Here is a 131,337-nt window from a genome sequence, read left to right as displayed (position 1 = left end):
CGCACGAGGCGATTAAGAGGATTTGTCTATTAATCGCCTCGTTCGACAAAAGCAAATATCGCAATTGTTGTGTGTTTGTATAAGATCTGAAAAAATCGCATGGGATTAAAAATCCGAATCAGTGAACTTAAAAGATAATAACATTTAACCTGGATGTACAACATAAAAACAATTGAAATACGATATGCCTGATGACACCCGCAATGAAAAGCATCGCAAAAATTCACGGTCTAATGTTTTTATAACTTTCAACACTTGTAAGAAATGTAAATAACATCAAGTGTCATTATGGAATTCATCGGATTGTAAGCCCATTGTAAAAAGTCGTTTTAGGGTCACGTGACGTTGTGGTGAGATGGCATTATGCTTCGACTCCACTAAAGGTTAGGCGATGTATGTAATGTAGATATATTAGCGATCAAGCATTTACTGTTGTGGTCTTCACTATCATACTAACATTAAATAATATTGTTTGTAAGTATGTGTGTAGAGGTAACGTACATGGTCCTGGACTAAGTCGAATTACAAGTTTATTTGTTGGACAAATTAAAAAACCACCGACTTTCAATATTCGTTTCGCTACAACTTTTGAACGGCTGAACCGATTATGCTCAAACATACCTAAGAACCACCAGCATAAAAATAAATTATCTATCAAATAAAAACAATCGCATCTTAACCGGTTCACCCGTTGATGAGCTCGGTGCCACGTACACGTACCTATATAGCCAGACACATTTACTGATCAAACTTATAGCATTCATTTTTAACCCCTGACGCAAATAGAGGGTAATTTGCGTCAGGGGTTAAAAATAAATGCCATTAAGACTACCCATAAGATAAACAATGAGAAAGTGTGTAAAGAACTTGATTCACTTCGTATCTGCTTTACTGGAGAACGAGCATCATAGTTTTATAATGTAGCATACATCCGAATGTGGCTAGTGTATTTCTCTAGACAATTTTTCACACTTGGAAGTTTATGAAGTGCAAAAAATGTTTGTACTTCATAGCGATTATTCGCAGAGAATGCTACACTTGCCTATATAATGGGCATTGATGAATGAACAGGGTGCCTATTAGTAATTATTATTCTAATCGAGCGTTTTCCCAATAGCCTTCTTAGCAATTAACAGGAACGAGTCCGTTATGTATGTATGTATATATAATAATATATGTTTAGGATTTAAAAAAAGTATTTTCTTAAAAATGTTTTATTTTTTACCATTACTAATTGGAAAATAGTGAGTCTTGTTAGTGAATAGTACTAATGATGGTTAGTGATTGTTGATTTGTTAATAAAACTAAGGCAATAAAAGCCTATATGCGCGGTTTATAGTTTATAAATGTTAAGATTTTTGACAAATGTAGTAGATTAATTTAAAAAAAAAGTCAAATCCTTAAACTACTACAAACTTTCGCAAATTCCTTGTTAAAAACAAATAAATGCAAACGTGACAATTTTTTAAAAATCAAAAGTCAAAGCATCAAAAATGACCTTTACATTTTTTGTAGTCATAAAGCAAAATTCATTTAGATACGATGATTTTAATGTGAGATTATCAAAAAAATAGAAAGTTTGTTATATAATCGATGAGGCACGTGTAAATAGAAGAGGTACTTAGAATTTGAAAGTGAAGTCTCATATTGTCTTGAAGTAGATACAGCTTCTGCATAAGACCTGGGGGATACCATCATCTCTTAATGTTCAGGATCTGAACTGATCTTTCAGGTTCCTAAATTGAATTGCGCTGCATTAAAATCGTTTTGAAGGGGCTTGTGCATGGATTTCCCATACATAGCTTATATCAAATTAATATTTGACGACCTCGGTGGCGCAGTGGTAAAGTGCTTGCCTCTGAACCGAGGGGTCCCGGGTTCGATCCCCGGTCGGGTCATGATGAAAAATGATCTTTTTCTGATTGGCCCGGGTCTTGGATGTCTATCTATCTAAGTATTTGTTATAAAATATAGTACCGTTGAGTTTGTATCTCATAACACAAGTCTAGAACTTACTTTGGGGCTAGCTCAATCTGTGTGATTTGTCCTAATATATTTATTTATTTATTATTTATATTAAAACCGTGAATATTTCAACATTTATATTTACATTTGTTATGTGGATTAAGACAGAATTAACTTTTATTTTCAAACTAGCTGCGCCCCGGGGCATCGCTCCTATGGGAATTTCGGGACAAAAAGTACCCTATGTCCTTCTCCGTACTTCAAACTACGTGTAAGCAAAATGTCAAGAAGATTGATTGAACAGGTAAAGCGTGACAAACAAACAAATAAACAAACTAATTTCCTTTGCATTTATAACATTAGTTAGGACAATTAACTTTTTTAACAATTTCATCCATAAAAAAATAGTACGGGCCGCTATTTCTAAACATAATTATAAAATCTTTTTTTTTTTTCTTCTGCCACAAAATGAAAACAAAATCGTTTTGACATCCTAATTGCTACCATACATTCAGAGTTAAAGGTCACTAGTACATAGAATGTCGGAAATTTTCACTCGTAGAGTACCCCTGAAGCGCTACGTGGTGATTTATCTTCGAATTGCCTCAGGACAGCTTTTGTCTTTGTTTTAACTGCAGAGACAGTTAACATATATATAAAATATCACCACAATCCGTACTGCATGTAAAAATAGTAGATTTTAACAAAATTAATTGTGAAAAACAACTATTAAGATTTTTACAAAATGTAGATTTTCGGCTAGTTATTTAATTTTTTTTTATTTGTTAAAAATAGCCGTGAGTTTTCCAATAGATAAAATAAATACTCTATAACATGTTTACTTCAGATTGCTTCCAGACCGACAGAAAAACCAGTATTAGTCCTCTGACGCACAAATAGGATAAACAACCTAGTATCATTGACAGAAACACGTAATTTCAGTAATAGATATATACACATACCTAACGGACTTACTTTGTAACCATTAGAAAATTTAATAACACATTATATTTACAATTATATCTTTACTTTAGTATTTCCCACACTTTCTGACTTGAAAGGAAAAAAGGACGAAAATTTTAAACTAATAATTTCATAAGAAATTGTTTATTTTATTTTATTTATACATTATATATTTATGAGCATAAAATCAATATTTGTTTTGACAAATTATTAGTATTTTCCAACGACAAATAATTGTAATAGTATTTTTGAGGATTGCACTAGTTGCATCCTAATTTGTTCTAGTGGGAATAATGGGAAAAATAATGTCTTATGTTACAGAGGAATAAATAAAGCTATGAAAGAATATGAAAGAATTACCTATTATAAGAATAAGAATTTTAGAAACCATTTGAATAGTCCCGAAGATACCCCACAAATTCACAAACACTTCTTTAACTAACCGTTTTTTTTTTTATTATTTAGTTATTTTTAACCACTCTCTGAACACCTGATATTCAAAGAAGTAATAAATAATAACAACAAAATGCAGTTTTCACAAATATGTAAACCATAACAGCTATAAATAAAAACATTTTAATATTTTTTTACTCTGATTTCAGTAGATTTCAGTAGACTACTTGTCACTAGATGTCGGTAGGTAGTCGTGAAAATCATGCCAGATGCCTTTAGGCGACTTGAGTAAAGTGGTAAAAAGACTGTTAGCAATAAAACACTCGAAAGAAAGAAAAAAAGTAGACATTGAACTTGAGACTACATGGATTTGTATGAGCCATCGTATGAGATAATTAATACTCAAACTATGGCGCTAGAAAGTTTATATGAGCTCTTATAATTTATAATTATACTTTCATCATGAAATACTTATACTGAAGTAAGCATAGGAATTGCATAATTTTATGCACAAAAGAACAGATTTTTAACATACACATTATATGTACATTTTGGTAAATTCTCAGTAGTTGTTTTTCACAATTAATTTAGCATCGTCCGCATATTTTATTTTTTAAATAGACGACACTCGGTAAGCAGGTTTACTATTTTATCTTTTGTCGATTTTAGGTTAGTATTTGTTAGTCGAATATGATATTAATAAAATGTGTTACAAAACAAACAAATTTAAATTATCATTATAAATATCAAAGAATATAATAGTACCTCTTTGATCGCTGTAATTTTCTTTACAAAGAAAGCACACGTTAATTTTTGAAGACAAAATGCTCGCATTTTGGAATATAAATCACACAAAAGTGAAGCATTATGGTAAATTATGATTTTAATTGCATATATAATCAATGTGATGTGGTGGTTTAGCGGTTAAGATTCACGTCGGTGATTGAAATGTTAATTCTACGGGTTCAATATTAATTTTATTTACAAGTTTTCGCTTATATGTAGATAAAACTGCAAGTTTTTTGTCGCAATTAGCATTTTAAATACAATTTTAACTTAATTACAATGACCTACATTAAAATTCACACGACAATGACTTTACTTTTGATGACTCTTACTTTTATTGTTTTCGGTTTTGTGAAAAAACTTTCCTGCGCTGTAATCATTGTCTAGAAAAAAAATATCTATAAAAATTAATCGGATTTACTTTTATTTATGCCAGTAGTTTATAGCTTGTGAGAAATAACTATAAATATAAAAATGACGAGAAAAAGTGCCTGTGAGTGAAGGTCTAATTTCTGAATAAATGATTTGAATTTGAATTTAGAATTTTGTTTGTCTTGTGAAATATTAAATAAATTGAAATTCAACTGAAATCAGAGGTGTATTTAAGTAATATATTTAAATTATTTGCTTGGTTTTAAATATAAAAAAATACATTTTATTATTTATTTACTTATGAAACAAAAGTAATATATATTTTTAATTCAGATTAATAAAATCGGACTTGAGCATCATAACATTAACTTGATAAAACATAAATTTTAAAATATAAAAAAAAATGATATTTTTATGATTATTTAGAGATATATCATTTATCATCGAATCTAAAAATTCAAATACAGTGTGTTTAAAAATATACGTATATATAGTTAACATAAGTTGATAAAAATAAAACACTTGTCACACAGTTCACAATGTATCTATCATACAGGTTACTATTTGCGATTACTAAAAACGATAAAATTATCTATCATGTAGTCCATAATAAAATATGCACAAATAGTTAATTTCACAAAATCTCCATTAATTTTTCGTCCAGTTCCAAATTAAAAATAGTTTCCGGCATGAAAAAATCACAGCACGTATCGGTTGTCACCTTCTTCTTCACAACACTAAAGAGATCCGCTGATAAAATTTTCACCAACCTTCCCTCATCATAGTTCCCATCCCGTGACCTACACAGACAGGTGAATTCCCTGTATCGTTACACACTCACACAAACTCAACTAAGTGTAGGTACTTGCACACCGCTAATCTGTAAGAGTAAACTATAAAGGTGTCGAAAATATAACTCACTTGTAACTGAATCATAAGCTTAAAAATCTGTAAGGTTTGCTATGTAACAGATTAATGAGAAACTTATACTAAACTTCATTAAAAATAATTTCGAATTATACAGACCATTGCTCGTTGCTCTGCGGCAAAGGGTCCAAAAGGCTGGCAGCATTGCCACTACTTTATTCATTTTAGGTCGTGAATAAAAGTAAGATTTTTGCAAATGTTTTTAAATCAATTTAATGTTAATATAATGTGCTATCATATTATTGATTGGCAAAAGTTCTATTAGGTAGAGGTAGAATTTTTGAATTTTAATAACTAGATTTTAATAATGAGACGAGAAGGAGGTCTTGGCCCAGCAGTGGTAATTAAATCACTAATTTAGTATTTTTTTTTATTTGTACTATTACTTTAAAAGTAAATAATTGCACAACTTCATGTCTATCTACTTTCTCATTTACGTTGCAAACAAAACATTATATTGATATAATGTTTGATTTGTCAATGACAGTAGGACATGTTGGTGGTTCGACATGTTGATATGATGTCTTGAGCTATATGATATCTGGTGCTGTCAAAACAAGTCCTATTGGATTGAAAGGCACATTGATTGAAGTGCTATATCCGTACACTACATAATTTACGACTGCACCATTCATGATAGTCTAGTGTACGTTCCCCCGCAGCAATCTGAAGTTCTTTTACTAAGCAACATAGCCTATAAATACGCGTCGCGCTTACCTGGTCGCTAACAGTAACTTTTATCATCCCGTCCTGTACACATCCACCAAAAATGTTTGCTAAAGTGTTGTTGTTATCTCTAGTGTGCACTGCTGTGCAATCCGCTGTCGCCAGGGATGACTTGGGTGTCAAATATATCATGAGGATATACGAAGACTGCCAAAGGAGCGATGGAATCATGCCTTGTTTGAAGAAGAAAGCTATTCTCTTCTTTGACAGAGCTGCAAGGATGGACGCGATACCAGTAGTGGATGGTGTTGATATAGTGAAGACTTCAGAGTCAGAAGTAACGCCAATGAGTGAGAATGACATAGAGTCGACATTGCCAAGGAATTTGAATGATAAGAATGAAGCTCTAACGGATATGCTGTGGGACAGGATTGCGTCGTTTGCCAACTCCAGGACTATTCAGTTGTCGTTGCCAAGGATAACTGGACAGGATCTCAACAAAGGAGTTGAGGAAGGTAATGTACTTAGTATTTTTCTTCTTAATCGATTCCCATCTCAGCCACTTCAATATTTAATTGGGTCGTTGGCAATCGTGGCACTGCTCAAGTTTGAATGGATGATAATTTATTTGCACAAACCGGTATAAAAGCAGTCGTTCATTATTAAAATCATACAAGTACGTTCTATCTCACTTTTAACCTATCTCATCATGTAAATGTTTTAGTATGATCGTATTTCTCTTTAACGTATAGTTACAATGTGATAACTATGACCCAACTATCTATTCTATATTTAACAATTTTCTTTAAGTTGTAACTTTGTTGATGAAACCTTGTAACCTATGAATCGAATGGCTGATTAACACCAATGGTTGCTTTCGTGTTGCCAACTCGCACAAATTAACGAAATTATTTTATATTGTACTTTTTTATCATCGTCATCCAGAAAGTGAAAAATGTAGAAATCCTAATTGGAACTTATAATATTTTCAAAAGAGGAACAAATTTGTAGTTTGTTGATAACAAATTATATGTATGCGAAATTTTAAAAACATTAAAGCATAGAAAAGGATATAATATAGTTGGGAAAATTACTCAAAAGTTAACAGGTACTTAATTGATGTAAATTTTTCATAATGTCATGAAATATTTTGAAAGATACAAACTCATCTAAGAGCAATGAATAAGTAACACCAGCCGCTTATTTACCTATATGCTAATATGAGATGATAGAGGAAAGGGGTTAATCGGAGACTTTTCTGAATATGCGATAAACTTTATAACTTGCTACCGTTACAGATTCGTATTTAGATTTCCATGATTGAAATTTTAATGTTTTCACTATTGGGGCACTAGCCATATGGATACGACGTGTAAATCTTCACCCATCGTTCACCGCAATAGCAGCTTGAGATCTTATGTCTAGACTTCTTTGGGGTAAACGTCTAACGTAAAATGGCACTTAAACCTTCAAATATGCATTGCATGCAATGGATTTTTCATCAACCCTAAAACCCTTCTACATTATCCTGACTTCATTACTTTCTTTTAGCTGTCATCATAAACGTGCTATCCATTCATGAACATGAAAATCAATTGGATTTGACCATATTCATGGAAGATTAGAAATAAATGTAAGAATGAAATTGGTCTTTCGTTTGAATAATTTGACGAATCATTAGAATCTTAGAATCTCTTTGCTTTTTATGGATGGACATAGAATCATAACTAGAAAATTACAATGAGTATCGAAGTAACAAAAAGTTAACCATGGCAATATCAAATAGGTATAAAATTTTTAGGTTGACATTTTAAGCTGGAGCAATTCGAAATTGGAATTTCGTATTCTCTAAACAATTTACATAGATTAATTATTGGGCTTAACTTTTTTTTTTTTACATCGCGTGAAGCACTATTATTCAGCCATTATGTACTCGTATGTTATCATTCACGCCCATCATTTTAAAGGCAACAATACAACTTCTTACAGCATGTGTGATCTTAGCATTTTTTTGTATAACCATCACGTCCCACTTCTGAGCAAAGGCCACCCCTTTCTGTTTCCATCCACTTCAATTCCTCGCCAATTGTTGCATTTTCATTTTGCATTCCATTGCATTGCCTTGCAATCTTTTAAACAACTTATTTTTAGTGCACTATTTTATTAAATATATTCACTCTATTCACTCGTCACACATGTATTTTTCTATTACTTTTCTTAATTAATAGAACATGAAACGAAAGCCTAAAGACAAAAAGAAGGGCTATATCATTGCATTAATTAACGTTAATACATTCGTCATTAAAGTTCTTGTTAACGTCTTTTGGAGCGTTAACTAAAAACTCAGATGATATCTCTAACATTTTACTATCATTAAGCAAACATACTATAATTTTTTTATATATGTATTATTATCATGCACAAAAACCTGTCTCAATTCTCTATTTAAATTTATATCAAATCATTTTATGTAAGACAGAATTGCTTTAGCTTTTTTAATTGTCTGTACTTCTTTAATTTGCATTTTTTATTTCAAATACAAAAAGACACAAAATCTAAACTTATTTGTAGATAAAATATAAGCCAGTTTAAACATAAATTTATGATCGTTTTAAATATTTATTGAGTTAGAAAAATTTGACACATATATAATAACCAAAAAGTTTTAGAATTAAAACAGAGAAATTTGAGGGTACTCAGATACATTTCAATTCTGTTACAAGTACTACTGCTGTGTAATGCTCAATAATGATCGCATATTCATTGCCATTTCCCGTCGCTTACAATAAATTTACCATTTCTAACTGAGACTTAATTAACAATAAACATCGCCCATTTGAATTATTTTAGTGTAAACTAGTTGAATGTGTGAATGTAAATTAGCATAAGAAAGATATTATTCTGTCATAAAGTTCTAAGTACAATTTATTAATTCTTGACTTAACCTTGTAATATTTCTATTTTTTGCGAGTGGAAATTGCTGTCAAAAATAGTGTATTTGTCGACCAATAAGAGGCAGTAACCACATCAGACAGTTTATTCTGTTCAGTGTTCTTATATTGTTAGTATTATAAACCAGTTCAATATGAAAAATCACACAATATTTCGCGCAATTTCTCAAAGAAAAATATCTGAAATGCAGAAAAATATCTATTAAGAAATGCAGCAAAAAATATCGATAAATATAAACTACATCCAGCACACATAACAATAACAAGAAATGTCCGTTAAAATCGTCGCCGACCATATTCTCGTCAGATTTCTAATAACGTTCACTCTCATAGAACACTATTATTCTGATCGTCGACATTTGTTAGATGACCATATGATTTATAAAAGAACTTTTATAGATGGTCACTTATGATGAGATATAATTTTGTTCCGGACTAGTTTTATCCATTATAATAGCGGATATATTAAGTACATATTAAGGACATTCCAGTCATAAATTTATATTCAATGCGTCGCAATTTTTTTGTGTTTCACTGTTATTTTATTTTTTAAATTCTTATTACAAACAGCAAATGAAATGGGTAATGCTTTTGATTTAAAATAATAATGATCACACCTTGATGCATCATTTAAAAATATGGAAAGTATGCCTAAATATTAACTCGAGTGAAAAGTTACGTACATTGTACAATCAACGGATAAGACTACACAGAAATATCAAAATTTAATTTCGAGCAAAAGCGAATGAAAAGATCTTAAACAATAAAAAAGAAAGGTAGAAAGTACTATTACCATCTTCTTTCGGTCAATCACGAAAGGTCACCGCAATTATGTGCTAGCTTCTAATGTCGGTGCCATCATGCAACATGATTTGCCTCTCTGCAAATGAGGTGCTGACACTGTGAAATGACAATGCGGTATCTTGATAAGTTTCGATTCGGATCCTCTGCGAACTACTATGGTCTGGGATTCCCTCCTCATGAATATAATTATGTAATATAATTATTATATAATATAATATTTCCTACAATTTAGGGATTTATAATAGACAAGAGTGAATAGGCATTTTCGAGCTTGCGTGTAATACCCTTGACCTTTTCTTTGATTCACTAAGGTCAAACATATCCAGAATTTAAATCGTTTTTCTCTTAAGATTATGGTTATCATATGGTTTGGTGAGGGTGTCCGATGACCTGACCAAAGTCGCAGGGAAATGGCGTCCTTGTAACGGAAATCCTTGCTTGATTTTTAAGGAGATGGCCTAGTCCAGTAGGAGTCTCAGCCAGCGGATAAAATCCTGACGAGGGAATAAATGTTGTTAAATAAATTGCCGGGTCTTGATGGTACTTCTCACTAATAAGGAATTCTTTCTAATAATATACTATTTTGTCGTTTAATGATATCCAATTATTCTATCGCCCTTGATTATGTAACGTCTTTGCAATAGTTATTTAAATACTATAACAAAAATTGAGTACTTACTTTTGAAAAGTTAATCAATGCGTTTGGTGGATTTATTGCAAATTATTCATCATTGTATATATATTTCATTGCTTTTGCTAAAATTCATTTTCTTTTTTTATTCGTACCTATCATACACTTTCATGTTTGAAGTAGCATTGCAACTATAATTTACCTTTAGCTTTTGCTTCCTACTTGCAATCATCAATTTTCAAGTGTATATACTCTGTTTACGCAATTATAAATTCACGCGATCTAGCTATTTCCTTGATTTTCACGAATGCTGTGTATTTCCGTCATATACATATCAATCAGCGAGTTACTTCCAATTCTATGACAAAGTCCTAGTAACTTTTATCGTTCTAGTGTAATATAAATACATACTAAACACGTATTTACTTTTCACTTCTTTTTTGTAACTTTTGATTTTGATCCTTCTAATGTAGCGACAGAAAGTGCAAATTTCAGGGACTCTAAAGAACACAATCCTAAGAATAATGAATATAATTTAGCTGACATTACCGGCGCTGACGTTTCCAGGTCGGGGCAAGATGAAGAAGATGATGGGCATGATGATGATGGGCGCTAGTATGAAGATGGCGGCTCTCATACCTCTCGCCATTGCTGGACTCTTCGTGCTAGCTGGGAAAGCCCTCATAGTCGCTAAGGTATGAATATTTTATTAAATTTATATATGGAAACTACTAGAACACATTTTTATATACCAAGTTTAACCCAATACGATACATTAAAAAGATTGAAACAAATAATTTATGATGGAATAGACGGATCAATTTCAGTCGATACAAACAGTTGGCCAATTAAGTTGCTTGGTGGATTCTTAACTATATTATCAGAAAGAAGAAGAAAGCGAATAGTAGGTATACAAAAAATAAGATTACTTTAAACTCTGAAAAGAATTGAAGTTTTAATTTATGATGTGTACGAGTATACTTAAACTCAATTGTTTTGTAAAATACCAAATCTATCAATTGTTAAAAATATTTAATTCCAAAATGAGTAACGCTACTAATTTTACTTAATTACTGCTGCTTATAGAAGCATATAAGCAGCTGCTTATATAAATATATATTTACCTACAGAAATTTATTGAAAACATCTAGCTAACCGTAAATTATAAGTCTCTTTTCACAATCACAAATTGATCAAGTGTATTTGCACCGTAATGCGCTAGTCATCATAATACAATCGTCCAATTCCCGACGTAAATAAGGTGAACAAACAACTTTCCTTCGGATTAAAGATTTGCCTATCACAAATCAGAGAAAACTGCTCATTACAAAATCATCGTCAATTAATTTCATAGCCACTCTTTCATGCGTTACCATATTGTTCTTTTCACAATTCGTGGGAATAGAGCAGAAGGTTGGTGTCACACTAAGAAAATGCGAAAGTTTTCTTGATTTGTGCCGTGATAATTCGCGTTCCAGTTTAAGACAATCACGCCCTGGATCTTGCCCTTAGGTAAGCTAGTCAATCTTAGTCCAGATCTTCAAATGGCATTATTTTGTTAAGATGCATCGATTAATTACAAGAATCGATGTTCAATCTAAACGTATTATTTTATCTTCAAAGATAATTGTTCGTTCATACTATCATCTTACCTTTTACTTTTACCCTTTTGCCTTTTATTAAATTTTTTAATTTATGCCTTTTACTTAAAGAATACCACTTGCCATCTGATTACTCTTTAAAAAATATAACTATGATTTTCCACATTTCAAGTTAACTGAGTCGTATTATTTTTTCGTTAATTGTACATACTTTTTACGGGAATCCGTTCTTATCTCAGTAAAACTTTCATAAGTATATACTTTTTAAGTGCGTAGGAGCCTACCTACAATTATTGTGTTGTTAAACCTTTGATATTAAAGAAATTGAATGGAATACCAAATAAAGTTAGATAAAGAAAGGGAAATCACACCACAGCCGCAAATACCGACACATAAACACAAATGATTGCCTAATGCTTTCTTCAAATACTTCAAAAGATATAATTGAATACAATATTATGCGACCCATCCCATCACATGTTTCTTTTATCAAGCATCACTTGACATCATTAACGTACAAAGCTTCAGAACATTTTGACCTACCTTACTATGACAGCTTTTGATGTTTCGCAATTAACTTTCTATTGTTAAAAGGGTTTTGATCTCTCGTACAATTTGGGGAAATTGTGTAGCATGAATAAACTATAGTCGGGGTAGAAAATTGATTTGTCAATATTCGTTAGTACGTGCCATTGGATTTTGTGTTCAAACCAAATAGAAATTCAAACATAGAGGGCTCCAAACCGTGGGATGAGTTGAATAACTTTTTTTTTTTGTTTCTTCGTCTCAGTTTAAAAAACAATAATAAAAAAGGTTATTTCTGTGGCTTCTACTGGTCTTAAAATAAATGTCATTTTCACTTACATGGAAGAAGAAAAAGGACTTTAGGTGCCCGAAGAGAATTATAATGATAATCATAATGACAGTCCCAGGAGTAAGCGTAGTGAAGTACGAATAGAAGACAAGTGTAAACTCAAAACTGCAACAAAGTTGTCTAGGTGTAAGAACACAATCATCGCAAAACATAAGACCATTCTTATCTAGTGACATAGTTTGAAAATGATTGCTTTAGGCGGAGTTTAGTGCTAGACTGTGGTTAATGCCAGTTAAGTAAAGTCTGCATCGGAAACGTTTAAATAGTGTTTTTTGTCTTCATTTAAAAGATTTATTAGCTATATCGTTAATAGTGAATTTGTATAAAAATAGTGCAAATTTATCAGTGGTGATTTTTTTGAATATAAATGAACAATATTTCTGTATGAAATTCAATTCCTCTTAGTCATATTTTGTTACATTGGTATAAAAATAATATTATGTACACCAATCGACATACCTGAAATCAATTTCTTTCTCGCTCAACATCTCGAAAAAATCCTATTGATTGAGCAATACTATAACAATATGAAATTACTCTTGACCTCTAGGAGTATATAGTTCAACACTACATTATTATAATATTTGTCATATACTAGCCGTCCCGACTTCGCTCGGGTAAAACATAATATATTATATATATTATACCTAAACCTTCCTCAGGAATCACACATTCTTTTGGTGAAAACCGCATGAAAATCCGTTCAGTAGTTTTTGAATTTATCGTGAACAGACAGACGAGGCATAGAACTTTGTTTCATAATATGTAAGGATTAAATCAAAAAATCAGATGCTGAAGTTTATGCTACTCTATAGTTTAAACAATAAACTATAGCAGCATAAACTTCACAACAACATTTATAGCTGGCAATCATGAAGTAAACTGATTGAACTAGATTTTTATACATAGGCACAGGCATCAACAAGACGAAGGTATTACCTTACTCATGCTACATGAATTGGTAACCGTCTGACTCATGTTAATACTTGTCTTAGAGCACTACTTGCTTCCAGTAAAGGATATTATCGTGTGGAAATTAAGAAACTAGTGTGAAAAAACCCTCATATTGATAATCTGTAATTTAATGGGTATATAAACGTCTACTTGATATTCGTAATCGCAAATGTGATTACAGATGCTTTTAGACGACTTGAACCAAATCTTGACCTAATTATTAATAACAATCGTATTATGAATGGTGAAGTGAAGGTACATGGCAAAGTACTGAATACGATTATTAAGAATAAAACATAACTGATACAGACAAAACTAACTAGGTATAGCCACCGAAATTGTCTGATTGAAATAATGCTAAGAAGGCCATTTGTGATAGATCCATTGAAGATAGATCTTCTAATTCTATTTAATTCTATTGGTTTTACCTCATTGTGTAATACCATTTCTTTCGCCATGTTCACAATTTCTTTTATATCCACAAATGGCCTTCTTAGCATTATTTCACTTCACCATTCATAGATACTTCACTGAAAAGGATAAAAATTCTTAATTACTTCATCAACCACAGAATAAAAATTGTTTAAAAAGTCTAAAAATCAACAAGAGTAAATCCAAAGTGACATAATAGTAATTAAATATTCTTCTTACTTGATACCTAGTATAAAATAATTCCGAAGCTTGTATAGAAATAAGAAAGGATGAGAAAATGACCTTTTTGTTTCTCATTCTTTCAAAATGTGTTGGGTGGATTTCGTTGAAATTTAGTACACAGGTAGAATATAACAACCTCTGTGGCCTATTAGTCATATTGCCGGACTGCTACACTAGAGGTCGCAAGTCGAACCACGGTCAGACCTGGGTTTTCAGTTGTTTATCTATACATAATATACGTTATAAAATATATTATAGTATGGTTGAGTTAGTATCGCGTAACAGTCGCGAACTTACTTTGGGGTATACTTATACCCTCAAATAGCGTATTTGGTACTTATTTATCCTGAAATTACAACGGAACTGTAGACATAGGTGTATAATATTATTATTAAAGATAAACAAAATGTTTGATATTCCGACGGTACATTTTCTCGGCATTGCCTTGACAGTACCCTATTACTGTGTAGTGTTCTGTTTTCTGGAACGACTGTGGCACGAACTGGGGTACATACATTCTCTCAGACCAAAAGGTAGACAATCTATTTTAATTGAAGAGAAGAATTCATTTTTTTAAATTTATAGATGTTGCAAGGTGTATCAATAAAAAATGTATTAGTCCTTTTATATCTCTATCATCATTATTAGATATAGAATTTCTTTCTTCTGAGCATTTTCCCCGTTTCTTCTTTAAACACGTAGTTCTGTTTAATTATTATTTACTTACATATTTGTACTGTTTATTTGCTAGATTTATTAGATGCATGATAAGCAATGTTTGTTTACATAAAACGTAACAGAAAATGTCTATGAAGATAACGATGAATGTTGAAAAGGAGATTGTAAAGACACCCCACAGGAAACAAGCATGCTAAACATCTGTGTTTTTTACATTGTTTAATAAAGAAAACAGCAGAAGAATGAGTTTTTCTCCTGTGAAAAAGTTAACAAGAAACTCAACAATTAAATCAATGTAAGGTTATGATCTGTATTGCTGTCAATATCATCAACGTGATAATCATGAGATCTCGGTCAAAAGTCTAGGTCATCCAACCGATAGGAATCATTTCCCATACGTTACACAAACCTATATTTCTCACTCATAAAAAGCTAGTAAATGACATTGGCACCGATGAAGACACAGTTTACAAAATGGCAAGAAATCTTGGAACAATAATGAGAAATTAATAGTGAGAGAGCATATTTGAATGATTGAAAGTGAGGTTAGTGAACTAAATGGTTTGAATGAAGCCGGAAGCTTTTAGCGTTTTTGTATAGTTACCATGGGAAAATAAATAACTATAGTAGTACGCAGCGGTGCTGATCTGACGTCGTTAACCATCGGTTCTTACCATATTTAACGATAAGACCCCCAAAAAAAATTAATTCATCAATATTTATTATTTTTAATTTGTCTTTCTGTTTAAATGGTGTACTGTATTATTAAGAATTGTTCATCTATTGGATTTGAATTTGTTTATAGGTACTATTTATCGTATATTTTCTTCATTCAATCGAGTAGATACTGCTGTTCCTTGAATTCATAGTCATCCAGTTATTAATCCTTCTCTACCAAATATTCATACCTCTACAATAAACAAAAATAAAGAATATTCCCAAATAAGCTTTGCACATTTTTCTCTCGCTTGTTTGAGTACAGTTTTGATTTCTTCCTTAGTAATAAAGATTTCATCAGGGTCCACTATCCTACTGTTTCCTTTTGCATGATCTTCATCGTCTTTAATTCTAAGACTATTAACATGCATTACACTTAAGGACATCACGACACTACTAATTCTTGTTCTTTATTGTTTCATTTTTTAAGCCAGCTTTTCCCAAGCCCTAACGTAGACAAAAGCAATACTGTGCGAGGGACTTGGACGAGTTATGGATTAAAGTAATATAAGACTAAATACTGCTATCATTATCATCAATTATTGTATTGTCTCCTCTGCAAGGGCACTAGGCTTATTTATGGATGAATCAGGAGTATCGACTATGACTAAGAACTCGCGGCTTTGATAAAGAATTAGAAGATTATTGTGCTAAAGAGCAACTAATAATAGCTAAGTTTATCATAAGCATTTTAATTAATATATAAACTTATCTTACCACGAAATTCAATAATTGTGACAGCAACTATAAATTTTATCTTGGTTACATAAATTCGTTGTACAAGTTCCATCACTTCAATCCGTAGATTAAATAGGAAGATATATGAATCATTGATTCAGAAGTCATATTAATCATTCATATGATATTTTTGAGTAGAAAGTCATAATTAATTAATTTTGAAAGCACGGGTACACAGTCTGACCTTACCGTTTGAAAGCATGAACGTGATGTATTTGAGCTTGATCTTGATGTTAATTATAATTTTAGTTCTTATAAAATCGTAGACATATTAGTGAGACAATCTTACGTTTTCTCTCTCTCTCTCTCTGATATAAGCAATTAAGCACCAAACGTAGGATCAGTTTAAAAGTAAACTTAAAAATTAAGCCTTTACCGTTTATGACTTACGTAGCCTAGCCTAACCCTCTCTGAGAATGGAATTTTTACCTATCACTTATCAAGTAATTTTATCAGTTGCTTCATTCCACACATACCACATCCACGAGTAGTAACAAGGCGGGAACGACACGAACGAACCAATGTAATGTTAAATCAACACGAACGAACACGAGTTATACCTCAAAGGAAAGCCCAAAGGGACTACACGCACAGAGTGCCCACCAGGAGCAATTTACGTAATCATACCTTTGACTACAAATCCCTTCATACAATTTGAAGCAATCTAGCATTACTTTCTAAGACCCATGACCCTATTCGTACCTCGTGAGTCTAAGATGCTTTCTACACACTAGTGTAGTGACGACCTATATAGATCTTGATGATCCAGCAAATTTAACAGTCTGTCTGATTTTACATGACGGTGTACAAGTTTACAACGGTGTACAAGTGTGTGGTGTAAAAGTTACATACATGTAGGTGTAGATATATCCTTTTAAGGTTTTTGAAATAACAAGCGTATTTAATCATACTAATGATGAGGACCTCGGTGGCGCAGTGGTAAAGTGCTTGCCTCTGAACCGAGAGGTCCCGGGTTCGATCCCCGGTCGGGTCATGATGTAAAATGATTTTATGATTGACCCGGGTCTTGGATCTTTATCTATATATATATATATATATATATATATATATATATATATATATATATATATATATATATATATATTATATTAGTAGTAACAATGAAAAATAATTTTATTTTTTCTTTATTTATAAATTTCAAATATTAATTGACGATATTATTTTTTTGTTGGAACATTGATTAGAATCATGTTTAAAGTTATAATCAATTCATTTTAGATACATATTCATATCAACATAGAGTTCATTTTTGTCTGTTGCAACAATCGCAAATATTAAAATAAAAGAGGACACATTATCAGAATTTACTCACTATTAACAATTAAAATGCCACACATGTTTCATTGCGTTATACATTCAAAATGATTTAATTAAAAGTGCACCTTATAATTTATACATAAAGATCAGTTTTGAGATTCATTGCATCTAAATGTGGAATTTCATTTATCAAACATGGTGTAACCTTGAGCGAGCCGATTCAAGTCCATTCTCTTCGCCTCAGCATTATAATGAGAGCGATGTTGTCAGTTTAGAAAATTTCCTTAAACATTGGGAGTTTTCAAATATAGTTCCATGTTAAAAAAAAAAACTAGTTTAATATTTTTCTTGAAATAATAGAATATTGAGAATGAATATTTTTCTTAACGGACGCCAAAACTTAAGGCTACATTGAGTTTCTTTTATACATTTCAAATCTACTAAGTGTTGCTTTTAGAGTTCAGATTTTGAGCACGTACCTATACCAAGATTAGAAAATGTTTTTGCTATTATTAGAAATGTAAGGTAATTGAATTAGAAGCTTTTAAACAATATTAAACGATCTATCGTAATTTTTAAAAGCTTAAAAACACATATTACACAAAATGTAGATATTGTAACTACTACAAATAATGTTTACCTTAGATTAACACGTTTTAATTCACCAATACTTACAAAAATACTTAAAATGCAGACTTAAAAATTTGGGTATTAAATTAAATCGGGAATATTTTAACAAATTGTGGGCAACACTAAACCAAAATAAGGATTTATCTCATAGCGTTTCAACGCTGCCTGTTGAATAGTCGTAACCACGGAGACCACTGGTTTTGTTTTTTTTTTTATTTGCTGAAGATTATTTTGCTGTCGCTACAAGTAAATCTCGTGCGGCTTATGACCATTCTAAGTCGCACTAGATTTATTTATAGTGATGGTGGAAATATATTCGTCTGGAAATCGTTACATCGGAAACCATATATAATTTTCTTTTTATTTTTAATGTTTGATTACCAATTATGTACGTTTAAAATGTATTCAAATGTATACAGAACTTAACAAAAATGTTTGTCAATAATTTGTTAATATTGTAATTTTTACCTATTGAAAATAATGTTAGGTTTTGTAAAATGTATGTAATGTACTTAGTTACTTAGATACAGATATTTCGTAATGTTATGAAATAATTATATGAATAAAACACGAGGCTTCATAATGTAGTACAAATTTTATAGCCTCGACGACTTTTTTACGATCGCTATAAACATTGATTTCCGATGGCAACACATAACCTATAAGCAATTTTCCTCAATAACATTGTACTCTACCAATCAATTTAAATTTTACTAACCCTGTATACATTAATTACTTTCTATTTATCATAACTCGGTAAAAGCTTCCCCTTATTCTTCATTCGCATTTAATTATTGAATCAGCGTGTTATTCGTTTATTCGTGTGATTTTGTTGCAAAAAACACAACACATAAGTATTTTTTTTTAAATGTGTTTTCGTAATTTTAGAAAAACAACAAGTTATCTTTATGTAAAAAAAAAATATTCAGTTGAAATTTTTCACATCGCGTCGATACAGTTTTCATGACAATGCATTATTATTATATGCATGACCAAATGGTGCACTCAACATTAGTTCCTAAGGAGGCAAACTCCTCAAAGGTTTACTGGACATGATAATAATACTTATTTATTATAACTTATCATAAAAATACACAACGCTAACATTTGCTAACACGTGCTTTTGCTCATCACATTTGAGAATTAGAGCCATGCCCCATTGCTCAGTCGCGCTCCGTTGTTTTGACGTCCGGCGACAAACTGATCCGTCGACAGACACAGCAGAAATTGTATGTAGTTTCGACGTACATCAACACTTAAGTCAATACCTATAAAAAATATCGGGGCTACAATGTGCTGTGTTTATTCTCGTCACGAGTCCTAATTAAAACCATCTGTCTCCTTTCCAGATCGCTCTCCTTCTGTCTGGAATCATCGCACTAAAGAAGATCATGTCACAAAAAGGAGGTGGCCATGAAAGCCACGGGTGGTCTTCAGGCGGAAGCAGCGGTGGCTGGGACCGTAGGACATACCACGACGCGTCTGACCTAGCCTACTCAGCCTACAAAACCAACTAGACACATCTCTTTCCTTACTTACCTTGATCTTCAAGGCATGATAAGCTAGCTCTCTGTCTATGTGATATAATTTATAAACCCACCTTTATGGTTTATGGTACTTCTGTGGTTGTAAATTGGCTCCAAGAGCCGATCGACGGTACTTTTTATTAAAAGACGTATTTATTTTAGTAGTAAGTTAAGACTGTATAGATTAATTTATTTATTTATTTATTGACGAACTGTGCCTGAATACTCATTAACTTTAAAAGTGTTTAATTTATTTTGTTACTATAATTTTGTTCGAATTAGTTTTTGGTTGTCTTTGTTTATTTATTTTTGTTTGAATATTCTTTGTTTAAAATTATTTCATTTGTCTATTTTTAATTGTCTCATGATCTGTGTTTTGCATTTGGTAACATAGTGGATTAAATAAAATCTATGATACGAACATGAATGAAAATGATTTCTTATATTATTATTTCATTTTTACTTCGTCTTCTTCTTCTTCTACTTAGCGTGTAGATGTGAGGACCAACGACATCACCACAAAAACCGCACAATTCCTATATTATTGAGGTACGGGGTCCATTATAATCGCAGGTCGAACCTATGGCTCTTTTGTATTTACCCCAAGCACTGGGATTTCTGAAAAAGGACTACAAAAGCCTCAGAATGTGACGTGTGTGAATGTGACAGAACTTGGTGGAAAATGCTTATAGTCCTCCAACCCTGGATAGCTCCAAAGAGGTCCACTCACACTGCCACATCCTCTGCTTCCATACAAACCTTGTACCGGGGACATTAAACAAGTTTCAGCTTGAAATGGTAGCCATGACATTCAAAGTGTGCAGTCAGAAATTTTATTAGCAATTTTGTCTGTGTCATCATTAAGTTTACGGTACGGATCTCTGGGGATGTCAGCGCCAAGGATTTCCTTGGAATGGATCATTCTATTCCATTAAATCCGTTTTGACTTCCGTCTGTCTTCGGCATTGAGTAAAATAATATTTAATTCAGCACTATTTATTTTATTATTATTTTGTATATAGTTAGTGTCGACACAGATCCAACACGTAGTGGAGGCCCTTTCAAGAGATTTGATGTATGCCGGCTCCAAATCGTCGTCGAACACTTTGCAAAACTTTGGCGGATTCTATATTCATTACTAGTTTTTCATTGCGGTCAATAAAAGCACTCATACTAACTAGGCAATGTTCACGCAATTGCGTCGGCAGGTGTCTGAGTTCGGCGACAATGTGAAGCTCGCATTATGTTGGTCTCCCGCCAAAACCCGCTCCTAGTTATACCAATGGAATGATACCATGAGCAGGTCTCGGCGGGAGTGTAAAACTATTGCAGAATAATAGATAAGAATACTGGTCTATGGAATGTAATTTGGCTGGACTTAAAATGTGCTATTGTAAAGTTTGGACACCTACCATAATCGTTATTATTTTATTTAAAAACACAAGTAACTGTCCTTTATAAAGGACAGTTGGTAAGGACCGCCCGTAATTTAAACATAAAAAATATATTTAAAAAAGAAAGTTTCGTAAGTATAGGGTAATCTCTGAAATATTGATATCCGTCGACGGATCAACGCAGAAGAACGCAGAAATTGTATGAAGTTTCGAAGTACGTCAACGTATGTTCAAACCCTAATAACATATTTCTTTTATCTATGCTAATAACCCTATAGCGACGCGACGTCGTCGCAACGGTGCACGGCTAAGCAATGGAAACACGCTCATACCTGTATTACAACAAAGTTTTATGTTTCAGTTTCTATCCACTTTTTTACATACAAATTTAACATAACTTAATTTTAAAATACTTTATAAACAAAACAAGTTTTGTGTTTGCTATGTTAAAAAAGTTCGTTAATCAAAACTTTTTCACGGCGTTGCCATCTAATGGAAATCATAGGAATCATTTATACTTAGTCCACAAAAAATGCTTGTCTATCTTGCCGGCGATAAACTCGGCAAACAGTTCGCCGTACTTAGCGGCTTCGACATACATTGCCGGTTTCTCCTTGCAGTAATAAAAAGCTCACGTACAAACTTCAATGATCAATGAACGTTGATTCACGTCGGCATCTGTTTAAGTTCATCGATAATGTAGAACTAGTATAATAGTAGTAGAGCTGGTAGTAGAACTACCTATAACCTCCTCTACACATCGACTATGATTGAGCTTTCGATGTTATTAACTCCACAATATTAACGGACACTGACAGACGCATGTATGTTACATTGCGCAGTTTATCTTGTCCTATCCTATTTATTTTTCTTAATATCTCCTACAGACATAGTACAATTACAGTTTTATTATAAGTATAGATGTGCCTAACAATGTTTAAGAAATATTTTTTTCTTACTTATTTATAAAATTTGCCTTTTGTTTAATAAAAGACTTGCAACAACTAGTTTTATTAAAAATACCATTGTCACGCATAATCGTGTATTGTCAACAAGTATGTACCATTTCTAATAATGCCAGAAACAGTGAAACGAGAAAACAAATAGCACGCAAACGCTTCCTAATTTAACTGCAGCACGATACGAATATAACCAATAATTACTTACTTCCCTGTGCGCATGCGACGACGTTCGGAGTCCTCGCGCATAATTCACACTTCGCAAAATGAACATTTTGTTCGTTATATTGCTTTTCAATAACATTCTGAAGACAAAGAAAATTATTTTATTTTTCTTCTTATAGAGTATGTTATTGCTAACACTGGTACTACTTTACAGAATAGTCTTTTGCTAAATCAGCCTTTAGCAAAATGTACATTCGAAAAACTTCACTGTTCTGGGCTTTATACATTCAGATATAATAATTTTCTCTTCTCTTCTGACTTGTAAACATAACTCTTTCCTGATCTCCCTGTACCTCTTCTTCTCATCTAATATCTCAAGAAAGTTTCTAAATAAGTCACTGTATACCAATAAGTGGCTAATCATGGTTCCTCATCTAGTTTACTGCAATCAAACAAAGAGAATTAAATGATAACTCCATCCTGAAGACTTTTCTCGTTTCAAGAAAATTAGAAAATTTCGAGTACCTAAGTATATCATTTGAATATTTTACATTTTGCAAAGCACACGTTTTGCGTCACACCCGACATTTGCATACTCGCTCAAAGAAATCAATCACGAATGAATGCTATAGAAACACATTATAATCATAGTCACGGGAAACAGATTTTTGCGTAATTAAAATTCCTAACCCAGGCCGAATTTGATACAGAGTTATCATGTCTTTATCATTTGCGGGGTAGACAGAGCCGAGATATAGAGTTCCTAAACTTGAATATCACGTTTACGAACGTTACGTATAGCTAATTGTAGGGCGGACTTATAGGTGCAATTGAGATTAGATAGTATTCCTGACACAACTTTTTAATAGCATATTTATTTATTTATTTGTATATTTTATTCCTTATTTTTGCTTTTTCCGTTTATTCTTAGTAAAAAAATCTATAAAATATGCGTGTACTAGAATGGCTAGAAGGGCGCATCTTCACAAATTACTTTTATACATTGTATTTGGTAGCAATAATAAAGTCATATACTTACCATTAAAGTCACTGGTGGTATACGAGTCTTTTTAATTTTGCATTTGTTCAGATTATAATTAAACAAATAAATAGATACGACCTTTAGTTCTACACACCATACTCGTTATAAAATCTCATAAAAATTGGGGATCACACCGCTAGTTAATAGCATTAAATAAAATAAATAATTCATTGAAATGACATTTTTTATTAAAATGTACATACAATTTATAATTTCAGGCTTTTCAGGTACCTGTAAACCTTAAACCTGTAAACGTTATTTTAATTAAAAATAATGAAGCGATTGCTTAATTAGATAGTCATATCTACACAGACGCGCCTATCTGTCTAGTAACAGTCGAAGAACGTTACACAAATGCGTTTTTTTTATAACGACATTACAGATGAGAACATAAAACATTGAAATGGAAGATTAAAGAAAATATGTTTACAATGAAATAAATTGTAAACGTATTTTTTTTTTGAAAGTTGATAGGGAAAATACTGCATATAAGATTGATTACATATATACATCTATATATCTCGTAGATAAACGTATTACATAGAACATATCTTTTGTGAAAACAGCGTGAAAACGTAATGTATTACAGCGAATATATTACACTGCTTCGGTGGGTTTGCTTGTGTTATTTGCTGTTATTGCTCATGCGATTAGATGATATGAATGATGTCCGTATTCAATTGAATGCTTATATTTTGTTTGTGGTAATGCTTAGAATGTTACTAAGTCATGGCAATTTATTGAAATCTATTTATATTTGAATAAAGGCATATCGTATAATGGAAGCGTGTGGTTGCGCCCTAAAATAGGATTGTGTACGCCTATCAGCTGCCAAAGCTATATGTCGACTAGACTCGTATGCGACTAGCTGATAAAAAACAATAGCATTCCCAAAGAGTTGTTGATAAGCAGGCGACCGGTAGTAAAATCAAAGCCGGATTTAAAAAAAAATTAGGGTTATTTGTGAGATCTTATTGCATTCAACGTGTGACCAAAAAATCATGTGCGTGCAGTATTTACCGTTGAGGAATTCCCACTTCTGGAGCCATTCCTGGGTGCACCATCTGTTCATGCTTATCATAATTACATTATCATTAAAACTAAACATGTGTAAGTACAAAATTTTCGTTTGTTTCGAATTATTTTTAAATGAGTATTACAGAAGTTTAGCGGCCAGTACTAATTGACTATTTTTTTACACGACACAGTATATCTACTTCATAATTGACTTGCAAGATTCCACCCTAATAAACATAGAAGACATAGTTATATTGTAAGGGTGAGTTGAACCGTCAAATTTGACGTTGATTTTAAACGGCGCGCCGCTGACGTATAAACGTTGCGTAATTCTGCGCACGTAAAATTGACGCCAAAGTTGGCGATGTAACCCATCATAAGTAAAATAAAAACTTATAAAAAATATACAATTTCATGAAAAAAAAACTAAGATCATACAAGTTCATCAAAAACATTTACACGGAATAGTATATTATTTCAAAGAAATTTAGATTAAAAACCCGATTAACTTCTAGACTGGAACATAGACAAATGAAACGTTCTATAATGACGCTGCGATAATATTCACATAGATAACTATTGATACACGCATTTCTGATATGTCATACAAAAGACAACCATATCGCAATGGGAACAGGGGATAAAAAATACATATTTCCATCGTACGTTACGTGTAGATAAGATTACTTTCCATGTGACAAAAGTTATTGTTTCAAATAACGGCAGATTAAACGAGAAATCATTTGTTCAGTTGACTATCTCAAATTCATAAATTTATGAGATGTCATTCAAACTCATCCATAAAAATACCATCACCCATCTATACACATAAGAAAATTGTAAGTATGCTATGTCTGTACATAGAAGAATTTAAAGAAATATAATTAATAATTATGTTATTATATAATTTATTATAATTTATGGGGGACTATTAGGAGCCAAAACAATTTTTTCTTGGATTTTTTCTGTCTGTCTTCTTGTTCGCGAATCACGCAAAAACTACTGAATAGAATTTGATGTGGTTTACACCATAGTATAGCAGATCGTCTAACTTAAAATCTGGTATATTTTTCATCGCGATATGTTGCTTAGAATGCGAGATATTGACAATAATAAAAATGAGTAATTTATTTAATTTAGAGGTTTTTATTTCATATCTGGACAGACTATGATAAGTTACTGATATAGTATATTATTATTACAGCAGCTCATGTACTTATGCATAAGTACATGAACTGCTGTAAATCATGTAAAACCTTCATTTCTAGCTACGTAAAGTAAAGTACATTAGCCTAAACTATAATTATGCTTATTGAAAAGGCATGCCAAAAAACAAGTATGTCAAAATATTATTATGTCATAAAATATATATACCTAGCTCGTTATGCTAAATTAAATTAGGATAAAAAAAATATGCGAAAAAAAGGGATCCCGTTAAAGTCAACTTCAAAGTTAACTGGCGCAAGGCTGTTAAAATTGCTGTTGATTTATTATGTAATGCATAATAATAAAAACAAATATCAAATGCGCATATAACACGTTTATATTAAACCTGATGTAATCGATAACTATACATGACAAGCAATGTGTCAAATGTTTAAATTGGTTAATTTATATCGATGCGCATGCGCAACATGATTAATGGCTTATTAACCGACTGTCATATAGTTATGTTTTTAATACATAACATTTGTTTACTTATACCTACATAGTTTTTAAGTATTTTAGAGCGAATCAAATAAATTTTATTGAAACCACGTGGAATTTACCAGGTCGGTGTGTGGTGTAGATATAGACGTTTTTTTATATGATATCTACTAGAAAATAATCATATTAAACTTGTAAGTGAAAGTACGTAGGTAATTGAAGTCGAACAAGAGACGACCGAAAAAATTGTATAAAAATCTATTACAGGTGTCGTATTACATCGTACGAACATTACGTATCATTCGAAAAAACTACGATTCACAAATCGTGTTTGCGGCTCTCGACTCACGTCTCGGGCCTTAATACACCAACTAATTAGTATTTGTGACTTCCATTACAATATACTATTTCCATCGACATCGACGAAGAGATTATGACAGTGATGGAATATGTTCGTGCAAAACGTACATTTGCGGTTTGTCTTTGCGTTTATACAAAGCTCAGATCAAAACTAACCAATGAAAAATTATTTGCGTGCGTTTATAACAACCATATGGTTCCATAAAGGGTTAAAAAAGTTATGCAATGTATGTAATGTGAAAATATAAGTCTGTTACCTACTACCATAATTATATTCTGAAATTATTTAATAATGGAGACCAAAATTATCTAAAATTTCTTTATAATATTAGCTGCTATAACATTATTTTATTTCATATCCAGTGTATATGTATATATAATTTATGGGACTATTAGGAGCCAAAACAATTTTTTCTTGAATTTTTTCTGTCTGTCTTCTTGTTTGCGAATCACGCAAAAACTACTGAATAGAATTTGATGTGGTTTATACCATAGTATAGCAGATCGTCTAACTTAAGATCTGGTATATTTTTCATCGCGATTTGTTGCAGTGTGTTTGATTGCTAACTGGCGTTTGATTATCATTACAGTGGCCTAAGGGTACCGTGTGTTTCGACACGACTTAATTTACGCCTACGACCCATACATACGACCATTGCTGAGTCAGTCGCCCAGTGACCACGTACCTTTGTAACAAAGTCCGATACCTGTTGTTTAGTATATAATTATGCAACGCGAAAACCAAATGGCAAGTAGTTCAGCTCACATGTAATGTAGGTACCTAGTAACACTTTATTGTTCTACACATAAATGTACCTGGAAAATACCAAAAACTTTTTCCTGTCTTCCAAATCTGACACAACCGAAATTAAGCTGATTAGGAAGCGTGCTCTCTTGACACAAAAATGACTCAAAATGACAGCTTGATAACGACAAACTGACGATCAAAATTAGCCAGAAATCATTATCGGAAGAAGCGGTGCAAATCACGCTATAGTCAAAGATCCTGTGGCGTTTTTCTATACACTTTTTGAACACTGTTTACTTGTTTCGTAGTATCAGAAATATATTTTTTATTGTTTGTAGATAAATATTAATTACAACGATTTTATTATGATGATATTTATTTATAAATGAAAACACCTGCGATAAAAAAAATCAATCACATTTTACTGTTAAAATTACCTATACGAAGAGGAAAGACAATGATTATGAATGAATTAAAATAATAAAGAAAGCTTAAAATTAGCAATTCTCTACTACTAAGTTAAAGGGTTGAGATATAAGGGATTGTTTAGTTTTACAAAAGAATTTACATATTATGTCTATAATCTATAATGACTTGTCATGTTAAATAAAAAGCGCAAGGACCGTTAATTAATTTCATGTATCGCTTTTAGAATAAATAAATAATAATTAATAAATAAATATATTAGGACAAATCACACAGATTGAGCTAGCCTCAAAGTAAGTTCGAGACTTGTGTTATGGGTTACTAACTCAACGATACTATATTTTATAACATTATACATATATAGATAAACATCCAAGACCCGGGCCAATCAGAAAAAGATCATTTTCCATCATGACCCGACCGGGGATCGAACCCGAGACCTTTCGGTTCAGAGGCAAGCACTTTACCACTGCGCCACCGAGGTCGTCCAAATAAAATAAATATAGTTTAAACATAGTTTCATATGTTAATTACAGAGGCTGGCTTGAAAATGATGAATATGTTATACATATTCGTGTGTAGATATTTTAAGGACTCTGGAATAAGGATAGCGCGACCGCAGCGATTTAAACGCTCCGAGAACTACCATTGATTTCATGTATTTACTTGCCTAATTATATATAAATATTATAGATTATCTGCGCTATCAGCTAATCAGCCACTTACCAACGAAGCCATAAACGAAGTCGAGAAGATTAACATAACATCAGTCACAATAGCCCAAAACGGCCAGGTACATATAGTGTACAAGAACAATGTTTGTAAGACAAGCATGCAAGAAACAACCAAAAAAAAACGTGTCGCTAACATTGGATATGCGGATCTTAGACTAATATGATTTTTTAGACAGTATTTCCCTTACATCGGAATCGCAAGTGAGGAAGACGGGGAGCCCATCCAAGCGTGAACCGCCTGGAAAAACGCAACTTTATACTATCACATGTATAAATATAACGTCTTCCAGCGAAATAGATTCAGTTTTGCTCGGTCGCTTGCAACAAAATGATGTTGGCAGGGTGTATCAACTGAAAGTGAAGTGTATTGTGTAATCAAAGACAATCAATTAAAATGATGAGTGTACAAACGTTTCTTGTGTTAACGTACGTCGTTTTGACGGCAGCCGATACGGCGTACGAGAATAAATTGACCAAATTGTGGTCACTATCCAGTGCTTCGAATAGTGATGGATCAGTTAATGTTACCAGTACTTCAATAGTTATTCAGCCTTCAGTATATAATAGAGAAGCAAGGACAAATAGCAAATATGCTTTCAAGCCCCGTGCAATACCTTTGATAAGGGAGCAATCAGCTGAAAATGCTTACTATTCACAAGACGTGAATTACAAACCAAAGATGCTTTTCTCTGGTAATTATATGCCAATTGCCAAGGAGAAAGGGAATAAAAATCTTACTGAGCCAAATGAAAGAGAATCTTTTCACCCTAGGGCTATACCCTTGATAAGGAGTCAGGAGTTCCAAAGAAGGTCATTGGACGTGGATGAAGAACCGACCATAGAGAAGCCTGAAGGATTCACAGAACAGACCGCCTCAAGGAGATCGATATCTTGTAAGTTTTAATTATTTTACACTTATTTAGAACCAGATTTCTCAGCTGCCGTTGTTGCAGTTATTTGGGTCAACCCTAAATACCAGTCAAAGGAATTGTGTTGTAAGTATCTCATTCTTTTTCAGTCTTTGGTATAAAAAATACATTATATAAAGATAATACACACATACATTAAATAAAGATTGCAAGAAAGTAACTATATATAAAATATCATAACATTATCGCAGTTTTTTACTAAATTATACGAAACAATGTATAAACTGTACAAGTTTTGTTTTCAAATCTGACTCGTTCTGACTCTGTTTCGTTTTTCGTACAACATTCTGATTCTGATTTCTATCTAAATCATAGGCACCTTTATAGCCTACTAGGCACTAAAGACCTAATTAAATAAACAGATTGACAAGATCATAAAGGGATAAAAGTTTACCAATCGCCACGCCCTGTAATTTTCGTCCTAGAATAGAACCCCTTCATATCCTACATTGGATGTCGTTTGAGGCATCTAAGGAATACAAAGCGTTAACAGATAGCAGGTGACAATAACATTCATCAGATAGTTTTAATACCACAGCATTGAAGAAATCATCTTTAAAATTGAATAATTTTTTATTTAGTTTACCCTTCTTCGATCTTCGAGGTCAAAAATTAAATGGAATGAATATTTATTCATTATTAGCGTAATTGGAGTATCTATTCTAATATGACCTACTTTTAATAATATAGGTAGGTACCTACCAAAAACTACCTATCTAGGTACGTCGTGTGTATAACACGATTTTGTTCCATCAAGCTCAAGTAATCGTGTACCTAATTGATACCCCTATGCTAATTAGCACTTCCTCAATGCGTGTAGGAACTCTGATGGTTTTCTTCCTACATTCCATTGATGTGATTCAATGAACATGAAAGTGATTATTGTTCCGTCATTTATTTCTACTTTATGTGTATATATATGAAATCGTATATGAGATACACCTATCCTTACACTATTATGCATAAAGTCAAAGCATATTTTATGCTAAAGTATGTTTTGTCACTATAGCACTTTAAAAAATTTGCCATTGACAGAACGAGACGAAACATACTTCAGCTTTAATGTTTATCTTTTTTTCTTAATGAAAGTGAAGAATAAATAGTATATTGTGGAGTAGATCTACAAATTAATGTTATCGTAAAAGATTCAAAAATTATTACAAATAAAATAAAATTCAATACCGAAGCTTAAGATTTCAATGAATTATCAGAATAAGACTTAACATTTGTAAATTCATGTTTCGTTCTGTCCCTCTACGAAAATTAATCAAAATATATTCAGTAGTTTCTGCTAGAAGAAACATGAAAGCTTTCAAGACATTTAAATATTTGAGGTTCTTTTATATTTGTATCACTATAATTTGTTACTGTTTTCATTTTGATTATTTTGACAGTTAGAGAATCACTTCATCATATCTCATACAATTAAATTTTCAATAAACCCAATTGAAACCCTCGTTATCATGGTCCAGTTGTTTACAACTATCAAACGACAAATCGGCATATTTGGGATACAATTCCGAGCACTAATAGTATCTATTACTTGTACTATCACTACAGCCCACCCTGTCATCGCTCTCTCTGACTGAATTTCATCAAACCAGCAATCATTTCCGCCTGACTATCTAAAATATCTGTTATAACCGTATCGTCCGTCACGGTCGGCATGCGGTACATTGATAGGGCCTTGATGTCGTATTTCGATGGCTTTTTCTTACAAATTACTGTAGAATTATCTTCTTCTTCTTTACACTAACTTTCTTTATTTTTATTTAATAGGTATGTCAACAGTCAACCATAAACATTTTCAGTAGTTTTATTTCATGTAAACATATCAATACAAGTTTCGTAAATGTCGTTGGTCCGATGAACACGTAAAGCTCACGAACACGTAAATTGGACAGAGCTATTACGAAATAGGTACAAAGTAATTAAATTCCAATACCATTAATAGAATAATATTAATAAATTAGTTTACTACGTACTATTTTTTATAATATTTTATACTTTATACGATGACCTTATCTAAAAATATATAAATGTAACATTTGTTTGAATCTAATTATAATGAGAAAGTTTAGTATATATATGTATATTGACGATAGTGTAGTTAGCACATGTCCTATTTGGATTAGTCAGGAAGGTATATGGCTAACGACTAGGTAAATTAAATGCAAAAAAACATTTTATCGATTTTTTGGCCACATGCATGGTCAACTTTGTAAATAACCCGAAGTTCTGGCATAATTACGGTAATTTCTAAAAGGAAAAATTAATTTTCATGAAAAGTACTTAGCGCATACACTGTTTTTATAATCGTTAGTTCAAGCAACTTGTGGCGGGTTAATGGTTCTTCTGAGTCTAGTGAAAATATAAAATTATTTGATACCTAAGTTTAGACCTTTGAAGTGCTCTTTATAGGCATATAATTTTGTCAATTTTTGTTTGTTGTCACAAAATTTTCATCCACGTTTATTAATCCTATTAGTTGTGAGATTGATGTAACATTATAATATATTAATACATTGTCATTAATCTCACAACTTCATCATCAGCTTACTTCTATCCCATTTCGTAGTTTCAATGGGAACGGTACAAAATGTCATTATTTTCCAGTCTGACGTTTTTGTCTTGACCGATTCCTACCAATGTGACATATTCTTCTTCGCGATGTATCATACAGGTAACATTGAATCTAAGTACCTATTTAGACATTGTCCTTCACCTACATCTTTTTCATTTAAATTATGATGATCAATCAAGATTTTCTTTACTAATTAATATCGTCACTCCGACGCATCTATTTAAATATTTTCGGCTGCGATTTCAATCTCAAAACAAACGACAATTAAAGTCACCGAATTTCAACATTAACATAGGTTACACAATCGTTTTTAATCATCATCTATTTGATTAACTAGTGCACTAGTCTCAATATTTGTATCGTGTATCTCATCTTTATTTATGTCTAACATGGTAGCATGTTACACAATGTAAGAATTCATGAATCAACTTTCTTAGTATTGTGAACATACACGCAATTTACAATACCAGATAAACCGTCAATTATGTTAGTTTAGAACGCGTAAATGTGCGTGCGTCATTGTCTCGTTTCTCCTAAAGTTACAGCTAATTAGTGATGATTATGAGATGGATTCCTTTCTGGTATGCAAAGATTAGATTTAGATAGGCTTTCAACGAGTTTTTAATATGTATGAGCTAGATATTTTAGCAATAGCAGTTTAGATTTGTAGAGAAAAGAAGTAAAAAGTCTTAAAAATATTTTGGCGATCCTCAGTTGTATCACAGCAATGAGGAAATACAGAAAATATATAAAATGAAATTGTATTCAATTCGTTTCTCATTTTCCAGATATGCTTGGCCTCGATGAAGAAGACCCGGAAGAAGAAGAGGAAGAGGAGGAGGATGGTGAAATCGAAGAAGGAAAAGGCAAGAAGAAAGTCAAGAAGCCAAAACTCAAGCTGAAAGCTGGGAAGCTGAAGAAATACGTCGTACCATTGTTGATGGCATACAAAATGAAGTATTTTGCTCTAGTGCCTGTATTGATCGGTGGTCTAATTCTGCTGGTCGGTGCCACAGGCCTGGCAGGGTTCTTCTTTGCGCTGTTTGCAGCAGTGATGGGTCTCCAGAAGGGAGGGTATTAGACAAATAGTTAGGTAAAGTCGACAGACTCGCAGTTGCCATCCAACTTAAGTTAACATTTTGGTATTAACTAGTCTAAGGCCGCGTCCATAGCTGCATGAATCTATAGCTTTGTAGATTTCATCTAAGTTTTCACACAAGTTGATGTTGAATTTTTGTGTATGGGTAATATTATATCAGCAATGGATAAGCACCTTACTTTAGCAGAAAATCGACCACCGATTAATGCATTGGCAGTATTGTCCCATTTGTAATCTACTTATTAACCTTTTACTTCGATTGTGATCAAGTGATACCTTTTGTACTTTGAACCTTTGTAGTTAAGAGCTCGCGCATTGTAAATAGTAATTTATTAACTAATTTATTATTTAGATTTAATCGAATTAATTTGACAGATTATACGTAAAATAATGGTTATTTTGTGAGTGAGAATTATATTGATTCTAAATCGAAAAGACGTGTTTATGATGTAAAATTATAAATAAGACGATTTATTACACTAATATAGTTACCAATGATATTGTAGAAAAATATATATAAAATATGAACTACATACAATATAAAATATGCAATTATACACATGCTTTGAGTGTTTACGTCTTTTATTACCATTTTAATTGTTATATTAATTTTATATTTAATGATAATAAATATAATTTTTTATCGACATTGCAGCAAAATCGTTTCGCTAATATAAAAACACGACAAAATTTATTGTTTAAAACAGTTCCGTCATTTTAATCTAATATATAATTATTTGCCAAAAAAATACTATCTCTAGGAAGATATAAAATTACTTAAGATAAATATTTAAAGAAAATAGTTTGAATAAGTTCACGTTGTCCAAGAAAATGTGTCTTCAATTTTGTGTTTTATCCATCAAAGACATGAAATCTATTGGAAATTGCAACGCTCCATATAATTTCAATCATAGTGGTTTAATGGGAAATTGTTTATCTCTGAATGTGGCATTAGAAAGAAAATGGGAAATAAACTATTTACATTCAGATCAAAAAGTTATTAATAAAATTATTTTTATTATTATTTTAGACATATAAAGGCAAACGAAAGAGTAGGAACTCTTACTAATCTTTCGTTTCAAAAATCCATACTATTGTTCACGATTCGCAATTATTGCGGTTATTCTATGCATCAGTGGACACCCTAAACCTTCACGGTTTAAACCCTTATCACCTGGCATTCGTGATTTAAATTATAATTTAACTAGCTTTTGCCCGTGGCGTCGCCCGCTTAAATTTCCTACGCGAACAATTATTTTTCCGGGATGAAAGGAAGGATCAATGGAGATGGAGATAAAAAATAGAAAACTCCTTACTTCAGACTTCATGTATGCAAAATTTCAAGAAAATTGGTCCAGTAGATAGAACGTGAAGAGGTAACAAACAAACTTATTTTCGCATTTATAATATCAGTCAAGATTAGGATTATTTTTTAATCGTGGTTTTTAGGCATCATAGCCGTGAATGCAAAAGCCGTAAATGGAAAATACATTGAGATATCAGAGAGAATTTTGTGTTGAATTGAATGAAAATGTCACGTTTCCTAGGAATTAAGGGCTTATTCTACAGGAAAATATAATATTTCCTATGTTGAGAAAATTCTTTTTGATTAGTTGTTACAAAATTACTCTTAAACTTTAATGACACACATCAAAATTTGCCCAAAATACCCATGGGTATTTTATAATCCAAGGGTAATATAATATATAAATCTCATGGGATACTTAACTGCAATTTTCAAAAATTTTATAGTCGTCGACCGAAGGTCAATGTTCGTAGCTTTCGCTCAAGTCGCTAATAATATGGAAAAGGCAATTAAAACTATATGCTTCATAGGCCGTAATGAACTCATTGTAACAGTATAAATGTCAACGATGGTACTGTAAGAAATCATTGCCCATACATCAGTGCATTCGACAGTCGTTTTGAAAAAAATACAAAACGGGTTGCACTCCGGGAGTGCCGGCAGAAGTGAAAACTTGAATGTTAACGTTGTGCATTTTTTACGTCTTACGGTCTCGTGTCCTGACGCGAGTTATAACTTTTTATCCATCACAAAAAGTTCACAACGCCGCTAAAGAAGTTTTCTCTTCAAAAATTGTGGAAAAGTTTGTTTAACATCATCTAATTTTAGCACAAAAGTGTTACTTTATACAATCAATAACATGAAGAATTAAAACGTATATCTAAAATTACTAAAATAATGCTGCCTTACTCACGTGGTATAATTTTGGACAACACAAACAACTATGGAATAGTCAAGACCGAAACTGTTTTTGGATTTGGTCCTACGAACAAGGACAGCTTTGTAGAGGAGAGGTTTAATAGGTCCGAACCTTTGGAGTGGTTTATTACTCACGGCAACTTTGAAGCAAGGTCTTTGTCAGGTAAGTACGTTTACTATTGAGTTTGAAAACATATCTAAGCGGATCCTGGGCTGCGACGCTCAACGGCTGAGGAAAGAATGGCAAGATGTTTAAGAAGAGTGAGGGAAACATGCTTTGATGAAACTTTAAATAGTATAGTATAGTACTTTGGTAAATATATATTAGAATTTGACTTGATCTTATGTCATTTAAAAAACAAAACAATTGTCAAACCGAGGTGAGGCTGTGATGTGTATGCGTGTAGGTAGGTCCATACTAGTATTATAAAGAGGAAGTGTTTGGGTCATTTCCAGGACTACTTTTTCACTAGTTGGGAGTTACATTATTCCGACCTCATTTATTATCTAGTACCCATTCAATTCCTCATAAGACTATGGTGTAGGTAAAAATACTAAATATAAATATTAGGATATTTGTATGGGTAATATAAGTGAGGTCCACCTGGCCTAGCACTTATTGCTTTCGGTCGAATTAAGTTCAGAAATTAAACTGGGGATGTTTAGAGACTTTGAACGCGCTGATCCCTGAAGTACCTGCCATGTAAATTTATGTAGTAAAATCTATTTCGCATTCATGAGAAAAGGAGTAATTATAACGTATGTTAACTAAAACATACGGAAGCAATAACGCGGGGCACAGCTATTGAAAAAACACAAATATATATTTAAATATTCTTAGTTAGATATTCTATTTGATTGAATATTTCAAGGTGAAACCGAATCAAAGACTCTAAATAAAAAGGCAATAAAAACCACAACTCCTGCTCCACAACAAAAGAAAAACGACAAGAAAGTTAAATCTAAGAAAGCAAAGCAAAGTAAAGGTCACAAGAAAAGGAAAGGCAAGGTGAAGAAATGCATTTACAAGATAATCAGGAAGAGTGAGAAGAAGAAGAACAAAGGGAGTAACAAAATGGGGAAACCTAAGAAATACATTTTGCCTCTGATTCTTGGGCTGTTTGCAGCAAAGAGTTTGCTGATACCTGTAGCTTTGAAGGCATTGGCGTTTCTGTCTGCTAAAGGTATTTTGGATTTGTTAAATAAAGACAAACAACCCGTAGATAATATAATTCAAGAATGTACATGATAGTATTAGCACAATCAATAGTTGATCTATCGATAGATAATCTTGAAAATCATCTAAGCTATTGATACCATTCATAAAATTAATAGTCCTATTATAATCTTATCAATAGTACAACTATTGTCAAACTATCAATATTCTAAACTGACGCATAGAAGAACTAAAAATAAAAAAATATTATTGACCCATTTTGTGACCGACAATTAAAAAGTTGCTTCTATCTCTTTTCCCGGTTTAACTATTTCTTCCCAGGGTCCGCTTTCCTATTTTTCTCCTCCATTTCGCTCTGTTTTCAACATCCTTAGTACTTAGATTATTGGCACATATATATCAACCTTGACGACATTAAGCACTTCTTGAGTTTTCTTCTTTTGCCAAAATCAGGCGGAACGGCATAGCCAGACCTAATTTGATTAAGAGACCTACTTTGTGGTCTAAGGTCTTTTGCCAGTACTCTGTACTTGCACTGCCTCTCTCACCTTTTTAATTAGAACACAACAAAGCATTGGTTGGCGAAAGAAACAGATGAAAGTGAAATAGCCATGCAGACAACCTTTTTACCAAGGTCTCAATCACAAAAATAATTATATTTTTATCAACATTTTTTCTATTTACAGGTCTAATGATGGGTTTCTTTTCAACTGTCATGGCGTCAGTCCTAAGTCTCAAAGGCATGTTTGACCATTCCCACGGTTACGCTAACAGAAAAGACGATACCAAAACACAGGTAGAAATCATACAAGTTCCTGCCAAAACTGAAGATCAACATGTTTATTACGATGACCATTTCAAAAGAACTGATCTAATGCCCGTCAAAGGAGAGTTCCTACCTTTAGACAGAGATTTGCTTCCTATACATAAGTATGGGAATATTATTTAAAGATTTTAACGTAATGCACCCATTATTTATTTTAGCTATGTAACCAAAGAAAGAAAATTTTAATAAATGCTTATATTTTGCTTTCAATAATTTCGTTTCATTTACGCCTTATTCAGATAAATAATTAAATTAACAAAATGACGTGAAAGAAATAAGTAAGTATTTTGGCAAGTGGGAATTTTGTGAATTATGTTCTATATCATTCATGTTTTTGGGCTGGAGGGCTAGGAACTTTATGCCGCAAACGGGACCTATGAGACATAAAGAAATAAGTATATGTATTTTTAAATCCTACTATATTTCTCTTTCTATCTCATAACAGCGATTTCCCGGTTAGTTCTTTAGTCGTTAAATGTCACGGTCAATTAATATTTTTCTACTTTTTCACTATGCACAGTCTGAAGTGCTGACGCATTCATAACACGTTTATATCTCACCGCTCTTACCCGCAAAGATGACTTTTTATTTAAAAGTGAGCTTAAAGCGTCTCTAGAAGACATACTTTACATTGACAACAAATAAGCGGAGAGCTCGCTGTCGGCTTTTGTCTTATCAATGTTAAAGTATGTCTACAGAAAACATTTCAAAGCTCACTTTTCAATGAACGTCGTCTTGCCGAGTGGGAGCGGTGATTTAGAAGTGTGCTATGGACTAGTGTCCACCTTTAGTTGTCAGACTATTGGCACGCTAATCCTCCTTGACGACATCAACCAAACTCTTTTTGCGTTTATACTATATGCCGGTCACGCGGTCCATATATTATGATGAGATTGAGCCGATGGTAAAAAGTGATATAGGTGATGAAAAGTTACTTTGTGTAATATGATTCTGCCGAGAGACTAGGATTACAAGAACTACAATAAATTAAACCAAAAATGAATTTTAGGTTTTTATAAATGGCTAACTATATTTGAACACCACATTGTCTATTGATTCACGGGTTTCTGAAAAACTGTCTTGAACGGAACGTCAATGGTTGTGACTCTCATTGCTTACTGAATCACACAACGGTCTTCATAGAATTGTGCACTGAAAGGATTGTCCAGAGCTAGTGTGCTTTCTGCTATTTTATCTCTCACTTTGTCTGATACTGTATAGATTCCTCCGACCATTCTTCTCATCCCCCTTTCTATTGCAATCTTTGGGTTGTGTTTATGGAAGAATGCTTTCATCCGTTTCTGCCTGATCATCATTTTCCTTTTTATCGGATGAGGCCTACTGAATACTGAACGCTTCTTTCGGGGAAATACACGTCTCTTCTTCTTCCCCATTTTAAGTTTTGTATTCTAAATTTACAGTTACCAGGTTTAAGTAGCGCTCGCTTCAGTCATTTGACACTCATTTTTCTGTTTTGTAATGTATGGTGTGAATAAAAATAATATTTTATTGGAGAACTTACATTATGACTTTTTGAATTTTTGTGGTGTCAAAGCAGTGCGTCAATTTTTCATTTTTTTGCTCGCTTTTGTTTATTTGCCAAAGAAGTTAATTGATGTGAAGGTTTTATTTCAGTAAATTGAAGTAATTCATAGATTAACGAAAATCAAAAAGAAAAAAGTTATTGAATCTGAGAGATAAATTAAAATACAGCATGTGCCAGTTGCATTCCCTTCCATGCAGATTGTAAAAGCCGATTAAAGAAAAAAATCTAGAAACTGGAGATTCCATACGTACGCTAGCAATAAATAAGCTCAAGACTCAGTCTAACCAGTGACCATGGATTTAGTAAGTAGTTCGTACAACAGTACTTACTAATTCCATGCCAGTGACAGAGCCTTGAGCAATCTTCATGAAGTATTGGAAATATCAATTAAAACGGTCATTGTCTTTCTCGTATGACACACATTATGATTTCAGCGTCATATTAAAAAATATTCTATAAATTCATCTAACATTACCTATATAATATACACAAGTTAAAGACTAATCGTATTATAGCGTGTACAATGTAAGTGTGTCAATGCACTCGGAATGTTATGTATGTTCTGTATGTTATGTAATATCGATGACTTATTCTGTTCTCCTTTATATAGTATAAGAAAAAATTGTCTATAAAATATTTAGTTAAAACGTTAGTTTTTTGATATGATATTTTTCAATTTGAGGAATTTTGAAGACTGTTCCTTAAATTCTGCTACTGCATGCCACATGATGTCTGTGTATGTATGTATGAGATTGTATCATGTGTCTGTATATGTATGAGACTGTATCGTGAGGAAACCTGCATTCTAAATGATGATTTGTCAGCTGTGTAAAATGAGGAAGACATGTATATTTTCATATTATTAATAAAAGTGACATAATGTTTCTTATTTATGCTTCAGAAGACAAGTTCGGACGTTTTAGTTCTATCTTTATTTGCAATTAGATGTTGCCCGGGGCTTCGCTCCCATGGGAATTTTAAGATAAAATAGCAATCTATATTACCTATAGCAAATATATTGCTAGAGGTATAGATAAAGTACCTTCCTAATGGTGAAAGAATTTTTGAAATCGGTTAGGTATTTTCGGAGATTACCCGCCTCAAACATACAAACTCACAAACGCTTATAATAACAGTATAGATAGTTAAAATCCGGCAATCTGCATTGAGATCGCGTGGTGGATCGTTTCCATAGCATTCCATCATAAGGAGAAAACTCCTAGAAAAAGGGACATTAAACTGGCTGATGATGATAAATACCTACATTTCTATTTAGAATTTACATTACAATAGGTATAACGCTTCACCTGCCTTTGGGTTAATGTGGGAATTTATCTCAATTATTTTGGTATACTACATGCAGTTCAAATAGAAAGTAAGCACGGGTTCATTGTCGCGGCCTTGAGATGCAAGCTGCATCTGGTGAAAGCAAACCTTGGCCTTTATCGAGGTGTTGATGACCACATGCTGTATCTTTCATTTCGATAGAAGATAAAATTACCTCACTTCACTTCGAACTTATATAAATACTTCTAGAAAAAGATTTTAAACGATGTCTAAAGTTTTTTTTTGTATAAGATCCATTATCGATTTACTTTTAAAAAATTCTCACTCAATGTCTGTTACGAATTTTAGATTTAAGTTTTGTAAGAAATGCTATATACCCAATCGAATTATAGGAGATTTTTTTTCTTAATATACATTAAATTTTGAAAATTTCATCCCTATGAAACTTAATCTTTGAAGTAATGCAATATTTTATTTATGCTTGTGAGAAACTTAAACTAATTGATGTCATGTGATTCCGCCCTAGAATAGGACCACTCTGTATCCTACCGTGCATGCGATGAGGCAACCGAGGGACACGTAGCGTTAGCAACTAATAGAAACCAATAGCATTCCCAAGGCAGGGGGCCGGTTGTAAAATCACAGATGAATCTATTTTTTATATATTTTTTATTTCTGGTTTTTATGCTGACCTCCGGCTTCGCGATGTCACATCCCCAAATTCAACCAGTAACAGGAGAATTTAAGAGAGAGACATTACAGTCATTTTGATCAACACAAATTTAAAACTTTTGTATTTATATCTTGTACCATAAACATTTTAGCTTCGTGAAAGTTTGACAGTGTCATCCGCTAAATATTTGATGTGGGTATGTACGAAGGGGCTTGTGCCAAAAGACATTTAAAAAAGTTTCACTGTCTTCTTTGCAATGCATTGTTTGCAATGCACAGTGAGGACTAAAATTCTGGCTGTTGAATTGACGTTTATTTATTTTACTACATTTAGTTAGTTATGAAACTGGCAGTCATTTGCTTTGATGAAACAAAAAAGAAATAAAAAATTCTAAAAACGAATTAAATTTTTCAAAACAAATAGACGTCGCTGTTCGTTTATCTAATGACTACTTAGATCAAGTGCTCTAGAAGAAACACAACTGAATAATATTACTGTTGCTCTAAACCCACAATTTTTTCAATTTTTTTAAAATTTAAGTTTCAAAGAAATAAATAAATAAACGATACCACAAGGTGCTATTCCAATTGGTGCTACCTCTACAACTAATAAATCGAATAAAATTTCAACAATAAGAGAGAGTTCCCATCTTTGGAAAACCTATTTCCATAAGCGCTACAAATTGGAGTTATGTCAATTCCATTATGTGTACACTCAGCTGAAAATAAACTTTATCATATTTAGAATAAAGCATGTTTTTGCTCGTCTTATCCCTATTTACCAGAGGTGACAAATTCATGTTGATAGAACAGCGCCCGCGTCTTCTTCTGAATGTATGAATGAACGTTTAAACTTTTTAGCGCAACCGACTAATGTTAATACTTTTGGAATAGAGACTAAAGAAATTAATACTGAAAAAAACATTTTTTTAAATAGGTTTACATATAAGTAAGTCGTTTTAAACATTATGAGTACCTAATAGACTTCTCGTTGTTGAAATAATTATGATGAAAATAGAAAAATAAGTAAAGAATTGGTTTGGTGCTTTCGAAATAAAACGGCATAGCCAGCAGTTTACCTGGTTTTAAATAATCATTACTGCCGAAAAAAACAATTGCAAATCCAGGAGCATCACAGGTAGGTTCAAGAAGTCGTAATAACATCGACATGCATATAATATCTACTTTGTATACTTACATATTGCATACCGACCCCCAGGAATTAGGTTTGCTCCTACTGGTAAAATAACTTTGTAAATCGATTGAATATTTCCTAAGATTATTAAAAAAATTACAAACTTCCTCTTTATAGGTATTGTTAATATGTATGTAGATGATGCTATTATTCTCTTCTGAAAAATAATCACATTAATACGTATAAGTTTCTGCAGATATGTACTTTATTATTCTATATATACATTTATTATTCTTTATTTAAAAAAAAATAGAATTTTCATAACAGAACGTTTTTCATAAAAACAATATTTTTAACACAAGATTTCTTGGCTGAAGAAGAATGAAGAATGGGGCTTGATAATTTTTTATTCCTGGTTCGATCACGTTTTTACTGAGAGAAAATGCAGATATAAAAATTAACAAACTTCACATCTTAAATTACATTAAACATCTGATTTATTATCCAAAGTTAAAATCCCTCTGTTTCATTTCAAACACAGCACAAGTATCAAGACCATGCACCATTCGTTCACGGAACTACATTGCCTCAGTTTCAAAACTTCTTACGCGCCCAATATATAAGTGACGGGTCCCTAGCCTTCCACACTTGAATCCAGGGCCCGGAACTAGAAGGATCTGTTCCAAATTTAAAAAATAATTAAATTAAAAAATATATTTTTTGACAATGAGAGTGTTGTGTGTAGTTTTGATAGTAGCTGTGGTAGCATGTGGGGCGGCGCCGGGGGTGAACGAAGAGGAGGGGAGGATTGAGCTGTTTTCAGGGGTTGCTATTGAGAGGTAAGTTTATTTTTTGAATTAAAAAAAATGTCTTCTTAAAACTTTTTCTAAATATTGTAAATATTAAATGTTACGTTTAAAGCTGCGGGACAGTTATTAAATTTGATTTCTTGAAAATTAGTGTATAATACGTTGTTATTTATTCAAAAATAAATACAATAGTTTATTGTGTGACTATAAAGGTTTTCATTACATTAGTAATTAATAAAATGAAAGATGGTTTCGTATTTTCACACCTAAATTTCGAACAAATTTAATACCTATCATTAAAATAAAAATTACAACTTTTGTTCAACAAATACCTACCTATTGGATCATTTTCGCTTGTACAATATAACTGTTTTTAATAATTTGGAACGAGTCAACGCTATATACTATCAAGACTTCTTAAAAATCAATATTTGTTTTGTTTTAAAATTTTGTTTTGTTCGTGTGTAATATATTTTATTTCTATCTGAGCTTCTTCCCAGTTTCTTCCTCAGCATATCTTTGGCACACTTAGATGTCAGACAATTAGCGTGCATATTATCCTTCAAGCCAGCATTTCTTGAGTTTGCCCCTTCTGCCAGGGCCAGGCGGGAAGCAAAGCCAGATATTTGTTCTCTACGTACGTTATATGCCTTCAGATGCACGGAGTAGTGCAAGATAATAAAATTTTTTGGTTACCCATCTCTTGACCGGCCATTTCGAAAGTCGCTTAACCGCCACTACAGCAAGTCGATCGCGCGAACAACTGTGCCTCTGACAGGCTCCTCAAACATGATATGCCTATGAGTCTATAATAAAATATTAAAAAAATATATATAAATATAAATAATTAGCGCATAGGCATATGCACAATTATCATGTCGAGTGTGTTATTGCTAACGCAGACCTGGTGTCCGATTTTTCTTTCAGTCACCTAAAGGCATCTGACATGATTTTTACCCCGTCACCAATGTGCAGGTTTCCATAAACATACATATACAACTCATGTGGCGCAAATAGGATTCGAACCTGGGACTTTTCGATCAAAGGCTGAAGGCCTTAACCACTGGGCCGCCGCCGCTTCATATGTTTTCATATACCAAACTGTACCCAAAATTTCCATAGGGTCATTGACTATGTCTATAGGAAAAAAACTTACGAAGTTACGGTTTCTGTAAGCCCCAATTTGTGGCAATTTGTCGGTATGTCCACAGTTTCCAATTTTACAAGCATTTTACGAAAAAGTAATTGACCAAAACGTAAACATACACTCTGTCAAACAATAATAAAGTACACATATTGTAAAATAAGCAAAATTTCTATGCGTAACACTGGTCAATAGGGTTGTCACTTCGATAGATAAAATATTTATTGCGTCATAAGAGAGAGAGAGAGAGAGAGAGAGAAGTATATTAAAATTAAGTATTCAAACACAAATGAGCGTATAGACGTATCGAAAAAGTTTTTTTCGTGGAAAAAGTAAGAAGTGAATCAACATAATTTCGATCTCAATTTTGTGTACATAATTTCGTAGCTCGCAAAACCTCTGACAGGGTATTATCTGCCAATAGACAATATGAGGAAAAAATATATTAGTCTGCTACGCATAATCGATGTACCTACCTCGAGGTACATACTAGCGGTGGTGGTGTAATGGTTAAGACGCCCGCCTGTGGATCGAAAGGTCTCAGGTTCGTATTCTACTCGTGCCATAAGAGTTTATAGTGCATACCAATCTGACTTATGTATAGTAGTTTTCATAACCAGTGAAGGTTCAGTGAAGGAAAACATCGTGAGGAAACCTGCACACTGGTGAACATTTTATAGTTCACTAGTGTGTATGTATGATGATGATGTTACCTACATTTAAAATGTATGACTACGTTATCTTTTTATGGGGCAAGTTTTATTGTATTTTGAGTTTTCTGTTTAAAGAGAGTGACAGCCCTATCTGTCACCTGTCATAAATTAGTGTAACAAGTATTGTTTCAATTTTGCTTTCAACTTAGAAAGTTGTTTACCAGTACTAATAGGGCTTTTGTCCTAACAGAATTCCGGGTAAAAACAGTCATTACCATACAGAATTAGGTACATAAACTGTGTTGTTTTTTTAAGGAGTTAGTGTCGATATTCTCCGTCATCCAGCAATAGTTGTTTTCAATGTTTCTCTCTCTCTCTTTCCTCCCACTCTCTCTAACTCCCGGTAACCTACAAGTATGGCTGCATAAAGCGTTAAATATTCAGTCAGTTTTCCAGCTATTACCTTTCCACTTCATACTATTCAATATAATTTAAAAGTAAGTAGTCGTAAAAGTTATGTCGAACTTTAGGCGACTTGAATAAAATTTGACACCAGTGTTAGCTGGCATACCCGCAATATGATGGTGATTCGATTAATCTTTCCACGTCGGCATATATCTATAAATGCTCATCTCTCATACAGAATGTGTGGTGTTTGCTCCGTCCTAGAATATTTGATAGTTGAAAAGCATTAATAGCCTTGATAGGGTTGATGTCAAATTATAGCCCAATCGTCAATGGTTGTTTTTTAGCTGACACCAGGCTTCACACCCTTACAGATAGGCTTGTAGGCAAGCCTATCTGTAAGGCCGTCCCAGACTTTCCGGAACGTCTCGCTTCTGGGTCAATTTTGGCGCCATGACGCCTTTTGTCGTCCCGAAAATCAGTGATCATTAATATTATTATATGTTTTTTATCAATTAATAATCACCTACACATTACGTATTTCGCTTGAGGAACGTTCGGTGTTCGTTCTGTAGCTGTACACATAGGTACATTTATATTGATTTTTTTCCTATTATATGGCTCCATATGGGTCGAGCTGGGAAATCCCGGAAATGCCTTTTTTGAGTTGGCAAGCCTTACAGACTAATATACCGTGACAACAAGAGGTTGACAAAGAATATACGTCAGGTAATAGGATATACGAATAAGAATATACGTTAGGTAATAGGATAAACGTATGTGATTATACACGCTTTGAATGAGAAGATTATGTCAGTAAATTAATGACATAAAGACATTAAAACATTGTAGAGGATTAAAACTTTCTCGTTCTTTGTAAAATTAGTAAGAGTTATAACTTCATTCTTATTAAGTTAGGTAGTAGGTAGTTATAATAAATAGTAATGTATAAAGTTAATCTGTCATTAATAGACTAAATTTTTAACTGATATTAGCAATGTTTCTCTCTTTGACAAATGTGCAACGCTCAGATGAAAGAAAGTAAGAACTTTATTTCATTTGATCGTAGCACACTCGGCCCGATGATGATTTATGATATGATGCCCCAAAACTCCAGATAAGCTTCAAACGTATAATTTAAAAGCGTATATTTTTATACAACTTCTGAGCCTGGCCCAGCCAACATTAAAAAATGAAACAATAAAATATGGTGCATGAACTGCGAGGGATGCACTTGGCATGAAAATATTTTTAAATAAATAAATAATTGTTTAAATAATTATTTTTGAGACCTGAGGGAAAAACATAGATCAGTACCCGGAAATCCAAATTAATGGGATTAAAATACAAAGGGTTTACAAATTTAAATATCTAGGTCATATATTGACCTCTGGTCTTAGGGATGACGACGACATTGAGAGGGAGCGGAGGGCGCTGTCGATGAGGGCAAATATGGTGGGCCGCAGTTTGCTATATGTTCTTCAAAAGTTAAAATTACTCTTTTTGGAGCTTATTGTACATCATTTTATACCTGCGGCCTGTGGGCCCAGTATAGCAAAAAATCATACAGCGCCCTCCGAGTCCAGTACAATAATGCTTTCAGAATACTGATGGGGCTACCTGTAGTGCATCAGGGATGTTCGCAGAAAACCGTGTTGACTGTTTTTATGCTACAATGCGTAAAAGATGCGCATCCCTGATGCGCCGAGTGCGTGCATGAACAGCATCGTGAGCATGATTGCAAGCAGGCTGGACTGTGCATATGGCGGTCACTGCTGCTCAATCTCACATGGGATTGAGCGACAGTGATTGACACTTATACAGTTTTTATTATATTATTTATTTATCATTACTAACCCTAGGCTAAGATCATTGTTATACAAAATGGATGAAAATCTGAAATAAATTTATTATTATTATTATATTATTAATTCGCATATAATTCACAGTAAGTGTTACTTATTGTGACAATGTTCTTAAAACTATATATCATCTCCGCATGTCCCGGTTGCGTTCGGGGCTGTGACAAATATAACCTTAAAAGCTTGCCTGCCTGACGTCAACCCTCTGCTGCCTAGTCTATATGTCCCTTAATAGCCTCGTAATACTTCCACGGAAGGATATGAACTTTTCCTGTACTAGGCCGGAACCACACGCTAAACTGTGTTCAAACTTTGTTAGTAAAATATTTTAATGAATCTAGGTTAATTGTTTAAGTGTGGGTGTATCCACCCAGCCAGCAATAACTGATAGACGCCTCAGGTAGTTTTGCTGACAAGTGACTGGGTTATGACGATAGACTCCTCGGTTAGTTTTGCTGAAAAAGTGACTGCGTTATGACGAATCAACATAGACCTTAATTTTTGTTACAGAGATGCTACTGGTGAAGATAAATTGAATGTGAAATTCGAACCTGGTGAACTGAGAGAAGCCGCCAGAACTTTTGAAGAAGGTGAGTTAACTCATGACCTTTTAAATGAAACAATTGAAGGCAGGTGAGAGAGACAGTGTATCAGGGCACTGTGCCAAAAGACTACATACATAGTCGGCAATGCATGTGTGACTCTACACACATAGTGGGTATTGCAGAAGTCTATAAGCAGCGGTGACCAATTACCACCAGTTTTGGATGCTAGCGTGAAAAAAACGATTACACATTAATGAAAATTGTTTTATCAATATGAAACTGTCAGTGGTGGTACAATCTAGGTTAATTTTACGCAAAAAACTCGGATAGGATAAAGTGAAATAGGTATATTTTCACTTTCCCTATAAATGGGAAATTTGCGAGCTGTTGTCTCTAATTTTATTAAGAAAGGAAAACAAACGGAAAGAATTGACCACTTTTATTACTGAAATGTTAATAGTCGAATGCCCCTGCGCATTTAATAGGTTCAACGGCCAGAAATGAAAGTCGACGCTGGCCATTGACCCTCGCTCTTACGTGAGAACACGTAACAACTTCTAGGTCAAGGCTACGCTCAAGCCGCACTGAGACTGTGAGACGGCATCTTGCGGGTGCGTCTTTGTACTAATTTTAAAATGGAATTATTTTTTTTTATAAATTTATAGCTGCCAGTGCTAATAACTGAACTTAGTAATATGTATCAGATTTTATATACTTTGAACATTTTACAAATAGAAATTTATTTTGCGCCTTCTTGTACATTTGTAAATGGAATTAATTGTTTTATAAAATTTATAGCTGCCAGTGCTTAAAACTGAACTAAATAATGTCAGATTTTATGTATACTTTGAATACATACGAATAGAAAATTCTTTTTTTTTTTATAATAAAAATAAAACTAATTTTTAACGCAAAATGAGAGCAACGTGTCTACTAGCCAAAATATACTACAGCTAAATAAGCACTTAAATCTTTTATCTCGTTTTTCTTTAATCTGGTTATTATGTACGTCATATTCATTTTCAAAGATACATATTCATATTTAATTGTCATATCAAAAATACTATACTCGGTCTGCTTCATCTTTTACCAGACGCGTACCATCCTTGACGACATCAAGCTAGCAGCTTCTCGGGTTTGTCCCTTCTGCTAGATCATCGTGTAGCTGCACATTCCATATTGCCAATTGCAAAAATTGTAGTACCAGTATTTATTGTCTCACTATAGCTTTTGCACGCGGATTTACCCGCGTTAATTTCCCAAGGGAATTATTTTTCCTTGACGAAAGGTAGCCTATGAGTTTGAAGTATGGAGAAGGACATATCCTACTTCATACTTCAAACTACATATATGCAAAATTTCATACTTCAAACTACATACATATATACAAAATTTCATACTTCAAACTACATATATGCAAAATTTAATGAAGATTGGTTTAGTAGATAGAGCGTGAAGAGGTAACAAACAAACTTACTTTCGCATTTATAATATATAAGTTAGGATTATGCACAATTAGTACAAGTTTTTTTTTTATATCGCTAATAAAAAAAAATAAATTGATAAAAATATGATGGGGCCTCTGGTGTAGGCCCAGTCTTAACATGAACCATTGCTTTCAGCTCGAGGCAAGATCAAGAAGTACACGCCCCTCCTAGCAGGGATAGGCGTCAAGGTGGTAGCCGTGTTGGGAATCTTGTTCGGAGGTCTAACCCTGCTAGTCACAAAGGCCCTGGTCGTCGCCAAACTAGCTTTCCTTGCCGCTGCGGCTTTGGGCATTCAGAAACTGCTTAGTGGAGGAGGCCTCAACAGCATTAGTGGCAAGGTAAGACCCAGCGGAAGCGGTGGTGGTGTAATGGTTAAGACGCCCGTCTGTGGATCGAAACGCCCAGGTTCGAATCCTACCATACGAGTTTGTATACCAATATGACTCATGTATAGCAGTTTTTATCGACCACCACTTGCTTCCGGTAAAGGAAAACATCGTGAGGAAACCTGCACACCGGTTGATTATTAACTTGTGTGTGAAATTGAGAAGGCAATGGCAAACCACTCCATTACTAATGCCAAGAAAGTTGTTATGTGTGTTTAATTCTACGTAATGACCACGACCCTCAGCCATGTGGATAACGACTGTGAAGAAGACCCAGACCCTAGGGTATAACAAACACGTTTGAACACTTTCTGATTAAATATAATATTGTTATCTGACAGACTAATTGTTAGATTAATGAGCCTGCCACTTGTGAAATGTTCTGTTTGATATATTTTTATGTAAGCTATTAGATACTTATTAGCAGCGAAGGGTAGGCTTCGCTTGCCATTCTTTCTTATCTCACACCAACGATCCATATCATATAAAGTTAAGATAAATCCTAATTTATCTTAAGAATTATAATAAACTTCGAGCCAAAAATTATCTAAACCAGTATTATAAAATGGTTTGTGAGTTTGTATGTTTGAGGCGAGTACTCTCCAAAACTACTGAACCTATTTTTGAGCGAAGCCCCGGGCGAAATCTAGTATCAAAATAAATAAACTTAAAAAAATACAAAAAATGTCGATAAAGCATACTAGAAAACACAAACCGCCCTCCGTGTCTGTTAAGCTTCTTTTAAAATACACAACGGATTTGATTTTATTCAGCTTCCACTGTTATCAATAAATTTATCGACAAAGTTTCATACAAACAAAACAACATATATAAACCGCGCGAAACTGAGCCGGGTCGCTCTAATAAAGAATATAATTCTCAAGTCACAATTTATCCCCAGATCGCAGGATTCCAGTCTTCACCCCAGCAGTGGTCATCCCCTACAGCATCAGCTGGCACCTACCCCTACGCCAGGTCATCCAGCATAGCCCAGGACGCCAACGATTTAGCCTACAAAGCCCAAATAGCCTCCTAAGTAGCCTATACTTATATCTAAGGGAAAATGCAATCTTAAGTCATATGATCGGATAGGTTGAAATTTATTTATTTATTATTTATTTGCTTTTTACGATGAATAAACAGTATATTAATAGCGGTAGGTAAACTAAGAGTGGTTTGCACCAATCTTTAACGTTGACTTTAACATGCGCAACTGCGGTTTAGAAGTTGTTTTTAGGTAGGTACGATACATGAAATTTGGGCCACATCAATGTTGTACTTTTGCAAAAAGTTTCGAGCAATCAATGGAATTACGTTTATCAATTAAAAATTACGAAAATTTCTTTGTCACTTAATTAATACTTACTTAAAATGTTGCAATAAACAGACGGTTCCCACCGCGAAATTTAGAGTTTAATTGCCATGATTGATTTATAAATTAGGTAGATAAAACTACATTCAAAATGTATGTAACCCCCGACTCAGAAGTTGCTGGTCATCATCACTAGAGCTGACGGTTTTCAAACGGCTGAAGGCACATTTTCCAATCATAGCACATCATATTTTCTCTTTTATATAATAAAAACTAGATCAAGATCGGTTCAGCCGTTTGGCTATTACGATGCCACGGACAGACATACAGATACACAGACATGTCAAACTTATAACTCCTCTCCTTCTGTCGTCGGGGATTAAAAATATCAATAGGTACGTTCTTTTTAAACCTAAATTAGAAATTACTTCATTTTCTTCTTTATTTATTTAAAATTTAAAGCATAAATTATAATTAAATCGAGATGATTAAAGATACATTATTGTATAAAATTATACTAGGTATATTTAATTCCAATGATCTTGTAGATTTTAAACTTTTTATTATAATTATTTACCTTATTAATTTACACCCATAATAATGTGTATTTAAAAAGATGTAAGCTTTAATTCTTTTTTTTTGTATTTAATTGAAAGCTGAAAATTGGTGCATGATATTTAAATATTTTTTTATGTGTATACATATAATATACATATGAAATATTTTTTAGTGTTACTGAACTTAAGCATCTTGAAAATGAACAGTAATTTAGAAAATGGTTTTGTGCCCATCAGTAATTAAAAAAGTGTTTTACATGATTTAAAATATGTTTATATAATTACATACTGGACAGAAATATAAATAATTGTATTTTTATTTCTTTTAAGTTTTTTGTTTTCAGAAGAAAAATTTGTTTTGAATTTAGATGTATTTAGATTATAAATAAATAAAATATGAATCATTTGTACAAATAACAAAAAATGAATGGATACTAACAGGGTCAATAAAAAAATAAATAATTGACATTATAATGTTCAGTTTAATTATAAATAATGTATTACGGGTTTATGTGTGTCATAGTGAATAAACCATACTACTATTTCATAAATAAAAAATACAAATAAGACTGTATCTGTAGCCATAAGGTAATTAATAAAAAAAATGAATTTTATGATTTTTGTGTTTGATTCGTTTTTCTATTATTTTGTTAAAAGCGTTATTATAATCACTATACTTACATGTCCACGAACTTGTATATGAAAATTTTATAAATCACAAGAAAATAATAAAATTTAAATGGAATTCTTTATTGCACCATTTAGAGAAAAAATATTAATAACTTTATTCAAACATTAATAATAAACTTTTGGGTGGAAAGAGAATTAAGTGAACCAAATGATATTTTTCAACTATTTTTGTAACAAATAATATTGTTTCTATTCTAATTTCCAATTGAAATGGAAACTATATCTCATGCCAATACCAACAAAAAATCCAGTTCGATTCATTTTTTGAACTACTAACGCCATCTATGGACGTTATTAGATAATAAGAAAGCATTTGAATTAAAATATAAGTAATCTAAAGTCTCTAGTGTTAAACGTCATGTGGGATACTTGAATAATACCTGACACCAAGGTTAGCAATAACATAATCAAAAGGAAGAAGAATGTATAATCAGAAACATATTATTATATATATATATGTATATATATAAAAGCTAGAAAAAAATAACCATTTAGACCAAGTAACAAGAAACAAAACAATAGTTCACATAATGTATAATTATGTGATAACTCCGAAATACCTTGAATATCTATTTATATATCTATACTTATAATGGTTTTGGGTATCAATTTCATACATAACATTCGCATATTATGCCTTAATTTCTTAATCATATATTATATTTCTCCAAAAATGCCAAATAACTGCTTTCTTGTTTTCTGTAGTAACTTTTTTGTAGGAATATTATATATGTACAAGGATGTCACTAATCGACGCAGGTAATCTGTGCGTTTTATAATCAATAATTGAGTTAACATGTGGGAGAATAATTATTTAAATATAGTAACTTTTTGTTATAATAAAATAACTATGCGTATACTAAAATACTGAAAATAATTTTGCTTTATAATATTTTTGCTAGCTGAAGTTGTAGGAGTATTGGCAAAGTGCTATTGAAAGATTAAATTTTATTATATCTAAGTATATTATATTGAAAACACATTACTATATACCTACTAATAAAATATCAAAGCTTCACAAGCTTCTAGCTATACAATAGTTTTCATAGATTAAAAAACAATTTTTGTAACAAGCACATTAAAATGCACTCACAAATATATATTTTCATGCAATTATTACATTGTCATTATGTCCTTTAATAGAACTATACATTTATATTCATTTTGATTTTATACTCAGAATGCTTATGATAAAAAAATCTATCCAAAAACCATTCCCATAAATGTACCTAAATCTTAATTCTGTAACATCGTAAATAGCTGAAAACCATGACATGACGAGACTACGCGACGTCTGCTTAGAAACTAACTGGCACGGACAGACAAACCCACTTTTATACACTTGTTTTCAATAAAATTGTCTGCGTAAAAAAACACATGGAATCCTCACTCACACGCATGTGAAAAATGCATGGGCACGCGAATATACATGCACGCCTTTCACTTACTCGCACCACTGTGATATTCTCAAAACAGAGAATGGTGTGGAGTATTTATTGATTATTTTCATAATTATTCCAATTATACTATTGGCGTGTATGATAGTTTCAATGTCGTTTTTATTTTAATAATTTTTTTCGTTTGTAAGTAATTTAAATAATTGAAAGTTAATTGAATATGAGTATAGGACTTACTCCCTTGAAGACTATTTTCTGTAGTTAAACCTATTGTCTAGGTCCTTTTTTGTAAAAAGTATAAGCTACTATATAATAAAATAGAGAATAAAATATGAACAACATTTATACCTATACAAAGCTTGCAGCAGATATATTAATTACCTACACATATTTTTTTTACTTGTCCTTACAACTATTTCATAATCAAAACAAACGTTATCATATTTGCTTATATTTTTTCTTTAAAAAACAGCGCTATTATCTGATTTAATAATTATTTACACAATATAAATGAACTAGACTTACATAAAATTGATACTAACAGAGACTCTACGTATCTCTCTGTCTCGTTTTCAATGTGCCTAACTTTCTACACTACTACAAGTCCGAAAATGCTTGTGTGAGTGTGACTTTCACTTGACTACATTTTTGTTTTATTTTAATTTAATATCTTCTCTTTTAATTACATTGTTCTTACTTATTTTATGTATTTAAGAATACCTGGATTTTTGGGAAAGAAAAGTTTATTTCTTTTATTTTTATAATAAAGAAAATATATTTTATAATAAGTTTATTTAATGTTATAATATATAACTAAAATTTCTTAAATGCATAGTAGATATTTGGCAAAAAGACAAAAAATATTTATCCATATTTACATTATCACTTAATTTTCAACTCTTGGACATTTTGGTTATTGTTCACCTACGTGTATATCTGAAAACATTTTTTTGAAAAATACAAATATTTTATCGCTTTCTACAATCTATGTCATAATTTTGTCAATGTAAAAATTTGTATGAATTGAGACCTAAATTTTGGCCAACCTTATTATGATGCAGGGCTACCCATAAGAAAAATTTATAACTCCTTTTTGTCTAAACTCAACTTTACATAACAATTTGTGTATTATATATGAAATTATACTTACATAAATCTTTAGTGTATGTCAAATTATATATATCTGATGAAAAAAAAATCAGAAGTATTTTGTGAAATTTGTTAGATATTTTATAATTAAATTTGAAGAAATGATTTATATCTGAGTATTTTTATAATAATCCATATCATATTTTGAAAAATACAAACCAATGAAGCGATTTTTTAAATGTATATTTTGTTTGTTTAAAATAAATGAATTAGATTAATTCTATGTGAAATCGACAAATTAAACGAATAGTCTAATTTCCTGAATTTTTTTTATACGTAAAAAAAAAACTTGTTTCTGTTCACACATAATCCCATGCTATGTAATTCATGCAATATTTATCTCAATTGTTTTGATAGTTAAGTTCAATTTCCTATAATAATGGTTCAGTATATATGTTGTTATGAAGTTGTATACACATTGAGGGCACTGTGTTTGCTTGTAGTAGAAAGTTGGAGAAAGCTCTGAGTTTGGACCCAAATTCCAGTGTTGGTGAAAGACATTTTTTTTTTTACTTAATTGCCGCAGGTGTATCCGAGATATTATGTGATTTTGTAAGAGATTAGTCGCCTGTTTGACGTGTTAAATTTATCGTATAGGATTTTAGTTCTTTTGTCATTAGACCATTCTCGAAAAATATTTTCAAAACATATACAAAACGAAAATAGAAGATAGGTATTAATAAAATATTAATTACATCACTGATTTATAAATAAATAAATATATTAGGATGAATCACATAGATTGAGCTAGCCCCAAAGTAAGTTTGAAACTTGTTTTATGGGTTACTAACTCAACAATACTATATATTATAACATATAAATATATAGATAAACATCCAAGACCCGGGGCAATCAGAAAAAGATCATTTTCCATCATGACCCGACCGGGGATCGAATCCGGAACCTCTCGGTTCAGTGGCAAGAACTTCACCTCTGCGCCGAGGTCGTCAGTTATAATTACTTTTATTTTTATTATAACATAAAAATTTAAAAATTAATGCAGGTAATCATTTATTTGTCATATAATTTATAGATACATTTATGTTTTGGCGGATGGAAAACGATGGAACGAATTATCAATTTTAAAATACGAGTATATTTTTGATAAAAAATAAAAATAGTGCTAGAGTAATTTTACTTCCGGAAACCTGCACACTGGTTGATTATTATTGACTTGTCTGTGAAATGGAGAAGGCATTGGCAAACCACTCCATTAATAATGCCAAGAAAGTTGTTGTGTGTGTTTCATTCCACGTAATGACCACGACCCTCAGCCATGAGGAATACGACTATGAAGAGGGGAACTTTACTTTATTATAAGTAGTTTGATAATGCCCGTTATTCGATCTTGAGTCATGTTGCTAATACAATGTATTCTATTATTTCTTTATAAATTCCGCAATTGAATCACTTGTTTTGTAAAGATAAAATATTCCTTCATATTGATTTAAAAAGAATTTGTTTTAAAGACCACAAAGGTCTAGAAATCTGCATTTATTTATTGCATACTTTTAATGCAATAAATTCATTGATTTTTATATTGATATAATAGGAACGATTAGTTTATCTTTCGCTACAATCTGTTGGGATTCTCCCTGCAAAAACTATTTTTCATACAAACTTACAATCCTTATTATATTCCCCTATCAAAGATGGAGTTTCCAACATTCCATTCTTTTATTTTGTATTAATAGAATAAGATTATATGCGTTTAGTAAATAATCTAAATCTATTAATACAGAAAGGAAAATTCTGCTAGGACATAAATAAGAAAAAAGCAAAATATAGAAAAAAAAGTTATCAAATATTCTTGTTCTATTCACTGCTAGGTCTAAAAATAATTTGCCTTCATATTTATTTTAATTCAATAAAAACCTACTCATTTAATGTCAACTGGCTGGCGGACAAGTCTAATAAGTTAGTTATAATACTAGTCTAATCAAAACGCGGTGATAATCAAGAGATGATTAATATCATTACACTAGTGACCAGCCAGCCAGTCTAGATTATTAATATCGATTAATATATTGTTTTAAGTAAAACAGTGTAGGTATTACATCCTATTACAAGTACTGTGTCGCAACGCTACGGATACCACAGTTTGCAAAGTGAAAGTGCCCAAGAAAGTCGAAAGCGTGTGAAAGCTAGACGGCACACTTGTTTTGTTAAATGTTGCTTGGTACTTATTGATTTGTTAGCAATACACATAATCAGTTATCTTGACGACCTCTTTGGTTTGGTCGACATCATGCCGGACTGCTGAAGATCCTGGGTTCGGATCCCGGTCAAGACGGATAATGACTCTTTTTAGATTGAATTGTCTTAATTATTTCTCTATATATACGGTTCCTTCTTGAGTTCTTCATTGAGCGTTGGAGCCTAGGGTCCGCTTTTCAACTTTTTTGCTTCCACTTCACCCGGTCGACGGTATCCCCAGTTGTCACACCATTAGTTTATCTATATGTATATATTATGTTTAAAAAAAACTATCGTTGTATTGTACTAGTATCGGATAAGTCTCGAACTTACTTTGGGGCTAACTTAATCTGTATGTTTGTCAGTATGTATTTATTTATACCTCTGGAGTTTCACTCATCATAGCGTGGTTACATGATTATCTGTGACGCCTCAAAGACCAGTGCCCGCTTCTCATTCTCATCTCCGCAATGTCGGTGCTTTGGAAAGGTCTATGCAAAAAATGAACATTGAAATTTTGAAAAATTGCCCGTCATTTTACTTCCAACCGCCTGCTTGATGTCAACTTGGGAATACTATTGTTACCTAGCAGCTGTCAAGGCTCTATATCTTTCAGTTGGAAATCCGCAGGACAATATGGAGTGGTCAGTAATTTCATAATTTTTTTAATGTTAAAATACCTTTAACTTTTCGAAGAATACCAAACGACAGTCCTTAAAATACCAGTAACCAATCAGAAACTTTCAGTCAAACTTTCGTTCGTGACATCAGCGGTGGTAACGTCCTTTGTAAGGTTATATCACAAGATGGCGGCGAGAAAGTCGGTCAATGAACCCGGGTGGCACACTTGCCGAGCCGAGTTCCGACTCAGTTCCGATCGATGTACCGATTGTGTTCTGTAGTCGATATTCTGGCAAATTATGTGTCTACATAAAGTACATGCTCTAGACAAAGAATTTATTCGGAAATTAGAACTTGCATTACTGCATACATAATTTTAAATAAATAATTACAAAACTACTAGCCTTTCACTTGAAGATGTTCAAAAATATATCAAAAAAATATCCTAGAATAGGAATTATAAGCCACCACCCAGCAGTGCTTGCATTGCTGTTCCAGAGTAAAGGGTGAGAGAGGCAGTCTAATTACAGAGTAGGTACTGTGTCAGAAGATCCCAGGCCACAGAGTAGACAACGCACGGGTGACACTCCTGGGTGTAGGCTATGGTAACCATCAGGTTGCCTTCCAAATAGTCCAAATAGAATTGGGATAAGAACAAGACAATTTGACATATGAATTGTAACTGTCTGAAAAGGCGTGTGTTGATATTTTCATCGACGTAAATTTGGTAATTTTATATCGTTCTACTTCAATTCAAATTTCGTAGGCGATCGTTAGCTTAACATCTAATTTATCAAATCTAATTTAACATTAATTTTATGTGTGTACGAATGCGTTATAATAGTTAAGTTATCTTTAATATGCCACAAAAACAAAAATATCGCCCCAATGACGACCTCGGTGGCGCAGTGGTAAAGTTTTTGCCACTGAACCGAGAGGTCCCGGGTTCGATCCCCGGTCGGGTCATGATGGAAAATGATCTTTTTCTGATTGGTCCGGGTCTTGGATGTTTATCTATATATGTATTTGTTATAAAAATATAGTATCGTTGAGTTAGTATCCCATAACACAAGTCTCGAACTTACTGTGGGGCTAGCTCAATCTGTGTGATTTGTCCTAATATATTTATTTATTTATTAATTCGCTATTTAACTATAAAATAAAATACATAAATGTTTAAAATAACCGTAAATTATAATGAAATGTCACACAGTAATGCTTTTTTAACTCTAAAATTGTGACGTCACAAATATAACAAGCTCAAGCTCCATATATTTTTCGTTTTTGACTTTTCAAAAAAAAGTATTTCCGTTGGCTAGTTGGAAAATAGCCTAATGGCTAGTTAAATAAGATGCCTTTCTATCTCAGGTACTTGTGTAAACCGAGTAAAAGCCAGTATTAAATCCTCAAACACTTTCTCGATGGCACGCCATCGGCGCGCGGCGGCTTTCCGTATTTATGTATTTGGGGTGTGCAATGGTATGCCGTGCGCTGTCCGGCATAGCTCCTTAATACGATGCCAGTGGGGCTAAGCTCGTGTTTATTAAACTAGTATTAGTACTGTTAACCGTTTTAGATTGAACTGGTCTGAAACACTTTGTGTACACATATGTAAAAATACTGATTTGTATAGGAATTAGTGAACATATATTTATCCAATTTTTAAATATTGTATTTGCTAAAAACGTTGTCTTAATGAGAAAGACCTACTACCTAATATAAAATATGACATAAAAAAGTGCCTGTGAAGGTCTAATTTCTAAATAAAAAGTTTGACTTAGATAAAAATTAAGAATATATTTAGTATTAGAATAATTGTAATACTTAGGTAGGTTGATTTAGGAATAAGCACGATAGTAGAGATAGATTCGGATACTCCATATTCATCATCTTCTCTCTCTCCCTCGCGTTTCATTCACATCTGTGACATTCTGAACCCGGGCTCCACGTCAAATTTTGTTATTTGGGAAATGGGAATGCTGTTGTTGCCTATCAGCTATCAAGACTTTAGATCCTCTAAAAATAACATCTATAAAAGGATATAGAGTTGTTCTATTATAGGGCGGGGACCACACATCGTTCTCCCACCAAAAAAAATAATTCCCACTTCACTGGTTATGTAAGAAACGCAGGTGTCCATACATACTTTCTACACTTTCATTTTTTGACCGCTTTGAACTCACCGAAATACACAAATTTCAACCTTAAGCAATCTTAATAAAGTTTAAATTTAAGCGCGTCCTTCGAAACGTTTTCAAAATGATGAATGCTTTTGCGATTTTCGAAATTATGCATTCAAGTTCTTTTATGAACTTTTGGGTATTACGTACTAATGGAAACTTAAATTTCATATATTGGTTTAAAAAACTAAATTTACAAAAAATACCTTTAAAAATAAGTTACTTTACAACAAAACAAATAATTATTAATGGAAAACAAAATTTTATGGCAACATGTTATTTAGATAATTAAATTTAGTATTAAAAAAACAGAGTCCGGCTAAAGGCGTTAATATGCGGCTATAATAGGAGTCTTAAATATTTGCGATGCAAAAACCCTTTACAAATAAATTTTTGCCTGCTTGATGTCTCTGGGGACCCAAGGTTGGTGACTATTTTGAGCAACGGTTGAGTTTGGCCATACAATAGGAAAAGAGGAAATATCGACAGCCTTCTAGGAACTGCCGCACGACAATTTCATTTAAAAGTAATTTTATATTCATATAGGTACTTCAGTTTTAATATTATTCGTTAAAGTTAGCTTTTATATTATTTATAAATTCTGAAAAACTTAAAACATTATAATCCTTTAAAATAAGCTATAAGATTTAAACAATTTATTTATTTTTATCTATTTATTTATAAATGATATTTTTCTCGGGTTCTTCATTTATTTTTGTTCTTTTTTTGTTTCAAAAAGCAACATCTGGCGACATCTATTGACAGTCAAGAGTAAGTTTCTACAACGTTTAGCGCCATCTATCGATTCCAAGCGCGAATAAGCTATCACTTTAAAACAAAATAAAAAAGAAAGTTAAGGTAAAGTCGCTTGCCGCTAGAGAGAGCTCATTCTTTTTCTTTTTGTAATGGCATACACTGTCGCCGAACTTTAACGGACTCAGACGCATTTCACGTATATTGCTGGCTAACATGAATTAATTTGTATGAACACAAGGAAAAACCCGCAATGCACGAGGAAATAGTCGATTCGGCAAATTCTTCCTCGATAATAATGAACAGAAAATGGAAAAAAAAAAGTTTTATATTTAAACATTTCGGTAAAAGTACTTCTAAGAGCGCGTTCCAATTGCTCAGTCGTTCTCCGTTGCGTTAACGCAGCACGTTGCGGCTCCGTTGTGCTCCGTTGTTTGACATAGTTGACACTGACATGCATTGTTGTACGTCGAATCTCCATACTGCGTTGTCTGTCGACGGATGTTAAAACAACGGAGCGCAATGGAGCAATGGGGCATGACTCTTAGGCGGTTTTTTTCTTAGCGTTGTTACAAAGCAAGTTAAGCAATAATCTGGCTAAATGACATCCATAAAGATGGAACTGCATATATTTTCACCTTACTTTCACACACAAAATAAACTCTCCGTTTAATCCATTTTGAAAACCACAACCGTTTCTGATAAATTTGTGGTTTCAAGTAGTATTCTTAATAGTATTATATATGTATATTTTTTATTTGTTTTTATTATATCAATTTGTTTGTTTGTTTGTGTAGACGTTTGCATGTTTTTTTATTCTACCAAGCAGACATGCGGCTCACCAGATGGTAAGTGGATGGTAAGTGGTCACCACAGCCTATCAACGACTACAACACCAGGGCTGTCATACGCGTTGCCTACTTTGTGACCTAGGATCTTTTGCCACAGTACTCTGTAATTACAACGGCCGCGCTGTCATTACGATCCGTCAATTTTCTTGACATTGATTTTGGAAATTATTACCTACTTAATTTCCAAAATCTATTATTCATAAAATTTACAATATATATACAAATTACTTATTTTAAAGTAAGTACTAGTAAAACTAATTTTGATCTTTGTTAAAATTTGAAAAATTGTATCGACAGCGCGGCCGCATCGGTTGAAACGGTCTGAGAACCACACGTTTTACTTAATCATGCAAGTTTTGATTTGAGAATAATTCTATTTATAGTTAAATCCAACTGTTACCTATATTAAGTATTGTGTTACTGTTAAGTTTCATGTGTATTTTGAGACACACAATTTCATTTTTCTGTTTCTCCAAATTAGCCAATTGCTTCCAGCGAAGGAAAACATCGTGGGGTAACCTGCACACTGGTTGACAGTTTAAGTTCACTAGTGTGTAATGTGATTGCTTGGCAATAGACATGGTAGGTAGTCTTAAAAGTAATGCTAGATGCCGTTAGGCGACTTGAATAAAATCTAAGACCAGTGTTAGCAATCAGCACATTCAAAAAGTGACGTCACCAAAATATGACTGTACGAGCTATATATTTTTTGTTTTTCATTAAATCCCTTTTGGAAAGTAGCCAGTCTTCGTGCTAGTCCGATGACCACATTTCTGTGTTTTCGTTCGTTTATTGGCATTTATAATAAATAAAACGGTAATTTGGCAAGAGGGGCACTGCAAGTATTTATTAGTGCTATATAACTATCTCAACCACTTTTAGCGATAAGTATACGTTTGAACGAATTTCTTTTTTCACTTGACCACAACCGTAGATTTGTTTATATTAGAAAACGTCGCGTAAATGCTGTTGTCGTATGGTGTTTGTATTTTTCCTTTCTGGTGTTTTCACTTAGGGATATTAATAGTTGTCTTTGAAGTAACGTGCCGTGGCGAGCTGCCGGGAACATGGCGTGCCGTGGCCGGCGTGGTGTGATACAAAAAAACTAATAATCTTAATAAACAAAATCGTGTTTTTGCTCTCTTGAAAAACCGTGCTTGGCCGCTAAAATTAATTGATACTTCTGGTATTGATATGGAGACACAAAAGCTAGATACAAGATCATCCCCATTATAAAGATATTATTGATCACTATCATTCTGAAATCGAAAGTACAAAATGTATTGGTTTATTTCTGAGAAATTAATGCATAGGTAGCTATGTAGCGAGACAAGTTCTGAAATGACACGCGCCGCGCGCCGTGCCGCCTTCTTAAGTTACGCACAAAAAGTTTTTATTGGGTTGACTCTTTCTTAGCGAGTCAATTTTGACACTTAGGTGACAATTAAATTAGCTAAAATGTAAAAAGGCAAATAGAGAAAAAACATGACATTAGTCAGGTGGCCTGTCAAACAAATCAAAGCAAAAATTAGGTTTAGGTACAGGAAAAGTTTGCAGAAACAATTTAAAGGTTTACAGGACAAGAGACAATATTATATATATATAAAAAAAAACTTTTTTGTTAGTAACAATGAAATGTGTTCAGTCTTAATTACCTCTTTTAATAACAAAAAGAGCACAGCCCCATTTCCTCCCTTAGATATTAGCGCGAGTCATTTCAATCTAGACAAGCTCTACCAATACTAGTAACAGTTACTTTCGCATTCGTAATATTACAAAAAGATCCTCAAATCACAAATAATGCAAAAAAAAACGATTTACATTCAATCGCACATAATAAAAGATGCATCATCTAAGTATAACAACGTAGTTCTAAAGCATAAGATTATAATTTATCACCTAACGTTAATTTCAATTCGCTTTTAGTTCACGTCAGGTTCTGATATAGCGACTTCAAGTCGTCAATGTATGTTAACCAATGCGAAATGATATGGTAGTATTAACAGTTCATGGTATGATGTTATTTTCATTCAAGAAGTTGTGAAGTGTATCGAACCCACTCATGTTTACAGTGAATGTAAACAGCTATTATACCTATTTTAAATCTTATCTTGCATAGATATCTAGGTGTTTTTTGCTTGTGTTAAGTTTTTTGATCCTTGCCTTGCATTGAAAAAAAAAGTTACATTGTTTTCGATATCCTTGTCACGTTGTTTCTTTTTGACGCGAAAAAACAAACTAATGTCGTCGGTCAATGACATCAATTCGCTACAATATAGCGTCCAATCGGCATAGCATGTAAATCACGCGCGTAAAAATTCAATTTTTCTCAGTAGGAATTTCTGAATCTTTTAGTGTTCATCTACACTACAAATCTAATTATTCTTTATATATTTACCAATAAGCATTAAGACTAGGTCAGCAGCTATTATTACCACCAACGATAGAAGAACGGAGTTATGAGTTTAATGTGTCTGTGTATCTGTAATATCTGTATGTCTGTCCGTGGCATCGTATCAGCAAAACGACTAAACTGATTTTGATCTTTTTTTTTATTTAGCTTTAGGAAGATGCGTGTTCGGCCGTTTGGAAATCATCAACTCTTTTCTACCAAATGACATGATGAGAGCAACTTCGAAGTCTATTAAATCAATTTAGTTTTTATATAGATATGAGTCTCCGATGCATACTGGGTGCGGAACCTAGCGAATGTGGTCTATGAAAAGCGAAAATCGTTGTTATCCATTTCTTTTTATCTCACGTTTTTCCTTAATCTCACTCTCTTTCTAATATCGCATACATTGTTGGAAATCTGACGTGGAAACTAACGAACATTAATAACTCAGTACTAATTGTTGTTTTCTCATGAGAGTTCTTCCTTTGATTATGCTTTTTTAAAGAAATCCGTGTCTGTTCCCCTTATTTGCATACTTTGAGAATGGTGGGTATAATTTTCACATTAATTACTACGGAAAGAAAATTGTCCTAGTTTTAACGAGGAAAATCATAGACTTAATTAGTAATTGTGATTACTTTTCTTATTTTTTAATGAGAAAAGATATGATTTTGTTTATGGATATGTAGTAACATATCGTCAGAAAATTTAATGTGATACCTACCTATTAGTTTTTTCTTAATTTTATCTAATCATTTAAAATATATTTTTTTGTACGAATCACACAATAAAATCAGATTTTCACACAATATAAAGTTTATGGACAGCTGTCAGCTGCTGACAAAATTAAAAGTTTGATAAATCAAAATTTATATAAAATCGACCATACTATCAATGCTATAGAGAATCATTTTCCACACGAATTGTTGCCACCGCACTCATTCTACTAACGATCCTATGAAAATTTGAATATAAGCAAACTTACATTTGCGTGTCATGTAGATACCACAACAAATGATTATAGATCTTGCGTTCAAGCTAATAAAGACTATGATAAAACTACAAATGATTTAGCAGATTATGTTATTATGTTTGTAAAAAATCAAATAGCAGACCAAGCCACGCGCTAGCCTGGAGTAATCATCCAACCACAAAACATATAATATAAAAGGGTGTCAACACCATGGATATTCATAGTTCTATCACCAACTGACCGCGTTGGACGCGTGACATTCAATATGTATAAAATTATCATAATAATTGCAATAATATCATATGCTTTCGCAAAGCCAAATCCTGAAACTGAACCAACGTACAAAATTTTTAAGAAGGATTGCACAAATGGAATATTCAGGCCAACGTGTTTAAAGATCGGAGCCATTACGCTGTTTGAAAAGTTGAACAGCAAGGATGAGTTGACGCTGATTCCTGGTGTTAGTCTGATAAAGGAGAAAAGTGATTCGAAGGCTGAGTTAATTGCAAATGAGCTAGCGAGGTCATTAACCGTTGATTCTGATGAAAGACTTGACAAGGTTCTGTTGTATCATGTTGGGATGTTTTTGGATACTCATGCAGTGAAACTGAGACTTCTAGATGATGGAGCCGCTGAAGAAGCTAGGAATGTGATTGGAGAAGCACGGGCAAAGAGTCCTTTATCAATGGGAGGCAAGAAAGGCGGTATGGGGGGTTTGATTGCTATGGCTATGATGATGAAAGGTGAGTAATATTTTACAAAATAACTATGTAATAAGGATACATTTGTCGGTAGGGACTTACGATTTTGTGTATCATGAAAACGCGTCCCTACTTTACAAAATCTGCTAGTTTAAAGAATACTATCACAAAACAAGTAAAATTTGTAATTAATAAAGTGTTATTCATAAAATTATTATCTTGTAGGTAATTATGAATATAGAAATAAAACGTCGAGATCCTCCAGACCATGACCAAATTTTTATATTTTGCTTTTAGAAATGATATTTTAAGTATTTAATTGTGAGATGGCTATGGTAGTTACAAATACAGGTAGTATTTGTAACTACCATAGCCTTATATTAGCCTATTATACGTAAGAATGTCTTAACTGCAGTTTCTTTACTAGTCATCTGTTTCGTCTTCTTCATCATAAAGAACTTCATATCTTCTATGTTTCCTGTGAGCTGTATACATGGATCGCAGAGAAGTCCAGATTAAGAACAAATTTTAGCTGATTTTTGTTCAATTTATTTTCGATTAGGTCTTGTAGTAATAAGCTCTATGTATATTATCGATGACAATCATTTGACAAGAATCAACTAAATGTATTAAATAATCATCATTTGTCAGCATAACTTAAATTTACTTTAAAAAATCTGTATGAATGACTAGATATTTGATACTAAAAGCAAATAGAAAATATAAAAGCTGAAATTCGAATAGTAACATCACGTAAAAGTTAACTACTTAATTCAAAACCAAATCGACACCATACACGGCTGTACTTAACTCCAAAAATCATACAAATCAACACCCAATACCATAATCAATACGGTTCAAATCAGCATGTATCTAGGGCGACTTTTTGCAATCAGTCTTCTATGAAAATATAATTGACATAAGACTCTATAGTGAGACATATAAAAGCGGAGATCCACAATCGCGTTATCAAACTGTAACAGTATCCGATTCAACACACACGTGTTCTAGTGTGTTATAATGTATAAATTATTTGCATTAGTGTTTGTGGCTTCAGCCTTAGCATTGCCGAGTCCTGAAATTAGTGATTCGAAAAAAAATGAACACACTTTGGAAACTGCCGCGCGGACTTTTGGAAAGGATTGCAGCAATGGAATCTTTAGTCCTACTTGTTTGAAAATTGAAGCTATAGCAATGTTAGATAAACTCAGTGCTAAAGAAGAGTTGAGACTCTTGCCAGGAGTCAGCTTAGTGAAAGAAAGTAAAGAGAATGACAGCAAGGCAGAAGAGTTTGCAACTGAATTGGCAAGGTCTCTGAATAAGCCTGAGGATAGATTAGACAAATATTTGTTGTACAAATTGGGAAGTTACTTGGAGAGTCATACAATGAGGTTTAGACTTTTGGATGAAAACTCCAGTGAGGAAGCTAGGGCTCTGATGAGTGAAGCAAGGGGTAAGGGCGGTCTGGGGGGAGGCAAAAAGGGAGGAATGGGCGGACTTTTGGCTATTGGAATGTTGTTCAAAGGTATGTTACTATTTTACGAGATTTTATTTTACTTGTCCGCCTGTAATCGAGAGCTCCCAGGTTCGAATCGTACTCATGTCATATAAGTTTGTATACCAAACTGACTCATGTGTAGTAGTTTTTATTGACTACCATTTGCTTCCGGTAAATGAAAGCATCGTCACTGGTTGACAAGTCCACAATCTGTGTGTGTGTATACGATTACTTACCACTAGACGCGGTAGGTAGTTGTAAAAGTCATGTCAGATGCCTTTAGGCGACTTGAACGGCTGTCTTAACCACTTGACCACCACCGCTTTGAGTAGCTCGCAGTGAACATCCTGGATTGAATTATTTCACTAACGCCATTAGCTAAGGATTTTAGTAGGAAATGTAGAAAATAATTTGTGTTCGTTATGTGACTTAGAATTATAATGGAAGTTTAGTTCAAATTGTATGCACTGAATAGAAGACGATAAAATAATGACGATATAATTAAATATAAACAAATTAAAACTAAACTCATTCAGTTATACATGTTTATTTAACTGCTTACGCGGGTTAAAATAAATTATTCCCCAGGGATACACTTTCCCCATAGGTACACACACTTAAAAAATCTACGCTTTTTTTCCCACATAGATACGAGTATGAACTTTAGATTTGTACTCTTAAACATAAATGTTTAAAAATATTGTTTATATTAAAACTTAAATCTCAATTAAGAAAGTTGTAAAATCATTCAAAACTGTGGAATTGTTTCTTTAAATAGACCAATGAGATCGATACCAATTTTACGAATTCGTAAATAATAAATAATTCGTACATTGTTGGTAGTATATATAAATATTTATTTCATTTGAATCTCTTCAGCCATTACAGTGGAATGACTAGAAATTTTTCGACTGGCTATATAATCATATTTTTTGCACCATTCTTCTGTCAAGCACGAGGTGATTCCCGTCATCATCATAACCCATTGCACTTGTCCAAGTCGTGAGAGGTCGATTTTTAGCTCTCCTTCAGCCATATTTAGCTTAATGATCATCAAATGATCGTAGGTACCATTGTATTGTTGCGTGTAGTAAGCCCTGGAATTTGAGCACTCCATAGTCCATATTATCCAAATCAAATTATTCGATGATATGGATTTGTTTAGAGAATATGTATCTATATTATATTTGTTCAGAAATTAGAACTTCGCAGGCACTTTTTCACGTCAAATTATATATTTAATTTCTCAAAAAGTTACACATTTCGACATTTCGGTTTCAATGTTTAGTTTGCATAATAATGTATTTATTGTGATGATTAAGACCTGATTGGTCGACCGGAATCTGCTCCCAACGAGCGCTCCTCAACGGCTTACTGCACGTTCATAATTTTTTGATACAAGTTGAATGACACAAGATCTCTCTGACGACAATAAAAACCTGTGTCAAACATGACAATTTAAAAAACGAAAAAAATGCTTAAAAGTATCAATCTAGTTACGGCACGTTAGCCGAAGACAATGGCCTACCTTCTCATCCATATAAGAAAATATAGCAATATAAATTATGTATTAACCAAGACATTTTTCCCCAGGTACCTTGATGTCAATAGGATTAGGCGCACTGGCTCTCCTTGCTGGCAAGGCTCTGATGACGGCATTAATGTCCCTGCTCCTGTCCGCCATTATTGGCATCAAGTCCCTATCCGGGGGACAAAAGTCCACGACATACGAAATTGTCTCCAAACCTATATACAGCCATACCCACTCACACTCAACGGCCCATGAAGATGTAGGCGGTTATGGCCACTCAGGATATGGACGGAGCATTAATACTAGACGTTAATCAATTTAACATAGGTAGTTATAGCACATCAAGTTACCCTACGTAAACATGGCGCGGTAATAGAGCCAGTTTGCAATGGATTTGGGTAGGTTGATGTGCTGTTGACTGTACTTATTTATGAAATAGTTTTTAATAGGATTTTCTTCAAGTGATTTGGCTGTTTTTTAATTTATTTTTAGTATTATATTATAGGTACAAAAATATACTTAAATGTTTTTTGCTAATGTGATATTATGTATATTTATTTTAGTATCTATGAATAATAATTTTCTATTTATATATTTCTAATGAAAATTACGACTGTTCATAATTTAAATCAAAATTAATTATTTACATATTATACATATGTCATATACATATTATGTTGTATTTTCTTCAAATTATCTAAATAGTGCAATTTATTTTATTTTAAGTCACTTTGCATTTAATATTATATAAGTTTCCATCACTATTTATGCTATATTTTGAGTTATTGCTACCTAGTCTCTATTATTGTATATATATATTTATTTTTCAAATACTTGAAGAAAAATTACTTCGCATTGAAAAAATAATAAGCTGTTCCAATTTTTTTTCAATTTTGTTTTTTAATTTATATAATTGTGTTATTTATTAGTAATTATTTTATTCAAAAGTATAAACCATATTTTTTATAGATATTAAATCGCTATTTATGTTTGTTTACTTCCTTCCTAATTTAGTTATAGCAAAAGTAACGCATTTATGCTTTTTTTTGTACGTATTTTTATTAGAATATTATGATAATTTAAATAATTATATAGGTATTATGTATTCCTGAATCGACCCAAAGACTGTGTAAGTATTATTATTGTATCCAGTTTGTTTTTCATATTTAATTATTGTCGTTCTATTCCATGTTAATAATTATTATATTTTTTTATTTACGCGTCATTGTTGTCTTTACCTATCTGGTATCTGCACTGGAATATTAATAAAAAAATGAATTATTTCGATTGTTTAATTTTTAATTGGTTCGATAGCTTTGCCCTTGCTCTTAATTTTCTAGGCTTCGTAAGAATTTCCAGATAAAATATATTTTTTGATATATTTTTTAAATAGTATAATATTTTTACTAAAACCTGTCCAGTAAATGTATGCATTCTGCATATTTATTGCTGCCCTATTGCGTTGCAGTTAACCGAACTTATTCAATATACATTGCTTGGTTTTCACTTTTTTCACACATAAAATCTCTCATTAAATTACGCAATATTCACGCATTCGGTTCGGTATTTGCCCGAGTTCGACGATAGTATGTTGCCGGCATAAGAGCTATCCTCGTGTCGGTGGAATATTCGCTATAACTCCCTGTTACTCATTGGTCCTACCACCTGCAGGCTACAGGATCTGTATGACGCCACAGATAATTCTGTGCCGATGTTTTCGTATTAATTTTCATTATTATATTAGAAGAAGCTTTACATTTCAGATCCGTATGCGATATTGAGTATGCGTATGCGATGTGAGTGTTAGTAAAAACTTTAGGATAGGAATAGAAATATTACTTTGTCTGTCCAGTCTGTTCACAGTAATCTTGTTAATAAAGAACCCTCAATGTGTGACTCGTACTTGGCTGATTTTGCATCCTGATTAATATAAGCTAAACGTGAAGTTGCCGGTTAAAAACGAAAGTACTTAAAATAGGTAATGGAACTTTCATTTTGGAATTGGCCACATCTCGCTGCGTCTAGATTGTGACAGTCTTTTTGTTTCGATTTAGCGTCCCGTGACAATACACAGAAATCGAAATATTAAATTCAACTAGAAATGGTATGTGCTGAATTTTATAAATCAATTTATTGCTTTTGCCACCTGGGATCGCTAAAACGACTTTTCATTCCTATAAACCATAAATCAATTTGATGTAGGCAATATATCTGATTGAAAAAGTCATATTCGAAAGGAATATCAGATAATTTAAAATTTCAACGTTCAAAACACCTTATTAGGCGCAGAATTAGCGATGAATAAAAAGAAATACACATACAATACGATACTTGCAATGTTACTCTAAGAATCTTATTCGATTTGTCTGTGTCAGGCGACATTAACGCGTTAGAGCCACACCATGCCATGTTGCTCAGTCGCGTTACGGCGACCTCTGTAATATTGACGTCGACCACGTGATTGATTTGACTTGATGGCAGCTACCCTATTCTAGGTCGGGAACCACACATAAGTAGATACACTCTTGTATATCTGCAGTAAATCACTACAGAATAAATTAATCATAGAGATAAAGGGCAGATATAATTTTCCGGCTTTACTACCAAATAGTCTTGTTTTCGTATATTTATAATTATAACCATCGATGGATAAACACATAACAACGCAGAAAATGTATGTAATTTCGACGTAAATCAAGTCAGTGTCAAACCCTATATAAAACAACGGAACACTCAGCAATAGGATATAGCTTTTATCACCCATTCTATGTCATCATATTACTCCGATTTCTTAGAACAAAATCAGTGGACCGTTGGTGATCAAATTTCACATTAACCACCAAAATTATCTTCCATATACCACGGTTCAGTTCAAATGTGGAATATTTTGACAATTATTATATGTGTAATGTATCAATTTCAAACGTATAAATACATCGTTGTCGCCATCGTACAATAGAAATCCATCACTGATTTCTTTGTATTGACGACTTAAAATAACGTACTAACTTTAAAAACCATTTTCAACTACCTTGCTTGCAAAAAATTAAGCGGGTCATGTCGTATCAAGGGGTAGAATGACTAGTGATGAAGGAACCAGGAAAACGATATATAAACGACCAGTAGTTTGTAGCTTGTGAGAAATTACTATTTAATAAAAAAAATTGACGTGAAAAAGTGCCTGTGTAGGTCTAATTTCTGAATAAATGATTTGAATTTTGAATTTAATTTGATGGAGAGAGAGAGACGGAAGAGAAACATTGGGCCAAACAACAAAAGAGCCTAGCTCTTAAATTTAACGGTGTCGTCATAACGGCCATAAGAAACTAAGTAAAAAATACATACACTCATTTCATTTGACTCATGTCATCGCGCTGTTTAGTAAGTTGTCTATAACCTATTTGTTTAACTAGGACGGTCAGACAGGTGTGGGTGGTAATACATTTGCATGTAAAATTGAGATGTTTCACTTGCTCATTTATTTCAGACCAGCTTTTGCCTGCGGTTTCGGTCGTTTTTCCCCACGGGAACAGTTATTTGTCCGACATAAAAGGTAGCCTCTGTACTTCTCCATACTTCACACTACATGTATGCAAAATTTCAAGAAGATTGGTTGAGTAGATAGAGCTTGAAGAGGTAACAAACAAACTTACTTTTGTATTTATAATTAAGATTAGTTTTAATTTTTTTTTGGAGCTAACTCAATTCGTATGACTTATAATAATGTTTGCTGCTTGCTATTGTCACTGGGCTATAGTCATTAACTCTGGCACTTATTCGATCGCAACATTGTACAGTGAAAGTATTATCTAGATGTTTATCGGAGTGAATATGATATCAAAATGTAAAAGTGGAAAACGTATTTACCTTAAACGACGGACGGACAATTATACAAATTAAAATCTTTTTTAGAGGTATATTTATGTTGACAGTGTTCACGATATTCTGAACTGAACGCAGATAAAGTCCTCTTTTCCTTAAATATAATAGTAGTAAAAAAGCATAATATTTACAACAATACCACTACCTATATGGACCTGGTTTTTAATAAACTATCCTACTAATATTGCAAAAGCGAAAGTTTGTGAAGATGTATGTTTGTTACTCTTTGGTACACGGGTAGAATATAATCTGGAATAACACTTAGGGTATCTTTTATCCCGAAATTGCCATGAGAGCGAAGCGCCGGGGCGCAGCTAATTATTTATATAGTTATCAAATTTTATTGAAGATTATAAAGTTATCAATTAATCGTCCCTCGAAACTAATTAGTCATCCCTGCCTCATTGCTGATGCAGAGAGAGTGACAAATATAAATATATGTAATAAATTATTTAATTAAAATGTACTTTACAAAATATTATAAAATTCTTAGTCCTCAGACTTTTAGATTGTTATTTATAACAAGTGTTTGTAATCATGTGAATTTGTATGTCGAGGGGATTCTACTGAACAGACTTCAAAAATTTCAGCAATATGGAATGGAATTATTAGAACGGACATAAGGTATATATATTAAAGACTATAGAATTAACAAAAGTAGGGTTCTGGCATCAAATTTTTTTTCATAAGTCAATAGTTATAAAACAAAAACCTTTTATAAAATGAAACTAAGAATAAAATTAACTCTCGATACAGCCAAGAGGAAAAACGTTAGCTCTTTTCAATCTAACTGTTCGAAAGTTGTAGCGCGTAACAATGCTGCCGAAGCAATCGAAAATTTTGCTTTTTTTACCATTTCTAAGTTTACCATTATCGTATTCTTTTTATGCTATCTTTAGTATAAATAAATTGTGAACGCAATAGCAAGATCAGTACAGTCGAAACGACGAACGAAATGTTTACGGAGTAACTTTGGACTTCAATCCCACCAGTGCAGTGTACCAGTGACAAAATGTTTAAGAAATATGTGTGTATTACCCTTACAGTGATATTGTGTTATGTGCATATGACCAAAGGACTAATAGAAAATGGAAGTCTGCCTAATGAACTGAAACCCACTGCAGAAATAAAAAATTCTTCAAGCGAAAGAACGGGAAGACTTCTTCAGAAAGAATGTTCAAATCTTTTAAGCTCAAAATGCTTGAAAGTCCACATTCTGTCTTTCATAGAAGAATTGAGCTCTCGCGAAGAGCTCGGCCTTTTACCAGGACTGAGCATCATAAAAGAAAATCAGACGTCTTCGAGTCCAAGTCCTGAAGAAATGGCTGCGGAATTATCGAGACAATTCCCGGGGAAGCCTGAAGAGAAACTGAATAGATATCTGTTGTACCGGTTGCAAGATTACTTGGACGGTCATTCGTTGAGATACAAACTTTTGGATCCTCAAACGACTAAAGACGCTTTAAACATGGCTAAGGGTGATAGGGAATCTGTTGGAAGAAAAGGCGGCGGGGGTGGTGGTGGTTTAGGGGGAGGCAAAGGAGGCGGTGGTGCTTTATTAGCCGCTGCTATGATGATGAAAGGTAAACATATATCCACAAATTTTACAACCGATATATTGAAAAATATTAAGAATATAAAATGCAAAAGCCGTGTTACATTCCTGATTATACCTACGACTGTTATTGTAATATCAAAAGTTTATAAAACATAATTATTAAGATTTTTATCATTCATAACATGAAGTTGATGGAGCAGTTATGTTGTAAACTCATCAAAATTTAGTAGTAGTTAAACTAAAGCACTCTGAAATGGATAATATAATAAATTTATAAATACAAATATTGGATAAAAATTTTCAATCGACACGCTTCTCTTTCTTCTTTTTACCATTATTATGATTTTGATAACACTTCTTATTAACACACTGCTATAGTTACGCTATTACAGTTAACGTCGATAAGCCTTTCTCTGGAATAATAAGATAAATATATATTTTTTTAACCTTTTGATATAATGTCCTACTGCTGGGCAAAGGTCTCCCTCTTATTCTTTCACCCGTCTCAGTCCAAGGCAAAGTATGACAATCTTTCAAAAAATTGTTGAGGTCATCCTGCCATCTACTCCTTGGTCTACCTCGCGGCCTTCAGGTACACAAACAGTGGCACCTACATCCTGAACTTTTGTCAAATAAATAATAACTTTTTTCAACAGGAGCTTTGGCGGCTGCAGCCCTTGGCGCTTTAGCCCTGCTTGCTGGGAAAGCTCTCATGACTGCTCTGATGTCACTGCTACTATCTGCATTGGTCGGACTGAAGGGTGGTGGCGGCCACAAGTCAACCACCTACGAGATCATCACAAAACCTGAAGTGTCCCATCACCACTCTCACAGCCATGAAGAACATCATGAGCATGAACATGGCCACCATGGTGGTTACAGAAGAGCATACGATCCCATAGGATATAACAGCTACATGCCTTACGATACAACTAGTAGTTAAATTATTATGTTAATTGCGTGTGACATCCCTGGTGTTGCTAGCATCTATAGGCTGTAGGGACTACCTCCCATCAGGTGGGCCCCAAGTTTTCACAGGCATATGCCTGTTTGCCTGCTTGTTAGTATTAAACACTTGGTCGATTTCTTTAAAACTTCTTCGCACATAATTGGTTGGACTAAACTCCATATAGTATTCTCTACCTGTTAGAGATTTCCGGATGATGCGATAAAGTGCATCTTACAAATGAAGTTAATCTTAAGACTATTTATTTTTATGATAAGTTATTTATTTCGCTTTTTAATTAACTGTGACTAATACAATGCATTTAGTCATGAGTTCTATCTAAACTTCTGTAATATTTCTTTCTATTCTTTGTTTCTCTAGCAGTATTTTAACTATATCATAATTCTTACATATTCTATACATATCTTTATATATTGTCATTGAAATGTTAGTATTTATATTTATTAGTTTTATTTTGTAAATATTTTTGTTCGATATCCCCACCGCTGTATTCGCACCAAGTATACCTGCTTTTTGTTATACCAGGGTTAACCCTGGTATAACAAAATATAGTTATAAAAAATATTTATCTTGAATATGTGTTTAATGTTTGGTGCATTTATGTATATATCATTATATTTATGTAGTTTTACCAATACTTCAGCCATATTTTTATACGTATTTTGTATATATTATATATATATATATGTATATATTGATTTTAATATTTTTTTAAATATCGTTTTAGTTTTATAACATTCTAATTTTATAGTGAATTTATTATATACCACGCTTTGTATGTACTTCTCTTTTTTTATTTATATATGTACGTTATGTATATTATTTTCAATGTCAGTTTCTGAATTTATGTTTTTTTTTTCTAAGCGGTATTTTAACTGTGATAGTCTTCATTTATTTTTCTTGAACCAAATAATTTGTTTACTTATATCATATGTGTAACTTTTATCTCTACAGTTATCTGAAAAAAAAAAGATCTTTGAATAAACTTGTGGGGTTTTATTTAACATCCATGAAGTTAAGACAAATTTGTCCCATACTAAGAAAAGTTAACACAATTGTCATTTTTGCACAAGCTTCTGTTGTCGTCAGAGAGATCTCGTGAAAAAAATCAGTTCACTAGTTCCTTCGTTGGGAGATGGTTCTGAGTGCACCATTTATGCTTAACATAATACATTATCTAAATCAAAACTTGTAAAATAAAAAAGTTAAAGTATACTTTAAGCGAACGTATGTTTCTTTGTTTGTTTCTGTCAATTTCAAATAACATAAAGTGTGATAGTAGGAACTTTAGCTTGAAGTACTTTAGTAAGTACATTACAGTCGTCACGAGTCAAATTTTCACGCAAAAAATTGCGTGAGATTTCAAAATGTCTCTTATCTGAGTATTGTCCCGGTCTCTTCCTCTGAGGGTCGGAGCCCAGCTTTCCTTTCCTAGCTTTCCTACTTTTTAGTCTCCACTTCGCACGGTCGTCGGCATCCAAAATGTTCTATCATACTATATTATAACGCTCTTTAAATCTCTTAATTAGCATTTTGAAAGAACCATCGAGAAAATAACGAAAAAAACAAAATAAAACCCATTTCTACCAAAGTTTGTGCCGTGTTCGTAGCTATTGGCCTTGGCCTTGGGTTTAATGCCGGCTCCACACTGTCATCGAACAGTTTCCCAAACATCAGCGAATTCGGTATACGTTGCTGGTTGTTCATTGCGGTAAATAAAAGCACTCGTATTAATTACGCAACGTTCACGCATTCGCGCCGGCATGGGTCTGAGTTAGGCGACAGTATGAAGCAAATTTTATGGCCAATTTTATGGCAAATTTTATTGAGAAAGGGGTTATGAATTAACCAGGCGACTGTACCGACATTACATTGACATCCGTAATTCACCACAAAGTTAACTTCTAACTAGAAGATTAATAGTTTTCATCTCCATACCGTGTCCTCTAACCTTGAAACCTAGTAACAATGCAAAAATAAATAGCAATGTCACAGTGCTAGGTGTTTCATTTGTTTCTCATTTCTCTTCATTATATCTCCACAAAATGGTTTTAAATAAAGTAATTATAGAACTTTTGGTAATAATTTTGATTGACGCTTCAGTGATATCAGAAAAGAATGACAGAAATTTACATATAAACGATTCAAATAGCAATACAATAATGGAGGACGATGGTAGATTATCAGAAATTTTCGACGGAGTTTACACCGATTGTTTTTTATATCTATCGTATTCATGTCTTCAGAAAAAGACATTAGTTTATTTGAAGGAATTGAATAAGCTGCGTGAGGTATCTGTTATTGGCAATTACGTGAAATTTGGTAAGTTTTAAATGTTATAAGTAGTTTTAAATGTTCTTCTTGACGTGTCAGCTTGGCAAATTTTTTCAGGACCAATATTATGACACTGATATCTTTGGCTATATTCATAAACTGAATAAATAACAATGTTAATCTTAATTTCCACAATGGCTTAGCCTAAGCAGAAAAATAATGATTACACTTATGTGCAATTTTTCAAAACACTCGCTTTTAACCGCGGCTTCGCCCGCGTATATTATGTGTGTGCTCAGAAATTATTTTAATCAATACCTCGGGTTCTAAGCAATGTATTACGATGAATACCAGATTTTAATTTAGACTATCTCCTTTACAATTGTGCAAACCGCATCAAATTTCATCTAGTATTTTTTGCGAGATATGCAAACAAACATATAAACAAAAAAGTCTAAAAAATATTGTTTTGGCTTCTTATAGGCCCATAAAGACCCCCAATAATTATTTTTCTTTATTATCTCCTATGTACAGACATATAGCCTACTTAAGAGTTTTATTATATGTATAGATGTATATATTGTCTAGATAGAATACCGACTTTTGACCACTACTCACCCTAAGTAGTAAAAAACTGGGTAACTTTTTTTGTCAAAGGATTTCTTTTTTCTATTTATTTAAATTTAAAATTTACTATGTCATTTCATCAATAAAAATGTAAGAAAAAGTGGTTGTAGGTTTTTGTGTAGATATAATCTTCGGAACTACTAAATCAATTACCAAAATTGTTTCACCAGTAAGAAGCTATATTACTCCTGAGTGATATAGGGTATTCTTTATTCCGATATTCCCAAGGTAGGGCTACTACACAACAACCATAAACCATAATCAAAATCTTATCATAAAAAGTTATTGAATTGTTTCAGTTAAACTAAATGCAACAAATATTAACACACATGAAGATGATGTTATAGAAGACAACAATTCTGAAAAATTATCCTTTTTGATCGATGATGCTATTGATAAGTTCTTTGATAGTCATATCATAAAGTTCAGTGCTCTGGGAAAAAATATATCGGTTCCAAATTCAGGTAAGATTATTTAACACATTAGCGAATGCATGGCGGGTGCATAGCAGTTTTTGATAATATTCCATTCAATTCAATTCGTTTATTTCGTGAACACAGGTTTCGTAATAGGTATAATACATTGGAATGAGCTTCTCTATGTCCCGCCATAAGGCATACGTCATTTTTGTCATAGGTTTTACAAAATGAAGTTACATAATACTTATACAATAATTTATACAATAAAGTTACTTATACTAAATATACTTATATTATGCTTTATTTATGTTACCATTTTTGTATATAACATTAGTTTTAATTGTAAAATCGCAAATTGAAAAGTAAATCCTATTCACATTGATTCCAATTACTTACACATTTGACAATAATAAAAAAATTAAATTATATTTAAAAAAGAATTGGCCTCATAATATACAGCTGTTTTCTGTACTTATTTACAAAACATTTTATAAATATAATGGTGTTATTTTCTTAGAAACACAATCATAATAAAAAAAAATCAGTACTTTAAGTCATTTATAGTACATTAGTACATAGTCATTCAGTAAGTCAATTATAGTAGATCAATCAATCGAGGAGAGAATCAGACGAGTCAATTATAGTACATAGTCATTCAGTAAGACTTTATGAAACAAGCGTCTCAAATAACATTGATTTTAATGTTATAAATGATGTTATTTAAATAAAAATATTGTACATACAAGGCGAGATTTACGCACAACGCGAAGCCGAGCGTGCTAATAAAGTTAAGGTGTAATGAATTGAAATCAACAGATGTGACGTACAAACTCATAATGTTTTGTAAAAAAGTGTCTCGCATGTCTGATACAATTTTAGTGGACGGATTCGTGGGAAGAAAGAAACGAAAGGGCGGTGGGGGCGGCGGTATGGGGCACGGCGGTGGTCACGATCACGATGACGGTGGCAAGAAGAAAATGATGATGATGGCTATGATGTGTATGAAAATGAAATTAATGATGGTTAGTCAACAGAATTCTTTTTTTAAGCATATCCGATCCGATACCACATTGGAACTTTCTAGAAACATGTTGAAAGACCGATAACTCTCCTATGATACTCTCCTGGTAGTGCAATAGTTTCTTGGCAGAAGTTCCTGTGATACCCTATAACCCTAGATACTACTAGTCATAGTTTCTTGTCAGAGGTCCATATCATCAGGTGACTCGTTTGGTCGTTTGCCGTTAAATACCATACTTTTTCATAACATTTGTAAATTACCTACTGTAGAAGAAGAAGAAGTTCATGTTTGTATGTTTTTTAACCTTTTGCGGTAGAAGCCAGTCTATGAGATCAGCACATGAACTAGTCTAGTTGATATATCCCATGACTAAATGGCTGGAAGCTTATTTAGCCAATGCTTCAGCAATTAGAATATTATTCTAGTTTCTTGTAATTTATATGTTTGAATATCTTGTTGTAACTTATAACTCCTTTGTGAATGGTGTGATAAAGAGTTTATCTATCTATCTATCTGTCTAGTCCGTAAAGAAACTCACATGTTATACTTCTCAGATGGTGCCGGCGATGATGGGTATGATGGGAATGATGTCGTTTAAAGGAATGATGTTTAGCATGATGTCTTTCATGATTTCAAAAGTAAGTTCTTCTAAATTATGTATTATTTTGTCTTTTTCTTGCGTGTGTTGTATTCGGGGCTTTGAAACCGCGAAGTCGCCATTACCAGCGTAAGAAATACACGATGCAAGTTTGAATGTTATTTTGCCTGCTTAACCCCAAACATTTTTTGGAATGCTTTTTGTCACCTATCTGCTGCCAAAGTTGCGTCTCCCTTGAAATTTTGAAAATGCGAAAGTAAGTTGTTTATTTATTTCAGATGATGCTTTTGATGAAGATCTTGGAGAAAAAAGGTATTGGAGGAGGGAGTGGAGGTGGAGATGCTGTAAGTACCTATATAGTTCTTTCTTTCTTTCTTCACGTTTACCTCTTGCCATTCATTTCTTATAAATTCTTATATAATAAAAAGTATATTATTGCGGTATTCAAATAAATATCGTATTGTGCATTATGATTACGTTGCGAATTTGTTAATTAAATAGTCGAAGATATGATGATTAATTTCAGCCGTACTGTTGCATGGCCTTAACACAGAGTACATAAATTACGTTTTTTTTTTACATTGACGTATGTCAACTGTACTTGTAGCACTGCAGTTGTGGCACTGCGTTATTCAGTTGATAGAGCGCAGCGCAATTACATCTCACTCTTAAAACCATAGACATATTATTCTTTTATCTACACTTAAGACTTTACCTTCTACACTTAAGATTTTACCGATTGCTGTTAAAGTATCATAAAGTTTTTAGCTAACATACAGAAAATTGTGTTTCACAAGTGTTGGATAGAACTAACTAGTCGGGAAGATTTATTTAGTAGTTAGTTTTATCTGTCAGATTGCAATTTAATATTTAATCAGAAAGTGGTGTAATAGACGTTTATTCTACCCTATTGTTGCCAGGGCTGGGCTGCCGGCGGCGGCGGAGGAGGGGCATGGATGCCAGCAGGTATAATACCCATAATTTAATAACCAATTAATAGTATCATGAAACAATAAATGAAGCAACTAATTTTCATTCAGGTGGACAAGATTACGGAGGCGCAGGCGGATACGACGCTAACGGACAATGGCAGAGTAGATCCATCATCAAAAGAAAAGATAAACATGATAAATTAGAAAACGAACCAATTATATCATATATAATACCAACTGTAACATATAATAATAAAGATATTAACAATGGAAAAGTAAAGTCGAGGAAAAAGCGAGGAATTATGGATGTTCTGCAAAATGTCTATCTTTACTGGATAAATCAAATTTTGGGTGCAAGCAACAGAAGAAAATCAAATAATCAAAGATATAGAATTGTGAATGGTGTAAAATATGTATATTACCCGAACAAAGTTGTCCAAAAAGCTAAAACGAATCACGCCAGCAGTTTTCCGTTGAAAAATATTGAAGAATTCAAGCCAATTATAATATCTGATGATTTTAATAAAGGCGAAACTGTGGAAGGTGGAATAGAAAGTAGGATGAATACGAAGAAATTTCATAAAATGAAAGATGTGATGAATGATACGTTTTCCGATAATCCGTGGGAATGACTATATTACCTAATGAAATTTTATGTCTTGGAAAACATTGTCGTGCCAGATTTTAGATCATTCTTGTTTATTTAAGACAAGACATAGACTTTCGTATGATACTTATAAATATTGATTCATGTTATCGCTAAAAAGTGTTGAAAATGTTATCCAAATCATAACTGTTGTGTTGTAGTTTTAGTTTAGTCAATAAATTATTTTTTTTCGTTTCTCTATTTTTTTCGAAAATGAGTCTTATAATATTCTCTGTAGACATATTTACGTTGACAAGACGACAACTAACAGTAAACAGTCCACCATATTTTATGGTTCCGTACAAAAAAATGAAAAACGGAACCCTTATGACTCGTGTTTTGCTCCGAACCTAGGTCCTTTGGTCCAGACAAATCAGGTTAAATTCGGTAAGATTTTTGAGTCAATATAAAATTTATTAAAGGAAACAATTAATTATTTTTTTTATTTATTTATCTCACTATATTTGTATGTTATATCTAAACTAAAGGTGTATATTGACCCGTCTTCAACTATCTCCTCACCAAAAATAATCTCAATGCAATAAACCGATCTCGCATTAAAAAAGGACCAACAAACAAACACAATATCAGATTTATAATCAAGTATGGAAACATCATAAGCCTTGAGATGGTGTTGATGTTTATACCTAACTAGCGACCCGCCCCGGCTTTACTCGGGTTAAAACATAATAAATTATGCACCTAAATCTAAATCTCTTGTGCTAAGAAATCTTTATCTCTAGCGCCACCATCCAAATTTATATAAATTTACTTTATTACTTAGTGAAATATAAAAAAAAAAAATATTTTATCATTTTTATTTTTGACTGAAAATGGTGGCCATCGAAATATCCATAGATAAAAAAAATATGGAAATACCTTTAATCAACCACAATGTATTAATACTTTCTACAAAATTCTTCATCTTGTGTGGGACAATCTGTTTTTTTTTTCTCTCTAAGAAATTGATACTCGTAAAAATATGACGGTTGTGCTGGTGTGCGGACACAGTGCCTTAAGACCCGGACCTCATAGCTACAAATTCAACTAGACAACGCGAAAAACAAAGAATACTACTTACTTTTGAAATAGAAATTGTTTTTTTAAAGACAAATACAGGCATACGAGAGGAAATTCCTCTCAGTGCGAAAACCAAACACATATTTGAAATTCTATTTAAGATAAACTACTAAACAACTTCAGTGATCAGTGTTGCCCGCTATTAGGTTTTGTCACCGACTTTACATTATTATAATATGGTTTATCATTTTGAGCTTCTATTTCTGTCTTTGGTTATAAAAACAAACCCTACTTAATGATGTCAGACCTATTTTAGATTTTCTATTTTAAAACTCCTATGAGATAAGTTATTGTTTTTCTTAAAAATCGATGTCGATGAAAAAACTTCATTAGGAATCAGTATGTTGAATGATATGTTGTACATTTGAAAGCAATATCCTTACATATTATGAATAAAAGTCCTCTACCGTGTATGTCTGTCTGTTCGACAGACTTAAAAACTACTGCACTGGATATTCATGCGGTTTTCACCAATAGAAAGAGTGATTCCTGAGGAACGTTTAGGGGTATAACTCGTTTTGTTTTTAACCGAGCGAAACCAGGACGGGCCTCTAGTACCTAATACACACATCACAACTCTATCAGAAAAACAAATGAATCAGAATGACCAATAATGGACGTGTGATGAAACCCCTAAAAGGACCACTACTCCTATGAATGTTTTACGAGGCGACTAACAGACCTAAAGCTTAACAGCTGATAGGCAACGACAGCATTCCCATAGAATGCTGATGTCAGGCCGATTGTAACATCCAAATCATAGCCAAATCTTCCTTTAATGTTTTTCACGCTACACCCGGGGCGTCACAGCTCCGAATGTAACCTAGAACACGCGAAAATGTTTATTTTAAATATTTAGTAAAAAGTAAGATTTGAAATATCTAACAAATAAATTATTGGTGTAAATATTCCTAATAATGGCAACATTGTTACCGCCATTGTTACATTTAGCATAAAAGGCATGCAAATTATGACATTCGATTGCATTCAAGAAGCATTCATGCTGATAGCGACGTTAGGTAGAAACGTGACATAAATAAACAACATGGCTTACATAATTTGGAAGCTCCTACTTATGTGGTAAATATGTGTATATTTTTAATATTTATGTAGCAGTTACCATATCCGTCTGACTGAGGTATAGACGCATGCGCAGCCGTAACCGCTGATTGTAGAAACGTGAAATTTAGTCAGATGTTTATTTTCAAAATATTAACACATGATTAACACTAACTAAGAAGGGATTTTGAAAAATGACAATCCTTAAGGGGTGAAATAGGGGTTGAAAGTTTGTATGGAAAAATCTTGAAATAGGCACCGATTAAAAAAAATTTAGACTCTTACAAATATATTGAACACATAAATCCCCTAAGGGTGCAAATTAATGGTTTCATTTTATTTTTAGTTTGTTCCATATATATCACGTTCGAGGGCAAGTCCAACTCTTTAACAGTTGGGCTAATTATTACGAGAAAAGGCACAACCCCCCGTTGTTTTCTACAACTATGAATCCAGTTGTGGACGCAGCCACGGGCACCAGGCGTCCACACCAGAGGAACACTCCAGATTTTCGTCTACCGCAGCATCCGTTGGAACCCTGGGATATCATTGAAGTGTTTGAAAGTCACCGACCCTATAGAGTTTCTCCGCACTATAGACAAACCTACCATTTCAAAAATGAGGTAAAGAAGCTAGTGAAAATTGTTATTTTTGTTGCACTAATTAGGTACTCGTTTGAGTACATTTACATATATTTCTCTCAATACTCATCTGAGGCAGGATTTTTTTTATACAAACGCGCATTGGCTTAGTTGAGTGTACTTAGATTTAAAATCTGTTGAAAAAAAAAATGTTTTTTTATAAACTGTACCTATAATGTGTCATTTATTTATTTTTAGTTATAAATGACATAATCTCAGAGTTTCTAAATACCATGGAATTAGTAGGTACTCCATGATAAAACAGACAAACAAACATTTGACATTAAATCGGTTCACCCGATGGTGAACTATACGGTACCACGTATACAGACAGATAGACACAAAGTGTGTCAAAGACAAAGACAAAGATATTTTTTTTTTGCAAATAATCTTTGTCTTTGATACACTTAGCTGTCAAACTTATAACACCTCTCTTTTTACGTCGGGGGTTAAAAATGATCAAGCTTGACGTGTTGTGTTTTTTCAGGACAGAGCCTGGCTGTATGGTTGTTATTGTACTACAGTATACATTAGATACTGGCCTCTGGCAGGCTGCGCGGTTATCACCACAAGGTAAGTTGTGTCGACACGAAGAAGAAGACAAAAGAAGAAGAATAGAAAAAGAAGAAGACAATATAAGTATTGTACTCATATGGATATTTTATCATATTATTGCTAAATTTTTTTTTGAAAAGGTTAAAAAATCACATCACTAAGTACATACCTATTGAAGAACAAAGTTGATTTCCGCTATCTATCTATACCTGTTTACGCTTAAATCTTTAAAACTGCTCAACAGAATTTGATGTGGGATTATTAAATAGATAGTATGATTCCTGAGGAAGGTTTAGACGTATACTTTATTATCATTGTATCCAAGCGAAGCCGGGACGTTCGACCTATTCTGTTCTTGTACTATTTGTTAGGTAACATTATACATCATCTGTGATAATGTCAATTGTCTAACTATAACTGTTCATGAGACTGGTGACAGACGGACAGACAGAAAGATAGATCGGGTAGCGGAGTCATAGTCACTTTGGGTGACCATTCATTTGGATGGAGGGCTGGTCACCTGAGACACAGGATTATCCTAGTTATAGGTATAAACCCGTCATAGACTTTAGTTGCACCCACACACTATGTATAGTCTATAGCATGGAACAAATTGTATTTGATACGATTATTGTGAGGAAATAAATGATTTTAATTTAATAGTATAATGTTTCATAATATAATAATAATAATAATTTCTTCATTTCGGACATTATCCATAGTGAATGTTAGTAACAATGTTCTTAAGACTATGTTTGTAGTTATTTAAATGAATCTGGGTCCTGTGTTTGCGTATGGGCCCGTCCACTCTGCCAGCAATAACAGAGAGAAGGCTGCTGGGGCTAGCATCCACTCACCTTAAGCATCTTTAAGATTCTAATACAATTAGTAATACATCATTTTATTGAGTACACAGAGGTAAAACGATAATGACAAAAAATATAAAATGACTTCGAATAAATAACCGAAACATATACCTCTAGTCGTCTCTTAGAAATCTCTGTCGGAATAAATAAATATAAATATATTAGGACAAATCATACAGATTGAGATAGTCCCAAAGTTAGTTCGAGACTTGTGTTATGGGATACTAACTCAACGATACTATATTTTATAACAAATACATATATAGATAAACATCCAAGACCCGGGCCAATCATAAAAATATCATTTTCCATGATGACCCGACCGGGGATCGAACCCGGGTTCAGTGGCAAGAACTTTACCAATGCGCCACCGAGGTCGAATTACCAATGCACTATATTATTATTATGTATTTATATCTTATTTTTTAAACCCTTTTCAGGGGATATTGAATATTTTCACGGACTTTTGGCCAAGCAAAGATATTTTAATACGTATTATTCTAGAGAGAGAATTTTTCTAACGATTCTGCAAGTTATTATTGTTTATTTCTGCAAGATATTAATGTTTTGGGTACGGAAAGATGAGAAAGCTACCAAATTGTGATGTTCAATTCGTCTATTTTATTTATTTACAGACATATTCTCACGACAGCGACGTCAACACAGCTTATTCTGAGAAAATATAGAAATGCAAAGACGTTAGAAAATATTTTGGGTTTCTGGTACGACGTTGACAGGAATTGGTATAACAGTTCCATGTATGGAACACCGTGTAGGATACACTATCATCCTTTTGTGAGTATTTGTTTAACTGTCTCTACTCTTATTATAGGTACCACTTATTTTGGAATAATGCACTGACAGACTTATTAATTCGTGAAAAGGATGGTACGGCTGCCGTGCCGCTTTTTATGCTCGACTTGGTTGATATCTTTCTGTGAGACTTAATTATCTTCGTTTGACGACCTCCGTGGCCTAATGGTCATCATGCCGGACACTGGAGGTCCCGGGTTCGATCCTCGGTCAGGTCCAGCTGGAAAATGATCTTTTTCAGATTGACCTGGGTCTTGGATGTATATCTATCTATATGTTATAGAATGTGTCTATGGATGTATCTATCTATATGTTATAGAATATAGTATCGTTGGTTTAGTATCACAACTTACTTTGGGGCTAACTCAATCTGTGTGATTTGTCCACATATATATTTATTTATTTATATTTATCTTCAACATTTCAGCCCTTTCCACTTCACTTCAGTCTCACATTGTGTGCGTCATAATCCTAACCTGTGCTTCTCTCGTCTACGCACGCCCTACGACTTTGATAACAATATAAAAACAAAAGAATTTGTTTCTAACAGCAAAGCCCATTAGGTTACTTTCTTGATGCTACAAATGGAGTGGTTTGTTTCTCCATTGCTTCTCCATTTTACACACTCAATATTTCCATTTTACACACTCAATTTTAATAATCAACCAGCGTGCTTTTTTCCTCATGATATTTTCCTTCACCGGAAGCAAGTGTTAGTCGATGAAAACTAATACATGAGTCAGATTGGTATACTATAACTGTACTGTTATACGTACATCTAACGTAAGAGATCTGCTATTTATATGAATTTTAGTTAAAATAATTATAGTAACTGTTTTGTTTTAAATACAATTTCAGTATTTATATCCAAAGGATGTGAATCGCTCGCATCCATTCCCAGTGATGTTTGATTTAGCTGTTTGGGCAACCACTATCAGAATTTCCAATGACGGGATTGTATGTGAGAGAGCTGGTCCACATAGGTAAATATATTTTTTATAAGGTAATCTATAGATATTAATTTATATGCCAAAATAATATACCTCTTCATAGTCGTATTCCTCATGGCTGAGGGTCGTGGTAGTATGAAACACACACAATAACTTTCATGGCATTATTAATGGAGTGGTTTGCCATTAACTTCTCAATTTCACACACAAGTTAATAATCAACCAGTGTGCAGGTTTCCTCACGATCTTTTCCTTCCACCGGAAGCAAGTGGTGGTCTATGAAAACTACTATACACGAGTCAGATTGGTATACAAACTCATGTGGCACGAGTAGGATTCGAACCTGAGACCTTTCGATCAACAGGCCAGGCGTCTTAACCATTACACCACCACGGCTTCGCTATAATATACCTAGATCCCAATTAATATTATAAATGCGAAAGTAAATTTGTTTGTTTGTGTATCTCTTCACGCGTTATCTACTCAACCAATCTTCTTGAAATTTCGCATATAATGGAAAAGGACATACGATACCTTTCATCCCGGAAAAAACTATTGTTCTCGAGGGATTTGCGAAATACCTGTATTCTATTTTAGGTAGCGTCAAATGTAAAAACACTAGACTGTATTTTAAATGGGCTGTGGATATTTTAATGCAACTATCAATTCCATTTTAATACGAAGAAAAACCTGTTCCCGAGGACATTTAAGCGGGCGAAGCGCGGGTAAACAGCTGATAAAATGAATCTTCCTTAACCTTTTGCTTCTTAAATAAATATGAATTATTATACTTTGTCGTTATCGAGAACTTCGATAGTTTTTTCTTTGCCTCACCAATTTCTTCTCCGTACACATAATATCAACTATGGTGGTATTCGCTCAAGTAGGTATAATCTTTGGCCAGGGACCTTATGTAATAAAAAACAGAACGAAAGGTTATATTGCAAATGTAGACAAAGAAAGAGCAAAAAGAAGTTTGAACAAGGGCGCGGGCGGGACCTTCCGTATCTTCATTAATATTATATTGTGTTGACAGATGGGAATATACACCAAATACACCACAGGAATATAGTGAATATGTTATATTCGGTTACCAATTTATGAGAGCTTACAACAGACGGCCGTACCCTTTTTTCAAATATGCAGTACGTGTTCCTAAAAGGGAATCAGTTATACCTTGCCCAAAGGTAAGATAATGCCATTAGAGTACACTCAATTTATTTTTCTCTCTCTTTCTCATTTGAGCATATTTCCGGTGAAAGGGAACATCTCACCAGTTTACTGCACGGATACGATTATTTTATCATGCGTTGAATTGAACAAGATCCCTGTGTAACGGTAAAATCTTGAGGCAAAAATCAAATTTTTGTAAAAAATATCTTATCTACTCGTATTAATGAAATTTTCTATTTCATTTTTTAGACTGAGTGGGGTTGGTATCACTGTTGGAAAACAGGCTCTTGGGCACCCCTTGGCATGGACAACGGAGCCCCCATTCATCGGAGGTCGAAAGGCTACTGGCGATACGACGGCTTGATGGGAATGAACGTAATAACTATGAGGCTTAGATCACTTCAGCAAACGAGTTACTTCATAGATCTCAGCAACTATATAACTATGGAATTTTTATACGACGCCTACAACGGAAAGTTCAAGCCGGAGTATTTGGACGAGAGGTTCGAGGATTCGTTCAACAGAGCGCCACTCGTTAAACCTGGGCATTTTGTACCCGTATCGTATCCGAGAGGGAAAGACTATTATTATTCTATACATTGCTGCTTACCCGAGTTCCATAGGCCTGGTTACAGTAACGGTGGATAAGGCCGCAGCATGAGCGTCAAACTCCTTGTTATTCCATGTGTTAATGTACTCATTGAGACAAAGCACAATCGATGGCTGTAAAAACAAATAGCACTAAGTCACCAGCTAGCTAACTAAAATTAAGTATCGTGAGAAATTTAAATTAAGTATATATTCTATCCGTATCTCACTGGATAACTCAGTCATCGAGTTTACTGGCATCTCGTCCACACAGCCCAAACAACGTTGATAATGATTGCTGGTAATCGTTTGGCAGCTGTGGAGAACTGACAGGGTCAGGGCGCGGTTCGATAGCTCCGGCGTCCGTCCGTCGACGGACGATGCAGTAATCGTATGAATAATCAACGTACGTCAATGTCAAAATGACAAAACAACGAATGCGGCAACGCGCAACGGAGAGCAATAAGGCTATAGAAAACAACGCGCAACGGAGCAAACGCAAACTTGACATGCGGTCGGCTGTAAGTACAGTAAAAAGCACGTCAACTTACACAGATTAATAGCAAATTGGTCACTATTTTCACACAACGGCATAAAGATGCATGTGGCGTACTTGTACTTGACATGTGGTTAACGGCACTGCGTTACTGTTATTTGAATGAAACCATGGATTTTGTAAGTACTTCGGAATAGTTACAAATTCCCACCTACTAATTCCATGAACGAAACATTAGAATGTGATTATTATTCTTCTTCTTATATGAATAAAATAAATTAGGTACTCAAATTTTTAAATCCCGATGACAGAAGGAGGGGAGGTTCAACTGGTGAACTGATTTTAAACAAGTTTTTTTAATTTAAAAGGGAATATTATCAAGAGTGTTCTAAGCTGTGTTATGTTCAGCCGTTTGAAGCTCTCAGCTCGTTTGCAACTTCCACAGGACAGTTTGTGACCTCGTGATATGGGAGGGATTTTAAATTTAAATTTAATTTTTATATGGTTCGTGGTCGACTGAATCATAATCTTAAATGGAAGTAAGACAGAGGTATAACTTTAGTTACCTTAGTGTAAATTAAACAATTTATTTACCTAATTGTTTAATTTACATATTTAAAACAAATAAACGTACCTAACTGGTGAAAAAAATCGGAGGTTTTATTTTCCAACCTATATAGGGGGTAATGTCGCCACATTTTCAGATAAGAAAATCAAATTAATACACCTTTTATATTTGATCTGTGTTATTACGTCGGAAACTAAACCCATCCTCAGCGTGCTACGTTGAAGACATTTCTCATTTGTATTATACAAAGGACATATACCTAGTTGGGAGAAAAGTAAATATCTATAGGGACAAATCTCACAGATTGAGATAGATCCACAATACGTTCGAGACTTGTACTCAACCATACTGTATTTTATCACATATAAATATATAAATAAATATGTATATTTAAGACGCAGATCAATCTGAAAAAGGTCAATTTTCTTGACCTTGCTCGGGGTTCGAACCTGGGACCTCCAGTGTAGCCGGCATGATGATCCTTATGCTATCTGTATCAGTACGTCTGATGAAGAATTATTTATAAACAAAAAAACAGTAAATTCTTTGATTTATTAAAAAATAAATAAACAATATTTCAACAGACAAACTTTACACACGCAATTATTTTGGATAAAAAATACTTTTTGGACATATGCAAATAAAGCATGTCTTACAATTTTAAGCCAGTAAATTTTTCACAGTTTTTTTCTTCATATTGTCAAAAGTACATACTTTGTATTACAATGCATAATCTTCCTTTTTTGCCCAAAACATATGATTTTCTAAGCATAAGAAAATAACAAAAATAAATATATACAAGACATCAGTCTTGTAGTGTGTGTCAATGTCATTAAGCTACAGTCAAACTGGTTTACTAAACGGAATTTAATACAATTTGACATCGTCGCGTAAATTATAATAACAAAGATACATGACCCAGCGACTAAAATTGAAACAATTTTTATGCTGGCTATTACATCATCGCGACACAGTTTCCCAAACTTTTGATCGGCATAGATTGCTGGTTTTACGAGTACATCATGGTAAATAAAAGCTCTCATACAAACTATGCAATGTTCATGCATACAGTTCAGCGTGAAGTAAATATTCAGAAATAATCCAGAATCATGGAATTACCGCGGAGTACCTACTAAATCCATGTTCAGAATACGTCATTTCAAAATTACATTTTAAAAGTTGTGTTGTTGTTATAAGCAAGTGGTATATTTGTTAAATTTATCCACAGATTAGGAAGACAAAGATTTTACATAGATTGATTAACATTGAAACCTCGCAACGGATTTTGATACAATTTTCACTGATAATTAGACAATTCCGCGAAGGTTAATAGACCTCGTGCGAAGACGGGCCGAATCGCTAGTTATCATATAAAAGGCAGCACATGGCACTTCTATTTTCAATATAGTTCCTAACCCTGTGGATTGTGAAGTATGTATAATGTGTATTGTATATAGATAGATATATAACTTACATGTTTGTATGTTATGAATATTATGATATTAAGCTTTATGAGAGAATTTATTTATGAATGCAGAATTATTTACTTAATTAACTAAATATATACAAATGACTGCAAAAAATAGTAGATGCGATCTCCATTTATATTCAATCGATCTTTGTGGAAGTTTTTGGTAAAGGCTTATGTCCAAGTCTTTGAGAGAGGCCTATGTCCAGAGGGTGTATATAAATAAACTATATGTATTTAAAAAATACTCGTCAGGGGCGAACTAAAACGAAAATATCGCTATATCCGTACATTTTATTTACATTGTACAAGATGTGCACATGAAAAAACAAAATTTTATTTTTAAAAGAAAATAAATTATGAAAGCAATATTGTCTCTTTTTTGTTAATTTTGGAATATAATTGTGTTATTCATTTATTGATATACACCATGACGGCTAAATATTTTATTAGGATACTGTCAATGTCTAACTAACATAACGTTTACTCAAATAAATAAATAAATAAATAACTTAACCATTGGTCCTTTATGAAGGAAAACAAATTAGTTTTTTCTTTATCTTACTAAGATTGCGACGCAAGACAGAAAACTAAAAACAGTAAAATGCTTCTATTTCATTCCGTTGTCTTTATACAAAGCGTGTTATTCCTTTTGTATATCCAAAGGGCATAACCTAACAATTATATTTTACTAAATTGGAAATTCCAGAGAAACATTTCGGTACTCGAGCGGGAATCGAACCCACGCAGTCTGCTGACTCCTCTACTGAGATAACGAGGCCCGTACCCACTCGGCCGAATTACTTCATCTGTTCTCTTATTTTTTACTATAATCTATGTGACAATTAGGGTATAGAGTGCTGCAGTTCTTCTGTTCCTGACCGTCCCTCGCAGCTTGTACATACTTGTAGTAGCGGAGAGCCATTTTGCTGTCGGCAGGAGGAAGCAGTTCGCTCGAATCTCTGAAATAAATCAAATGATTTGTTCAGAAATGATGCCTTTATGAATTAAATTATTAAAATTAGGATTTTGTTTGTGAGAAAACTAGCTTCAGTGCTCTTTATTTTCTTTAAAATAAATAAACATTATTTTAAATTTATTAGACCATCGCTAGTTTCAGACTATTTAATATATAAGAAAAATCTATAATTTAGATTTCCTTTTCGGTGTAGAAAAATTTCGTAATTATAACTTAATACTGGTAGGTAGTTTAGTCCTTTGATTGGACTAGTCTACAAATATTCAGGTAGTCCACCTAAAGTAAATGCGACTACTTGTACTGACTAGATGTCAGTAGTTCTTTAGGCATATTAAATAAAATGTTACACTAATAACACGCTAATTAAGATGAAGAAGATTACAGAATGTGCTAGTACCGCCAGTTTGCATAGAACATTTCGTAATGTTCTTATTACAATTAGTGTACATACGAAAATGTAGTGTAATTACTCACTTGCTAAGTTCATTAGAGACTAGATTGCTGTAAGGCGTATGGCTGAAGGGGTCCCTGTATAGAGCACACACAGCCCTGTCTTTGCACCCAGGGTCGTTAGCACCAATCGTTAGTAGAATCTTATCCACTCGCTCCAGAATATTCCCATAAAACTTTTCAGCTACTTTGGTTTCCTGTAAAGTTCAAGTGATCATTTCAATCAACAACAATTTAATTTAACAAGTAAAAAGCGAAAGTATTTTAATGTCGGCACACTCGCATATCGAGTCAATTCGCAATGAGACGCAGCGAACCAATCACAGTGCGCCATTATTACGCAACGACAACCACACCGCACGGTGATTGGTTCGCTGCGCCTCACTTCGAAAACTTTTGACGGTCGATATAGATTGGTAAACTCGTACTGAAGCCGAGCCGAGGGCCAAAAGTAGTAATCTAATAAAAAGCCCTCCCAATACTTGCTCCACCTCATTATTCTTCTTAGGTGTACGAGGAGTGACATTAAATACTCTCCAAAGTTCAAATTTCAACTCATTTTATGTAAAGCTAGCGTAAGAAATTTCTATTAAAGTATACATAATATTTCTATAAAGCAAAGTATACGAACAGGGTCTGAAGCAGCCAGAATCTGTTGCTGATGTTTGACAAGTTCAGCTTCAGTCTTGACGCGGTTGGTCTCAGTCAACTTCGCTGCGGAAACCCTCAGGATCTCATCCCTAACCGGCGATGGCGGCGCTCTAGCTGCTAGCGACGCTGCACGGATCTGAGGAGTGGTAAATCCAGAAAATAATAAAAGAAAAAAGAACGTATTGCACTCCGGGGGTGCCAGCAGAAGTGAAAACTTGAATATTAATGTTCACTTTTGATGACATATAGTAAAGAAGACTAATTTTTGATATGTCCTGACGTGAGCTTTACATTTTTTACGCAACAAAAAGTGCACAACGCTGCTAAAGTAGTTAAAAAATTAAAAAACGTTTTCATGATCAGCATTCCCGGAAACCTAAAGGATGATGTAGTTATATAATATACCAGAACAATTTGAGAATAACCGACGATATTAAGTTACCCTGCCTGCAATCTGCATGGATCCTGATCCATGGCACATCTATTATTTTGTCCAAACTACACCCTCCTCTTGCACCAATATAGATCTTAATGAGGCGTACTTTGGCTACTTACTGGTCGAAATTAATATACGTTGTCCACTATTTCAACTCCAACAGAAAAAGATGTATATGGACACTTTAGCAATTATTTGAATAGGTGTTGTTATTATCATACTCGTCTTGTGGCTTAAAACAATACCTGATACAATTTTGCGTATTGGTCATCTTGAAATGAAATAAATTTATTTATACACACAGTTACGCAATGTAATCCTCTGGCACCCACGGAAGATTTCCTGTGATGGCAGGCTTCCACATATAACTTTATACTAATTTCTAATACTTAACTAGAACTAAGTTCGAACTTAAAACTAGAAATCTTGGACAGACAACTCAACCAGAAACACGAAAAGGTAAGAGAAGTAACTAGTACTTACCAAAGCTTCTTTTTCAGCGTCAATTGGATCTTTTGGTTGTTTTTTATTTCTGTAGTATGGATTTGGTGGTCCAACCGGTCTGTGGAAAAAACAATGAAAATAGTACATATATTATTACTGCTGGCTATACAATGTATCAACTTCTGCGTGCTGTTTCACTCGAGTCAATGGTAATGCGTGAGATAGATTTTATGTTGCGCGTCAAATGTTACTTAGTGTATTGTATAGCCATGACAGTGAAGCATAGTAAAAGATTGAGCAACACGAGAGAGAGTTGCGCATACAGTAAGCTTTTGCTGACAATGCTGTACTGGATGTATGGTGACATAGCAGATAAACTACATTAATGTAGTCTGCATTGGATCTTTTCCACATTATTACATCCAGACTTCTTCCTCCACTCCATCTACCTCCATGGATTATTTCAATTATCCTCCAGCTTTATGAGATCATGTTACATATATAACAGAAAATTAAAGCCTTCCATACGTCTATATACTCTTTCTTTTCTATAACTGCATCCCTTTTCTGTCGGTCGGTCACATCAAACCAAGTGGGATAATCTGTTTAATCTCACCTTCCCACAATATGTGGCGTCACCTTTTGTCCATTAGGAGTTACCACTGTCGGATGCAGGTTATTACCAACTGCATATTCCCCAACGTTTGCTGATTGCCCTGAAAACATGTGATAGACAGGCATATCATATAATATTTTTTACAAGCTTTTATTTAACTTGCATTAAATGTAGGTGCTTGCTATGCTTGCAACGTATGTGTGAATATGGGTTAGATTATTCAGGTGAAATCTTACTACATATTGAACTCGACATTTCTAATCGATTGAGTTGAAATTTTGTTCTGTAGCCGATGTAAACACGTCAGCAACAGATCTTTAGTAAGGAATTACTATTCGTATATCCATAATCAAATCTCGAACATACGTTACATGACGTTAACTTACTTTCTCTTCCAAAATGGATAGACCGATAGACAGCCAGAGTTTTACATTTATCATATTATATATTATACTTAGTATGGATTTAATCTATGTACTTATTGCAAGACAATCAAGGCATCTCACCTGGTGGCATCCCAAGGCCCCAAGAATTGATGTCGTTCATATCGTTAACGTGCGGCTTGAAACTAGCTATGGCGTTGCGATGTATGTCAGATGCAATGTATCTGAAAATTAGTAAATGGTTGCGTGTAATTAAGTAATTGCTCGTTCCAGTTCCTCACTGAGTATTGTGGTAGTGCCTGCGTTAGAGATAATTTGGACTTGGGATTAATATCGATGCGGTGGTGGTCGTGATTATCTGACTAAGGGATGAGTCCCTTAGCGAGTCTCATAGTCTTAGACGATAGTAACAATGATATGGCGGTGCCTGTGGATCGACAGGTCCCAGGTTCGAATCCTACTCGTGCCACATGATTTGTATACAAATCTGACTCTTATATAGTAGTTTTCATCAATCACCACTTGCTTCCGGTGAAGGAAGGTTTGTGAAATGGAGAAGACAATGGCAAACCAATGCCTTAATAATGCCAAGAAAGTTGTTGTGTGTGTTTCATTTATTTACGTGGCATGCCACGTAATGACCACGACCCTCAGCCATGAGGAATACGACTATGAAGAGAGAAAAATCCTATGGAGGGTTGACATTAGGCAGGAGGCTGGTTGTAAATTCACAACTGAATCTTCAGAATATTGGTTTAATTTTTCGGCTTCGTGGTGACACAAAACAAACTCGAATGCGACCAGGAATGTGCGTGTGATCTAAGGGCCCACTTCTTGAAATTCTATGAAATTATGCTTGGGATTTAGTGAACATTCCAAAAGAATCCAGGAACAAGTAAAGATGATAGAGAAATATTCGTGGAGTCGTGATAATCCAATGAGGTATTTCATTTCTTTCATAACGATTGTTACTATAACACTATAGTGTCAGGTTTCATCACCTAATGTCGTCTAGCGGTATGAAACCATGGAATTAGTAAGAAACACAGTAACGTGCACACTATTTATTGTATTGTATTTCTTACTAATTCCATGGTTTCTTACCACTAGATGACATTAGGTGACGACTTCTGACACTAGTGTTACTGATAACAATCATTATGATGGTGCACGTCATTTTACTCACGACATTTTCCTTTTATCAACTATACCTATTACACGAGTCAAACTAGCATATTATAATTAGTCATTTCAGTATTAAAATCATTGATATTTTCTCTAATTGATAATTCTCTAAAATTAGCATTGTAATCTTCAAAGCCACCATTTGCTGTCAATATAAACCGCGCATAAATATCACAAATAGTTGGGTAGTAGAAATCAAGTGAACTCATACCATACGCATTAAACAAGACCATAAAAATAAGTAGCTTCATGTAGTGTATCGTGTTGTGTGCTCGATAGTTAAAGTCTGTAATGTATGAGCATCAGAACTATAGTTTTTGATTCACAACTCAAACGTACTTATAACCGGCCTGATCGAATGCATATATAGGGTTTATGGGAGATCTTGTACGCAATCAACCCAAAAGCAAAAAATGTCTATTGGGCTTAATTTATATGCTCTTCCTGTTTTTTGTTAAAACCGTCCGTCTTTATTAGAATCGTATCCACAAAACCATCAAGATAAGAACCTATATTTATGTAAGAAAAATTTTTAAGGTGTGAGTGATGTAGACTTTCGAATTTTACGGAATCGCAAAACAGAAGATACAATGTTTGGTTTGTTATTTGTGGAATGGTTGTTATGTTCTGCCAAAATGATAACCACCAATACTAGGTAACAAGATACAGACACATTGTCACGTCTTCATTTCTTATGGGTTAGACAGAGCCAAGAGATCAACAAGATAGGTGTCAAAAAGTATATAATCTTGACTCCTTCGGAATCTGGTTTCGAAAAGCACGTTACATCATTTGTCCTCCCAATTTTAGTCAAGACAAAGATAAATATTATTTATTTGCAAAAACATGAGTTTTCATTTTTTTAGAATGTGGTGTTAAAAGAAAAACTTGATCCTACATGTTTCACCGTCCACGGATATGCCAATTTTAGGTCGAGTCGACAGTCTAAGAAGAAAATAGGTAAATTCTGTAAAAATTAAATTGTTTCTACTTACTCACTGCCAAGCCCTGGACCGGACAGCTCCCATTCTTGAGGGTAGTAGTCAGATGATGATGGAGGACCTGCTGCATGCGGCTTCACGACCACTGAAGAAGAAGCCGGGTACGGGTAACCGTGATGAGATGGCTGAAAGGTACAGAGTATTCTTTTATTTATTTAAAACTTCGTTGCACAAAAAAAAAACATTTATACTAAACGACCAAAATACTAAATAATGAAGTGCATCAAATTTATAAAAAAAAAACTATGTAATGTAGGTAAAATTGTACAAATAAATAAGCTGAGAAGTAAATACAATATAGAACCTTCAATTTCAAAAGCTTATACTGTAAAGTTCAGTTACTAAGATTATGAAATAGGTATAGATTTGCTTCTTCTATTTCAGAGTAATGATTATATTAGGTAGATAGATACTAAGGTAAACAATAAGAGTAATATCATAAGACTTGAGGAAATAGTTTTATCATTAGACAAGACTGTATTCATACATATCCGTTCCACCAGGTCGTCCTTATCGTAGAAATACATTGTCGTCCAAACTAAACGTGTGTATAAAATTTCAGCACAATCGGTTCAAGATGTCTGCTTCAAAATTGAGTTGCAAGACTCCACCCGAATAGCCGCCTACATACATTGCAAGCTAAATAAAAGCTTGTAATACCTACCACCCTTTAATAAATTAAAATATCAAACCTTATGATGATGCGTGATAAGGTGGTGATGATGATGATATTTCGTCGTGTGATAATTGTTGTGATACCACGAGCACAGTTTGAATATGTGGCTCAAAGCGGGGAAGAGGAATAGGAGGAATTTGAGGAACATCTTTTTCGCTGTGGTGACTCCAAAGATGATGGGCAACACGAAGACCAGCTTCAGAGCGATCAGCTTCACAACCAATATTATACCGATGGCGGCCGTCACTAGCTTCCTTTTTAACATCTTTTCTGGAATCAAATTTTTTTTATTAAATATTAGCTGAACGGGAAAAAAATAACAAATTAGGTAGTACTTCAAAATATTGATGCAATATTTCAACTAAATATAGTTATAAGTTACAGTTACATACATATGTACATTGCAAGTCATATAAAAACAGTAAATCGAAAAAGAATAGAACGTTACTCAAAGCAATGTAACAGTAAAGACAAGCAGAGGAAATATTTTTGGCCACATTGTAAGACACAGCTATTGCTATAGCTATTGTCCGCAGCTCCACCTGCGCCTATATTTAATCGCGAATCATTATCTATATCTATTATTATATAAAATTCATAAAAATTGCCCATCCAAGCAAGTCACGTCTCATACTAGTTGTTAATCAAATGACTTACTAATTTTATGAAAAAAAAGTCTTCCTTCTCCATTGTCCTCTTGGGGCTCCAAATCTATGTGTACTAAAGCTCCAGTTTTCGTCAGCGCCCTGGGAGACACCTTCAGAATTGCGCCGTGGAAAAACAATTCTGGCAACTTCAACTTCATGTCGTGTGTCACCAAAAATTTCACGCCTTTATCGTATAAAGAATCCGTCACTTCTTCTAGCGGTGATTCTGGAAAATAAACAGTTATTACAGAAACTTATGAGGTTTGTGGTTTATAATACAGAAACTTATAAGGCGAAGGCGTGTGATTTCCGCCCTAGTGTAGACACTCAGTATTCTTTTATGGATGTGATACGAGGAGACGAATGCAATTTTTTCACGTTTTCCTTTAACAGAACCTATCGCTGAAAGTTTATTCAAATGAAATTATTGTGAATAGTTTATACTAAAACTACATTTTGTGTTTTATCTCAGTACATTTTTAAATTTCCATCGTTCAAATTGGTACTTTTAATACAAATATTGAACCTACAACAATCGGTTGTAGTAAATGTATGTAAGATTTAGCATGCAAAATATCTTCTGCACCGTAAGTGAATTAGTAAACTATTTATGGTTGTAGGAATTTCCATAGATTTATAAAATAACTGATGTGATTTTGGCAGTTGTTTTATCGTATTAGGGTTAATCTTGTAAACTCTGATAGCTGTAAGTTTACTTCATAAATAAATAAAAACTTATGCAAAATCTAAGTGAGTTGATAATCGATCTAGTTTCACCTATAGACTAAGTTCTTATGTAATTTGGTGACTTTCAACGATACTTCCTATGCATTGTTTTCTACTCTCTTCGGTTCCACGCTCTACTTTATATTGCATCGATCTTCGTGCTTACTTTTTGTGCTAGAGAGTGTAATATTAAAAGCGCATAACGTCACTTTCAGTACTTTTGTTCGTTGAAACGATTTCCTTACTGTTATTGTTCCCGATTTGTTGCTTTCTTCCTTTCTTATGTTTTGTTTCAATGTGTAATTTTCATACTTGATTGGTTTGTTTGTCACGTGTGAACTTGCTCCATTTATATTATTACTATATTTAGCTCTTTAACAGGGTAATTGCCCACATCATCAGGCGCCAGAGTATTATACTATTCAACCGTATCATGCATATCATACAATGTAGTCTTGCCACCAAAATCCACTTTATAGACGTCAATTATAACAGCTTTAGGATACCTTTTCATCTAGTATGAAATTATAACTAAACTAACGAAGCCACGGGCTAACATATTACGTGATGTTTGTGACAAAACAAAAGTTTTGGGCAAATAAATCAACATGAGCGAGCATGGATCATAACAAACGCTAAATCCTGACTCGTGTACTGAAACCTTTACCTAGCTATCAAAATAAAAGCCACACTATTTTGCATGTGCATATCATTAGTATTTATCAAAAGTCGACTTTATGTAAATGTCTTATTTTTACGATTTTACAAAAGAAAGTAATCAAAGCCCGTACTTCTCTATAATTATTTTTTTTCAGTAGCTATAACTTGTCCCACTGCTGGGCAAAAGCCTCCCCTGTCTCTTTCCACGTGACCCTTTTTGTACATTTTAAAACTTTAAATTTGTAACTACATGTGATGATAATTTAAGAAACGATTTTTAATTCCAATACGGACCTGACCATTTTGTCTCTGGTTGATCTCAATAATGTTAGACGTTACATCCCACTTACGCAATTTTCTTTTCCAATGTTATTGTTTTTGTCCAATTGGTTACACGTTCCAATTAAAAGGTTCACTCTCCTCTCGTAAATACTTTCATGGTCAGGTTTTACGCAATCGACCTACTTATTTCCACGTCTCATCTCTCACGTTACATATGAACTTTTACAAAAAGTCCGCGAAAATCGTGTCACTCCCGCCAATTGTATCATTACATCGTATAAGACAAAGTCATCCGTATCTGACTGGTTCTAGGCTTTCTTCATTTTCACAACGCATTTTTATGCAGTTTTCACTGTTAATAATAGTATACATGTCAGGGTGGTCTCTAGGCATAAACAAATAGATAACGAATAGATATCGAATTACCAAGAGCCAGGATTGGTGTCTCTTTGAATAGCCGACATATGGTACAACTAATTGACTGTCCAGCAGTGTATCCACTGCTGGACAGTCAATTAGTTAAACACAAAATACAGGCTATAAAAAAATCTGTTAATTTATGTATCTATGATCTATTTATCAATAATCAGCAAATTGCAAAATATACGGATAAATGAATTATTCATTTTTTGACGACCTCGGTGGCGCAGTGGTAAAGTTCTTGCCACTGAACCGAGAGGTCCCGGGTTCGATCCCCGGTCGAGTCATGATGGAAAATTATCTTTTTTTTGATTGGCCCGGGTCTTGGATGTTTATCTATATATGTATATGATATAAAAATATAGTATCGTTGAGTTAGTATCCCATAACACAAGTCTCGAACTTACTTTTGGGGCTAGCTCAATCTGTGTGATTTGTCCTAATATATTTATTTTTATTTATTCACAGTTAACAAATAGCACTCCTTTGTTCAGCAATGGGACACTTAAATAGGCCATTTAAGAAAAACTACATACATTTACATAGGAAATGTGTTGAATTAAGGCATGTAATAAGCATTGGCGTTGTGGTTTTACGCCATTTTGCCCTCGCGGTCGCGGCTTCCAATCTACGTGACACGGTATCACTGGGTTTACGACCAGTTTCTGCCCAAAAAGCAAACGCAAACCCAACAAATCGATGGATTTTCGCCCCGACTATTTGGGTAGCAACTGGGCGTAAACCCATCAATGGACACGGGTCGTTAACCTAGTCAGTGCAGCTTACTGCAGATGAGATGCATCCAACCTGAACTGAGGGCGTTTACTAAACGCCCGCTCTCATCTTTACGTGTTCTCGTTGCATTTTTAGTTGTTACGCTCCGAAGTCCCGACGCCGCGTAAAAATAAATCTTCAACTGGCTACACAAGTTTAATTTCAATAGTTTTTTTTTAAATTGTCACTTCGCTAGTATATATAGATCGTTCTTGGTTAAAAAAGCGTCCTAATTTATCGTACTGTTAATGTATCTATCCAAAATTGTGTTTATCGAAATACAGCATTATTTCAGTTATTTCATTAAACTGTCTACAGTAAATCATTGAAGATCCATAAAAGATTTTACGACCTGCCTGTTGTTAACTTTCTTATGTTTCTAGAATTTTATCCTTTAGTCGCTTCTTACGTACGATATTAAAGTGGCAGGTATTGTATGGTAAACGCAACATAGAAACGCTCTTTACCAAAAACCCTTTGTATAGAGTGTGTCGTTGTTGACTTTTCTTCCTTGCGTATTGATGGCAATGGCACGCTTCACTTCTGGTCACTAAATCCACTTAAATCTTTCACCGAACCACTTCTATTATTGGGTCTGGGATTACATTTTATTCATAAACCCATTTGACTATGGCTAGTATTAAAACCCGTGCATACCGATTGCTTATGCGTACTCGGCGCTTCGCGGCGTCACAACACCGAATGTATTTGGGAACATACGAAAATTACAGAAATATTGTATGTAATTAGGGCTCCACGCGTACTCCCACTTGAGTACAATTCCATACAAACTTTGCTGAATCTAGAGTTAAAAAAGTATGAATATGAAGAAAGTCTTAAGTGAGATGGCAAACAAAAGAGTTAACATTAATGTGCCGACCCCACATAAGGGGTGAAAAGGTCAAGATGAAGATATTAATCTTATTTATTCTTGACAATTATACGTCTCTTCATCAAGTTAATTCAAGCCATTCACCTCACATTTGTAATAAAGGTAAAACATAAATGTAAGTTCAAATAGTAAAAGGCTGCGGTATAAAAAGTATATAATATATACAATGCCAGTGACCCATCATCAACATTTTTAGCCTACATCATCGATCGCTTTTCTGTGACCCAAACAAGTCATCTGATCTGGTTGTCTGGTGGTTCACCAACCGGTCTCTGTCTCGGCCACCACTGCTTTGGTCTATTGATAGTCTATGCTTCTATAATTATAAATGAAGAAGGCACTTTCTACAAATGTATTGAACCCGTGCGGAGGGTCGCTGTCGTGGCAAGCTATTTATTTTATTATATATTAATTTTTTTTTTTTTAAAGGCATTTTTAAGGGGAGAAAAAGGTAGACTTTCTCGATAATACGAATCAAACAATTGGTATATATTCTATGGAATATTCTCTTCTTTGTGTCAAAGAGCATTGTAATGTCCAAGAAAATCGTTTATGCCGCTTATTTAACGCTTGTGCTACGCTCGTGTCCACTACAAAATGATGCGATCAAAAACAATATTTATGTGTACGTAATAGAACTCATTGTGTTTGCACAACGGCAAATAAGATATTTTAGGATTGTCGATGTTGATTGGTGGTCAAGTTTTGTTCTATTTGGCTTTCTAGAGCTAAATGCTTTCCAATGTTCGGAGATTACTGTCCAGCAATATGAGTGCACGCTCGTACGCAAAATCGAAAGTTGAATTGAAAGTGAAGCGATAGTGTGAATTCTACAAGGTCACTAGTTCGATTCCGGCTCGAAGTGACCACTGACATTCACACTGACGATGGCGTTAATATCTTAAGTAGTTTATATTTTAGTTTTTATTTTAGGTTAATTTAATTGTTACATAATTGTATATTTTCTCATGATAAATTAAGAAATCTATTCTTAATTTATCATGAGAAAATATATATTAATAAACGTTTATAAAATGAAGCATGTATATTTTTGTCTAACCTATTGATTACATTTAAGTTTAATGCCCACTGCAATATTCTGCAAATTTATGCACATCACTTTATATAAATAATAAAAGAGTTAAAAACTAAAGTGTAGTAAGAAAATATTTATCGTAAATATAAATATATGAGGACAAATCACACAGATTAAGTTAGCCCCAAAGTGTATTCGAGTGTTATGGGATACTAACTCAACGATACTATATTTTATAATAAATACATATATAAATAAACATCCAAGATCCGGGCACATCAGAAAAAGATCATTTTCCATGATGACCCGACCGTGGAACCCGGGGCCTCTCGGTTCAGAGGCAAGCACTTTACCACTGCACCACCGAGGTCGTCGTGAAGAGGTCGTAAAACTTATTTCGGTTTTATAACTATGTATGAATTGTCTAGGACTAGGGTGATTATCTATATGTTATTTAATATAGTATCGTAAGACAGAATAAAGCAATCTGTGTGTTTAGTCCACATATATTTATATATTAAAACTGAGCAAAGTAGGTATATAAGATCCATCTGTAAAGTTTTATTAGTTATTCATTGCGTTGACAGAAACTTAGAAATCTTGACATTTAATAAAAATCTCACACAAAAAACTAAGTCTACAAAAAATACCAGGTGTAATTAGCATTAGTCTTTAAAGAAAGTGGTGAAACTCGACCCAGGTGTGATTTGGGTTCTGTCCTCCAGTCACTAAGGCATGTGACACTTGTGTGTTGTGCATGTAAAGTATTGACTATTGTTCTAAATGCAAATCGGTAATACCCACTGCGGCGACGGAACCAATTTTCGCCATCATACAAATTAGAGTCATGTTACGCAAAACATCAAAGAAATTGTATAATCATCAACGCATGTCAGTGTCAAAACCTATAGAAAACCACGGAGCACATCGTAACTACAACGTCTTGCGTCGTCGTAACGAAACACGATTTAGCTGGAGCAATGGGTCATGGCTTTTAATTAAACTTTCTAACACCTAAAATGTTTTTGTTATAGTAAATACCTAATAAGATTGTTTTTCATACTTAGTTAAAATAAAATGATCATACGATGAGCTGTTGCCCGCGGCTCCACCCACTGAAAAAAGTAGCTTAAGTGTGGAGCTAAGGCTAAAGAGTGCTTCTGCTTTCCAACTATCTCCAAGCCAAAAATCACCAGCATATTGTAACTTTTTGAGAAATACGTCATCATTTAAAATTTGACGTGAAAAGTACCTGTTATGATCCAATTTCTGAATATGCATTAACGTTGACATCACTTTCAATCAATATTCCGTTTCGACGTTAAAGCAGACAAACAAACAAACATACTTTCACATTTACAATGTTAATATGGATTATTATAAGACGACTTATCTACTTGATGTCGCTTATAATTATAGATTCAGATATTTTTATTGATGTTTCATAAAACTTTCAAATCTTACCTGATTCTTCTTCATCGTGTATTTCATTTTCTTCGTCTAATGCGCGTTCTTCATCTGCCTGTCGTTTGCTTCCCGTGAGGTAGATAATATTAGCTTCTTTAGTATATTTATTGATGTCCACAGAATTCTTCTCGAAACACACACTTCCAAATTTCACATCACCACCGTAATTTAATTTTTCGTCCAGAAATGTGTAAACATTTTTTTGCAAACAACTTACTGACGGGTTCACTGTGCACTTGTTCAAAATACCATCCCACAGGGAATTTCCAGTCCTAAATGTTCCATTCTCATAAATATTCCCGAAAAACCTACCAGTCACCGCGTTTAGGAGTTTGATTTTGTTAGCTACATCATTATTAACACTTGTTGAATTTTGACTACACTCAGTGAAATTAATATTTGCTACTAATATTAAAACTATAGCTAATTTACTAAGGCCTACGACTTTTTTGAGTCTGTTCTGTAATCTTAACGCTTCCAGATGTGGACTTTTTCTAGCCATCGTCAGAGCATAACTGTGTGGATTGTTCAAATTTCTTCGTTTAAATAACTTTTCATTGAATACAAAGGGCATTGGGAATGTCGCTATTGTTTACCAGATGTATAAAATCCATTATTTTCGGGTCATAAATATTAATTTTCGAAAGTTTGTGTTGTTTTTGTCATCTCCTCTCCGGAAACAGTAATCGCAGGGTCTTCAGATCAGTAGCTCGTCTGAAACGAAAGAGAAACTTTATGAGATAACTAAACAGACAGATAGACGGAAATAATTGAAATTTCCAAAGACTGCTCCGGGATTGTATGATCTTGAAATAAAAAGTATATTATCATATGTATTACGCGCACAACTTTTACTTCATGCGCAAGCGCATATCATTATAGTAGCAATCTTTAATTTAACTACTTAGTGCGATAATAAATTGCTGTCTGATATTGAACTTGAAAATTTTAAATTAGTTTCAAAACTGTATGGATGTTGATTAATCTATATACATATATAAATATTGTAGAATATAAGTAGTATTTTTGAGTGGTATCTTACAAAACTAGTCTCGAACTAATTTAGAGACTAACTAAATCTGTGTAGCTAGTCCCTAAATATTTAAATATAAATATGAAGTTGAACAATACAAAGGAATGCTGATATTGTACTTCGAAATATGTTATGAAACTGTCGAAAATGGAAATATTAGAAAAACTTATAATATATTCGAAAACTGTTTAAATGATTTTTTTTTCGCCATTTTTTCTCAGTAGTCATTCCGAATAGCCTATAGTAGGTTTTTGAGAAATCAGTATATAATATAAAATTTGACCTGACTTATTGCTTGTGAATCTTTTCTCATAAGATCAATTAAAATATTTTTATAATTTTGATTTAATTTCTACATAATCAACATCGAATAAAAATTTTGTTAATAATCATATCCTGAATATAATCGAGTCCACTTTAATATTTTGAAAGTTAAAAATTCCTTGTGCCTCATTGAGCCGTAGCAAGAAAGCGCATTATACTCACGAGCTAGCGTGATAAAATTGTGATACGGAATTTTCTCTCATGCTATTTTCCAATTTGAGTGAAGATCAATTAAAAATGTTATAGTTATTACGGTTTAGATGATGGTGTTTTTATTATGTCATTGATTTTATTATTGATTGATCGGTTTATATTTATAGTAAAATAGATATAGGTAAATATAGATTATAGATATAGGTAAATATAGATTATAGATATAGGTAAATATAGATTATAGATATAGGTAAATATAGATTATAGATATAGGTAAATATAGATTATAGATATAGGTAAATATATATTATAGATATAGGTAAATATAGATTATAGACATATGTAAATATAGATTATAGATATAGGTAAATATAGATTATAGATATAGGTAAATATAGATTATAGATATAGGTAAATATAGATTATAGACATATGTAAATATAGATTATAGATATAGGTAAATATAGATTATAGATATAGGTAAATATAGATTATAGATATAGGTAAATATAGATTATAGATATAGGTAAATATAGATTATAGATATAGGTAAATATAGATTATAGATATAGGTAAATATAGATTATAGATATAGGTAAATATAGATTATAGATATAGGTAAATATAGATTATAGACATATGTAAATATAGATTATAGATATAGGTAAATATAGATTATAGATATAGGTAAATATAGATTATAGATATAGGTAAATATAGATTATAGATATAGGTAAATATAGATTATAGATATAGGTAAATATAGATTATAGATATAGGTAAATATAGATTATAGATATAGGTAAATATAGATTATAGACATATGTAAATATAGATTATAGATATAGGTAAATATAGATTATAGATATAGGTAAATATAGATTATAGATATAGGTAAATATAGATTATAGATATAGGTAAATATAGATTATAGATATAGGTAAATATAGATTATAGATATAGGTAAATATAGATTATAGATATAGGTAAATATAGATTATAGACATATGTAAATATAGATTATAGATATAGGTAAATATAGATTATAGATATAGGTAAATATAGATTATAGATATAGGTAAATATAGATTATAGATATAGGTAAATATATATTATAGATATAGGTAAATATAGATTATAGATATAGGTAAATATAGATCTTAAGTTGTATACTGTAATACAGTATCTCGTCTTTAAACATTACGGGGTGGACAGAACAAATACATAGATGACGACCTCGATGGCACAATGGTAAAGAGCTTGCCCCTGAACCGAGTGGTCCCGGGTTCAATCCCCGGTCGGGTCATGATGGAAAATGATCCTTTTCTGATTGGCCCGGGTCTTGGATGTACTCCATAACACAAGTCTCGAACTTGCTTTGGGGCTAGCTCAATCTGTGTGATTTGTCCTAATATTTATTTATTATTATACGAAACTCGAAGGCCACGTAAGTTATCACAAAAAATTATCTATTATATAATAAAATCTCACATATTTTTTTCAGTCTACAGTGTCAATTATTACATTTTAACTGATAAACTGGAGGTCCCGGGTTCAGTCACAGGTGAAAAATGTGGACCCACAGTTACCTAACCACAATTACCCACAGTTGGTAAAATTATAACTTGTTACTATTCAGTTTAATCGAGTACTGGACTCGAGCCACAAGGGCTATCTAGACCAGGCAACTAGATCAACTAGTTTATAAATGAGGAACCTTAACCTAAAAAGGAAAATAGATCTGGAAGTGATATTATAAATAGCTTTTTACAAAAACGTAATATTATGACTCAAACTTTTATTGTCGTCGTGTTCAAATGACGTCTTTGGAGAAAATGCTGCGGTGAAGTGCGTTGTGCCGCTTCTTCTTCACCCGCGTTTTGGAAGTCGGTAAACTTTATAGAGGAGTTTATTCAGCCAGGTGCTTAGATATTAGACATTATTATAAATAAATAGATAAATAAAATTATACCTAATCGTAGGTAATTCGCTTTTGACATTAGTCGCCTAAGTCACTCAAAGTGGAATACTAACTTTATAGTGCACGATGCCAACTCACACTTGACTGATTTTTGGGAAATCATCTTTGGGAATATATAGTCATAAACTACAAATTCAAATCATTTATTCAGAAATTAGACCTTCACAGGCACTTTTTCTCGTCAATCTTTATATTTGTAGTTATTTCTCACAAGCTACAAACTACTGGCATTTCGGAACGACCACTGCTGAAAAGAAATGCCGAAAGAAATTCATTTGAACAGTGTTGGTCCCTATCATGCCAGATCGGCTTACCATTATTGTTTCTTACAATGTTTTTTTTATTTTTCTAATAATATATAAAAGTACATAATGTACATAGTCAAAAGGTATATCAAAACAGGTTATGATTGTGATCCGAGTGCTGATTATATATATATATATATATATCGATGTGAAACACAATTAACTTACATGAAAATATAGGAGAAACGAGATGACCAGTTCAGTAGAAGAGACAATAAAATCATCGACATCTCATGAATACAGAACTCGTATAGTTCCGTTGATCTAACGGAGTGTGTGGCGTATTGAGCGGCAAATGTCATGTTTTCTCACAAAATGTTATTATGGTCGCTCTGTTTTACTGCCCTTCCAAAATTATACCTATACAGAAATGTGCGCCTCTGGAATCTTCAGGACTATCGTGTAGTATAGACATACATTTTAGGACATGCTCATTATTCTTTAACAGTACTGGCAACTTAGAAAAATATAAGAAAAATGGTCTCTTAAAAAGCTGTTATATTACTGACAAAAAAAAAAAAATGTAGGTATAATATAAATCTATTATTTTAAAAATGGTAACAACGGTAAATATTGCAGTTTTTGTCTAGTAGGTACTTAAAAGTTGTTTGTTGTAGACAAAATATCCTGTAGGTAATGACTGTTAAGTGCCAAAATAAATAAAAAATGTAAGTCCTTCTGGCATGATAGGGACTAACACTGTTTAAATGAGTTTCTTTTGGCATTTCTTCAACAGGTGGTGAAGGCTTAATTTCTGAATAAATGATTTGATTTTTGAATACAACCAGTTAAAATTGAGCAAATGTGTTTTTTGTGTGTGAAATTGTACTTACTGCTTGCACAATCGTGATATGTGATACATATGTATAGATAAAGTGTCACGGGCCTGATAAGGCCCATAAGATATTGTTCCGGACAACGTTCAGTATACAATCAAGTGTCAATTTATATATGGTAGGTAATAGCCAAAAATCGGATTAATATGTTGTACAGTTTGATTTTCCTAATATCAAAGATGATTTTGCCCAGCAGTGAGACGTTAAAGCTGTTTTATGAATCAAAAACCTCATTTATGGAAAATATTATGTTTTAACATAATGATCGACAAGATCATTTAAAGTATCTTGATCCATTAGGAAAATGCATCAAAGCAGGTTGGTGGGTTAGTCACACATGTAACGCTACCGGCACACTTTACCTAGAGCATACTTTAATAAAAATGTGCACGGAAATTCTCGATTTCACTGCTTTTTTAAATTACTCTAAGCTGCGTCATGTTATGTGTAACACAGTGACTTATTTTTTTTATATATTAGACAAAAAACATGAAAATGAATGGAAATAGACTAGAATTGTGTTATGTGCATTGAAAAACTAGTACCTATTGTATAATATATATCTACTTATACTATCTATACTATTATTATAAAGAGGTCAGCGTTAGTTTGTATGTTTGAGGCGGGTATTCTCCGAAACTACCGAACCTATTTCAAAAATTCTTTCACCATTTATAAGGTTCATTATCCAAGATTGCTATAGGCTATATTTTATCTCAAAATTCCCACGGAAGCGAAGCCGCGGAAAACATCTAGTATATTAGAAAGACATATTGTTATGAGCAATAAAGTGTTAATGTTATGTATTGCATACTATAGGTCATATAATGATACAGTTAAAATTAATTTAACCAAACATTATATAACATTTGAACAAAGTATACGTTTTATCAACGACAGTGGTTTATTGAAACAATATGAAAAACAAAATTGTTTTTTGCTAATGAATGACATGATTTTTTTACTCTAAGTATGTATACAAATCTATATAGATTATAATTTCTAAATTTCTACTCTCAATAAATTATAGATTAGAGATACTTAAATATTGAGAGTAGAAAGTGGTTATCTGCTGTCAGAAAACAACTTTGGTTTTTTTATACTTGCTACTAAGGAAGCTTAAACGGGCGATTCGTACTTGGCCATGTTTTATTTTTTTCTAACAAACACTAAGTTGCTTGCGTATATCATTTGGAACTATTCAGATCTGAGAGAATCACCTTAAAAGTTCAATAAGCAACGCAGTTTACAACATAATAACAACGCTCTGAATTCTTGCTTTAACCGGTTACATTACACTTTCACTGACGTATCACATCCGCACGTTTTTTTTTCTGGAAATTTAGTATATTGGACAAGTTTTAGAACTATGCTTTTATGACTATAATTAAAAATATATTCATATTAGAGGTAATAATATTATAAAGAGAAAAATTGCAGCGTGCGGTCCCGCACCAGTATAGAACCACTCCATACCCTCCCGTAGATGTCGTACAATGCGACTAAGGGACACATAGCCTTAATAGCTCATAGACAACCAAGTATTCTCAAAGACTTCTCAAAGAGAATAAAAATCTAGTCCTTCAATTAATATCCTCAATTCTAATATCCTTAATTTCAAAATTAATTATGTCGCGTCTGTATGCGATAAACTCAAAAATCACCGGGCGGATTTTTGTGTGCAGAATTGAGACACAATAGATACCTAAGAGAGTTTGTTTGACCGGCGCATTTGCACCGGTTCCTAAGGTAGACGTTATTTTATGAAACAGTGAGGGTAATGTCCTATTTTCGTCAAAATATATTATATATATTTATTTGCATTTTCATTCATATATTCTTCGATTTGAATGGACCAAACGCGCATCGAGCCAGCACTTCTTGGGTTTTGCGAAAGGTAGGTTTAAAGAACTTATTTCTCAAAAAAAATTCACTTACTTAAAATTTAACAATAAACAGTAATTATCTCGACGAGCACAAACAATAAAAACTTATTACATCTATATTACATACAATATTAGGTACATGCCTTTTTTGTTTTGGTATTGTTATACATCAACTCACCAAATCTGGGGGTAGCATAGTAAGAACGGTATAACTATTTTGCTAGTTTAGTACGTAAGACGAAAGATATCCATTTAGGTTTTAAATGGTTGTAAAAATCATTTTTCATTTGCTGCCCATAACTGGTTCATAAACATAAAGATTAAAGTATCGACCTTGAAATTGACCTTGGCAATGATCTTGATCATAACCTCAAATTGTTGCGTAATTTTAGTGCAAGTTAAACTGTTACAGTCACCATTAACACAGCTTAATGCTGTAATAGTCAACATTGTATGTATAATTACTACTAAGATTTTGCTTGTGATTTTACCCGCGCGATTTTCGCAGGGAAAAATACTTCTTTCCGGGTTGAAACGTCCTTTATCTATCTACGCACTTTGAGTTAATGATTATGCCAAAATCAATGGAATGCAAACTACGAAAGTCTAATTACCTATCTACACGTGAAGGTCGATTGTGCGAACACGACTTCGTGTTAATAATAATAAAATTTATAGTAACTATTGAAAATATATTGTGAGATTTAATGTAAGACACAAGGGAACAATTGAGCCGAGCCTTTAGAACCATGCCTCATTGCTCAGTTTTGACGTCGAACAGAACAGATAACACAAAACAATGCAGAAATTGTATGGAGATTCGAAAGCGTCAGTGGCAAAACCTAAAACAACGGAGTGATGACATACTGCGTCATTGCAACGGCGCACCAGAGAGTAATGGGACATGGCTCTTAAGAAAAAAACGAACTTATTGCCATCTAGTGGTAGAAACACAAACCTGATGTCAGGTGATATATAATTGAATGGGTATGCCAAACACTCCCCTGCACACGAAAACTAAACTTATTTTTTTATCATAAAAAACTATATTACTGTGACACACATAGGTGATTAAACTTAACAGACACGCGGGTGTATATATAGGTAAGCACACTATGCGAATGTGGAGTTAAAATGAGTGAGGGTTTTGACCAATGTTTGCCGGGCGCGGGGATTGCGAATTTATGACGTCACGAAAATGATAACGGGTAGGGATGGTCGATTGACCTTGTAACATGCTCGATACATTTATAATCATCAACCTACATCGCTTGGTTTTAATGTGAGCTAATTATGATCTAAGTCTAGACACGGCAATGTTTGAAAATTCGTTATTTAGTTTTGCAAACGTTTAAACTAGAGCAGAATGTAAATAATTATATGTCATTTATGTTACACGAGACTGAACTAGGTAATATTATTTTTTTAAATTATCAAAATTGTTAATTGCTTTCTTATACAATATATGGGATATTTATTAGATTAAAATTCTAGTTTAAAAATCCGGTCGAGGGTGAGTCACGCCCTGTAAAAGAAGCTAAGGTAGTCACAAAAGTTGACAAACATTAATTGCGGACGGATTAATTGCTGCATACATTTTTTAGAAAATGATCTACAAATGTATGTTTGTAATTGTTTTTTTCTGTGATATAACTATAAATAATAGGAATTTTTATTTTATTTGATTTATAAGTTATTATACTTCTCGCCAAACTCCATGACTCTAACCGGAAGGTTTTGATTCCGTTACGTGAGAAACTGTCATGAATATCTTTAATTAAAAAGATGAAGATCATATATAGGAATGTGAATCATATGTGAGATGAAAATAATTATCGTAATAAGTATACGAAGCCCCGGCGCCTCGGGGATTCGCTGCTGGAGTTTCGGGATAAAAAGTGTGTTATTACATATTCTACCCGTGTAACAATCCGTCCAGTAGATTTTGAGTGAAAGAGTAACAAACATGGACACATATGTACATGCTCAAAAACTTTCTCATTTATAATATTAGTACGATTAGTACATTGACTGAACATGTGTTTCCATAACCTTTTCCTCATTGAGACTCCCTACCATATTTACAGTAATAAATTATTCATTCATTCATCACTACGTGTTCCTGAGAAAATGAGTCTTGACATATGGACATATAGACTGGCAAATATATGATCCTATAAGTCCTTCTATTTAAGATACAAAAAAGCCTGTTTCACCACTTTCTGATAAAGTATCATACTGAAAGTTGCAAATAAACTTACTGATAAATCTGTCTGAAGTTATTTCCAACATCCAATAGCTATGAGACACAATTTTAACGCTATCTGTAACATATCGATGTTGCATATAAACTATCAGATACTTATCAGGACGTGGCGAAATGGCCCTAAATATGTAATTATTATTTAAAACATAGAAATGTTTGTTCGCTGATAGGAAACAGAGGAGTGTAAATTGACTTTCTCGTAGAAAGCCGTCATTACCGCATTATGCGTATGCGCACGTGCAAACCAACAGTAATTCCACCTTTGTATTTGTAATGAGCTTAAAATACAATGTTAATATGATTTTAGTGCAAACTATAAAACTATAGACTTTACTATCTTATTTAGAAAAAAATTAAGGCGCACCATATGCAACTAAATATGTTTTGTCACTATCGCACTTTAAAATATTAGATATTGACAGTACGAAACGACGAAACGAAGCTAGAAGTAGCTTTAACTTTTTTGTGAATAAAATGTATTCAGGAATTCGAAAATAGTGACAAATAAAATTCTTATTCCAATTAATTAACTCAAATGAAAGACAAATATTATTTATCTGCAAAAAATTCGTTTACATTATTTTAAATTTTTTCTAGAAGAAAACTTATTATAAACTTATGTTTCACACTATAAGTATGCAAATTAAAATGGAGACCTATCATTCCTCAAAAACAAAATAAATAAATGAAGAAAATTGGTTGAGTAGACAAAGCGTGAAATGCACGCTACAAATTGTGGCGGTGCAGTTTGCCGATTCGGTATACATTGCTGGTTTTTCATTGAAGTGAATAAAAGTTCTCATACAAACTATGCAATGTTCATGCATTCGCGTCGATGTCTGTCTGAGTTTGGCGGCAGTATGCAGCCGGTATAATATTATAGTTGGGATACTCTCTGATATTATTTCATGAAATAGTAATCTTAATATATTTTCATTGGCATCGACTTTCTCTAAACGCCCGTATTTATATTATTATAAGATTTCTCTCATAATCTATTTATCGACTATTAATTTTTGTTATAATAGCTTAAAATAAAATTATCATTGCAATTGTAAATATTCACAAATTATGCCGCAATAAGTTAGAAAATTGACTAACACATAAGAAAAGATGGGTACTTATACAATTGATATTTTGCCAATTTATTTATTTCCATGTATGGATTATGTGAAAAAAAAAACAAAAAAAAATTAACGTATCTATGCACGTACGATGTCTAATAAATTTCTGTTCGAACAAGAATTTTCAAATTCAAATTCAATCATTTTATTGCATTCCATAATATTACAGAAAAATGTTACAGTTGTTAGTAGGTAAAAACATTTTACAGTGTAATATTATTGGCCTAGTACTAGTTGAATTAGCTGTTATATGTTAAATTGCTTATAAATGTTATATTAGTTAATTTAACATTTATATTTCTTAACGATTTTTACATATTTCATAATGAAAATCCATATACTTACATATTTTGTCATACATATTTCTAAATTTCTACATTTTTTACTATTTATATTATATTTTTTATTTTACTTGTGATTAAAGTTTGTCTTGTAGGTATTCATCAACGCCAACGCTGTATATCATCATTAGATATTGCAAAATACGCATAAAATGTCACACAGGAAACGCACATCTCTATGAAATTAGTAGGTAATACGTTGTACGGAGTACGAATACTAATTACATGAGCACATCTAATTCTATAACTTATGTAATAACTTCAGTATTATCATTTGTGGCGTGTGGTCCTGCCCTAGAACTCCAAATCCTCCCGTGGATATCGTACAAGGCGACTAAGGGACAAAGGACACATGCCTTAACAGCTGATAGACACAATAGTATCCCTGAAGTAGCATCAAGCATAGACAACTCTTCAAAATCAAAATAGTTGATTTTTACGCGAACCCTGGGTTCCGGGGCGTCACAGCTCCGAATGTAACAGCTGACACGCGAATATGAGAGAGAGATTCTGTGATTTATCTGATGTAAAATACAGATATAGCCTCTCAATCTATTTATAGCCACTTATAAAGTTCTGAGCACACTTACTTTTCACTTTCGATGGCCCGGTGTGATGTTATTTATTTGTATCGTAATGGGTGAGAGTTGACGTCTAAAATAGAGGCATACATATGTTATTTTTGATGAACAAAAATGAAAAAAACTAAAGACAATGAGCTGGCATAACCAAATATGATACAACATTTCCATAAAACTTCCTAGCCTATCACATACAAAGCAGCAAAAAGACAAAAAATATTAACGCTCTGTCCCGTTTCTTCTCGTGTAAATCTAAAATTCGTTTCTTGTAAGCGAAACGAAAGGTTGATGATGTCTCTAGGTTGATGATGTGTCTAGTTTTTTCCGTCTATTCCCGTCTATTTACTCGTTAATATTATGAAAGAAAGCCTGTCTGTCTGTTAGTCATAAACTTAAAAACTAATGCCCGTATAGTAGTGTGATTGCTGAGGAAGATTTAGGTGTACAATTTATTACGTTTTTGTCTGAACTACTGCGGTCTGGAATTTTCTCCCCGCGTCGATATTTCCCGAATCCTATAACATAATTTAGGGGTCTTCTAGACTATAGGCATTATTTGAACTTGCATGTTACTTTTTAGACCTCATCTCTGCTTCACATCTGGTTAAATTGAGATCAAACACACTTAAATTTCCAATAAAAACCCCTAGCGAAGCCGGGACGCGCCGCTATTTCATAATATTTTGTAACATCAAAATATAAACATACAACTATGCTTTATAAAATTATTTACAAACATAATGTTAAAGGAAAGACTCGTACGGATGTAAATTATGATTTTGACGTCCATATTGTTAAATGCCTAGGCTGTGTCAAGTCAACACTTGAATAGAATGCAAGATATATTCTGAAGGTTTTCACGCGTCAAGAAAATTGGAAAATGGAGAATGGATGCATAACTTAACTTGTTTACAAACTTTCTGAGAAACCGACACACAAACCTACATTTATTTCGAGACTATGTTGGAAAGCTTATGATTAAAACATATTGTCATAAATACTTTTTTGATATTTATTTCTTGATTATAGTAAATCCTTGTGTTCCAATACACAATATGTTGCTTAAACTAAACTTTGTTCAATTCAAATGCAACAGTTGAGTGCCATAAGTTCATAATTTATCTTATTTTATTTTAATGTGGTACCCGAAGAAATACGGGCTCCATTTTTGTACATGTGTGTAGTTAAAAAATGTAAGTTTAATTTCAAGTTCTGTTTGTTCATATTGTACAAAATAAATGGTTTTCCTTTTTTTCTTTATTTCAATTTACCGATAGAAAACGAATTTGGAATTATGAGCGAGTATATTATTATGTAACTGTGTACCTATATACCCACGTGAATATACCTATAGTATAAATGCAAATTAGTTTAGTATAGATAAACATGAAAAGGGAGTGAGGTCTTTGCCCACCAGTGGGAAACATATAAAGGAAATTAAACACAACGTTTACACAGCTATACTCATCAATGATTTACATCTAATTGACATACCACTACTTCGACCTCGGTGACGAAGTGGTAAAGTGCTTGCCTCTGAACCGAGAGGTCCTATGTTCGATCCCCGGTCGGGTCATGATGGAAAATGATCTTTTTCTGATTGGCCCGGGTCTTGGATGTTTATCTATAAATGTATATGATATAATATATAGTATCGTTGAGTATCCCATAACATAAATCTAGAACTTACTTTGGGGCTAACTCAATCTGTGTGATTTGTCCTAATATATTTATTTATTTACATTTGAGAACTCGTTTTTTATCATTACCACGAAACGTACACGTTTGAAATGATGTATTTGACTTTTATACATGATTTGAACAATATATTGGCATTTTATGCAATAGTCTGTCCGGTCATGAAAGGAACTTTTAATAATTAAGTCATGGTTAGAATATTTGTTTACGACAATGTCAATTAGCCGTTCAAAAATGGACTGTGTTATTATTGAATACAATAATAACACAGCTCAACCAAGTTAGGTGAAGTGACTTGGCCAGTTATATGTACCGATATGTACCGGTGTGGATCGAAAGGTCCTAGGACCTTTCGATCCACACCGATCAATTCGAATCGTTTAAATCCTACTCGTACCACATGAGTTTGTATATCAATCTCATATAGTCGAAAAATCGATAAATCTCATGCGGCACGAGGAAGATTCGCACCTGGGACCTTTCGGTTCAAAGGCGTCTTAACCGATGACATCAATAACATTATGATTAATAATGACGAGGATGAAAGGTGGAAGTGAAAATTTTACATCTTTAATAACTTTTTAAATATACAACGATACAATACATTACTATAATTAAGATAGTCAATAAAGCCGACATCAGTTAAACCAATAGACAGTTGAATGTAGACAGGTTATTTTTAACTTTTCATGCTTTATTTGATCATTCACACGCAAATTTCGAAAGTTTATATGACCCCAGAAGTAATTTTAGCTTATAGTATTTGATTCCTTAATTTTTAAGCGTAACAATCACGCTCATTGAGGCATTCTCGGTTTCTTTCTCAGCCGCGACATGATGGAACTCAGGGACAGCTCTTTCTAACCTTATTACAAAGGCTTATACAAAGGAGATTAAAGCCATTTCGTACGGTTCGATATTCGAATTTGTTTGAACTCTCTCTTGCTCTCATCGTTGCATATTCCCAACTTCTTTTGGGGCTGAGACGTCGCATATCTCAAGGTCAGCGTAAAATATAAGCTGTAATATTTTTTAGATTAGGCTGTGATTTAATAAATGGCCGCCTGACATAAACTCTCCTTGGGAATTCGCCTATCAACTAACAAGGCTAATTCCCGTAGTCGCCTCGTACGACATCCTGCTCGGTCGTTTAATAATTGACAAGCTTATATTATAATATTATATTTGGCGATACAAAGCCATAATTTTTAGGCCATTCCCTATCATTCTATGGTTTGAAATTGTAAATGAAAACATAGGTATGTGTTTTTGATATTAGTGACATATTCGACCCTTACTATATATTTGTATTAATAAATTACACGTGTCCTTCTTTCCTATTACCTATTTACAAATTCAAAAATCGTATATGTTTTTGCGGAAACGTGAAAATTTTCGAAATAAAATTTTATGGATAAAATTAACGTAGAAAAAAAGATCTTCGACTTTTTTCCTTTTGTTTACACTTGTTGAGACATTTTTCTTTTTTCGTTAACTGTTTCATTAACAAAAAATATCTGTGGCAAAAATGATGTTATCTATACAATATACGTGCGTTACTAAAAATAAACGAAAAAATAAAAAAGGCAAAAACCAGTTTCACCGTGAAACTGAAAGTCTGATGACCTTGTTAATTTGTTGAGGCGTCTGTCTGTTGACGGAGATTTACTAAAACATTTACAGGCACTTTTTATCCGCACATGCACAGGCGCCACCATCATTTTTATCAATTTCTTTTATTGTGATTGTGAAAATAATTTGGACAGATTATGCCACACTAGATGAGTACAGAATTTTCATTTCGCGGATTTTCATTTCCCTCAATGTCTTTGTCTCTTTCTGTCAATGTCAAATTTTATAAAGTGCGATAGTGACAATATATACTTTAGCTTAAGTATACTTAAGCTTCTGTATGAATAACGAGCGTCCCGTCTCGGCTTCGCTCGGGTAAAATCACAAAAAACTAGCCTATGATAGTTAATATAATATCTTGGTCGTTTCGTCCATTTCACTGCCAAATTTAATCAAAGTCGGTATAGTAATTTTTGAATTTATACATTACGAACAAATATACAATTCATTTTCTCTTTGTAAAATTAGCATGTTGTCACAGGATGGGGCAATTTTTACCTCTTACGGGATAAACAAAATCGAGTGTTGCGAAACTGGAAACCTATGTTTAGCTGTATGGTGGGTTCAAGTGGAATTGAGATTGATTAGGTTGCTATCCTAACATGATACTAGCATATATACCTCTTGTAATGTAAGCTATTTATAATTCATAAGGTGTGCCCAACGTTAACCCACAAAATTCATATTTCTTTGACCACTGTCCTTATTGACGTCACTCCGAATCCGGTGAGAAAGTGTGCTAAATACAGCGCCCTTTCGTTAAACAGCCGACGTTTGCTATGGAATTTTCACTGTTCCTTAACTACATTGAGAAAAATTGGAGTTCATGTGTCGATGTCGAGTTTTTCATCAATATACAGTGTATCTTTACACTGACTCTCTTGACTATGACGATCCCACTTGACGATCCACTTCGAACCTCTTGGGTTATATTATATTATATTATACATTGACAATATTTTATCTACACGCTCAGTCCATTATTCTGAACAACTTTTAGTATGGGGGTAACTCCGAATACTGTTCTATACAAAATTAAATACCTAACTTGTGGAGAATGTATGGATCCGCTGATTATTTTTTCGCGATTTCAATGTTGCTTCCATACGAAAAGTTGATCAGTACCATGGACTCAGCATATAGATAAAATAATGCCAATGTATAAGAAATCAACCTGTATTTTAATGAATGAACTCATTAATGTACATTACACCACAAAGACAAAAATACAATAAAAAACATTCACGAGAGAGTTAAAGCAGATCCCGGAAATTGAAGAAAATGTTATGAAGTCGCATAACCCAAATTCATTCGGAAGTCATGGTAACATTTCTTTAAAAAGCAGGCTCAAATGAAGAAGAGACGATATCAAAACTGGTTGGCGAATTATCATACGACCGACTAATTTTAAACAGGTAATTCTTGGGCTTAAGAAATTTTCCCACCTAAATTGAGTTTCCATCTCATATTTCTACCTTAAATTGCTTTAGATTGTGTATCGTTTATAAGATGACTGTGCAATATTAAGGGCAATGTTATATGGATTGACATTATGTGGGCTTTATATTCCAAGTTCTTAAACTACTATAAGTAATGTTCAATAAACCAGAGGTAATTTTTTACTACAGTCAACAGCACATAAAGATACCACGCATTAAGCTCTATGGCGCGGTAATAGAGGCGAGTTTACAATGAATTTGGATAGGTTCATGTGTTGACTATACCTACATTAAATGTACGGTCATACGATTAGATTATTATTATTCCACTTAATTGTATATTTTTTTATATTTTTACTATAATGTTTATTATAAAAAATATATTTTAAAATTTAAAAAAGGAATCCACAGGTAGCGGGGTGAGGACCCAAGCTATCCGTTCAGGACATTAATTAATTATTTTTTTATTATCATTTAAAAATACAATTATACAAAAATTACATGGTACCTAAACTACATAAAATGTATTATGATGAAATCACGAAGGTTTGTTATTCTATTGCAAGTTTTCACATTATATTAACAAGCCAACTATAAAATAAAAAATAGTTTCTATACTGTCTTTTAGTAAAGAAATTAGAAATCATATTTTTCGTGATCATTACAAATTTCAGTTACTATATTCCGGAAAATGTTCCACATTTCGTACACTTCTTAAGTGTGTGTTGTGAATACAATGTGTATCAACTGTAAAGGCAATGTGTCCCTTAGTCGACTCGTATGACATCCACCGGATGAAATGTAGTGGTCATTATAGTGAAGGACCATACACCATGGTCAACAGCGAATATACTTATCAATAAATAGATGTAGGGATCTGAATCTATCCCAAAAAGATGAATTGTGTTTCTATATTTAATTTATTCCTCGTCATCATCATCGTCTGCAGCCCTCCGTGACCCACTGCTGGGCATAGGCCTCCTTCCGTCTACGCAAACCATCTCTGTCCTGGGCCATCCCTATCCAGTTTTTGCCAGCACTAAGGAGGTACATCACTTTCATATAATCAGATGATCTCAATTACATTATGTACTTGATATTATGTACTTAAAAAAATAGGAAAACGATCCGTGGGCGATGCATAACAGCCGTGGAGCCAAAACGCTCATTGAGAGATATTATGTGCTAAAAATCATCAGCCTTTTTTCAGACAAAAAAAATACATCATTTTCCCTTCGAGGTAAATAAAAATAAATATTACTTGAGGGAAACGTCATTAAACAAAAAAAAATCTATTCCGATCGTTATACTGATTTAAAGTGCTATCATTTACACGAATCATAATTTATTAGAGTGCACGCAAACCGAATTTTTGCTTTCACAAATCCGCAAAAACTTGTCAATGCTAACGCTCTCATATAATTCTAGTCTAAAAACAAAAAAATACTTACATACTACACGTCACGACCAATTCCTATTTAGCATCACTGACACATATGTAATGTTTACGCGTACAATTATGGGTCACAAGGAGAGTAGAAACACAACCACAGTAAGAGGAAATGGTATACGTACTAAGTTATCTCTTGCAAGGTAAGCGAGACAGCGAGAGTACTCTCTTTCGCACAGCACTAGTGATTTGGAAAGTATCGATGTCGATAGTGACAAAAAGTCTTTGAGTATATTATTTTTAGTTTAGTAATCAACTTACTTTTTGTAAATTATGTACAGTCAACAGCACATTAAGTTACCCCGCATGAACATCTATGGTGCGGTAATAGCGGCGAGTTTGCAATGAATTTGAGTAGGTTGCTGTGCTGTTGACTGTACATATCCTTTTTTTATATTTCGAAAGTAATCACATTGTAAATAAATGGTTTGTTTGTAAACTCTTTATTGCACGAAGATAAAGGTATTGAGCATGAATCATTTTAATATTTTAAAAAATATACATTTAGTTGTACAACTAAAATGTTCGATTCTAGCTTGTAGGATCTTTTATATATTTCAAATGATATCTAATAATTATTATAATTTTCATGCTTGCTGAAAATATTTTCGTCTAATTTACTGTACTCTCCAAATAATTATTGTTTAAAACTGAATTCAAATATTGACTTTTATGTGGTTCCACGTTGTTTTACTATTTTTATATAATAACCTTCCCTAATATCTGAATCAATTAACGTATTCATTAAAAAAGTTACTTCCAAATTATATTGGAAATATACCTACGTTTACGAAACTTGAGTATTTCGCACGAGAAAAATCGAGACTAAAATAGTAGAAAGCCAGCGGTAACATCATTTGTAAATAAAATATAAGTGGAGTTGCATAGATTATGATTTTAGCGAAAATTAAAATTATCCGTAATGTATTATTATTGTAATAAATAAAGTTAACAAAAAAATAAACAAATATACAAAAAAGAATATATAAAACTATATTAATATAATGATCATCGATAAAACACATAACAGTCAAATACACAACACTAGTTGCAGTCAAACTCAACCACGTACAGCAAGAGCAAGGTGAAGATCTGGGTCTTTGACCGCATACGGAGGCCGGGCTTTACCATCGTCGGTTAACTGTGTGTTAACTCTGCTTTAATGAATCTCCAACTTCATAAAATATTTTTTGTATTTCTGTATATGTATGTTCTGTATTATTACTATTTTAGTGCTCTTTCAGTAAGTTTTAATATTTTCTATGTGTAATAAAAATATAGTAAGTAAATAATTACTTCAAAAATTGTGACAAGCGTTTTTCATTAATGCAGTATAAAATGAAATGTATTAGTTTTTTTTGGTATATTTTTTGTATCAACCGATTAATACTATTTTTAGCAACAATGTTAATTATTCTAGATGTGTGTGTTGTTATGCCCTTGAATATAAACACTCCATATACTTTCGTAATATTGCACGCCTCGTACGAGGAGACTAAGGGACAAGAACAGCCTTGGCAGCAACAGCATCCGCAAAGAGGGTTTAAACCAGACAGTCGGTCATAAAGTAACAGCCGAATCTTCAAAACTTTGAAATTATTTCTATTTGCGGACCCTGGGCTTCCGGGCGTCACAGCCGAGATGAAGAACACGCATGAGTAAGAGAAATAGATGTCATTTTTTGACTGGGTTGTCCAAAGTTTAAACCTCATTTTTAAAATGGATACTTAACTCGAAGTTGGATTTTAACGGTGAGTTGAATCTTTAACAAAAGTGTTTAGAAACCGGACCTTTTCTTTTCGAAAGCGACAACCTTCTTTAGGTGCGGCGGTCATCTTAATCGTTGAATGAATACCGATTACTACATTCACACACTGTTATCATTTTTAAACTGAAACAGGTGAATGTTATTTGTGTTATACTTTTAGGGCGGGGACACACATGCAATTAAAACGTGCAAGTAGCTGGCGTGTGCAACGTGCTACCACTTGACATTTATATGCAAGCTACTTGCCTGTGTATGTTAAGGCTAAACCCGAAGTTCGGCTAGACCTAGTTTTGGCTAAACCTGGGTGCAACCTTCTTTCTTAGTCTAGAATAGCTTTAGAAGCTTATAGGCTGGAATTCTAGATTTACTTTTTTGCCTTTTATACCGTACATGTACTATGATAAATATATGGCACTTGGTTCCGTCCTAGAATAGGATCACTCCACCTCCTCAACATCTAGTCTAGGCAACTGATAGACAACAATTGCTTTCCCAAAGAGGGTCAGGTATCTAGGAATCTTCAAAATTTTAGGCTGTCTTCGCGTCGTTATGTCCCCGAACGCACAGCACTGTGATTTGGAAAGTATCGATGTCGATAGTTACAAAAAGTCTTTGAGATTATTATTTTTAGTTTAGTAATTAACTTACTTTTTGTAAATTATGTACAGTCAACGGCACATTAAGTTACCCCGCATGAAACCTTATGGTGCGGTAATAGCGGCGAGTTTGCAATGAATTTAGGTAGGTTGCTGTGCTGTTGACTGTACATATCCTTTTTTTATATTTCGAAAAGTAATCACATTGTAAATAAATGGTTTGTTTGTAAACTCTTTATTGCACGAAGATAAAGGTATTGAGCATGAATCATTTTAATATTTTAAAAAATAGACAATATATATAATACTATAATAGTTGTACAATTAAAATGTTCGATTCTAGCTTGTAAGCTCTTTTATATATTTCAAATGATATCTAATAATTATTATAATTTTCATGCATGCTGAAAATATTTTCGTCTAATTTACTGTACTCTGCAAATATATATATTATACCCAATGGCAGAGATGAGAGACAGGTACTAAAAGAACAGGTGGTAAAAGGACGGAGCACGACGGAGCTGCAACATGGTGCGTCGTCGCAACGAAGCGCTATGTAATAATGGGGCATGGCTTATGCGTCTTGAAATAAATCTAACACCCAGTGAGACATTGTTTATAACATACGAAAACAAGACTATTTGGTAGTAAAGTCGGAAAATTATATCTGCTCTTTATCTCTATGATTAATTTATTCTGTAGTGATTTACTCCAGATATACAAGAGTGTATCTACTCGTGTGTGGTTCCCGACCTAGAATAGGGAAGTTGTTATCAAGTTAAATCAAATACTTTTAATATTATATATGCGAAAGTTTGTGAGGATGTATATGTGTATGTTTTTTTACTATTTCACGCAAAATCTACCGGACGGATTGTTGTGAAATTTGGTACACGGGTACAAAATAACCTGGAATAACATATAGGGTACTTTTTATCCCGAAATTCCCACGTGAGCGAAGCCCCGGGACGCAGCTAGTAAATAATAGTAATAAGTAAATTAATCTGTGCTTTTTTTCCGTGTGAAAAACAAATAATATATGAGGCTTGTATGACAGTATGTAGTATAAATAATGGTTCAATGGAAGCAGGCTTCTTTGCCGGTGCGGTATGGAGGGCTCGGTATTCGCCGCTTGGAGGATATATCACTCCCGGCATTCTTGGCTTCGTCGCATGGGGTGGTCAATTTAGTCACTAAATTACTCTCCATTAACGGTGACGGATTGGTTTTGCCCCATGTAGGCGAGGCTTTGACGGCCTGGGCTGCTAGAAGTCCTAATTGCGTGGTTCCGGAGAGGCCCGAGGTGCAGCGGCTTTGGGATGAAATGAGTTTAAAGACCATTTACAGCGAAATCGAGAGTCAGTTAGAGAGCGCTCATTTGGCTCGTATAAAGGCCGTAGCTCAGCCGGAGTCTGGCGCTTGGTTACACGCGGTCCCATCCCCGCACATGGGAACATTGCTAGACAATGATTCGTTGAGGGTGGCCGTTGCTCTGAGGCTGGGTTGTGATGTGTGTGAACCACACCGCTGCATTTGCGGGAAGATGGTAGAAGCTGACGGTCACCATGCTCTTGGATGTGTTAGATGTTCTGGTCGTTTGTCTCGCCATCATTCTTTGAATGACATTATTCGTAGGGCTTTGATATCGGCAAATATTCCTTGTCAATTGGAACCTCCTGGCCTCTCGCGTACAGACGGAAAGCGACCTGACGGCATCACTCTAATACCGTGGCAGAGAGGACGTTGCCTTTTATGGGACGCAACATGTGTAAGCACATATGCGGCGTCCTACCTCACTAATAGTAAGCGTTTGCCTGGGGCCGCTGCAAAGGTGGCAGCTGAACTTAAAATGGCCAAGTATTCTGTTTTATCCAACCAGTACGAGTTTGTTCCAGTTGCCGTGGAAACGGCTGGCCCATGGTGTTCGGAGGCGAAGCGCTTTGTTGGTGAGATAGGACGGCGTTTAAGGTGTCGTGGATATGACTACCGCTCCGGATGGTACTTGGTTCAAAGGCTATCAATTGCTATCCAACGAGGAAACGCAGCTAGCGTTATGGGTACTTTTGAACCGGGTACAATTCGGGGTGGCATTTTTGATTGACTTTGTAATTGTTTATGTTTTATTTTGTTTTATTATTTGTATTTTTTAATAAAAGTAAACTATTGAAAAAAAAAAATGTAGTATAATACTAAAGATTACTAATGTTACTATATATAAAACTATCTTTTGCCCACGGCTTTGCCCTCGTGAATTTATCTGTGAAAGCGTTTACCCATTAGGTATAGACATCTGGACGTTGATTTTTGAAAAAATATGCCCATCCCGGGCTTGGCTTCACAGCCAAGAATGCATCTGGAAACATGCGCGATGATGAGAGAGAGTCGACTGCATGTCAAATTGCCGCTCATGCAACAACACTTCAGTTATAGCGGCGAAGCTCCTATGAATTTGCGTTAGTTGATGTTTTCTTGACTGTACAATGTACACTGTACAGGTTTCAAGTGGCACGTTAACTAAATAGCTTCCCGACGACATTGTTTTATTTAATATGAAAATTATTAAAATATATGATACAAATTATTAAAATATATTGTATAAATTATTTTGAATTTACTATGAAAAAAAAACTGTAAAAGTACGGACTGGGCCCATAACCTAATAGAAACACACAGATGCCGGTTGCGAATAGACAATTTATTCTTCTTTTTTATTTTGATACATTATTCTAACAGATTTACTACTCACATATTATGCAAGTTACTAAACGCGTGTAACTTTTAGGTAAAAATAATTCTTAATTTTTTCACAAGAAGTCGAACGCCTGAAACGAGTTTGATTTGGTTTTGTTTTTTATTATTTGAAAGAAATTTTATCGATAGTATTCTTAGTGTTTGGAAAATGTGTGTTCAGCTATTTGAAACCATCAGCTTTTTTCTAACAGATGAGATGATGCCAACAACTTCGGAGTCGGGGGTTTCTTAAATTTTAAATTTAGATTTATTTCTGTTGTTAACTAGTTATTTTCGTGTATCATAATAATGTATCATTGAAAAGCAATCTAGATAAAATTACGATTTAACATTAGCAAAATCCACACCTGATTATTGAGCCACTCGCCACGTGTAAACCAATCATTAGGCTTAGAATTTTGTATAGTCACATTCGTACACATTCAGTAGTCATCAACTATGCTGCCTAGTATTCAAACATTAGCAGATTTTTTGTAAACATCAGTCTAACAATACCTTTTTGAGTTATGAACGGTCATTTTCTTACGTTTATTGCTGTGATATTTTCTCTGGTAAGTTAATATTATTTATTCACATTTTCGCGCTGTCAAAATCTTTCTCCTGGTGTTTTTCTCAGCCACAGAGCATCGGAATCCAGGGTCTGCTAAGGTATTTATTAACCAAAGTATATATGTATAACCTTAACCTTCAAAAACTATATGTGTTTGATTACAGTACGGAAAAGGAAAGTCTACTTTTTTATTTTTTATTTAAGTAAAAAGTGTTCTCAAACGATTCCATCTATCTGTACTATCCATTACAGTAGTAGTAAGTACTTGTGTTTCGTTCTATCTACAATTTATCTGTAACTATACTTTTTAATCAGCACTTTAAAAAAGTTTTTCAAGGTGAGGTAATAAAAACAAAATAGAAACGACTGTATACAATGACTGGCCAAGAACCAATGGATCGACTTTTTTGGACGATGAAAGTAGCACCTGTGAATGAATTGAGAAGACATATAATATTTGGTTAGGTAGATGTATATTCTTCTTCTTATCGAGTCGTTATGGCCATTTATACTATACTAGGGGCAGTCCCAGGTAAAAAATAATAAATTAGACACCTAAACCTTCCTCAGAAACCACGCTATCTATTGGGGAAAACGACATGAAAATCCGCGATACAAGTTAATATTGGCCAAAAAAAGAGAAATTTTAGTTTTTCGCGAACAGACAAATAAGACTTTGGCCAATATTATCGTTAGCCTTGTGGAGGTCCTCTATGTACAATAAGTGGGATAGTTATGGCCATTATAAGTTAACTATTTACTAGACAGCACCACAGTCGCCGATATGTAGGTGAGGATGTAGGTACGTCCATATTTTAGAGACGACGGAAATAAAAAATTATAACGAAAATACAACAATCTATACTATTATTATAAAGAGGTAAGCGTTTGTGAGTTTGTATGTTTGAGACTGGTAAACTCCGAAACTACCGAACCGATTTCAAAAAATCTTTCACCATTAGGAAGGTACAATATCCAAGATTAATATAGATTATATTTTATCTCATAATTCCCACGGGAGCGAAGCTAATAGATAATAAAGATATCAAGAACAGATGCCGCCGCCGAAAACCAATGCTGTAGTACAGTATGCAGTACCAGAGAAAGTATGAATAGGAAGGAAGTGTTAAGTGAAATGGTAAGTGACAGAGCTAAATGAATAGAAAGAGTTAACATACTGTATCGACCCCACATAAATAGGATAAAAATCAAACAGATTTATGGCAATTTTGTTGTTACTTTTCTTTGTTTTTTTTTTAAACTTCTTTATTATATACTAGCTTTTGCCCACAACTTCGTATGTTACTCACGTACGAAGTTGTGGGCAAAATCGCCTTCCGTGGGAATTTCAGGAAATCCCTTCTCAGTGCTCCCCAACACTGTCCTAGTAACCTACACACCAAATTTCAGCTTTCTACGCCCAGTAGTTTCGGCTGTGCGTTGTCTGTCAGTCAGATTCAAATTCAAATTCAAATCAATTATTCAGAAATTAGACCTTCACAGGCACTTTTTCTCGTAAATTTTTATATTTATAGTTATTTCTCACAAGCTACAAACTACTGGCATTTCGGAACGACCACTGCTGAGAAGAAATGCCGAAAGAAACTCATTTGAACAGTGTTGGTCCCTATCATGCCAGATCAGCTTACCATTATTGTTTCTTACAATGTTTTTTTTTCTAATAATATATAAAAGTATATAATGTACATAGTCAAAACGTATATCAAAACAGGTTATGATTGTGATCCGAGTGCTGATTATAATATATATATATATATCGATGTGAAACACAATTAACTTACATGAAAATATACATATATCAGTCACTGAGTAGGTAACGGAAATGTTCAATATATATACTTCGCGCGGCTGTCAGCATCGTCTTCATTTATATTCTATATTGAAACTGAAAAATTGTCATAATCTAATATTTGACAGATCTAGATGAAATTTTGCACGGGAAGGTTACAACCTAGAAAAGAGCACCGAATAAGTATTTTTAATTCTGAAAATGCTCACATTTATAAACCTAACCCTTAATTTAGATTTCCCAGTGCCAACATTAGAAAATTTCCTCGTGAATGGCCGGTGGAATCGCGGACAAAAGCTATCTATTACACTTATATAATGTGGATCAAATCAAGTTGCGATTTGGCTAATGTTCAGAATGTCAGCTCAGTATTATTGAACGCAGCAAATCGCTGCGCAGGATTTCCTTTAGAAAGTGTTTTACTTTTGCCGTCGAATCTAGGCTCATCCTTGTAAGGACGAGGTTCGGTCCCCTTGGTATGCAATGTATGTACGTGTCCTCTTTGGTGTGTGGTTCCGCCCTAAAATAGGATCATTTTGTAGCTACTTAGGAGCACATAATCTTGGCAGATGATAACGACGCACTCCCAAAGAGGATTGACGTTACGCAGGCGGCCTGTCAAAAAATCAGAGCAACCTCATCTATAAAAGTTTACTTTTAGAGAGAGTCCGCTGAAATATGTAGGTAGTTATCCGCTGAGCTCCGTACCAATCACATTGCACATTGTCTGTATGTTTGTTCGCACATCCCGCAAAAACTACTAGATAGAATTTAATGCGGTTTTAAAGATGTATAGAGGAAGGTCTAACTTAAAATCTGGTATAGGTTTCGCGATATGTTACTTAGATCCCGAGATATCGATAATAATAAGTTAAGAGCGGACGCACGAAAAAAAAACGCGGGCAAAGTTGCGGGCAAAAGCTAGTTATAAAACAATTTAAATGTGTTAAGTTTCCTTATGTTACCTATATCCTAAAGAACTTTCATAACTATTAATTATTACTAAAGATAACAAATTTTCTTTTTCTTTCCAGATTTATAACATTGAAATGTTTAAAATCGAGCATAGAAAAAAGAGATCTCACAGCGATAATTTCAATGTGTTATTGGGATTGTACAAAATTAGCCCTTTGAAGAATTCATATATCTACAAAAAGTTTTCAAACCATGTCCTGTTGCCAACCCGTACCGCGGACATAGTGCATTATGAATCGCACGAAAGTTCAATAGAAAATCGAACGCGACTCGGCCTGAATCTTAAACATATTGAGAATATTATTCATGCAACGGCTTCACCCAAAAATATAACATCTGGACAGTACTACAGTGTCGAGAATAAAGGACCTGAATTTTTCACCAATGCAATGCAACCATCTTACACTTTAGAAATACCAAGTCAAGGCTCAGATGATCAATTTAATAATATATTCGACCATATTAGCAGTAACGATGTCGAGACTGTCAACACCAAATTAGTACCCGTTAATGTTACTTTGCCAAAAGAAAATATCATCAATAAAAATAAAAATATCATAAAAAATGATACCGTTGACGAATTAGACTTGATATTTTCTAAAATTGATTCAAAGAAAGATGTGGCAAAAAGTAAAGGAAATAAAATTGATATATTAGAAACTATGAATATTAATAAAGATTTGAATGACATTGATGAAGATGCTGTAATAGTCTTCAGGTAGGAATACCAGTCATATGCTGCAGACAAACGCCGCATT

General features: G+C 33.3%; 9 protein-coding genes across 10 annotated transcripts; 8 read left to right on the top strand and 1 right to left on the bottom strand.

The window, feature by feature from the left end:
• Positions 1 to 6,123: 6,123 nt before the first annotated feature.
• Positions 6,124 to 20,530, top strand: LOC128680571 (uncharacterized). The gene is made up of 3 exons (XM_053763807.2): positions 6,124 to 6,587; positions 11,026 to 11,153; positions 19,932 to 20,530. Exons 1-3 carry the CDS (start codon positions 6,176 to 6,178, stop codon positions 20,097 to 20,099), a joined length of 708 nt encoding a protein of 235 aa, XP_053619782.1. The 5' UTR covers positions 6,124 to 6,175; the 3' UTR covers positions 20,100 to 20,530.
• Positions 20,531 to 28,905: 8,375 nt separating this feature from the next.
• On the top strand, positions 28,906 to 33,861 carry LOC128680605 (uncharacterized protein). The gene is made up of 2 exons (XM_053763861.1): positions 28,906 to 29,493; positions 32,902 to 33,861. Exons 1-2 carry the CDS (start codon positions 28,995 to 28,997, stop codon positions 33,192 to 33,194), a joined length of 792 nt encoding a protein of 263 aa, XP_053619836.1. The 5' UTR covers positions 28,906 to 28,994; the 3' UTR covers positions 33,195 to 33,861.
• Positions 33,862 to 35,129: 1,268 nt separating this feature from the next.
• Positions 35,130 to 37,605, top strand: LOC128680539 (uncharacterized). Its single transcript, XM_053763762.1, has 3 exons — positions 35,130 to 35,599; positions 36,309 to 36,620; positions 37,300 to 37,605. The coding sequence occupies exons 1-3, from the start codon at positions 35,416 to 35,418 to the stop codon at positions 37,560 to 37,562; spliced, it is 759 nt and encodes a 252-aa protein (XP_053619737.1). The 5' UTR covers positions 35,130 to 35,415; the 3' UTR covers positions 37,563 to 37,605.
• A 5,114-nt stretch (positions 37,606 to 42,719) lies between these two features.
• Positions 42,720 to 51,821, top strand: LOC128680541 (uncharacterized). Its single transcript, XM_053763764.2, has 4 exons — positions 42,720 to 42,918; positions 47,463 to 47,542; positions 49,120 to 49,322; positions 50,272 to 51,821. The coding sequence occupies exons 1-4, from the start codon at positions 42,806 to 42,808 to the stop codon at positions 50,404 to 50,406; spliced, it is 531 nt and encodes a 176-aa protein (XP_053619739.1). The 5' UTR covers positions 42,720 to 42,805; the 3' UTR covers positions 50,407 to 51,821.
• Positions 51,822 to 64,703: 12,882 nt separating this feature from the next.
• LOC128680537 (uncharacterized) lies at positions 64,704 to 81,264 on the top strand. 2 transcript variants are annotated; one of them, XM_053763758.1, is made up of 7 exons: positions 64,704 to 65,187; positions 77,782 to 77,946; positions 78,781 to 78,923; positions 79,477 to 79,560; positions 79,799 to 79,864; positions 80,441 to 80,486; positions 80,561 to 81,264. In XM_053763758.1, exons 1-7 carry the CDS (start codon positions 64,710 to 64,712, stop codon positions 81,082 to 81,084), a joined length of 1,506 nt encoding a protein of 501 aa, XP_053619733.1. In that variant the 5' UTR covers positions 64,704 to 64,709; the 3' UTR covers positions 81,085 to 81,264. The 2 variants fall into 2 exon arrangements, with proteins under 2 accessions (XP_053619733.1, XP_053619734.1); XM_053763759.1 differs by lacking the exon at positions 64,704 to 65,187 and adding an exon at positions 76,608 to 76,903.
• On the top strand, positions 66,116 to 68,827 carry LOC128680540 (uncharacterized). Its single transcript, XM_053763763.2, has 2 exons — positions 66,116 to 66,670; positions 68,237 to 68,827. The coding sequence occupies exons 1-2, from the start codon at positions 66,166 to 66,168 to the stop codon at positions 68,485 to 68,487; spliced, it is 756 nt and encodes a 251-aa protein (XP_053619738.1). The 5' UTR covers positions 66,116 to 66,165; the 3' UTR covers positions 68,488 to 68,827.
• Positions 73,000 to 74,892, top strand: LOC128680538 (uncharacterized). The gene is made up of 2 exons (XM_053763760.1): positions 73,000 to 73,639; positions 74,271 to 74,892. Exons 1-2 carry the CDS (start codon positions 73,069 to 73,071, stop codon positions 74,555 to 74,557), a joined length of 858 nt encoding a protein of 285 aa, XP_053619735.1. The 5' UTR covers positions 73,000 to 73,068; the 3' UTR covers positions 74,558 to 74,892.
• Positions 81,265 to 83,161: 1,897 nt separating the features above from the next.
• LOC128680425 (uncharacterized) lies at positions 83,162 to 89,970 on the top strand. The gene is made up of 7 exons (XM_053763571.1): positions 83,162 to 83,258; positions 83,584 to 83,860; positions 84,366 to 84,451; positions 85,935 to 86,094; positions 86,971 to 87,095; positions 88,099 to 88,249; positions 88,485 to 89,970. The coding sequence occupies exons 1-7, from the start codon at positions 83,224 to 83,226 to the stop codon at positions 88,881 to 88,883; spliced, it is 1,233 nt and encodes a 410-aa protein (XP_053619546.1). The 5' UTR covers positions 83,162 to 83,223; the 3' UTR covers positions 88,884 to 89,970.
• A 450-nt stretch (positions 89,971 to 90,420) lies between these two features.
• Osi17 (Osiris 17) lies at positions 90,421 to 122,254 on the bottom strand. Its single transcript, XM_053763713.2, has 11 exons — positions 122,131 to 122,254; positions 105,078 to 105,794; positions 98,834 to 99,049; positions 98,193 to 98,446; positions 97,495 to 97,625; positions 95,438 to 95,538; positions 94,932 to 95,031; positions 94,355 to 94,433; positions 93,416 to 93,571; positions 92,809 to 92,981; positions 90,421 to 92,317 (listed from the first exon to the last, which is right to left on the bottom strand). The coding sequence occupies exons 2-11, from the start codon at positions 105,652 to 105,654 to the stop codon at positions 92,173 to 92,175; spliced, it is 1,932 nt and encodes a 643-aa protein (XP_053619688.1). The 5' UTR covers positions 105,655 to 105,794; positions 122,131 to 122,254; the 3' UTR covers positions 90,421 to 92,172.
• Between the last annotated feature and the right edge of the window lie 9,083 nt (positions 122,255 to 131,337).

This window comes from Plodia interpunctella, chromosome 24 (genome assembly GCF_027563975.2).
Source record: "Plodia interpunctella isolate USDA-ARS_2022_Savannah chromosome 24, ilPloInte3.2, whole genome shotgun sequence".
NCBI lineage: Eukaryota > Metazoa > Arthropoda > Insecta > Lepidoptera > Pyralidae > Plodia > Plodia interpunctella.
This window is presented reverse-complemented; position numbering and strand designations above follow the sequence as displayed.

Bases quoted from the DNA above. Each gene is read 5' to 3' on its own strand.
- LOC128680540 (XM_053763763.2), top strand. From the start codon at position 66,166: ATGTATAAATTATTTGCATTAGTGTTTGTGGCTTCAGCCTTAGCATTG. The intron at 66,671-68,236 runs GTATGTTACTAT...ATTTTTCCCCAG, and splicing joins TATTGGAATGTTGTTCAAAG to GTACCTTGATGTCAATAGGA.
- LOC128680541 (XM_053763764.2), top strand. From the start codon at position 42,806: ATGAGAGTGTTGTGTGTAGTTTTGATAGTAGCTGTGGTAGCATGTGGG. The intron at 42,919-47,462 runs GTAAGTTTATTT...TTTTTGTTACAG, and splicing joins TCAGGGGTTGCTATTGAGAG to AGATGCTACTGGTGAAGATA. The intron at 47,543-49,119 runs GTGAGTTAACTC...CATTGCTTTCAG, and splicing joins CGCCAGAACTTTTGAAGAAG to CTCGAGGCAAGATCAAGAAG.
- LOC128680425 (XM_053763571.1), top strand. From the start codon at position 83,224: ATGGCTTACATAATTTGGAAGCTCCTACTTATGTG. The intron at 83,259-83,583 runs GTAAATATGTGT...TTTTATTTTTAG, and splicing joins TGGAAGCTCCTACTTATGTG to TTTGTTCCATATATATCACG. The intron at 86,095-86,970 runs GTGAGTATTTGT...ATACAATTTCAG, and splicing joins GGATACACTATCATCCTTTT to TATTTATATCCAAAGGATGT.
- LOC128680605 (XM_053763861.1), top strand. From the start codon at position 28,995: ATGATGAGTGTACAAACGTTTCTTGTGTTAACGTACGTCGTTTTGACG. The intron at 29,494-32,901 runs GTAAGTTTTAAT...CTCATTTTCCAG, and splicing joins CTCAAGGAGATCGATATCTT to ATATGCTTGGCCTCGATGAA.
- LOC128680538 (XM_053763760.1), top strand. From the start codon at position 73,069: ATGTTTAAGAAATATGTGTGTATTACCCTTACAGTGATATTGTGTTAT. The intron at 73,640-74,270 runs GTAAACATATAT...TTTTTTCAACAG, and splicing joins CGCTGCTATGATGATGAAAG to GAGCTTTGGCGGCTGCAGCC.
- LOC128680539 (XM_053763762.1), top strand. From the start codon at position 35,416: ATGCTGCCTTACTCACGTGGTATAATTTTGGACAACACAAACAACTAT. The intron at 35,600-36,308 runs GTAAGTACGTTT...GAATATTTCAAG, and splicing joins TGAAGCAAGGTCTTTGTCAG to GTGAAACCGAATCAAAGACT. The intron at 36,621-37,299 runs GTATTTTGGATT...TTCTATTTACAG, and splicing joins GGCGTTTCTGTCTGCTAAAG to GTCTAATGATGGGTTTCTTT.
- LOC128680571 (XM_053763807.2), top strand. From the start codon at position 6,176: ATGTTTGCTAAAGTGTTGTTGTTATCTCTAGTGTGCACTGCTGTGCAA. The intron at 6,588-11,025 runs GTAATGTACTTA...TGACGTTTCCAG, and splicing joins CAACAAAGGAGTTGAGGAAG to GTCGGGGCAAGATGAAGAAG. The intron at 11,154-19,931 runs GTATGAATATTT...TCTCCTTTCCAG, and splicing joins AAGCCCTCATAGTCGCTAAG to ATCGCTCTCCTTCTGTCTGG.
- Osi17 (XM_053763713.2), bottom strand. From the start codon at position 105,654: ATGCCCTTTGTATTCAATGAAAAGTTATTTAAACGAAGAAATTTGAAC. The intron at 95,032-95,437 runs GTGAGATGCCTT...ACATGTTTTCAG, and splicing joins GGGCCTTGGGATGCCACCAG to GGCAATCAGCAAACGTTGGG. The intron at 92,318-92,808 runs GTGAGTAATTAC...GATTTATTTCAG, and splicing joins GTCTCTAATGAACTTAGCAA to AGATTCGAGCGAACTGCTTC.
- LOC128680537 (XM_053763758.1), top strand. From the start codon at position 64,710: ATGTATAAAATTATCATAATAATTGCAATAATATCATATGCTTTCGCA. The intron at 79,561-79,798 runs GTAAGTTCTTCT...TATTTATTTCAG, and splicing joins TGTCTTTCATGATTTCAAAA to ATGATGCTTTTGATGAAGAT. The intron at 80,487-80,560 runs GTATAATACCCA...ATTTTCATTCAG, and splicing joins AGGGGCATGGATGCCAGCAG to GTGGACAAGATTACGGAGGC.